The sequence below is a fragment of the Diadema antillarum genome, unplaced genomic scaffold (assembly GCF_040938485.1).
Source record: "Diadema antillarum isolate AM-2024a unplaced genomic scaffold, OU_Dant_1.0 seq00000217_RagTag, whole genome shotgun sequence".
Classification (NCBI taxonomy): Eukaryota; Metazoa; Echinodermata; class Echinoidea; order Diadematoida; family Diadematidae; genus Diadema; species Diadema antillarum.
The window spans coordinates 326,863-471,041 of NW_027271272.1; the positions used below are offsets into that span (position 1 = coordinate 326,863).

Below are 144,179 nucleotides of genomic sequence, written 5' to 3' on the forward strand. Positions count from 1 at the left end.
AAACTAAATCAGAACAAAGGTTAAAAAATTCTGTGATGTACGAATTCAACCATCAGTAAGAGAAAAAGTGCTGATAGAATAAACTCTAATCTTTTTATCAAACTCATTTTTTTTGGACTTAATAACACAAAGAAGCATGAATTTAGGCCACGAAAGCAGGCACTCTCATCTTCTTCTTGGTATACCAGGTACCCTTATATCAGTTGCTCCCACAGGAACCTGATATACCAGGTTCTCGTAAGGAATGGGTTAATTGCCAAACAAAGTGCTCCAGCTTGCATGCCAGTTTGCAAATGGAGCACAAAAGAGTTAAGAGCAATTATGGCATCACTTGCATCCAACTTTTGTTCAGGCAAACGAGAACTTGATTGTTCCTGTTTTGGATGGCGATGACGACTCCGACGCAGACGAGATGCTGGAGCTGGAGGGACTCGACACCAGGAACGACGACCACACTCCAGCCTCGCCGCTGAGTCTCGAGCAGCAGCTGGCAAACTTTCGGCAGCAGTGGCGGCAAGAGCTCAGTGGGGAGCAAGCCGCCACACCCTCCCCAATGTCGACTCTGACGACGACCGCCACCGGACTGAGCAAGGCGGCGGCGTCGAAGGGGAGAGACAGCGCTTCCTTGTCTCGCGGCCAGACTGCAACGAACAACAACAGTCCCTCGCCAGAGGTCGCGAATGAATTTGAGGTATCCTCTCTCCGCACAGAGTCTGTTGAAGAAAAGGTACAGTTCATTATCATGTATTCAAGATACAGTATTTTATTTATGGTAGCATTCAAAATATGAATTAAGCTAAAAAAAAAATCAATGCATAGATATCTGAGTAAGACCCATCAGTGTGAAAACTGGACAAAGATGCATGTCATCAGTATTTGTGCTTTGTTATCACCAAATTTCCGAGTCTCTGAGCTGCTTCATTCCAGTGATATACCTTATTTTAGTATCTCCCACTCAATTTCTCAATACTTCTCACAAAATTAGTAGGAAAACTCTCAACCTGAGCACCGTTTCATGCAAGTTGTCACCCCTGACAAGTTGTCAGTCTCTGACAATTTCAGTACAATGCTTAGCTTTGATTGGCTGAGAAGATCTGGTCACTGAATGTTACTGTGGTAATTGTCAGAGAATTACAACTTGTCAGGGCTGGTTGCTTTGATGAAACGGTGCCCAGGTAGACACTGCAAATTGCCATTATTATACTAGATGACTTGTGTGGGAGGAAACGTTCAGTATGATCCATCGGAAGGGTTTGAAATGTTATCGAGAGAGGTCACTAATCTTGAAACCAACCAGGTCAAGTTACTTACAGCCTCCCAGAGATAGCATTTTGAACTCTGGGGTTAGAACATGGACTATGACCTAGACAAGAAAAGGCATCATGCATTTGTATTCTGTAATGTTTTGCAGTATGATAGTCAACATACTCTCAATTTTCTGAGGTAGACGTTTGTTGCAGGATTCCCACCATTCTCACAGAATGTACAGGTGCGACAGTGCAGGTTTTATGCCTTGTTTGCATGAAGCACATACCCAATGTAGTCGGGCGCTCCTTCTCTAAATCACATAGAACTGTACACATCATAAGAATGATTGTTCGCTTGTCATTTAGCATGTTATTTTGTGGTTCTCTCAGCTGCAGTAAAAACTTTACTTTAGCATTCATTGGTACTATGTTATATTCATTTGCACATGAAGGGGGAAGGTTGCCCAGCATACTTATCAAGTTCCACATGAAACCTGGAATGAAAAAACTCACAATCTTGCATACAAAGTTTCTAACTTTGTAAGGTATCAGTGTATTTTGCTATGAGAATGCACACTGCTGAAAAAATTGCGAATCTACTTGTGTTACCTTTTTGGTCTTAGCTAACTGCACAAGTTTTTTATTAATGAGGTATGGATTGTAAAACTGTACTTTTGTGTACCTTTTAGGCATTTGAATGAAGAAAAAGATACTGGAGGAAACATCGCTATGTCCCTGTGTTTTTATCTCTATTTTGTTTACAGGCCAAATATCTGTTTCAGCAAGGTGTTAGGCTGGAGAGAATTGGCAAAGTCTATGAAGGTACAGTAAGAGCCTCCATGTTCACTGTTAAAAATGTAGCCAACACGGAATACATAAAACACCTTGTTATTGCATAGAATTAATTACTATTTTTCATTGAAGTGCGCCATTACACATATCTGACAATCAACTGTTTAAACAACATGAGGCATATTACTTAGGCATTTGTTGTATCAGCATTGGCATCCGAAAGACGAAATGTCAGGTATCTTCCTTCAGATTGTATTTGATTTGTTTTCCTGATGGTTTGTTTTTTATCTTCGTTTGTTTGTTTGTTTGTTTTTGTTTTGTGTGCCCTTTTCAGCATCCATTATTTGTAGTACATGTAATGTCATTGTTGTGTGATGGATATTTTTTATTCAATTGAATTAAATTCACTTCAATTTCTTATAATTCAAATCAAATCAATTCGATAAAACATTCAGTATAATGGCGGAAATAAGCGAGCATGGGCTCGAGGCACAGCATGCAATGAGCTGATGAGGTAGACCCTTGGACACAATATCAATGTGAAATTGGGCAATTTTCAGCATATGGGTGGAAATGAGCTGCTTTGAGGAGATCTGTGCTCTCAAAGTGCTTTTCTAGTTCAGGATATGTAGGCGCACATGTAGGCGTAAGCAAATTTCTTAATGATTATAATTATATAAAATGACTTGTGAACCACTGGAAGGGCATGGCCTTCTAATACCCTGTATGCATGTATTTTCTTAACGCAAAATGTTGTGATGTGATTGAGTGTGCCAAAGACTTCTGAAAGCTGATGTATGTTGTATGCAGCAAGTGAAAACTTCTCTCTTTAAACAAAAGAATTCAGCTGTTTTGCAGCTGCATGCATTTTCAATGAAAGTTCCATCAAGTGTGTTATGGGATGGAAACCAAACTTCTCTTTGGTACAATGTATTGTAAATCAAGCTAATGCCTCAAGGAATTTTTATAGTTCATTGGACACTGTATGCTCCAGCACTTTCAAAAGAGTTGGAGGCAATGAAAGTGGGTGAAAGTTGGTATTAAAGCAGTTTAGGTTTTACCACTTTTATAGATAAGAATCACTGGTTCAGTTCTCGTTGTTATTTGTTCATACTCTTGAAAAACAAACAAACAAAGACAAAAATGAAAAAGCTTGAGAAACAAAGTGGAACAAATGTGGGTGAAAGGCTTTAGAATGCATGGCATGCTTTGTTTGATGGGGTTAAATTGATTCCACCTATTCCTTCAGAAAAAAAAAAATTACTATTCTTCAATTTACTTGTTACGGGCAGAATTTCATTCTCGTCAACAGGTTCTAAAAATGAAGTGTGATTCACTGTTTTGGGTATGTAATCAGTGAAATATTATTTCCAATGGTACTTTGAGAAGATTGTTTAAGGAAGCTCAGCAAAATGAGAGTCGTTCTCCCTAGATGGAGGTTATTGCTACGGTACTTAGTAGCACTCCAGTTTCATCTACTTCAGTGATTTTCCTAGATAGGTCTTGTGTTTAGCAGTGATGCCCATCAGTGCAAAAGTTGGAATTGTTATGGTGCTCTGGTCCTTCCTCACAACAATGCCTAGAATTTTCTATTCCAGAGAGGAAATCTTGTCCATACATGTAGGGGCCTCGTCCCAACACTGTAGAATTCCACTGGGCTAGTACAATAATTTGGCCTATGCCCAGGTCTACCAAGGAGATACTAGTAAGACTAGGCTCGCCTAGTACCTCCTTGGTTCTGCTAACCCCAGACATTGAAGGAGAGGAGCAGCACTCAAGTTGTACAGGCCTACAGCGATTTCTCTACATGGGACCTGTCCAAAGAGAAGTGATTAGTTAGCCAAGAGGGAGGCGTGTATTGGAATTCTCATTACATGTATGTATTTTGTGTTATCTAAACACAATAAGCAGAAAAAAAGTCAGTCCGGGGGTTAAACTCTCCAGTATCATCCACCTTCTTGCTGAATACTGTAAAACCAGAAATTTTTGCATGCGTTTTAATTTCACAAATTTTGGGAGAGCCAAGATTTGCCAAATCTAAATGCATGTTAAAGTTCTTGTCTATACTACATTATGCATTGAATGCCAGTGGCATTTTGGAAAAATATGAAGTGTTTGTTCGCAAAAACCGATAAGTCCATTTTTGAAGATTTTGAAGTACAGTCTCTATCATAAAGTACAAAATAATCCCTTTTACATGATATATTGGTCACTACATATAAAGGTACATTTTTGAAGTTATGGTCAAAAGAAGCAACAATTTTCTTATTATTCTCTTTATTTTTCTTGACCTTTAATTGCAAATATCTCCATTTCGCAAATATGGACTTATCGGTTTTTGCAAAATATGCCGCGATAAAGTCTGCTGGCTCCAATTCGCGAAAATTTCATGCCTTGAAAATGTATTTCTTTATTGTACACAATCTCCATGTAATGAGGCAGAGGACCCTGTGGTACATGTAACTTTAGACACTCACTTTCGAGATGTGCACATTATTACTTTTACAGAAACTTAGGTTTTCTAACCACTGAATAATCATTCATTCCTTTATGTACTTGTTTTTCACCCTCCAGCTGTGATGTTCTACAGACAGGCACTGCAGTTAGTCCCAGACATTGAAAGTCGTGTGCAGGAGAGTGAGGTGAACAGTCGCTCTGGTAAGACATGGACACTATCTAAAGCAGAGTGAAGCTATCATACTGTAGACCCTATATGTAGGAATCACAAATCTGTCTACTGGTTTAATAGCATAGATCTGATTATCAAGTTTCGAAGCAGGTTTTATGGGGGGGGGGGGGGGGGGGGAGCTTCAAGCCTACCTATGATAAATATTGTGTACGTTAGCCACAGTTACACCGGCAAAACTTCTTGATATTGAAGTTTAATTTCTTTAAGTTTTGCTGATGTGCCTGCACACTTCCCAAAATCTTCTCGCAAAACTTCTTGCAAAACTTCCCAGTAAAACTAGGGAAATTTCCTAAATCCCAGCAAATCCTCTCAAAATATGTGCAGTCTGAACGCACTTCGCTAAAACTTCACGAAGTTTGTCACGTGTCCACTCCAGTTCATGTGTGTGGCACTGCCTTCTTCTTTGTTGTGCATGTGTAGCATGCGCATCAATGACCCAAACTTCAAGAACTACATTGAGGATTATAACTTTAAGAAGTTGGCTGCCAGTTTGAATGGACTGGCCAACTTCACAAAGAGTGCTCTGATTTAAACTTTTGACAAGTTTTGCTGATGTAGCTGCTGCTATTGACTGATGAGTTTGATTGGAAATTGAACTACAATTTGTAACTGTATGATTAAATGTGAGGTTTCTAGTATGAGGATTTGCAGACAGGATCCAAGTTGTAAGTTGTGAGGAATTTGTTGAAATGACGTACAAGTTACAATGTAGATACCATAAATTATGTTTCAATTATACAGTGTTAAAAAGACAGGAAACATTTCATAATCTCTGTGATGTTACTGTGATATTGCATTGCTACACATTCTGTGGACATGGTATATGACTATAGTGCATCACAGTGTTGCTCTTCTTTATGCTAGTTTATGTTTATGTTCTATTTTCTTCCGATTCTGCAGGCAGTAACCAAGTGTCTGATGATGAGGAGTAAGTAACGATATCCTTTGAAAAATAACTTCATTCTACTAAAGCCTGAAGACTATACAGTGTATACCTATTATGACACTGCATCAAAACATTGCCAGACACAGATTTTTTAACCTGTTGAGGACGGACTGATTTTGCTACAACACACATTTCCCATAGACCCCTGCCGAGTACTCGGGACTCGTCCTCAATGGGTTAATAGTAATGCACAGCTTCTGAAAGAGCAGACTCTGATCTTTATAATGATGTATAACTCTTAATAGCTCTCTTAGCCCATTCAAATAATGGCAAGAAAGTACTCTGAAAAGTGTTTACTGATGAGGAAGGGGGCTTTGAAGGTTAGGGTCTATCCATGTGTGTAATCTCATGCAGCAGTGCTCTGTGCCATGAATGGGACTGGGGAAGTTAAAAAAGAATAAACAAGCACCCAACTCACTGGATATAAAACTCCTTAGTGGGACTACAGTGTACTTTGTAGGGATTATCTAATTAGACCGAAACTTTGGTCAGTCTTTAAAGTACATTCTATTCATGACTACCGGTAATACCAATTTTCAGTGTAATGGCATCATCCTTTCAAAAGTTATTAAGAGTTGAAAGTGAATGGTGTCTGCAGGGTGCTTTAGAAATGAAAAGGGACCTCAAAGAGATCAGATCACACAGACTAAAAAACAAACAAACAAGTGTACAAAAAAAAAATAACACCCAGGCAGAAATAGAGGAGGAGGAAGGGGGGGGGGGGGGGGTGGGAGGACTTTTGAAGAAAAGATGGTACACTAAAAGTTAAAGGTAAAGAAGTATACTGGATACAATTCTTCTTTTCTTTTTTTTTTCTTTTTTTAATACAGTTCAAATTAAAGTTTAAGTACTTTAACAATATCACAACTGTTGACTACCAATATATATCTTACTGCATTTTCTTTTCAAAGGGATAAGAAAATGATACTTCTTTGTACTTATCATTCAAGTAGTTTCTATAGGATGAGAATGTCAAAAATCAGTACATCAATTGAAGTGCCTGGAAATGCTTGTGATGCCCTCATTTGTGACTTTCATTCCCTTGCCTCTTAGAAACAACAATGATGTCACTAACATGATGACGTAAGTCGGTGCATTTCCGCTTTGTGTGTGAGCCCAGAAACAAGTCATGCCACTTTCTCTCCCGCATGCACATCTTGTGCCACCTCGCTAGTCCCACACATGTGTTTCTTTGTGTTGGCATCAGAAGCATTCACTGCACCCTGAGAAATGAGCTTTATGATTATGTTCATGAACCATATATTGCAGAAAAGAAATAAAAGGCATCATCTTTCAGTACTTGTAATCATGCATGAATTATGAAATTGTGTGGCCTATATTATGATTCATCAGCATGCACATATTTGTTACTCAACATGTCACAAGAAAAATTCAAAAAGGTATAATGCATCAGGTAAAATACACAAAAGTGACTATAAACTCTGTGAAAATTATGTGACTTACACTAGTTCCTTCGCATGTAGATATCCTTCATCCGAACTTTGTCTTTCAAAAGTTTTGCCTATAATAGGAAACAGTGAGGTATATGTAGGATTGTATGTTGCTTCTTGTCTGTGCTCAAGCGGATGGTATAAATTTTACCTGTTTTGGTTTGTTTTGTTGTTGTGAGTGCAGTGTATGACTGTACCGTGTGCTGTCTGAAGCTGTAGATGTACAGTAGGACTAACCAGTCTGCTGTGGATGTTGAAGTCTTTAGACAGATTATTCATCATATATGTACGGGGATTGTATTGTAACTTATTGCTGTGTGGCATGGCTGTTTCATTCGTAGAAATTTTAACACATGAAAAATTCGATGTAAAGTCATACAAGACACATTTTTCAAGAGCACTGGAAAGTTCATTGCTGTGGCGACAGTGCATTATGGCCCCCAAATCAGAAAAAAAGCCATGTAGAATTAAATTCTTCTCAAGTTTTTGTTTGACTGCGAAGAAATTTGGCTCACATTGATTGTGATATAAAGTTGTGCAGGATTTTGAAGAGTTTCAAATATGTATTGCCATGGTAACAGTGCATTATGGACCCCCAAAATGGAAAAAAGCCCTGCAGAAGATAGCATATTTGTGAGTGCATTGTTTATGATTCTCAGCAGTTTACCTGTACAGAAGTGTAAGGTGGGGATATCAGTCAACTTCAGTCATATCATACTGGTTTGTTCAAGGTTAGCACCAGCTGCACAGTCAACCAGTACCTATTGACTCATGTCGAAGGGGGTTTCATAATCTTGTAGTAGGGATTGAGTTAACTTTGTGTGGTATCAACAGGGAATGATTTCCTTTTTGCCATCTGGACATTAACGTCTCAGAGATATTTTTTATGCTGTTGTTTCGTAGGGAATCGGTGGATGACAACGAAGTGGACCGACTGGCCGTAGAACTCCGCGCCATGACGACAAATGATCTAAAGAGCCACTGCCGAAACAACACTCCACAAACCGTATGTCCCCTCATCCAGTTCTGTCATATTCTACTAGTCTGCTATCTGTATTTATCTACAAATACTTGGTCGTTTCATCTAGAAATACCATGGTAGCCTTTTCAGGCCTACCAATATTCTGCTGCTGGCCTATTCTGACCTGACGTTGATGTAAATGTACCTGGCATAATTTCTGTTGCTGATTACAGGGTGGAATTTATTACAGTTGTGCCCTTTCACAAAATTTCTTAGCTTATGCCACAATCCTCTGCAAATGGCATTCAGCATGAAGGTAGAATGTATTGAATGTTTAAATCAAACCACATACAAAGTGTCACAAATTTGCTTTGTACCCCTTCATTTCCTTAAAAGTATCTTTCGAATAAGGCACCATCAATAAGTGCAATAGTTATGCGAGTGTATTCAGCGAGACTCGGCATAAATTTTTTTTTTTTCATCAGCATTGAGAAAGAGTGATTGAATAAACATGATAATGGGCTTGTCTAGTCCCACATCCATATTGCCACTGTTAGCGTTACATGTTCTGCATTGAGTGTGGTTAATCTCTGTAGTTTCTATTAAAGTGTCTTTGCTACATTCTCATCATCGTGATCATAGATCATATGATTCACCTGTATTACATCATTGAGTTGATCAAACAGTGAAGGGCAATGTTAGTAAGGTAGGTAGTCTTAGTACAGTGTCTGCTCAAATTGTGCTAGCCCTATTAAAATGAAACAATCAACTTGTCGAAAAACTTGTAGATGTAACCACAAGTTTTTGGTTTGTATTAACTGTTTGCAGGCCACCCACATCTCAGTATTGCCAGTGGAGGTGTTGCTCTACATATTTCGCTGGGTGGTGTCAGCAGACCTGGACCTGCGCTCCTTGGAGCAGTTATCCAGGGTGTGCCGAGGTTTCTACGTGTGCTCTAGAGACAGCACCATCTGGAGGAAGGCTTGCTGCCGGTAAGCTTGGTTGCCGTTAATCGTTAGCTTTAGCCTTGCTATTATCTTCTTCATTATCATCATCATCATCATCAGCAGCAGCAGCAGCAGCAGAATCATCATCAATGATAAGCATCTTCATTATCATCATCACCATCATCATCTTCATCCCCATTAACATATCATCACCACCACCGCCGCCACAAACGTCGTCGTCATCATCATCATCATCATCATCATCATTGTATCACTGTCTGCATCCTCATTACTGTCTTTATTATATCATCACTGTCCTGATCACATTTTGTCTTCTCAATTGAGTATTTCTAATCAATCATGATAATAATTGTAATTGTAAAATTACATTTTTGTGTATTTCAACCCTTCTTGTTCAGTTTTCTTCAAACAATCCCTGCACTGTAAGAAGCTGCTTTGGCATCAAAGTCTACTGTTGAATTCTTGTTGACTTTAGATATCATATCTACAGTACAGACAAAATGATGATATTGGGATTTTTTTCTCAATTCACAAATAAGATGCTCAAGTGTTGTTAAATCAGAGGAAATTTATACTTCAAGTTTGCACCCAAACTCTCAGGATCTGGGGGAAGATGGCATACCTCTCGAAGGAATATCTTTCTTGGCGGCACATGTTTGTAGAGCGCCCTCACCCGCGCTACGATGGCATCTACATCAGCCGCATCACCTACGTTCGGCAGGGCGAGCCGAGCATGGACAGCTTCTACCGACCGTGGCACATCGTGGAGTACCACCGTTTTCTGCGGCTCTTTCCAGATGGTGAGAATCTGACTTGAAGATGTATAAATTTACCTGTGGCAGGTGATGGTGACTTCACTGTAGTGTTATCATAGTCGTATTGATGCTCAGGGGGGTGACACTACATTTGCTCCTACGACAATTGCTCTGGTCTACTTTTCCCCAAGGATTTCGGGTTAGGGTTAGGGTTGTGATAGGGTTTTAGGTTTAGTTTGATGTGAGGATTAGGGTTAAGGTTCAATAGGGTTATGTTTGTGGGTACAATTTATGTTTGGCTTTAATAGCGTGCAGATAATTTCATGGGAGCAATTGTCGCAGGAGCAAATGTCATGGAACGATTCAGGGGAACCTCATAATGAGGTACTTGGGGCCACTGAAATCACCTCAAGTTATCAGGGATTAAATAAAAACGACAAAATAATGTGCTAGGAATGGGACCATCAGAATTACCTTTTTATACAGATTTATCAGATATCTTGCTATATCTGACCTCATTGTAATGGGTTTCCATTGTATATTGATGGAAGGTGCATGTAGCTGGCTTCAAAGTTCCTTCAAACTTTTTTCGCCCTGCTCAAGAGAGGTAACCCATTAAATTCCAGAAACTTAGTTTCTCTGATTTTGTGCTCTATCTTGTTATCAGAGTTTTTATTGTTCATTGATAGTGCTATGAAACCAGAAATGTTCATGTGCATTTAAATTTTGGGAAATTCATGAAAGCCAAGATTTGTGAAATTAAAATGCAAGTAAAGGTTCTTGTCTACATTATATGTGTTAAATGCCAGTGGCAATTCGCTAAGATTTTATTCCACAAAAAAGGCAGTCAGCTCCAATTTTTGAAAATTTCAGGCTGCGAAACTATCTTGCTTGACAGTATATCATTAGAATAGCATCTTTCTTTTTCATTGGAGACCTATCTTGGCCGTAAAACATTATCTATTTTGGTTGCAGAATTACCACATGCCTCTACATTACTACATTTATAGCAGATCCTTGAATTGGTAACACATTTTAAAAGACGAATGTTCTCAAAGACCCCGTTGCATGGGGAGAGGAGGCTAGCCTGATTGAATCTCTCTTCATTTGCTGCCCACCGGAGTTCATTAAAAAACTGTGACTGGTGCAGGACTGTTGCAATACAGTTGTCTGTGCATCGAAGTGTACTCTCATCCATAACATTAAACTCCATTATAAAATGGGTTCAAGAATGTAGCCAATAGGAAGCGCTGAAATGAGTGACGTGTGCCTTGGTTACTCAGTCCCATTGCACTGCGTGTTAAATCCTATTGCCGATCGTCTGTGCGCGCGGCGGCTCCTTTGAATTGCATGCATACGCGCTGTCAATCCTGTAAACAACTTCTAGTTCGGGCTGCCGGCCGGCCGGCCTTTCTTCCCTTGTGCATAACATGTGTGGCACAGGTTTGGCGTACGTATACTCTACTTACGTACACTTTGTACAGTACAGTAGACCAAGTGTTGTGGGACCGGACGCGTACATGGAGTCACTTTGAAGGCCAAATCCAACGATTTAGCAGGTTAATTCTCACGCCGTTTCCAGAGTATGTTGTCTAGTAGACCTATATGAGGAGTCTATATCAAGTCTTTAAAGGTAAAGGGTGCATATTCTATGTAAAATAAGGAAGTTTTCATGCGGGAACTTAAGTGTCCGGAAACCCAACCCCCCATCATACTGTATGTGCGGGATTTCCGAGTGCGACGTGCGTAAATGTTTGGGACGAACATCTTCGGACGTCTTGACCCACAAAGGTACGTGAAAAACGCTGAAAAATGCTGTTAGTTTCGAATTTTCGACCCATTTTATAAAACAAATGATGCACAGGATTATTTCGTATGTTTCACAATTGTAAATACCCTCGAGTGCACTATACGCCTACACTAACGCACTCTATCCTGTGCATCATTTGTATAGTTTAATTCTTTGACTGTGTTTGTGCTGCAAATTAAGCTGTACACAATTTGTTATGGGAATTTCAGAATTCATCCGAGTTTCTCCAGCCTTCCCATTACATGGTATCTCCAAGCTTCTGGTCTTCAATATTTTTGCCTCGTATTAGCAATTTTTTTAAATTTTTGATTTTGTGCAAATGTAAAGAATACATTTAGTTCCATATGACCTCCAATCTCCAATCTAGGCTATGCAATACAATAAGCCAGTTCGGGGTTCCACTTTGAGCATGAGCAGAAAAAGGTCATCTGTACCAGCAGACCATGTTGGTTTTTAAATTCACTGACATAAGCATCTATGATGTAATGATTATTCAAGTGATCCTTTTAAAGGCAGCCGATCGCCATCCCTAATGGTACGTAAACTCCGAACGACCGAAGTTTGTGTAATGCTACCACCGAGACAAGTTTTAGTGTATGTGTGTGCGTGTGTGTGTACGCATCATACACAAACATTGTCACCGCGAGCTGCGGTGATTGGAGGAGAGAGGCCAGAAGACGCTGCGGCGTGTGTGTGTGTGTGTGTGTGTGTGCGTGTGTGTGTACGCATCATACACAAATATTGTCACCGCGAGCTGCGGTGATTGGAGGAGAGAGGCCAGAAGATGTGTGGCTCTTTTGGCCTCTCTTCATGCGCATGCGCACTGAGAGTGTGCGTCCATTCGGAAGCTCTCGGGACAGCCATTTTGGGTTAGGAGATAAGCACAGGGAGCTCTCTTGTAGCCTACCGTATTTTCGCTGACCCATTGAGCCAGCGCTATTCTCATTCGGGGGTCACTACATTTGATACAGAATGGGGGAGGCAGCGTGTTGCGTTCGTCTCCGTGCCGCACAAACCACTCGCCACGACCGAGTGTCTTTAAGTGGTGCTTGCCAGCACATCCACCTGACAGCAAAATCAGTATCTGACGGTATGAATAGAAAGGGTTTGTTAATACATTCAATGAAATATAATGAAATGGATGCTTTCCAAAATGCCAATGGAAGGATCATTCTGGTCACCTGGTCTATGCAAGTTCATCCTTTGTGTGAACATGACTGGTGAATTCCATGAATTGTTACATTGGGTAAGCTTATGCCTTCTGTCGCTTGAAACTAGTGGAGTGCCTAATCAACTGAGAAAGAAGAAAGGTCATTTGTACCCATGTGCCCATGAGCTACGTTACCCCAAACTGGCTTATTGAGAGATGCCAAATACAGTGAGGACAGAATGATAATTTTGGTAGGAGAATAACCCCAGGCAGGAGCTGATACATGGTTGTAGCTTAAAGTGATCATACAAGTATAGGAGATTCAGGTTTCTTAAAATGATCATGTTCTTCCACAGTGCTGCTGTGAAGAAAATCCTGAAAATGTTGAGATATTGGGCAAAAAGAAAGTAATTTCAACTTGTTTCTCATCCTTATCTGGCCCACCCTTTCCCCGTGTCCATCCCTTCCTACCAGGCACACTGCTCTTGGTCAACTCTTCGGAAGACCCCCAGAGCGTGGTGAACAAGATGAATCGCTTCTCGGTCATCTCTGGCAAGATGACAGGCAGATACTGCCTGGTGGGCGAAATCGTAAGTGACCTGTTGCCATAACCTAGCTTTAACCTGCTTGGACTCATCATATAATAAACTGCCATTGACAGTGCATGTAAAGCAGGTTGCCTTTGACAATAAGGAGGTTAAATTTGTCTCACTATATTCCACCCTTTTTTGCTGTAATTGTGTCTCTTTGTTCTTTTATTATTTTCTCTGTCCATCTACCTATCTATCTATCTATCTATCTATCCATCTTTCTCTATTAATCTACCTGTATATTGCAATGTATATCACCTCTATCTGTCTGTCTACCTATCTATCTACAGTGTATCTATCTATCTGTCTGTCTACCTATCTATCTACAGTGTATCTATATATCTGTCTATCTATCTATCTATATATATGTCTATCTATCTATCTATCTATCTATCTGTCTATCTATCTATCTATCTATCTATCTGTCTATCTATCTATCTACAATGTATCTATCTATATATCTATCTATCTATCTACATTGTATCTATCTATCTATATAACTATCTACACGAGTGTATCTATCTTTACATACATTTTATCTGTTTTCTGTTTGTCTATCATTCTGTAACCATGGGATACCTGACAGGTGGAGGCAGTCCTTGAGAAGGAGAAAGTGAGGGACGTAGACCCTGGTAGGAGGTACATCAGGAGCCACGCCTCCCACACCTTGCCGGAGTCTGAGCAGACGTTTCACATGGTGAGGAAGATGTAGTACAAATGGGTGCAAGTGTACCAAGAGCCCCTTGTTCTTTATCATGGGTACCCCCTATTGTGTAATCTCCCGCCTCCCCAATTTCATCTTCCAATGATGCTCGGCGTAACTCAAGCAGGTGCCAGATTCTGTCTCATACACCTGCCCACATTTTACTGTTGCGTTTCTTTTTATAAGAATTGGACGAGATATTTCAGTAGCCATTGTAGTCAGAATTAAAACTAGGTTCAAGTTCTTGTCTCAGTACCAGATGCAAGCACCAGTCTCCAAACTTTGAATAGTCTTCTAGAAAGCTATGTGGTGTCCTCTAGAAAGTGACAGCTGTCATACTCATGCAAAAAGAGGGAAGTGCTCTATTGCTTGTTCCTCTTATATCAAGTTCTTGTGTTCCCTGCCATTCTCATTTCTGGCCTTGAATGAATAAAAGTCTGTTTTTCATGAAGTTGTTGTTTTTTATATATATATATATATATATATATATATTAACACTGGATGATATAATATCCTATGAATATCAAATCATATCCTGAAAGGGATGCCAGCTAAGTCACATGTTGTCCATCTCCCCCTCCTCGTACTCTGCAGGATCTGAGAATCTGTAACCATGGTCACAGGCCAGACACAAAACTGGAATGGCATCACTACGCCTGCCACACCCGTTACAGGTGAGTGGTGACAGGGGTGTGGTAGATGACCTTTTGCAACTTTAAGAACAGCTTTATGAAGGTAACCCCAAGGTGTGAATGAGGCAAAGCAAATTGAGGGTTTGTTATTTGTATTGCCCATTTGGTGTTTATTAAAGGACAAGTCCACCTTCATATGCATAAGGATTGAGAGAATGCAGCAATATAAGTAGAACACATCAGTGAAAGTTTGAGGAAAATTGGACAATACGTTCAAAAGTTACGAATATTTTAAGTATCTGCGCAGTCACTGCTGGAAGAGAAGACTACTACAGCGTATGATGTCACATGCGTACAACTATATAAGGAAAATAAAAAGAGAATTTCACAAGAGTTTACTTTTTTTAATAAAGTGCACATTTCTTCATTCTCCCTGCCTTCTGAAAGAGAGAAGTCGAGTGTTCTTTTGTTATGCGAGAAAAATGGAAATATGTTGAATTTTCTTTATTCTTTCTTTATATCGATGTACTCATGTGACATCACAAGCTATAGTAGTCTTTTCATCCAGCCGTGACTGAGCAGAAACTTCAAAAATTCATAACTTTTTAACGGATTGTCCGATTTTGCTCAAATTCTCACTGATGTGTTCTACTAATATTGCTGCATTCACTCAACCCACATGTCTATGAAGGTGAACTTGTCCTTTAAGAGCAATGGAATGTTGCGAATGTTGGGAACAGCTGCCATTTTCTAGTCTATATTTTTGGAATATTAAGTATGAATCCCAAGAGGGTTCTTTGCAGATGAGTGAATGTTTGTTTTTTTCTTCAGACTTGGAGTGCTTGTGTAAAAAAAAAAATGTATTTCTACACCTCGTTATTAAACCCTTTGAGTGCCGATTGGTACAGACGACCCCAGAGCACTGTCCGCACCGTCCAAAGTCCCTGACACAGAAAGGGTTAAAGATGATGATGATATGCAGAGTGGATTCACATGAACTAAATGGTAGAGGAGGTATGATCAAAATTGGAGGTAAAAAAGGAAGTTATGAAATTTAACCTGTTGAGGACGAGCTGATTCTGCTGTCACACATATTTCCCATAGACACCTGCTCGAGTACACTCTGGGGGGTGTTTCATCAACGTTTGTCAGCGCTGACAAGTTGTCGCTGACAATCACCATAGTAACAGTCAGTGACCAGCGCATCTCAGCCAATCAAAACCAAGGATTTTGCTGAAATTGTCAGCGCTGACTTGATGAAACAGTCATCTTCACTCCATTACTGTTGCTGAATTGTCCATCACAACATGATATCAATAATATTTTTGTGTGGCAAGTGATTTCAGAGAGTGGTGAGCTGTTGCCATCATCACATCAGCTCAATTGCAATATCTGATTGCATCCAATATCACTTTTCAGCAGAAAAACATGCGAAGCTTTATTTTTTTTTCTAACTTTCTCATTGTAAATTGTTGTTGTTGTTTGTTTGTTTTTTTTAACTTCTGCTGTTCTTATCATGTAAGCTTATTCTAGTAATGGAAAGCCACCTTGTACATGTTTGGGAATTGCACTGTTAATACAGAGATACCAATTGTTAATTTGAGCAGTACTTTTTGTCCCCGCCGAACGAGTTCGAGCAGGGGACTATGAAACGGGCTCCGTACGTGTGTGTGTCCGTGTGTGTGTCCGTCCGTGTGTCCGTCCGTGTGTCCGTGTGTGATCAAAATCTTCAATTTGCTACTTCTCTGTCATTTATGAGCCAATTTTGATTCTGTTTGCTTTATATGATAGCACTATGTGGGAGCTTTGAAACTTCTACACAGAATTTCAGTTGTGACCTTTGACCTTGACCTTTGACCTATATTGTACATTTTGCTACAAAATGCTACTCCTTCGCCATTTCTATCCCGATTTCGATTCCGTTTGCTTTATGTGATGGCACTAGTTGAGGGCTTCAAAACTTCTACACAGAATTTTGACCTTTGACTTCTTTGACCTTTGACCTTGATTTTTTGACCTGTATTGTACATTTTGCTACAAAATGCTACTCCTTCGCCATTTCTAACCCGATTTCGATTCCGCTTGCTTTATGTGATGGCACTAGGTGAGGGCTTCAAAACTTCTACACAGAATTTTGACCTTTGACTTCTTTGACCTTTGACCTTGATTTTTGACCTATATTGTACAATGGCTACAAAATGCTACTTCCGGCGGGGACATATATTACGCACCGCGTAAATTCTACTTTTCCTCGTTTTGTTTTGTTTTAATGAATATGCTGCAGGTAGAATGGATAATGCTGTTTTTCCACACAAAAAAAATGTTCATTTTCAGTCTTCAAAATGCTGCATAGCTGTGTACTAGGCTGGCATCTGTCTTAATATACGTAGAACATATAACAAATCTGGTTAAAGCCGAAATTCACCAAAGTAGACTGATTAGTGGAAAGTATGTAGTAACATTCTCAGTACAAGTGTTTACTTATGATGTATTATACTTGTAGTGTGGTTACTTGCTGGAGCAGATGTTATTGTGCCTTTTGCATTCTATGTTGAGGTTTGTCTTATTCTTCCCTCCATTACCAAGGTCAACTGGAAATGTGACGGTGACCGAATTCGACATGAACCACCAGTTCTCACCGTTCTACTTCTCCCGTGTCAAGAGCTATGCAAAGTTCTCGCAAGAACCCCTGTGAAGCCCGAGGCTCAGAGCTGCATTTGAGGTGTTCTGGGAAGGCAATGTTTATCTAGTTCGATAATGACTCCGTTAACACAAAGAGTATAGTTTATGCTGCCTAACATCAAGGGTTAGTAAGCAGATTTGTATGATAATCTAAATGTAATAAAGGTAAAGAAATCAATATTTTTATTAAAAATTAAAAAAAACACTTAATTTTTACGGAGTGATGTATTGCAAGGTAAAGCAAGGAGAGTATGATAAGATTGTTTGAGTGTCATTTCTTGACTTTGTTTGCCAAAAATTAGGCGATCCGATGTGCGGCTAGGGCATTTGTGCAAGTTGTTTTAATACCTTTCCACCCTTCAAAAATTTACTTGTGAGGAGTTATGTAAACTTTGCATTCAGCGTGCATTCATTATTGCAATATTTGTGATTTTTACTGACATGAAAAACCTCTCTTTGGTTAGTTTTCTCCGCTTTTTCTTTTTTCTATTTTATTGTGAATGCTTGGAATGTTTGGTAATTGATGAGAAGTCCTAACTAAAGCTGTTGTGTCCCACACATTTGTTTCAGGCTTCAGTTCAGTTAAGTGGAAGTAAATGCATGTGTACATGCTCACATGATACATGTAGTGACAAATGTATCATGGAGAAAGGGGGATATCACGTGGCGATAATAGCAGTTCATGCAACACGTTTCAGATGCAGGATATGCAGTGTTGTATGTAACAACGTTTAAACAGGGGCGGATCCAGGAATTCTGCAAAGGGGGGGGGGGTGTGACTAATATTTCTGGTGCCACTTCCAGGTTTCATTTCATTTTTTTTCTTTTTATTTCTTTTGTTTTTAATGAAAAATAAAGGGGGGGGGGGCGTGCGCCGGTTGCGCCCCCCTCTGGATCCACCACTGGTTTAAAGAACCATGACCTGTGAGAATACGGGAAGAATGCATGCTGACACAGCTGAGTACAATTTGCAGTGAATGATGTTGGCATCCTGTATGCACACCTTCAGCTGGATGTGCATACAGGACAGAATGTCTTATCCAATTTTACCCCTCTGAATTCGGAATGACTCGAGTTGGCGCGCTTCTGGTTCAAAGCAAAAGGAGGAGGGAACATGTAGTAGTGCACCTTTAATGTATTTTTGTGGGCACAACTTAAAGATCGTAGAGTGCAAACAACTCCTTGCCTCGCCTGTGGCAAGGAGTACAAACATATGCATGAAGGTGATTTCTATCATTTAGGAACCCTTCAAGGTTGAGGTGGTGGTGCCTTGTGAGTTCTCAAAGGATGACTTTCAGACTTTTACTTTTGAGCAACTATAAATTGGTCATTCTGGGTACAGAGTTTTTGAATTTGCAGTGATTGAGATGAGGATGAAGAATATTTTCAAAATTTATAAAAAAATTACAATGAACAAGGATGATGACATAGCAGCTTAACCATAAGAATGCCTGAGTGGGGGCTGAAGGAAGCAGAACAAAAGAAGAAAGCATGCATAAATTCTACAAAGGCGAAATTGTTAAGAAAGCAATATGCAATGGAATTACATCCCTGCAAGTCTGAAATATGTACAATATATGTGAGCCTCCCATATCATCATCCTTGTTCAGTGAAATTTGTTTTGGGTTTTTTCAGAGTATTGGTTTCTCCGATCTAGTACCACGATAAATTCCACAAATCTAAACGTGCATCTGTCAATTTATGTACTACATGATGTGAAAAAATGAAAATCGTCTGGACTTCCCCTTTAAAAAGTGACAAGATACATTGTAGTCGTTTACTGCTGCACAGTACTGTGTAAAGAAGCGAATATTTCAGTGTCCTTTTGCCAAATACGTTTGTGGTGTTTCCATGTACTATTGTCTCAGACTTCCGGAACAGCTGCAGAGGATGTTCGGAGTATAGCAAAATGAAAATGTCTGTCGGAACAGCACGTACAATGTACCTGTTTGTATATATGTTGATTGTTCATCGGTTAGGGATGACATTACTTCACGTTGATGAGGACATAACTTCATGTTCATGTTGTTTTTTAATCATACTTGTAATCAGGAATGATTTCTCTTCCATCTTCTTCCTTCAATATTCATCAAAAACTTTGTTGTAGCCGTGACTCACTCTTTCGCATCAAAATCTTGTTTGCCCCATTCAATTTTTCTCATCCAGGGGAATTTGCCGTGAATGATTGACATTTTTACCAGTTAACCCTAACTAGGCCGGGGGGGGGGAGGCCTCCAAGGCCCCCCCCCTCAACGTTCCGCGCGATGTATCGCTATCGCTAAAAGCTATCGCTGCGATATTTCATGGCTTTTTTTCTTTCAAGTCTCCCGCATCTTTTGACACCAAATTTGCGATGCCCGAGCGCGCGGTTCCAAAGTTCCGCATAAATATGTACGTGCATGTCATACCAAAAATTGCTCAAAAACGTGAATTCGTGTACAATTTCAATGTAAACTGTGCTTAACCCTAACTAGGCCGGGGGGGGGGGGGCCTCCGAGGCCCCCCCCTCGACGTTCCGCGCGATGTATCGCAATCGCGAAAAGCTATCGCCGCGACGTTTCATGAAATTTTTCTTTCGAGTCTCCCGCATCTTTTGACACCAAATTGGCGACGCCCGGGCGCGTGGTTCCGAAGTTACGCATAAGTATGTACATGCATGTCAGACCAAAAATTGCTCAAAAACGTGAATTCGTGTACAATTTCAATGCAAACTGTGCTTACTGGCAAATTTCATAAAAAGCATAATTATTTTGGTGTTTTATTGATTAAAATCAATGAATAACATATTTTCTTGTTCGGAGCGATGTCGCGGACAAATTTCATCGAAAAAACAAAGAAATACATAAGAAATTAAAAAAAACAATAAAATACTTAAGAATTTTTTCTGATATCACAATTTTTTTTATCACATTTGCTAAGGACACTAAAGAGAATATTTACACAAAAAATGTGCCTGTTTTGAGCTTTATTTTGTGATTTATACCAAATAGCCTGATTTTATGCATTATCATGCATAAATTAGCATAATTTAGCATAAATGATGATTTTTTGAAAAATTAACTTCATGGTATATTAGATTACATCATAGGCAATGTGTGTGCCAATTTTCGGCGCGATCGCGCGGTCAACAGCCGAGATCTGGAGGGGGGGCCTGGGAGCCCCCCCCCCCGCTCTATCAACTACCTAAATAGCCCGGCCTACATTTGTAGTTAGGGTTAAAGGCACATTTCATAAAAGCATGATTATTTTGGGGTTTTATCGATTGAAATCAATTAATAACATATTTTCTTGTTCAGAACAATGTCACGGACAAATTTCATTGAAAGAACAATGAAAAACATAAAGTCGAAAAAACAAAGAAATACATAAGAAATTCAAAAAATAATAAAATACTTAAGATTTTTTTTTCTGATGGCGCAATTTTTCCTCTTACTTTACTTACTTAAGGACACTAAAAAGAATATTTACACATAAAATGTGCCTGTTTTGAGCTTTATTTAGTGATTTATACCAAATTGTCTGATTTCATGCATCATTATGCATAAATTAGCATAATTTAGCATAAATGATAATTTAGAAAAAAAATTAACTTCACGGTACTTTAGATTACGTCATAGGCAATGTGTGTGCCAATTTTCGTCACGATCGCGCAGTCCTGGGAGGGCCCCCCGGCTCTGTCATCTACCTAAATAGCCCGGCCTAGTTAGGGTTAATGCCACATTCATGGCAGATGCTTTGTACCGCAGAAAGACAAGCTTTGCCAACTGCACTTCAGCCGCTCATATCCAGAATTTAGTATCCCAGACTGAAAAATTCTGCTGGTATTCAAGAGGACCCCGTGGTTGCTTCAAAAACATTGTTTCCATATGCCTGCAGAAACTGTCAATTTTTTGCAATAAAACGAAAGCACACACATGCCTAAGAAATATGTGAAGTAATGCTGTGATAACATGATTTGAATTGGGTAACGAAGAAAATGCAAAACATTAGCTAGACAGGTACACTGACAGTATTGCAGTCTCTGAGCACATCCAGTTGTAGTTGCTGGTTAATGGATTACAATTTGGGCCCTAGCAGTTTATTATCAGTATTCCATATATGAGAATGAATCACATGCAGCTTGTTGGGGAAAAAATGAAATGCTGCTGGTACTCCTAGGACATGATTGATTGTCATGTAATGTTGTAGCTACCCACTACTGGACAGCGAGGACGCTTCAGGAATAAAAGTTGGGTATTCTCATCTAAATTCTTTTACACTTTTGATCTCGTAATGCTCCAAAACAACTCATTATCCTGGCAAATTGTGTCAGTCAAGCAGGTTTCTTAGAGGACTCTTTACAGGGGCAGATCCAGGAATTCCGTAAAGGGGGTGGGGGGGGGGGGGAGTGGGGAGGGGGCGCAAACAATATTTCTGGTGCTACTTCCGGGTTTCATCCCTTTTTTTTTTCTTTTTACATTTGTATTCCTTTTGTTAACTAATAAAGAGGGGGCACGTCCGGTGCGCCCCCCTCTGGATCCGCCACTGCTTTCTAAGCAAATTCCAAATGGTGGAAGATAAATTTTGAGCCCTTCTGAGAACTCAATTTACCATTAACCCACAGCTGACAGGATCATGGTGGGGATGGGGTCCTGTGTGCTCTTAGTCTGTGAGGATTTCAGACCCTCGAAGGGAATGAGTTCATCTCTTCAAGGGGATAAGAATGGCTGTGTTAGTGATAACTTCTTACACATACTCTGATATATTTCAGGGGTGTATCCAGGAATTCCGTAAAGGGAGGGGGGCACCTTTACAAAACTAAAGGGGGCACACTTACACCCCATTTTTGTCTTTTTATTTCTTTTGTTTTAACAAAAAATAAAGGGGGGCGCGTGCCTTGTGCGCTCCCCCCTGGATCTGCCACTGTATTTGTCTATGTGTGTTTGTTTTCTTTTACAGCTATTTGTTTCGGAGAGGTTGGATGTTCCACTCGCTATAATTCTATATGATAGCTGTTGTATGTGAGACAAATATGATACAGTTTTTCATGTACAGGATATTTTGCTGTTGCTTTTTCTTTCTCTGCCCTGTGGCCTGCTTACATCATTCATGTTCACTTATTTTATTGCATAAACTCTGGGCGTGTATATGCTTCTTTCACTTATGGCTGGTTTGCAGTTCTATTACGTGAGTGTTCAGAAATTCATAAAGGCATGTTTTTTAATTGGTGACTGTATTGAAAACAAAAATATATATATATGCTGAACAGTGATCTTATGGTGAATGCTTTCTTATAAGCCTATGATGATAAATCCTACCATTCAGGTATATTTTATAGTATGAGGTAATATCTATTTTGCTACTAATGCCATCAATATGTTTTACGTGAGCGAACTTTATACTGACATGAGTTAATTAATATTTCTATGTTCCTCCTTAATTCCAGTTTTCCAGAAGCCTAGTACAGTAATATATTTGTGCAGGTTGGTGTACCCAGATTGTCAAACAGTTTTGTGTGTGCTCAAGTCTTGTTTGCCAATGCAAGAAGCAGCAACACTTATGCTAGTCATAATGTTTGTATGTTTGTTTGTTTGTTTGTTTTTCTTTCCTATCGGCTTAGTTAGAATTTCTGGAACCATATAAACTGACAACCAACCTGGTAATTATGCAATATGCTAATGCATTTCATAATCTGTACACATACTCTCTCCCTGTACAATACAGAGAGAGAGAGAGAGAGAGAGAGAGAGGAAAAATATAACAAACAAATGGGAACGTGTATGTAGGGCTTTTCCATGAACATAAAAAAAAAAACCAGCACCAACAACAAAATCAAGTCACATGTCTTTATCTGGGTCATAAAAGTGCTACCGGATTTGACCATGTCTTTGTACATAGGATGTTTACATTATCGGAAGTCGTGTTCAAACACCGGGTGAAAAATGAGAGTGAAAGAAAATAAAAAGTTCTGTTTGCTGCTGTTGCTGCTGTAGTTATTTCCCTTTTTCAGAGAAATCAGCAGAAATTCTGGCTTGTATTGTGATGTTTTTCTCCTCTATGAGGCCATCATATACAGTGTTCCCTCATACTAAACTTCACCAAATTCTGAAGAGCTGCCATTCTGTATTATAGCGTGTTTTCTCCCTACTTTCTGTCCGTTTTCTTTCGCCGCCCTCGCGCGAAGAAAACATTAATTATCTTTGGAAATTGTCATGTGAGGGCGCTGTCAGGTCAACAATGTATCGGAAAGAAGACGGATCCAGGTGACAAAGAGATTATTGAAACTGAAATGACCTTGTCTGTGGTGGTTGCTGCTATCGGCAGAAGGACATTATTAAAATGACCGTTCTTTGGCCCAAAAGTGACATCCGGCGTATCCTTCTGTTTCCTGTGGTGTTTAGTGGTGTAATTTGTGTTGCTAGAATATCCCTTGCGGCTTCAGAATCGTATGGATGTTTGACTGAGTTATGGTATGTTAGTTTGCGTGTGTGTGTGTGTGTGTGTGTGTGTGAGAGAGAGAGAGAGATGGTGTGTAAAATATTTGGATATGGTGTATAAAATGTATTTGGGTATGGTGCGTAAAATATTTGGATAGATTTAAATAGTAAAAGAAGTGTTTTAAAGTTAATGTATTTGATTGGTAGAGGGCAGTTGGGGTTTGGTTAGGAAATATAACATTATTAGTTTTATAATGGTTCAAATTTATGCATTTTTACTTCTCCGTGGTTTATCGTTGACGCCTGTTTCTTTTTCTCCGTTGCTTGTTGCCATATCGCCTATGATTTGTGATAATATTAATTAGTATAGACAAGGAGGTGAGGGTTATGTGCGATGAAATATCATTATGGAACTTTAAAGGCAATTTTATTGAAGTGTAAAGGGTTGTGATGTGAGCGGGTACCCTAGAACTACGGGAAGGGGGAAGAGTAGGTCAGGAGTTGCCTTTTTCCCCTTTCTTTCTTCTCTATGTACTTTTTCTTCTTTTTCTTTTGTGTGTGCGTACGAGTAAGTTACTATAGGTTTCCCATCCATTTTCGCACTTTTGTCATTCAATTTCAAAGATTTATTATTCAATTTCGTCCCAAGAAGCACGTGGAACGCAAATCCTAACTTCAATTTCGTCAATTGTCATTGTAATTCGTTTTTCGTCAAACATTTTCGAAGACATAGCATGCAAAATCGTCAATTGTCATTCAAATTCATTCCTCCCGCTGACGGATCGTGGAATGTGAAGATCAAATTCGTTTTTGTTCACCCAATTTCATTAATTTTTCATTCAAATTAGCCAGATGTTGTCGTATGCGAGACGGTACGTCTGTTTGTATCAGTGTGTACTCGGATTGCTTGAAATTGTGTGTGTGTCTATATCTGTGGTTCTGTGTGTGTGTGTGGGGGGGGGGGGAGGGGGGACACTTGTGTGTATGTTAACTTCTGAATGTAAAATGTGAACGGTTACAGAAGAAATATACATGAATGACTGGGAAATCACACCGCATAGAGATATGAGACGAATATGAATGAAAATTTAACGAAAACGATTGACATTTAAGACTAAATCGATCCTGCTGTTTTGAGTGCTGCGAGTGAGACTGACGAATTTGAACTGTAAATGACAAAAATGTATGCCAAATGACTAAATTGAATGGAGTTTATTTGAAAATGAACGACGAAAGACGAATTTGAAAGTAAGATTGTCCTATTCCCGACATCCTGCGACGAAATTGAAGTAAAAATTTGTGAAATTGAATGAAAAAAGTTTGAAAATGAATGGGAAAACCTATATACAGGTACATAGTATGAATTTAAGATAGGACCTATACAAGTATGTCATGATTATAGATTGTTTTTCGTTTTCTGAGTCATAGTTGATTGGATACTGTTGCATACATTCAAGCTGAATGTTCTGTTATGTTGTATTATTTATAAGGAATCAAATAAAGATTACCAAAAAAACAAAAACAAAATATGTTTGTTTGTGTGTGCGTGTATGTGTGTGGAGGAGGATTGGTGTAGTGAGAGTTCGCAGTGAAGACGGGCTTTCGTGGACGGTATGATTTGGTGTTAAAGGGACTGTACAGTACTGGTTGAGGTGAATATTCATGTTTTGAACATTCCTAAGTAAGATAATGAGAAAGCTCTTGTGAAATATGAAAGAGCATGTGATTTTAGGACGGATTCAACGTTTATTTGATGAAGATTGGTTTTCAAATGGCTGAGATATCCAAAAAAGTGATAATAATAAAAGGCGACAGGCCACGCCTTTTATTGGGATCTCTTTGTTTTACCCTGTTTTTGGATATCTCAGCTATTTCAAAACCGATTTTCATCAAATAAACTTTTTATGCCCCTTAGAATTGCATGCTCTTTGACATTTCATAGAGTGGTTTCTGAATATCTCACAAAACCTTAAATGCTAAATTCTCACCTCGACCAGAACTGTACACACCCTTTAACGACATTTCGATGTTGTTGATTTTTATCGAATTTGGCCTCTTATGCTTGCAATCGTATTGTGGGCACAAACAAAAACGTGACCTAGCAGAATATAGTGATGAAAGAAGCAAAAGGAGGGGGCAGTATAATATTACTATTAATTTGTCAACATTGTATATAAACTCACTAACTGAGGAGGTCTAAGATCTCGGGTCGAAAGTTGACAAGCCCATCTATGGAAGTTAAACATGAAGTTAATACAGTCCATTACTTTTGACCAAACGAACAGACCCTTGTTACTGTTTGACATCAATCTATATAATAAAGAATGCGTGTGTCAGCGTGTACGTGTCTATACCTTGTTATGTATAGACATGGCTCGAATTTCTGAAAAGGGTATATAGCTTAAACCAAATTAATCGTCCTCAATTTCTAACTCAATGGGGATAATACTAGTTTTATCAATTCGTTCTTTTTTCACTTTCAAAATCATTCACTCACACACTCAGTCAGGAAACTGTCATACACTTTACACGGTGCAGTCTTGTTTTTCTTTAGATTGCTTTATTAGGCTTTGCACATGATGCACAACAGGCAAGTTGAATTACATGAAAACATTAATTACACACCTTACAGTTCATTTCAGTCACATTTTGAGAATTCCAACACCACTTCCAGAAACAGTTCGGTCGAGTACGTATTACCTACATTATCCGGTTGTACCAATTAACATTATTGGAAGACGGAATTTCGAATTAACCATACAGATTGATTCATATTCCAGTCTTTCTATTTGTAAATTATATTCTCCACCAGTTTTAAATCAGTATCACACGTCTTTCCGTACTACACCCTCGATGTCTATATTTTGTCTAAAAACAATTATTCCCGTGATATTTTTTTTTCAGCGTAGCATAAATACAGACAGTACCATGATAAAGAAATACATACAGTATAAGAAAATATACAGTTTGGTCACAATTGTTATTGTTTGTTGTAGTTCTTACTTAAATCTGATCACAATGTACATATATAGGCTCTTACTCTGTTCGTATAAATATAACTTTCGGCAAGAATATGACATACTAACAAGCGTTTGCCACGTACTAAAAAAATGCTATCAAGTTTTAGTCTGAAATTCCAGCTTGATTGTAACACCTGACGGACACTGTAATTTTCTCATCAACCAAGAACCCAAAATAACATTTTAATGCTCAAATTATTGCAATCCTGTACATTTTACGAACAAACGCATATCCATTTTTAGTCGATATTGAATACATCGACACACTGCAGAAACTTAAAGCTGTATTCAGTCCTGCCGAGCTGAATGAGGCTACAATTACACCTGTTGATACAATTCGCACCGCACGTAGGGTGAAGACCATTATACGTAACACCTCTAAGTGAACGTGTTGTATAAGATATCACAATGTATTCCTGCAATTATTTACGAATCAAAATTGCCAAAGCTTTCTGAACACTAGATGTCCAGATCCTCCTTGCATTCGCCGCTGGTAGGTGGCATATAAAGAGATCTCAGCACTCCTCCACATTTACACTGGGGATAAAGCACCCTCTATCATTGCGTCATCTCCCCTTTGGTTTCGGGGAGGGGAAGGGAGTATAAGGAGGGGTACGTCTCCACTCTCAACGTGCGATCGTTGCTCATTAACGCTTTTCATCAATGGACAACCAATCCGTCAACAGCATCATTGACAACGTAGATAATTTTCAGATTTTACATTATCAAAATTATTAATCATTATACTTAGATGTAATTAATGTATTACAATAATGATAATACAATTCAATATTGTGCATGATCTTCCTTCATCAGTTCTGCGACTTTGCTGTATAACACTGCAGTAGTACTTGACGACAATCTTAAATAGAGCAAACACTACTATTCACACGAAAACTGGAAACATAATTATCATAGTAAATTTCAAGCGGAAGAGTCTACAGATTCAAATACACATTGAATGACACAAACACCCATACAGTTCATGTTACTATAAACTATCTTCCCACACTCACATCGACATTGCATATCAGTTTTTCTGCCTTTTTAATCCCGCGTTCTGCTTTTTCTAAACGGAGCAGCGTTTCAGCCTCATTATCTTAACAGCTTTCAATCTTTCATAAATCTCGTTTAGTCTTTGCTACGTAGCGTATATGTTTCCGATACCCCCTTTCCACCAACGAACCTAAAAACGAAGTACAAAAAATGGAACAGCTTTTACGCGAAATTTACATGCGTATTGTAACTACACCCGGCTCAATCGCAAACGTAAAACTTCGCTGGGCTTTGACGAAAACAAAATTTCAATAGCAATTATACATCTTTCGTAACGGGCAGTGGGTGCAGCCCTAAACCGCATTTGTTTGGTTGGTTGTTTTTAAGGAAACTAAAATACAAAAGTAAGGCAGTTCTGGACTGGTATATGAGCTCGACTCTACTCGTAAAACGAGACACAGTAACGAGACAAAGTGGAATAAATTTCAAGAAAGCGTGAAAAAAGAGATAATATCATACAAAAGGCAGTGAATGTGAAGGAAATAAATCGGCACCTGCAAAGGAACAACTGCGACAAAATCGAACGGACAGAGTTGTAAACTTGAGGAAAAGAAGAGTTGCACATTGAGATCATTGACAAAAAGAGAACCCTATATTTTATGTAAAAGTCGGTTATCTTTAAAAAAGGAAACAATACTTGTCTAATTTATAAGGTGCGTGTCTTATAGGTTTGCATGATGTTAAAAACTCCTTGGCTCATGTAGACAGGATATATAACTTTAGAGATGCTGACAATCAGCTGTCGGAATCACGAAGAGTCCAAAACGGAAGCAGGAAGATTTATTTCATGTTAGCATGGTTACGTACATGCATCTGAGCGGTCAAAAAAAAATGATGAAAAGGTGAGAAAGGCCCTGATAAATGCTCTTTTCCAGATATGAAGAAATATTGCCATTGTAAGGAAGCCCCCTGCAAAGAATCTGAGAGACTAAGCAGCTCTATAACTTGCTACAGATTGATTTACTGCGACATATATATAGCATGAATTAATTCGTAAACCTCAAGTCTGCAGTTGCTGATCTATCATGAATCTGTTCACAGTTGTATTTTTCCTGTTACGGTCGTGTGTTAAACATGCATTTTATTCATTTTCTATATTACTACACAGATAAATACAAAAATGCGCGGACCTTTGTATTTAGATCATTCTAGCTCAACTACATTGTAGGTTACATCTAGATATGAAAGAGGGAGACGGAGACCTTTGACAACTTATGTGTCCATTCCAACAATTTCAATCTTTTAAAATTTTTGACGACTGGACTCTTACGGTTTGGGAAAAACCGGGATCATTTCGTACCATGATTTCCAAAAAGTTGTTCATGATTTTTTCTAACAATAGAGCAAAGGGAAATGCATGAAAACTATTATTGCCCAAGAATGCGTATTCATGCGAATTTGCTTGACGATTAAGGAGAAAGTAATGACTTCTTTCAAACAACACAAGCAACGTGAAATGCATGAAAACTGTTATTGCCACAGAATGCGTATTCATGCGATCTGCTTGACAATTAAGGAGAAAGTATATGACAGATAATTTGCTACTGTAACAGTACGTTTCATTTCCATCAGTTTTTGTCCGTTCGTCTGTTTGCTTGCATGTTTTTATCGCTGGATATCATCAGTATTATGGAGGGGATGTGAGAATTGTGTTGCTGACTTACGACGTGTTACGGGTTTCATTCATATAGCCTACGTTGTGGTAATGACGGATATTAGGAATCGACAAAATGGTTATTTTCATTCTGGAATTCATACACAGAAGTTTCCCTCGTCAAAATAATGCTGAAGCACACTGAAAGGAAACATTGTATGGCAAAATTTATGCTGCAGGGAGTGCACTTTGTCAAAAAAAAAATAGTGAATAACATGAGAGAAAATTACTATCCACATGTGAAGCTCGTCAAAAACAGATCATAAATTTTATAAGGACTAAAATATAACATTTCTTTTCTTTTCTTCTATTGATCGTCTGTAGCAACCAGCCGCGCGGGCTTCTAGGGAGATTGTGATTGCGTGTCACTACATTGTCTTGCAGCCAGCTGTCGTGAAGGTGTGAGGGCGCTGTTCCATCCATGAGATGACGTCAGCCATTAATTTAAACGTTGTAGCACACCAGGTTTAACCCTTTTGCAATCTCGTCTCGACATTCCATTGATATTGCGGGTGGTAGTCTTGACCTAGTTCGTGTTTAGGGTTAGTAGGCATTCCTTACGTTCATTGCTTGCTCGCAAAACACACAACGACTAACTCCGCTGTTGTCACACTTTAAACACTTCATTCTGCATGCAAACTTGCATAGTTAGCTCACACATTTGCGATCACGTACACTCCGGTAGTATGTACATCGTTTGCTCCACTCGGAAGACGGAAGAAGTTGACGTTTCCATGACAACTCCACCGATTGGAAAAGGGTAATGTGATAGTTATAACGAGATTGGCACAATATGTCCTGCCGTGAAGTTCATCAATCTCAACTTCAACACAATGTACATGATGCGCAAGTGACATCTTCGTCCTGCTCAGCTGGTGTAGCCCCTCCCACCGTCAGGAAGTATAGCTCCAATGTCAGAATCATAAGGTCATAGGTCACAAAAAAAGTATGTTCACTTGCACTTTGATACACAGCACGCGCACCGCGGTATAATGTTTTAGTAACTGTTCCTGTTTCCGGTGTCCCGGGTACTACTTTCGGTTCGGTGCTGTGCGGTTTTTCCAGGAGTTGTTTGCGAACATCTCAGTTTATCGTCACAGTCGATTCTCCTGAGCCATATCCGATGCTATCCGTATCGTCCTGTGCCATGGAGTTGACCAGGATCTGAGTGAGATGAAATATCACACAGCAGAAATGAAAACACATAGAAAGGCTGTCATACAGACTAAAACTTAAATAATGTAATGCACTTACTATTAGGATGCAACCTAATGTACTTATTAGCTTGCACCAGGCAGTGATGCAACGGATAAAATACAGCATAAAAAGTATTGACGATGCATGCAGGCGGCTAATGGGATAAAGATACCCCCTTCACAATCAATAATCTTCTGGTGTCTTCTCGATAGAAAGAAAAAAAACAGTTTTATTGTTCATTACTTTTTCATTTCAAACGTACTACTATTAAGGAATTAATCTTTGAGATTTAGCAAGACCACAAGACTTCTGAATTTTACTGAGGCAAAGATGTGGGAACAAAACTTATTGTGTGACAACTTAGTGTCAAGTTCTCATGATGTTGCATTGGCTATCAACCCCCATCGACTTCTACCCCCCCCCCACACACACACACGCACACGATAGAAAAATCGTTCTTTACAAACAAATAAATCGATTGAAAAACAATACACACCTTCTTAATTTTGGAGCTACTGATGTCACCACGGAGCCTTAGAATAGCCTTCAACTGTTTCCTTGTTAATTCAGGGTGTTTCTGGATCAGGCTCTGAAAAAAAAAGGAAGCTTAGTAAGTGGGCATGACAAATAAGCATATCAAATAGATATATTCTTTTTGCATATTCTGCTAGTACTTTACTATTTCTCTTCTTCTGCCAACTTTGATTATAAACCATTTTGTGTTGTATATATTTTGTACCTGTAACTGGCGCTGAAACTTAAAAAATTAATTAATTTTGAACGGATTGTCCGATTTTTCTCAAACTTTCACTGAAGGGTTCTACTACAATATTGCAGCATTCACTCAATCCAAACACATTATTATATACACCTGTACATGAATGAACTTGTCCTTTAAGACTGTCAGTCAAAAAATTCCCAACAGCTGGAAAGGGCAAGCTATAGAAAAAGGCGAAACAATTTCATAAAACAGAACCAGTGGGTCCACGAGGAGTCATCGACGGGGGAGGAGGGGGAAGAAAAGGGAAAAAAAACAAACAATGTGGTTGATGCTCACCGTTACCACGAGATCGATCATGGACTTGTCAGCCAGTCTGACGACCTCGGCCATCCGGCAGAGGATGTTCAACCCGGACATGCGAGCCTAAAATGATACAATAAAGAATAACATAAGAAAGGATTATAAATGGAAATCCCAAAGAGTCACTGGGTACGTGAATTGATAGTTTAATAAACAAGTGAGATAGATACTCTCTTCCATCTCTCTATTATGTCTGCCTACGGGTACACATAAACTCACAAACACACACACACACACATACACACATATATATACAGATAGATAGATAGATAGATAGATAGATAGATAGATAGATAGAGATAGATAGATAAATAGATAGATAGATAGATAGATAGATATATAGATAGATAGATAGATAGAGAGATAGATAGAGAGATAGATAGAGTTAGATAGATAGATCGGTAGATAGATAGACAGATAGATAGGTAGATAGATAGATAGATAGATAGATAGACAGACAGATAGATAGAGTTAGATAGATATGGATAAATAGGTAGATAGGTAGATATGTATTATGGATGGACACATATCCTTGGCCCTGTTGCATAAGAAGATGTCATCAAAGGTAAATCAGTTATCAACCTGTCAGTATAGAGATATATGCAGAGATTCAAAATTGACTCTCATGTTTGATTTTAGCTTTTATGCACACAGGGCCGTGGTTTTCAAGCGGAGTGGGAAATCAGCGCAAGAACTTCCATCAGTACAAAAAAAAAACCACAATTAAGTATATCGTCCTACATATAATTATAGGTATACATCGAGAAATATATGGGACATCGCTGCCTATTTGTTCCTCGCTGGTTTTGGCTAACAAGGTAACCCTGGCGATGAGTGTTGATGGGGCTAGTATTTTACCACGGACATACAACCACCGATCTCTAGAGACCACTATTGGCCCATTCACGCTGTACAAAAAAGGGAAGCCACCGCGCCGCCATATTACCAGGCACACTCATTGAGGACTTCTACAGAGATTACAGAGTGATGTCGAGAGCTCCCTATACAAGTGCATGGGCGATGTGCGTGGTAAGATGGCGGCGCGGTGGCTTCAAAGCAATAGGCCGATGAGATATTCAGACACATCCTGTAAAGAGATCAGTGCACACAACACACCTGACCATCCCTAGTGACACGGGCTAGCGTGTTTTCCACCTGGTCCATCTCCAAGCAGATCTGGTCGGCGGCGTCCCGGCGGTCTTTGGCGTTCTTGCACGTAATACAGACTCCCCTGGACAATGATGAAGGCAAGGTCGAAATGCAATGAGTTGACTTATTAATGATATCTGAACTTTTCTCATTTCCCTATCTCACCATTATATTTTCATCTTCGAGTGCCCATTGAGCTCTTTATCTAATCGATTTCGCGCAATATAAATAGCAAGAGAAAGAGAATTTCTGTTTAGACATGGTCAACCAGTGCATTATGGGAGGAATTCAGATTATGACAGCCACGTGACCCGACAAGGCTTCGAGGAAACATAAAATAAAAACAAAGCAGCAGAACGAAACTGACAAACACTTACGAAACACAAACTTGTTCCGTGGGAGATGAAAACACACTCCGAAACAATTAAGAGTTTCAGCAAAATTGAACATTATACCTGCAATTCCACCTGGGGCTCGTTTTATCAAAAGATAAAATCGATTACAAATTCCCTCACCACACAGGCTGCCATAGACTTAGAGTTGAAATCAACTATATAATCAATTTTAACTCTTCATAAAACAGGGCCCTGAAGATGTTGTCGAAGCCACCACATAACAATGTAACCATCGATCATTTTACAGATAAAAAGTGGTATGATCCAACACTTTGCGGAAATGTTAACCCCATTTAATTCTTGACTATCATGTACTGTAATGTTTCATAAAATTACATGAAAATGCAAAAAAAGTACAATAACAGTGTAAACAATACTTCAGTGGATAGAAACAGATAGACAGACAGACAGACAGACAGACAGAAGACACAAGCAAACAATAATACGATTAGACAAAAACCGGAAGTATAATGGGTATGACCAGCTTACTTTCTGGAGAATCCCTTTGAGTACTCGACCCGCAGGTACTGTTCGAGTCGGTCTGGCCAATCACTGATGAGCACTCGTCTCACGTGACTCGTGTAGTCGATGATGAGGTCGCACACATCTCCAACGCACGACGTTTTGTTGATGCCGAACCTGAGGAAATATACACAGGAGTTAAGGAAGTTTGTCAAATATAAACATATATTCACGTAGATATCCACACATACACCAACAAGTACATACACAAACACCTTTTCGATTATCTTTTTTTATCTTTTTCGTAACAGATTGGGCCATTGATGGGGCATTGCTTCCGTGTTTGAAATTTTGTGTCCGGCCATTTGATTTCATCTATATCTGAATTGATATGGGAAAATGCATTACAAATGCAAATAAGCCATCATTGCAGACTATGTCAGATTTACATCGCTGTCTGAAATGAGGATAAATAAATTTTCTCTGTTTTTATGAGACGTTATTTGCACGAGCAAGAAGAAAATTCGCCGTTGAACTGATAACACTGGTATACTGCAATTCATCCTACACAGAAATGGCGTTACTGTATGTCTATGCAATACCTGCAAAAATACAATCATGTTTGGAAGTATGGGTCACGAAGATTTGTCTGTATTGACAAGACAGGGCACCAGGTAGAGAGAAATGTTTATTATCATTTTTAATAGTCCAGGTCAATCTGCAAGCGACGAAAAAGTACTAGTAAGCGCTGTCATAGACTATCGCATCAAAACACAATGTCATGCACTAGGTAATGAGTAAGGGGACTGGGGCGGGTGTGTGGAGTACCTACCACTGCTTGGTGCCGACTTGCTTGAGGAGTGGCTTCATTTCGGCGTAAAGGTCGTTGAGGAACTTCTCGACGCTGCAATAAAAAAAGAACGAGACACGATTAAAATCTATGTTCAGTTTCTCTGGGTAGGCCTAGCTGTGTATACAGACTTGAGTAAAGGCAAACAAAGCATATAATCAGAATAATTCAGTTGTTATCATTTTATTTGTACAGCACTCACGGAGGAGGAAAAGAAACGCCACGACTAAAAACTAGAGGTCCATCCATGGTGCAGGAGATGAAACTTTAAGGGTCAACACTTGCACCTCCCAAGAGCATAGCATAAGGAATGAATTCCTAAGGAGCATCATAATCATGTCATGATGCATTCAAATGACTTCAGATTTAAGCTCCAACCAATCATATTACACTTTATTCATGATTGCATATAACACATGTTTATTTTTCATCTCAATTTGGCAGTGTGGTGTTGTACTTCTCTCTCGGAATGGAGCTCTCTCGTATGGAAAGTGACATTCATATAAAATGTGGAATATGGAACAATGAATAAAGAATTGACTCGCAGCCATATGTCCTCGCTGTGTCACGCATCCCATTCTTCCTTGCTATTGATAGTCATCTCCATTGTTCATCAGAATCTTATCTTTCCCTTCCTCCTCCTTCTCCTCCTCCTCCTTCTTCTCTTTCAGTCTTTGGATATCCTTAACTCTTCCCTATCGACATATTCATTTTGAAATGTAATCCTTGAGTATGGCATCTCCATCAGCAACACCATCACAAACACGATTATCTCACCAACAACAATCATCACCATCATCATCGTCCTCACTGTCATCATCATCATCTTCATCATCCTCATAACCATAATCATCACCACCACCACCATCATTACCACCATCATCATCATCATCATCATCATCATTTCATTTTTCATTTCATTTCATTTATTTCCACAACTTGCACAACTGGTTAAAAAAAGAAAAGAAAAAGAGAATGAACAATACAGGACAACATGTCAATCATAATATGCAATACAGGGTGTGGAGGAAGAAGCAAAGGCCATTGACCTGTCAAGGCTTCTCCCTAGTAAACAGCAACAATTATGACACAATACCAAAAAAAGAATAACAAAACAAATCAAAACAAATCAAAACAAGACAAAACGAAAACTACTGATATGTACATATATTAGCATAAAGGAAATTATTACAGGAAGGCATTATTGCACGTATATGAATTTACGACATATTCTTTATATTTTCTCTTGAATGCAGATATAGAGACACACTGCTTAATATCATTTGGGAGACTGTTCCATTATCGTCGTCGTCATCATCATCATCATCATCATCGTCGTTATCATCATTTTCATCATCTTCCAAACCATCATTGCTTTATCGGAATTGTCATTATCATTATCACAAATCATATCATTCACCTTAATCACCATCATTATTGTTATCATCATCATTTCCATATTATGAGACAAGAAGACAAAACACCAGTCCCCGCGTATATCCTCACCACTCGTCGGCCAGCGTCCTCATCGTGTTGAGGGAGTAGGTAAAGTCGTCGACTTCCTCGTCGTCATCGTCCACGGCTTCCTTCTCGGGACTCTTCTTCGGCACCACCTTGTCCTCGACCGAAAAAGGTGCCTTCTTGGCCGTCGGCGTCAGTTGCTGCTTGAAGATGTGCGAGCAGTCAATGATGGTTAGGAAGTTATTCAGCGCCGCACCCTATGTTCACCGGAATCATAAAAAGAGAGAGAGAAAGCATGTGAGAGATACTGGTGCAAAAAAAAAGTTGACCATGTCAATCGTAATACCCAAGGACAAACCAAAGACTGAATCTTCTAGAAGGTTAATCTTAAAGAGACTGTACAGTTCTGGTTGAAGTGAGGATTTAGCTTTTAACGTTTTGCGAGATATTCAGAAACAACTCTATGAGATGTCCAAGAGCATGCAATTCTTTGGGGAATCAAAAGTTTATTTGACGAAAATCGGTTTTGAAATGGCTGAGATATCAAAAAACAAGGTGAAACAAAGAGATTCTAATAAAAGGCGTGGCCTGTCACCTTTTATCATTATCACTTTTTTTGATATCTCAGCCATTTGAAAACCAAGTTTCATCAAATAAACGTTGAATTCTTTTTAAAATTACATGCTCTTTCATATTTCGTAAGACGTTTCTCATTATCTCGTTTAGGAATGTTATAAACCTAAATCCTCACCTCAACCAGTACTGTACAGTCCCTTTAAGGAACATCAATAAAAAATCCTTGAATAAAAAAAAAGAAAAACCCCTCCTCAATCTTACTGTTATTACCAACAATAAACATTTTTATGCCTCCGCCAACGAAGTGGCCGGAGGCATTATGTTTTCGGGTCGTCCGTCCGTCCGTACGTACGTCCGTCCCGTTTTGTTTTTGTCGATATCTCAAGAACCGTGAGGTGGTTTTACATCAAACTTGGTATGAGGGTATATCCTGGGGGATAATACTTTGTTTGGATTTTAGGGTCACGGGGTCAAAGGTCAAAGGTCACAGGTTATTTAGTGAAAAAAAAGGTTGAAAATTCATGTTTTTCTCCATATCTCGCAAATGGTTCAAGGTATCTCCATGGAACTTAGTATATATGCTTGTTCCAATGGGCAGTGATTATCTAGGGAAGTTGGGGGTCATGGTTCAAAGGTCAGGGGGTCAAAAGTCAAGGTCAACTCCTCAAAATATCACTACTTTCCTTATATTTATGCAATGCCTGAAGGTTTTTTTTAACCTGATGTATATGTATTACCCAATATATATTCTGTGGGAAGTTTCTTGCCAAAAGGTCAAAGGTCAAGTGAAAGTGCTGAATTGCACTTTTTCCTCCATATCTCAAAAGTAACTCAAGGTATCATCATAAAACTTACATATTTATGCATGTTCAACCTAACAGTGATTCTCTTTGGAACTGTGAGGTCAAAGGTCAAAGGCCAGGTTTAGATAATGCTATTTTCCCATTTGATACTGAAATTATACTTTTTCTTAATACCTTGAAAATTACTTAATGCATAAACTTACAAAAGGGTCAAAAGGCAAGTAAAAATCATCAGTTCCCCAAATACCTGCACTCTGACATTTTAATCATTCATCCAATTGAACCTAGTTCTAGGAAAGTGAACATTCAGCACATTTGTGTCAAACCTGTCATTTTAATATTTTGCCAATTGTGTGAAACTGTCATCACACATTGTCAAGGCATTGTACTATAGACCTATGTATTAGGAGAACCATGCATTATGGCGGAGGCATATCAGTCGCCGTAGCGATATATCTAGTTCATTATCACGCTTCTTCTTATAACTATGTTTATCATCGTTATTATTTCCATGATCGGAGTAATCATTATCATCATAATTATTATTAGTAGTGGTATTATTATTATTATTATTATCATTATCATTATCATTATTATTATCATTATCATCATCAACATCATTATCATTACTATAGACAGTGTTGTTGTTGTTTTTGTGGTCGTCATCACCATCACTATTATCGTTATTATATAAATGTATAGGTAGCAGTACTGAGTATCAACAGTATTTTCGTCATAGTTTTCTCAGTATGCTGCGGAAACTCACTGCGTATTGCACGTAATGTTTGGGCTTGTTTGGCTGCCGCTTCTCGTCCGACGTGATCTGGGCGAGGTGCGGCTCCACTCTCTGCCTGATCTTCTTGACCAGGGCCGCGGACGATTTCGACTTCGGCGACGGTGTCGGCGAGGGCGGAGGCGTCGTCGCAACCGACCGCGTCGGGATGTAAGCCTTCACGGCGGCTGCATAAAACGAAAAGAGCAGAATAACAGATTTAGCGAACAGAGTTTACTTTTTTTATCAACAGGTTTCATGGTTCATACTTTGCAGTGAAACAGAAGTATTCACGCTTCAACTTATGATTTGCATAAATGAGTATATTGACATGTTGCACCTTTATTCCTGAATTTTTTGTTCAATGCCTGGTACTTCTATGAGTCTGTACACATATCGTCCTCTTCCCGTGTTTCGTTGGAAATATGAATCAAACATGAAAGGAATTTTGAATATTGATAATTTACTTAATTCCGTTACGCTTTCCAACTTAATTGTCAATAGTGAGTGTACTGTGTTAGGTATAACTGTTTCATAATGTTGTTATTCATTTGTGTTTGTGTGCGTGCGTGTGGGTGGGTGTGCGTGTGTGAATGTACGTGTGTGTGTACGTGTATGTGTGTGTGTGTGTGTGTGTGTGTGTGTGTGTGTGTGATTCCTGTGTTTCCTTCTCTTTTGGCAATCCTGACGTGCTACCTTAACACCATTATTGGCTACGAAGACAAAAATAGACGTAGGATCTACGACATTTGTTGGTGGTTTCTATCTTATTTTATTTTCTACACAAGCTGACGAGAAGTTCGAGGTGCCGCACTCGAAGGCCGGAGTGTCGTCCGTCAAGCAATGGGACGAAGCAGGCTCGGGTTAAATCAGGGAGGTGATCGGCTCATCGCCCTGGTTAAATATAGCTCGGCGGTGACACATCGAGGCGCTGCCCTTGAGTCGACCCTCATATCACATTCACGCAGGGACATCCAGACTTATATTAAAACTCACGAGACGAAGTTTTTTTTTTTTCTGAATGGTTGATCATACGCCTATCACACCCCCCCCCCAAAAAAAAAAAAAGCTTCTGCGGGTGAACTCGAGAGCAAGAATCAAATCTGATTTCCTTCGATAAACAATCCCGAAACGTGCTTTCGGCGCGATCACCCTTCTTTCGTGAATTGCATTTTGAGTCTATGCAGCTGGTTGACAGTCCTACTTAAGTCGCGTTCGACACAAATAGTTCTACGTCTTTTATATTTCTATCTTTTTTTTTGGGGGGGGGGTAGACTGTCGTTAATGTTACCATTATTTTGGGGGTTTTTTTGAGAGAGAGAAGAGTTAATGCTGATTTGTATAATTCACCACACATTAAAATGAAAGTGTTGCAGAGTTAAAATATGAATTAAGAGACAGGTATTACTGACAGAGACAGGTATTACTGAATATGAATTAAGAGACAGGTATTACTGACCGTTTTTTTTTTCACACAGTGCATATATTGACAACTATTTCACTATCGTTACCTGTTCGCTACTGTTTTTTTTTCTATTACTGTTGTTTTCTCTGTACATTTGTATGCATTGTTTCTGTCACTCAAGAAAGTGAGATTTATGCTTGTATATTGTGGAAAAAACGAATAAAATTGAACTTCAACTTGAAGACAAAAAGCAACTGCAAGGAGTTAAATCGCACACACATGGATAAAGATAATGTACCAGCATGGAGGGTATAGGAGATATAATTCTATTCAAGATTTCCAAGTATGCGGATATATCAAAGTGATTGGCTATCAACAAATTTTTGTTTGTGACAAATAAAACCTGCCTTTCTCACACATGATTGAGGATCCAACAATAGGAAGGTAAAATTTGTTACAAACAAGACTTTTTAAAACAGTCCCTTTGTTAAAAAATGACATCCTTAACTGGTTGCGCGTGTATTCCTGTTCAGAAGGGGAACAATGACGAACGCGTCTATCTGTAGTTGCTATATAATTGGAATCTCTTTGAAGGCAGACTGGGATCTGGTGCGCTTCTAGGCTAAAAGTTCAATCAAAACGGAACGATCGGATCAGCTGTACGCCCCCAATCAGGATTTTCACTTGAGCGCTCAAGGGTATATACCACGAAGAAGAGAAAAAGAGGGAAATGAGAGATACAGTAGGAGAGGGAGAGAGAGAACAACAACAATGACAAAGAATCAAAGAAGAACTATCTGCCAATAGGTAATCTCCGCGTGATAGATTAATAAGCATTTGACTGCCCATGACCGTACTGAATGCATATGCAGACAAAAGATACACACAGACACACTCAATAGAACCGACCTCGAGAAGTGTTACTGTGTAATTGTCTGTCTTTTGAAGTGGAGGCATAGTCAAGAGTATCTCATCAGAGTACATGCAGATTAATTCGCACTCATGAATCAAACTAATAATGCGTTAAAACTAAATCATCTCTGACGGGCGTTCTTACAAAAACAAAAAAACAAAAAACACCATCGAACACGTTTTCACAATCACCACTCAACTTCCCATCACTATATCAGTCCTACCAAGGAGCTCCTTGATCCTACCAATCACGAACCATGCCTCACCTGCGTACTGTTGTACAATGATCCGGACCTCATCCAGACAATATCCCAGGAATGCCTTGTACGTTCCGGCACTGATCACTCGAGATACTTCCAACTGATAGTAAAGATAAGCATACAGATATACTCATATGAATTTTACACTAATGATGGTTCGTTTAAACATGTACCCTCATCATACGGAGTAATCTCAATTTCGGGCAGCGTTCGGTTAGCTAGTGATTCCCGAACCAGAACACTATTTCGCTAGACAGTCCAAGTATTAAAAAGATGGAATCAAACACAATTATTTCGTCAGCTCTCGCGGTTCACACACTTGCTGAATATTAAAAAGTGTGTGTGTGTGTGTGTGCGTGTGTGCGTGTGTGTGTGTGTGTGCGTGTGTGCGTGTGTGTGTGTGTGTGTGTGTGTGTGTGTGTAAATAAAAGTTGACAAGTACCTATGATACAAAGGATTTACATGGACATGAATAAACCATTCTTGCGCGAAATGCTGTTTGAATGTGCCCCTTTCAAATGAAAATATGTTCGGTTTCAATCAAGCTTTCCAATTTTCTTAGCCACATATATGAGATGATTGAACGAAACATCTTCAGTGCACGATTAACTCACATTTTGCTGGAGAAGCTCGAAGAGATGGACGGGGAACTCTGTGTAAAGGAAACCGTCTTTGTCCTGTTTGGGAGGCTCGTCCTTAAACCAGTCCTGGAGAATAATAATGATAATGAAAATGATGATGATAATGATAATAATGATAATAACAATAATATTAATAATAATAATAATAATAATAATAATAATAATAATAATAATAATAACAACAATAATCATCATCATCATCATAATCATCATACTAATAATGATAATGATAATAAAAAAAACAATAACAATAAACTGGTAAGTAAAAATTAAAGAGAGTCCATTGATTTGTCTGAAGTGATATGTGGCAAGATGGAATGTGATGCCATGGAAAAAGAGACACTGCTAAAACAGCTCTATTATGGCTTTCCAGCTGTGTAGGACAATTGGAAATCACTACTGATGAGCCCCTTTAATGATAACAAACTTTATCCATTGATATTTCACCCCCTGCATTGCCACAATAGACATTTACTCCCTTGGGTCGAGAGAGACGTCAAGGCGGGTCAAGTTTGTTGTCCATGAATGTAGCGCTTAATTTCCATTTATGTTCATCTGTAAGAATAGAGCTGAAAGTTTGTTTCGTTGTTCTGTCTACAAGGATTAGGGCCCTATGACCACAGTTGCTTTGATTTAGACGCCTTGTCAAAAAAAAAAAAAAAATGATATGCACGGTGAGGTCGCGTGGGCTCGTCTGTATTTGCATTCCCTGATGACAGTCGTGCACGAATGACCACTCCATTGTGTGCCCAGCCTTGGGTATGGTGCATAATGAATTCTACCTGAAAAGTTCACTGACGGAGAATTCGCCGCGACTGCCGCGACTCGTGCGACTCTATGAAAGACGAAGAAGTTCACCAAAAACGGGAACTCCACGGCGACGTCCGAGACGTCTCCAAACAAGGTGACAACTTATTCACAGAATTCACAGAACTAGTCTCCGCTTCTAAGGCGACGTAGCGGAGACGTCATGGTATTACCTCCAAGACCATCTGGACCACAAAGTCTACGAAAAGATTTAACATGTTCCATTTTAGCTCTCGCGACTCTCCGGACAACCGACTAGTTTCCCGGAGACGTCCCGGAGTCGTCGCGGAGACCACTGCCCGACCACTCCGAGGTAACGAATAGTCTCCAAGTTAATGAAATTCCCACTTTAGGGCCAATGGGACAACGAATGGAATAAAGTTATATGCACTTAGCTTCGATGACAAAGTTAACACAGTGGCAATAAAATAGCTTACCTCACTCTCTTTCTTCAGGGCATCGTTTCCCCACTGTTTGATGTTTGCGTGCACCGTTTTCATGTAGCTGTACAAAAGTAGAAAAAAATGATCATACTGGCTCATTAGTGTGTGCAAAAGCACGAGCAGGTCTGGACGCTCGGAGCTTAGAATATAATTTGCATATCGTCTATAACAGTACATAAGATTATTGAATCAAATACAAGACACGCTTCTAGATCAGCATATACAAGAAGTTAAAAATAATTTCTGTAAAATGGTGCTCTTAATTTAATTCATTCTTAAACCTCTAAAGTACTTTAAGTCTATCATCTCACACGTTTGTTACAAACATTACGATGTCTGATTCTGGACTTAAAGGCGATTTTCTGGATCATTATCAACGATGACAAAATAAGTGCATTTTCTTCAAGTATGCTGATACTTATATGCAGTGCCAGGCTAGTAAATGCACGTAGATATTTGGCTTTTTTAGGCAGTTACATTTTTACTGCCTAAACGTTATACTCTTAGATACATAAACCATGCACCCATACACCCCCTCCCTCCCCCCCCCCCCCACACATATACATAAACATAAGAGTATGACAAAGGATCATCAATGTATACAACAAGAAGTCCTACAACCAGATACAGCACTGTGACAATGATCATGTGATGAGTGTGTAAACATGAGGCCATATTCATAATAATACATTATGTTTTAGTACCTGTGCTCGCATTCAATTCCTTCTGTAATGTTTACTAAAATCAATATCACAAGCAGACGAAGGCGCAACCGTCTTAAACAATACATGGCCCATATCCTTGCCACGTCAGTAAGATCATTATCTGCGTCAAAACTATGTGTCTCCATTCAACCCACACAACCACCGACATAGTTAAGTTAACCGCTTAACATCTCAAATCACAGAAACAAAGCAGCGAAATGCCTGATTAAACCTGCGCATAATAGGACGCCATACACGACAGCATAACAGTGACGCCGTTGGGCGTACATGTCATAAAGATGCTGAAAAACACACACAATACATAGAATATTGGTCGCGGAACAATGGGACGGAGTTGCGGCTATTGGAACACAGTTGTGCCTGTTGCAAAGAGAGAAGAAAAACTTACAAACCCTAACTCTAGATCAACAATCACAGGATTTTCCTAACATTCTTTTAAAATTCTCTGTGTGCCTCGTTAATTTCGTGTCCATAGGGCGTATGTGTGCAAAATATGTGCACATTTGACCCATTGGCACAGAAGGGGGGGGGGGGTTGGGGAGCGCTGGGTGCCCCCCCCCCCCCGATCTTACCAAGAGTAGCAAGAACGATCCCCACAAAATCGTTTCACGGCCCCTATACACCAGCACCCACAACACATAATTATTTGAATTCTACGATAGTAATATCATACAAATTACGTAATAAGTGTACCTCTGTTCCAGTTCCCTGGTGGTGTGTTCCGGAAGGAGGCTGTTTGCCGCTTTGACCAGACACACCCCGGTAACAAACGACTGGTTGAACTGTTCCATCTCAGCTCTATGTAAGAAGGAAGAATAACAATAGTGGGAACAATGTGACAAACAGCAAAGGAAACGGGTGAGCCACTTCGTTTAAAATTAAAAGGGGCCAACGATAGCATTTGAATTTCATTACACATATCGCTCAGCCTGTGGTTATCATTATCATAATTGTATACATGAATGAACAAATAAAATGAAAAAGAGAGAGAGAAAGCATTGAGTATAGGGTCATAAGTAGGCCTACCTACATACATGCATAAATTGCAAACGGCAAATAGAAGTGTAGGGTGTACGTATGCCACAAAGTATATTCAGAATCGCATATGGACCCTATCCCGACATCAATAGTATATTGAACCTTTGTGAAAATGCACAGATTCCCCCCCCCCCCCCCAATGCAATCGCAGTTTTAAAATGTTTGCATTACTGTTCCCACTGGGCCGTGACTGCCATATTATCGTGTCATCTTTCGAATGGAATACAATGCCATCCTACGCGTGAATATTGTTCCATGACCGCATTGACACTGAACATGATTCAGACTATAATTGTAGGTGTTTGTCCTGATACGCTCCTGTGATATATGTTGTTTTGGTTTGGAAGACAAGAGTGACAGACAGACAGACAGACAGACAACAGACAACACAAGGAAATGGGGTGAGGGAGAGGGAGAATGTTCTATTCTCCTATAATTGCTTTGTTTTCAGCCAGACTCGGAGTCGAGTTATACACAGTCATAAATAATTCTCTTTCTATTGTCAGTTTCAGTGCAAGAAAAGAACAAGGTTGGGTCACTGGTACGGGGTCAAAGATACATCCTTGTTCCTTGTATCGAACTCGAAAAGATAATCGTGCTTTTATGTTCCGGCTTGCAAAGGCCTATATCCTTGTGATTTCACCCGATATATAAAGTGCAGCACATCAAGCTGCTATACGCAACATGGCGTATCGGAGTATAAAGACATGCTATGACTCACAAGAGGATCAGTTCTGCTTTTAATACCTTTGCAGACGATACCCCATGATTCACGATTAACAACTTGGTCACGTGATCAGGTTAACCAATAGCCGACCCAAACGGGTAGGACATGCATGTCATGTCTCTATTCATTACGCCGCTTCTGGTAAAGACTACAGATGTTCCCCGAAAACATTCAAATACACCGTGCATTCTTACTATAGAGGCCACTTAAAGTGAGTCTTGATATAGGGTGCGTTGTCATTATCATGTGGCTAGTAAAACTCTCAGACCGTCGTGTATTTGATTCCTAGAAAAGAGCGGTTTCGTGAGCAATGTAGGCTACTAAATACATTGTTAGCAGGGTGAAGTAACGAGGCCTATGACGCCCGGTTCCGTAAGGTTATGGACCTGGCCCATTCTAATGTATAATGCATTTCACGGAGAGTTCAATAGTATAAAGGTGCATGATGTATAACACGATCTGCTGTTTTCGACTTATTGCTCCATGGGGTTCCAAATGGAAACGGTGCCGCTAGTAAACATTTCGGGTGCGCAGACTTGCGGGGGAAGTTTCCCAATACAAATACTAGAGTAATGTATCAAGTAAATGCAGCATATTGGAATACGTAGTGAAAGCTCGAAGGAAATCCAGACAAATCGTTCAAAAGTTGATGTTTGTTCAAATGTTTGTCAATGTCTCGTTAAGTTTCGGGGTTTTTTTTTCCGTTATGCCGCCTATGACTCTAGATGATACCCTGCCCTGTTCTTCAATGAAAAGTACACTTTCTGAGAACTTGTTACTGGGATACTTTCATTCAAGTTTGCGTGTGAGTGTGTTAGTGGAGGGGGTCGCTTCCGGAGAAGCGAGGCCAGGTGTTCGTTCATTGTCCCAGAAAACAGGTAATGTTGTCAAATTCTATTTATATTCCTCTAATGTCGCTGAACTATTGTGACATCACAAATAGATGCTAATTTCCCCTTGTAAATATGGCGGCACACAGAAATTACCTAAACTGTTGGGGTTTTTTTTAATCACAACTACATCATATTAAACAAGTTGTCCCACTTCACTAGGCGTTTGAGTATTATCCTTTGAGTAATCCTCTTGTACCTATTTGAGTATGGCCACGTACTCTTTGGGGAGATTTTGCCTTTCATAAGATTTTTTTTAAAAAAAGCTTACTTGTGTTCTGTTAGCCAACTAAGCAGCTGGATGATTTCATTATGACGTAATCCGGTCGAGATGATGTCCTGAATCTACGTTTGAAAAAAAAAAAATCGACACATAAAGGACAATAACAAATACAGTAAAACAAAAGAGAACTGGCATCACTGGATAGAAACTTTCTTAAACATATGAAAAGAGGATATAAGGATATTAAGCACAAAACTTGAATATATACAGACATATACTACACACACACACACGCATACACACACACACACACACACACACACACAAACAAACATATAGTATAATGTATGTGTATATAACAAAATAAGCCACAGAGAGATACAAACTAATAAATATAATACAAAATGCATAATACGAATATATACATGTTCATATATTATTGCAAACATAGACTTACATGCTGGGCTAGGTATTCGTAGTACGCATCGACAAAGAACTGTGCTACCTCCTTGTGAAGGTGGACTGTCTTTTCGAACAGTTTCTGTGTAAAAGAAATATGAAAGAGTTAAAATATATAGGAGGTTTCAGTTGAAGACGTTGAGATATTGAGGGAGGTTTGAGTTGAAGATGTTGGGATATTGAGGGAGGTTTGAGTTGAAGATGTTGGGATATTGAGGGAGATTTGAGTTGAAGATGTTGGGATATTGGGGGAGGTTTGAATTGAAGATGTTGGGATATTGAGTTGAAGATGTTGGGATTTTGAGGGAGGTTTGAGTTGAAGATGTTGGGATTTTGAGGGAGGTTTGAGTTGAAGGTATGTTGGGATAATGAGGGAGATTTGAGTTGAAGATGTTGGGATATTGAGGGAGATTTGAGTTGAAGATGTTGGGATATTGAGGGAAATTTGAGTTAAAGATGTTGGGATATTGAGGGAGATTTGAGTTGAAGATGTTGGGATATTGAGGGAGATTTGAGTTGAAGATGTTGGGATATTGAGGGAGGTTTGAGTTGAAGGTATGTTGGAATAATGAGGGAGATTTGAGTTAAAGATGTTGGGATATTGAGGGAGATTTGAGTTGAAGATGTTGGGATATTGAGGGAGATTTGAGTTGAAGATGTTGGGATATTGAGGGAGGTTTGAGTTGAAGATGTTGGGATATTGAGGGAGGTTTCAGTTGAAGACGTTGGGATATTGAGGGAGGTTTGAGTTGAAGATGTTGGGATATTGAGGGAGGTTTGAGTTTAACATGTTGGGATATTGAGAGAGGTTTGAGTTTAAGATGTTGAGATATTGAGGGAGGTTTGAGTTTAACATGTTGGGATATTGAGAGAGATTTGAGTTGAAGATGTTGGGATTTTGAGGGAGGTTTGAGTTGAAGATGTTGGGATTTTGAGGGAGGTTTGAGTTGAAGGTGTTGGGATAATGAGGGAGATTTGAGTTGAAGATGTTGGGATATTGAGGGAGATTTGAGTTGAAGATGTTGGGATATTGAGGGAAATTTGAGTTAAAGATGTTGGGATATTGAGGGAGATTTGAGTTGAAGATGTTGGGATATTGAGGGAGATTTGAGTTGAAGATGTTGGGATATTGAGGGAGATTTGAGTTGAAGATGTTAGGATATTGAGGGATGTTTGAGTTGAAGACGTTGGGATATTGAGAAAGGTTTGAGTTGAAGATGTTGGATTATTGACAGAGATTTGAGTTGAAGATGTTGGAATATGAGGGAGGTTTGAGTAGAAGATGTTGGGATATGAGAGGATTTGAGTTGAAGATGTTGGGATATTGGGGGAGGTTTGAATTGAAGATGATGGGATATTGAGGGAGGTTTGAGTTGAAGATGTTGGGATATTGAGGGAGGTTTGAGTTGAAGATGTTGGGATATTGAGGGAGGTTTGAGTTGAAGATGTTGGGATATTGAGGGAAGTTTGAGTTAAAGATGTTGGGATATTGAGGGAGATTTGAGTTGAAGATGTTGGGATATTGAGGGAGATTTGAGTTGATGATGTTGGGATATTGTTAGAGGTTTGAGTTGAAGATCTTGGAATATTGAGGGAGATTTGAGTTGAAGATGTTGGGATACTGAGGGAGGAAGGAGAGCAAGAGGGAGAGATTAACGGAGAGAGAAGGGGGAAGGGTGAGAAGAGACGAGATCCATGCATGGTTTTTCATATCTCTCTAGATAATAGAAGCAATTATGCGAAAAGAAAGGTGATGGCTGTCATTCCGAGGTTAGTCTCCCCGTATAGGGGCAAAGCCCGGAGGAACGACGCAAACGCACACAAGGCACGTGTATTACTTATGCGCCTCGCATGCGTTCGCGTCGCTCTCCCGGGCACACTAAATCATTTGCACTTATAAAACGGAACTTTTTTTTTCTAATGATGTCTTTGCATCAACGAGTGATTTCTTTACACAGACTAGATATTGACACAATTACAAAAAGTAACTTTTTTGACAATACTTTTTGCATCAACAGGTGAATTCTCTACGCATCACTTTGTCACACAATGTTAGCTTCTGTCGTATGTTCGGAACAAATTCATGCAACCTACGTAGGGAGCGCTTGCGTATTATAGTGGTGCACTTCGCGTGTGTCAATACCTCGCCCTCCTTTTATTATGTATCAAAGATACATTGTTAACGTTCTAGACTCGTTCTATTGTGTTTCGGGTGAAAATAATTTTCTGCAAGTCTGAACATGTTCCGTATATCTCTACATTTTTGTCTGTTTGCTCGTTGGTTGTATGTTTGTCACTCCCAATCTTGCTTTTGCTCTTTACACGTCGCGCAGGACTATTATCAAAGGGCTTACAAGTCTTTCCCAACAAATCTCTTTACAGCTCATTTCAACACAAGTTCAATACCAAGAACATGCCCGGGGGGTGCATGACACCGAAATGCATTCAAAGTGCTTGGGAAGACAAATTTAGATACCTGTTTAGAATTACGCTTACATTATGCCCTGCGGCATATCTTCAAATGTACCAATGAACTAATTCAAGACAGGATAATAATTCCTGTCACCGTCACTACGAGTGGGGAATTCCAGCTCAGTAAGCTAATCTCAACGAACCTAATCTCTGCACCCAGTCAGCCGACGAGTCTTTGGGTGAACTCTTCCTAAAAGACGCTCTCGTTTCTTTGCTCAGGCTTGAAAACTTTTGTATTTGCGCTCGTCTGCGCTCTTTATCTCTCTCTCTCTCTCAAAAAACCCCATGCTTTGATGTCTGCATCCGACTTTATACGATGACAACACAGGCCTATTAAAGCCCGTAACGCTTGATAGCTGGCTACAATGATGACCAAGGGTAATCAAAATTGGCGAAAGAAAGTGAAAGGTCCTACTGTTTAACGTGAGCAGGGCGTGAGTGCAGATTACAGCCGCATACAGTTAGTTTAATGGCGTGAACGAATGGTTATTATACAGGTCAGAGACAGTTCAGTCTAAAAGTCTTAGATATCGCGGTAGACCTCATACACAAGGAAGTGGCACTATTTACTGGTTTTCTTTAGCTGCAAGAACGACGGAGGACTATCCTAGCCAATCATTTCAAAGGCGTTGGATCAACGCCAGTATCCAGCGCCAGTGTTGTGAAATTTCTAGCAACAATGAATGCCGGTTTTCCTCCCAAAAACGAATGAAAAAGGCAGGAATGAGAAAGGCAGGAGACGGCTTGTCTTGGATAAAACAAACTCTGCTACAGGAAATCTCATTTTCGTTTGTATAGTTCAACAATCTTACGTCAGTGCTTGAGACCAATGAATAGAGAATGAATAGAGAAAGAGTGCAAAGTTTTGTGTGGGAAGTCCCTAATATCAAATATCACAAGGTTGATTGGTGATTTACTGTTCAGGAAATACACAGGACGGAACGGGTAATGTCTTTCGGTTTTATACCAATTCCATACAGAAACAGAATACTAAAGAGTTCTCGAACTTGAACAGAAACAAGACATCCACAGAAACGAATAAAGTTTCACATGTTTAAAAAGGAATGTTGATATACAGAAGCCAATGTCACAATCTCGCAAGTGCCTCACTAACTTTCGCATGAAGAATTATTTACTGAATTATTTAAAAAGAATTATTTAAAAAAAGAACATAAAACTGTTTATATAGTAGCAAACGTAACAGCAACGGCTGTTATCATATCTTTTAGACAGACCACCGAATGAGTTATGCAGCAACACGGATACTCTACTCTAATTTGCATGTTGTACATCTAAACATCTTAAACAATCTTATGATGGCGGATTTTGACAAATTTCGCTCAGTTCTTTTCGTTTGCATGAACTTCTGTGATTCATTAAGAAAATACAAAAAAAAAATACGACGATATGCACGATCAAAAACAAACAAAGGCGTAAGCAAGAATGAAAAAAAAATCCATTATTACAAGACAAGGAAAATAAAAACAAACACAAAACAAATCGGAATTGGACACAATGGCATCCAATCAGGTGGTGTGATAGGGGGAGGTATATTTCTTTGTCATGCATACCTTGACAACGTGCAGGTCCTCTCTCAGCTTTTGACTCATGAGCTCCATGTGTTTGGCCAGCCAAGAACGGTCTTCGGAGCGGTCTAGCTGCGGTGTGTTCTCAACTCTAGTGGGGGGAGGGGGGGGGGGCAAGAATGACTCTATTTTATGAGTCACCTGACAGGTGCTTCGAGGTAACATATCATCCACCATACAAGACAAAGCACTAAAAAGCGACGACACTATCTTCACTTGTTATACACATTCAGCACACAAAACATGCGGGGCGTTGGCACAGTTGTTGAACTTATCTATAGGCCGTCGGTCTTTTGCTTCAACTTATTTCATTTCATTTCATTTCATCATTTATTTTCCATATCGAAACAACAAAATTATTGCGAAGTAACATTGACGATTTGCACAAGAAGGTGGAATGTCACAAAGCAAATACAAAATCAATACAAACAGTAGTATAGCAAAAGAATAATACATCGATTCCCAGAAATATATTTATTTGATTTGATGCTGTATCTTTGAGTTTCATCATTTCTACTATAATCACGGCTAATATTCCACCAGATAGATCGAATTTCGTCTCTTTTGTTCGTGTCATACTTTGGTTATAAACAATGTTGTCAATTTTTGTTGCAGAATTATCAAAAGCGTCTCCATCGCTGTGCTGCTATATTTAGAACCAATTCTTAAAATTGGTAATACAGTTCTGAAGATGCAATCTACCTACCTTTCTATCTATCTGTCTATCTACCTATCTATCTATCTGTCTATCTATCTATCTATCAATCTATCTATCTGTCTATCTATCTATCTATCTGTCTATCTATCTATCTGTCTATCTATCTATCTATCTATCTATCTATCTATCTGTCTATGCATTTATTTATCTACATGATTATATTTATGCATATACATACAGAAATGTATACGACATACACAAACATCGATATGATATATTATTATGAATATGCAACTCTGTTGGTACATGTGACAGACAGGAGTTAGGGGACGTTACGTAACAGCGTTACCTCAGGAGGGGAACCTTTCGGAGCTCTTTGAGACACTTCTCCTTCCACGCCTTGGGTCTATCGGGGCTCTCGAAGCCGTTCTCCCGGTAGCACGTAGCCGCCTCCTCATCCCTCCTGGAAATTATCCAAAAACGAAATAATAATAATGATAATAATAATAACAATGATAGTAATAAAAAATAATGATAATAACAATAATAATATTAATGATAATGATAAGGATAATTATAATGATAATAATAATAATAATGATAATAATAATAATAATAATAATAATAATAATAATAATAATAATAATAATAATAATAAATAAATAAATAAAGCGATCCAGGGATAAAATGTTAATATATATGCTCGGGACGACGAAAGATGACCCCTTCATCAAAATTAGACCTAAAAAGGAGAAATCTTTATAATTCGACAGTTTCACACGAGTTGTGAAGCAGTGATGCCTTTCCAAAAGGCATGAAAGAAAAAAAAACCACTTCCTTCGCATGAAAAATAAAATTTAGCGATCCTTATTTTCTTCAGAGGGAATCAAATTTACATAAAAAGTTATCGATATAAATAATATTGTTTTCATAATTATGTTCTTATACAAACCGAGGATACCAGAGTTGTGAAGCGATTACATCATTAATTATGCTAACTTGCATATATCAACCCATTATGTGATGGAGATCGATCTCACTGCTTCGCGAAATGTCATAATTTATAAACTTTATAAGACTTTATAAATCTTTGTTTGCTTGACCGTGTGTGTGTGTGTGTTAATTGCGTGTTTTTTCAGCGTGCTACGATTACTCAGTATCATATTATTTCATTTGACGTTAATCGAGTCGCCTAGGTCACTGCATGCTTGTCTTTATACGTGTGCCTCTCATTTCTGATAACACAACATAATGGATTAATACAGGTAATGCACTTGTTATCCTCATTTTGTTTTCTGCTTTCAAATGTATACTCTTATACTTTTTTTCACATCTCATTGATCTTTTGTAATTGTATCTAAAAGAGTTTGAAACATTGGAAATAAGATTTGAAATGAACTGACTAGAAGTTCATTATCTTCGTCCGTTTTTTTTTTCATTATGTTTGTTCAGCACGACGATTCGATTGGTTGTTTTTTTTTAACACAGTCAAACAGAACTCGGTGATGAGTTTTTTTTTTTTTTTTTACTGAGGAACAAAAAAAAATCTTTCTTGCGATCAAAGAATGATTAAAGCAGGAATCCTATATTTGACCTGTTTGAACGATCTAACCGAATGCATTGTTACGGAACAAGCAGTGATTGCTTTAATAGTTGAACAATTACACTTTCACACCAAGTTGATGACTATACGATTGGTGATCATGTCTGCCCCCCCCCTCTCTCTCTCTCTCTTGTGATTACATTCAAAACACTTGTTTTTGCTTTGTCTCTCTAATTGTAAAAAGTTCGTTTACACTATGAACTTTCCAAAAAGGAAACGTGTTGGATATGGTTTTTAGACGGTACACTGAACAGTCAAGAACATGGACAGTGCCCACGCGTTAAGCACACATGGATGGTTGACTACCGTGCACACTATAATCCTATTATCGTAAAAATAATACATAGGCCTACATTCCTGCTGTTATATATATTCCTCAATTCCAAACAATCGAACTACACAATCATTCCCCAAGTTCATGTTTATGTCCGGGTGTAATATTCTGTATAATGGGCATGTGAGTGCTTGATACTCAGTATTCAGATGAGCTGCAGTATATATAAATGTGAGAAAGGTTATGTGACCGTGTAACAACATGACTGCCAGCAAGGTTTATGTGATGTCGTTTCTGTTTTTTATTCCATCTAGCTTTATATATCTAGTTTCCTGTCAGCACCACGTGACATCGCACCCTGTTATTGCTTGGAGCGTATCTTCAAATGAAAAATAACAATGGGGAAAAAATCGCAATATAATGCGGAAGGGCGGCCTTTGATTATCTGAACAATGGTTGACAGTACATGCATGAATGTACAGTATACGAAATTCCCCGGGATTCAAAAAATTGCTTCATTTTTTGGCTTCCTCCAGAGGATGACAAAGCGTGCAAGTTTATGGAATTTCCCCTCGACGTTGAAGGTAGAATGTAATTACAATATACAAGTATCAATATCACCGCTTTTTGTTAGACACACCTATATTCATACGTAAGAGTTTGGCAAGCGTAAAACAACAGGTGTTTAGTTTCAAACTAAGGCAAGGGCGCAGCCTCGGTATATAGAAATGTGGGTTACGACCTGTAAAAACCTTCGCTCAAGCTTTACACGTGTGCTGTCATACAGGGCTTTATGAATAGGAATGATATCGTAAATTACACACAACTTTGTAACACCCATCACTTGGGAATAAGACAGATTTCTGTATAGGCCTATGTGTCGCAGACAATGTTCCACTGTGTACAGGACAATTGCTGATAAATCATAGTTTTCGCAACTTTTCTATTATTGAGCGTTAAATGTTAACGTTTTTGTTGTTTGTTTTTGTATCACTGTATCAGTCAGTCCATGCTACATAAATTGTCCTAGAAGTATGAGCTGTTCAGAACTTTACCAACAAATTCCCCATGATCAACATCGATATTCAAAGGTGTCTTTTTGTGGCACGAGGACGGACAAGTATCAAGCAAAATCTTCATCCCAAAACTATTCACGTGCGACATGCACATATACACACACAAGTATACAGGCCCTACACAGATGCACGCAATAACAACCAACACATCCATATAGGCCTACATCTAACCACTAACTATCATGATGCCTATAAAGGCCCTGCACATAATACTCAGTACATAAATCGCGGTAAACGACGGAAAAACTGCTCTAGTCCTTGCCCATTTTTAATCTCAAGCCTATTTCCGCAGGGAACACAATGTCATTTTGAGGGCAAGGACGAGTTAGAAGGGCAAGCTACTAAAGTGTTATATGACCATTGTCACATTACCTTGTAATAGATATGGAAAAATACCCTACATGCCCTATGAACAAGCTAAAAGATTTTATTGCCACAACAGTGACTTCACTTTGTTCCTCTTATCATTTTTTTTTCCCATTTCTAATTCTCCATTTACTAGATACAAAAGACGGGCGTATTATAGGTTGGCGTATGAAAGCTTGAGCCGTAACTACTAGTATATTTTCAATAGTTTTTATTACATGTCAACATAATAACCAACAAGCACACCATAGACACACAAAACTATCCATACGCAGACACACAGTTGGTCACATACTATTGTACATGCGTTATACACATAAACATTGCAGAATCTGGATAAGAGACGTTCGATGTTTAAAAGAATCCCCCTCTTCACATCAGAGGGCACGTGGGGGGGGGGGGGGGGCTCCCGCTTTTAACTCATTCGGCCAAATGTGCACAAGTTGTACACACACATTTATGGACAGGTACTGTGGCGTGCAAAGGGTTAATATGCATGATAGGGCACGACACTGAAATCTGTCATGTGGCTATGTTGACTATAATCTCGAAATCTCTAGGCCTATTACCCATGACATATTCCGCGTATACTAGTAGTCCGCGTCAATGCAGCGCTCCAAATGTACACTAAGTTTGTGCGTCGGTTGCATGAGTTGTCCACAGTATACACGCACTATACTTTTCAGTGGACCCCTTATTTCATTTTTTCCACAGTGCCTGGATAATGTAATAACTTTGGTTTGAAACTTCATTACTTCTTATTCTTATACGGTCAGTTATTGTGTAATCCAAGATCAACCGCAATTTTCTTATAATCATGCCATGTTCTGTGGAAAAAGAAAAACATAATTACGAAATACATTGAACTGCACTGAATTAAATCAATCAAATCAAATCATATCAAACTGAATTAAATCAAATTAGCGAATTGAATTGAATTGAACTGAAATGAAATGAAATGAAATGAAGTGAAGTAATTATCAATCTCCCACTGAGATAATTTTAAAGGGACTGTACAGTAGGCCTACTGGTTGCGGTGAGGATTCATGTTTTGAACATTCCTAAGTGAGATAATGAAAAGCTTCTTATGAAATATGAAAGAGCATGTAATTTTAAGAAGGATTCAACCTTTATTTGATGAAAATTGGTTTTCAAATGGCTGAGATATCCAAAAAAAAAGTGATAATAATAAAAGGCGACATGCCACAACTTTATTAGGATGTCTTTGTTTCACCTTGTTTTTGGATATCTTAGCCATTTCAAAACCAATTTTCATCGAATAAACTTTTGATACCCCTTAAAATTGCATTCTCTTTGACATCTCATAGAGTGGTTTCTGAATATCTCGCAAAACGTTAAAAGCTAAATCCTCACCTCGACCAGAACTTTACACACCCTTTAATCCAAAACTGCCTGTGTCCGTCAATGCGCATTATACGCAACCATGGTACCGTAATTGGAAAACGAAAATATTTTTGAATTATTGACAATTATATAGAGACTTGATCTATCCTTATGCGACTCTAGGCAATAGTCGAAAGCAATATCAAATAGATTCAGGACCCTTGAAAACTGATCTTGACATTTAAAAAAAAAATGATTAACCAACTAAACTGAAAATAGTTGACATGGTTATAGGACCAAGGAGAGATTGAACTTCACCGCTTGCTCTTCGATTAAGCACCCCCATGGGGGAAGCAGCGAAAATGACCCTCGGTTTCGCACCGGAATCAGCGAAACAAAGGAAAAGGGCAGTGCCCCATATTATATTGAATCTAACAACCTGATCAATTAATAGTTTCCTTTAACTGGGTTGTCGGCTGACGTATATTCTCTGGAAGAATCACCGCAACGCGGCCGAATAAAACGACACTGCATATTGCACGATGCGCTCCTCAATTTCAATTGAAATCATCTCTGAATGTCACAAAACTGGATGCTCTTACAAGTCCTTATTCATATCTTTACTTCTTTCTGCGAAAGTCGACGAGACTATATAGGCCTACCAATAAAAGTTGGTTCCTCTGTGGTTCAAAATAATAGTATTCATGATTGTGTGTTAGGCGTCATATTCCCATGTGTAGCCGGAAGTGGTTTTTAATTTGGAGCGTGTTTTTTTTTTTTGAAGTCAATGTTTCATTTTGCCATCACCCCAACGTGTGGAAAAAGTCGATGACAATTTATCTGATGTCCTTTTAGTTTCCCGCGAAAGGTAGAAGGAATGTTGCTTCGATTCCCTTGACCAAGAACAATTAAGGGGTTATCATTTTCCTGAATGAAAACGGTCATATTACGCAAACTAGAATAGAGCAGATATATGATGCACATATAGGAGAGAGAGAGAGAGAGAGAGAGAGAGACACACACACACACACACACACACACACACACACACACGCAGATATATAGAATTCTGATAGACACACGTTGAGAGAGAGTGTGTGTGTGTATGTGTGTGTGCGCGCGCGCGAGTTCATGTGCGAGATTTTCGCAGACGACCTATCGAATGATTAGACGTAAATGCATGTGACGTCATAACAACTTCATCCACCCCATGTTGACTCTGCGAAAAGATCAGGATTCAGCAAAGCAGGGTCGCGTATTCCGAGAAAGAGACGTGTCTACATCGTTAAACACACACACACACACACAAACACACACACACACACACACACACACACACACACACACACACACACACACACATCGGAAATAGAAGTTCCAACAATGCCCCTCCCCCGCCCCATCTCTCTTTCTCTCTAGCTCCCTCTCTTACCTTATATGCGATTCTCTTTCTTTCTGTATGCAAGATTTTTCTCTCTCTTTACTCTTTTTTTCTCTCTCTGCGTGCGAAGAATAAAGAGGGCCCAGATAGGAATACCATCTTTGCTCCATAACGCAGCTGTCACTGCCATTAACTTCACACTTGTCTACACCACTGCGCTTTCTTACTATCTACGTGGCGTGACATCATGTCAAAGTAAACAGAAAAGAAGAAGTAGGACTTATATCCGTTTTAGGGAGAAAATCTTCAATAAAGGCTTATGGTGGATGTCAGTAGCAGACTGCCTTGTAACAGGCTCAGTCATGATAGATCAATCGTAATCAATGTATGGATGACCGCATCGTTTCCACGTAGGCGCCTATACTCGGTAATCACTCTTTGTCCTTCCATATTCCTAGCGAAGATACTAAAGATTCATCTACATTTTACATCTTCAGTAAATATTAGTAAATGAGCTAAGAAGATCTTTAATGCTTTATTTTGTTCTGCTTTTTGGATTTTTTTAATATTTTAGTTACGATGTTAACGTTGAGTCCGCTAGTAATGCACTTGCGGTCTCATTCTGGACGGACGGATGTACGTGAGGGCCAAATTTTCGCGCCACTGGTCTAGATTTCAAGACATCAGCGGGCAGACCGTCGTTACTATAGTAACATGTTGCTATCGTGACTGATCGATTTTGCACACGGAGCTTGTCTAACACATTCTGTTCACTCTTCTCGACGTTCACAGTGCGGCTAAGGGTGGGATTTCACGGAGCACGCGAACGATTTGCGAAGGACGCGAATGGCAAAATCCAGCATTCGTATTTTAGTCTGCAAAAGATCGTCAAACGAACGTGAGGGTTCGGAAGCGTCGTCAATTGTTCGCGAATGTCGTTTTTACTTCGGCGATGATTTCAAAAAAGTTTGAAATTTTTTGCGAACCTTTTCCGCACACTTGGTCGTGATTTGCTCGTGAATTGTTCTCGAAAGTGTCTTTAAAGCCTCGTCATATGCGCAAGACCTTCGCAAGACACGCGCGATGTTCGCAAAATGTTCGTGAAACCCCAAACAGACTCCGAAACTTTGGAGAATGTCTCGCGTATGTTACGCGAAATCTGCGATGTTTTTCCGATCATTTTACGACGTAATCGCAGACTGTTCGCGTACCTTTTGAGACATTCTCGCGAACGTTTGGCGCACGTTTGGGGATGTATGACCTATACATTTTCTACAAATAAAAATCGTACCATACATCTAAACATCAAACAATCATTAACAACTACAGTAACAAAAGAAATTAAAGACTACCAAAGAAAAAGACATGTTTGATATACACAAAAAAAAAAATCGCAGAATACACTTGATATTAATCTAAAGTATGCAAAATTTCATTTGAACTGTATAGAGATTATGTGTTGGAGGAACTGCCAAAAAAAAATATGAAATGCTTTACTAGTGGAGATAGGTCCTAGGGAAAAAAATGTAGGCAAGCACACGATAGAGAAATGAGAGAAAAACAAAGGAGAATAGAGGAACGAAAAAAAAATCAACTTAAGACAGCTTCCACCTCTCCTTGGGTACATTTTCTCCCATGATTATGGAACATTTTTCGTTGTTCGCATTTCCGTCGCGTGTTCTTCGTGTACGTAACATGCTGTACTTTAGCAATGATACACACGACATTCGCACATACGTCGTGGAAACTTCGCGCAAATTGCGCAAGAATAGTTTTCGGCTTCATTGTCGGAACACATTCGAAGAAAAACTTTTCCGAACGTTGGATTTTGTCATTCGCGTCCTTCGCAAATCGTTCGCGTGCTCCGTGAAATCCCACCCTAAGCGACAAATTCACGCGATTGCTTGCATGTGCGTATAGGATTATGCGTGCGAGTGCATGTGAATAGATGCGTGTAATCAAGAGAACAAGCACACTAAACAGCTGAAAATGCATCTTCATGAATAAATTTTCAACCTTCACGTGGATTTTGATGACGCTCAAACTTTGATTAACCCTTTGCGGGCTTTTAGTGCCAATTTGGCCAAAAAAAAAAAGAAACCAACAACAAGCAAACCCAAAACAACAACAACAACAAAGCAAACAAGCAAACCTATACATGGTTTAATGTCCCTGGTACGGAAAGGGTTAACACATACCTCTCCTCTTCCTCTATTATTTGGAAGCAGGCCTCGACCAGAGCTGGGTCACCTGAAGACAGGACTAGGAACTTCCGGATGAGGACCCGGATCTGGTCCAGAAGTGAGTCCTAGTTCGAAACAGAGAATTATGAAAGAAGGGGGGGGGGGGAGAAGTTAAATTCTCTACTCTCTGTGAAATCTCTTTGTTTTTAAAATTTGGTGGCACTCGCAATAATAAATAAACACATAAATAAATAAATGAATAAATACAATAAATAAATCAATCAATTAACTAATTATACTAATAAATAAAATGGAATGAAATTGACCTTCACGAGAGAATCAATATGTGTTGTTATTTCTTTCTTGTGTTAAAATCCTCAGTTTGAACATTGTCTGATGTGATGTGAAGTATGTCACACAGTTAAAGGTGCACTTAAATGGCTCTTCGATTGTAAGATCTCTATCAGCACTTATGTGACGTCCATGATGACTGACGTGGGAGGGATTATACATAATTATTTTCATCTGAAGGGTTTAAGATGATAACATTGTTGAAGGAGAATAAAAATATCCTGAACGGGACTTCAAAATTCCCCGAAACATTTTCAAACCCTGCGTGCGTTTAGAACGTTCTGTAAAAAGTAACAAAATTCATCTGCTTACACTGAATCTAATAATCCCCCATCTTAGAGAACATCTCCGAGAATGTAATGTCCATGGGGGAACATTACAAGCGGGGGGAGGGGGGGGGGGGACAATCACGTGACAATTCACGTTGATGGAATTGCTGACTGGAATTTATTTGAACAACCCTTAAATAAGTAACACCAAAATGATGCTGATGATGTACGTTGTCATAGAGCATCTACGTGCGAAGTCAGCATGGCCATTAAAAATCATGACTGACTCATGCAGTCTTGTACTAAAGAAATAAGAAAAAACATCAACTACTGAGTACTACTTTATACGAAAAAGGTCGAAAAGCGTGCCGAGTGGTGCATGAAGGCATTTAGGCAATCCCTGCAGACACGACCCTTTTCAAGGAAGCGGGTGACAACCATCGACAATGCAGACGTTTGTATTCTTGCAGTCAGTGTGACAGGAAACTAGTGACATATAAATCATATCTTTATAATGTATTATGCAGAGTAGAGGTATGCGGAGCGGAAGATGATCCTTTACAATCACTTTTTGCCCTGCACAGTAGTGTTTCACAGTGTGTTCCACAGTGTGAACACATTGTGACCACAGTGTGAAACAGTGTGAACACATTGTGAACAGTGTGGAAACACAGTGTGAACACATTGTGAACACAGTGTGAAATCTCTTCACATTGTTAAATTTGAGCGTTTTAACATGATGCACACACTGTGAATCATCAATTCACAGTGTGAAACAGAATATCAATATGTAAACATCCTGTGAAAAACCACATCACAGTATGAAAACCATCTTCACACTGTTACATTCTGGCGTTTTCACATATCCGACTATACTCGGTATGTGAACACACTGTGAGACACTGTGTTCTTTCTATCAGGGCAAACTCGTCATGAATCATATCATTTTTCTTATAATAATATTTGTGTTTCCATAAGAGTCCCACTTATCTATGACTGTAAGCGATCGGACATGATTGATAATAATCTATGAGGCCTATGTATACTCCGCTCACGATGGGCAAGGAAAACTTTATAAAAATGACTTACTGCCCGGCTCTTGACGCCGCAGAATGATTTGCAGTTGCCAGTCAGCTGTAAAGAGAAATAAGACAGAAATGACGTCACGGATATAACAAGAAACCAAAAGTACAGTAATGAGTCGAATCCACATGGACTCGGAAAAATCATTCGATTTAGCTGAATTTCGACAAAATAAAATGACTGCCGCGTGTTTGATTTCCATCTCTTTGATTCATTCTTCCACTTATCAAATTTTTCGACTTGTGCGTGGTCGACCTGGGAGAGGTTGACTTTGACTGTACCTATGATTACATACGAAAGAAAAGCAGTTATGAGAATAGCAAAAAATAAAAGATTAATATATATATATATATATATATATATATATATATATATATAAGTGTATAAGCCCTATATACATCATGGTTGTCACTCTTGATATTACCATTATCGAAATCAATTTCATCACCATTATGACCACAGAACACTAACAAAAACAGCCATAACGGTGATAACAATAATCATAGACATCACTATCATTTTTTATGTTAATATCAATATTGTTGCATTCCCATCATCATCTTGACACAACCTCTATTTATGATTAAACTTTCCAATAACAAGCGACTAACATGTACTTGTTAATACCTCATACTAACAGCTACACCAATTGCCATGACCAACAGTTTCTTATCAAGACAAATGTCAAAACCTGAGAAACATTAACATTTCCATAGTTCATTGTTCTTATCATTTTGGATCAACTCCTGTTTATCAAAATCCACTTTGACAAATACAAAGGGTATCTATTATATGAAGAGGGAGAGAGAAAGAAAATCTTGAAAGGTTATTCTCACCGCTTCCTCTTCCGGGTTAAGCTTGAGATTTTCGGAATGCAGCTTACTGAGCATGTCATCCCGCCATTTCTCCTGAAATTTCATCCTGGAACAAAAAGAAGAGGAGAACACGGGAGAAAAAGAAAAGGGAATATCAAGTTCAAGTTCAAGTTTGTATAACATTTATTTTCCATCTTTTTTTCATGTAGGAAATCACATGCATGAAATTATTGTACAGGAAGGCAGAACCTCAAAAAAGCAAAGCTTGTGGTGAGCTGCCTTACAAAATACATTACATCACAAACACAAACACAAAAAAACCCCAACGAAAACATGATAATAGTTCCCATGACAACATTGAAATGAAATATTCCTCAAAGGAAGTTGTACAGAGAGGCAACAATGAGTATGAAAATATGTGACAAGCTACAGGCTGAGGCAAATGTTGCATATCAACATCATTATAATCCAAACACCATCCATCGCATGCACCATGTGACTGATAATGAACTCATTGCATTCGACGTGTGGAAGGTCTACCGCAGACGTTTTGCACGGTATCCTCGGGTCCGGTAAGCAGTAAGCAGCGGGTTAACTAACAAAACAAAACAAAATAAAACTAAACTAAAACAAAAACGACGAGAAAGATTTTACCTTGCACATTCTCCTCTAAAACCTAACTCTGATATATCCCATCCAGGTTCACGGAAGATGAAAAGTTTGTATGTATCACATTAAGCAAAGCCCTCTATAACACATCAGTCTGAGTGACTGCTATTTGTTTCGGTTTTTGTGTTTGCTTGTTTGTTTGTTTGTTTTTTTTTTTTTTGGGGGGGGGGGGGGTTTGTGCCTACACTCTAAACGACCAAGAGAGCATTATCTCCAATTGAACAAATATTCATCTCCCGTTTTCTGCTACTACAGCTTTGATTACCGAAACATCATGAAATATAAAAGAATGGGAAATTACATGTTCTATTTTCAGTTCAAAAAAAGAAGTTTTCAATCCCTATGGATGTGAATGTATACAGTGGATTTTTAAAAATATTTTTACTCAATGAAATTTAAAGTATACTTTAGCCAGGCAGTTCCCACTCCTGACACTCTAAATTGTTCTGCTACGCACTTCAATCCTGTAGATCTCAGTGATTTTATTTTTAGACACTTTTCGACTTCTCAGGAAAAGAGAGCCCCGTGGGAGCAGTCTCGATCCTCGACTTCTTAATTCCATTCAGAAGAAAGAGCAAGGATTCTACGATCTGGAGAGGGGATGTTCGTCCCAGTTGTAAGGCGAGACTGTGTGGAAAGGGTGATTTCCGTTTCTCTATCTCGAACTGCTAATTTTCAGATGTTTTATCGGCTCATTTCGCGCAGAGCAAAGGGCAAGAGACCTCTCCCCGTGGTGTGAATGTAGAAATGGGTGTCATATTAACCCACCTCAGATTTGCCTCTAAACGAGTGCAACATTGAAGTTTTTTTAAGATCTGAAAAGGGGGAGCACTTTGGTGTAGTGGTTTAAAATATGGGAACCTAACCTGGAGGTTCTGCATGGCCAGTCCGAATACTGATCAGTGTTCATCCTGGACAAAATCCCCCTGTTTAAACTCATAATGCCCTCTACCGTTGCCTAATTAGACTTTATTATGATAAACACATCATCATTATAGTAATTACTGATATGATCGATAGTATCATTCATATGAACATTATTACCATTATCATAATTGAACATCGTTATTGTTATCATCAATATTGATATCGTTTGTTTATCTTTATACCGTTTATTTCTGTTTCATATCTTTTGGCTCAAGTTGCCACAATTCAACCAGTATAATCATTGCCTTTTAGACCCTTATGATGATTGCTCTATTTTTTTACTTCTGCCTCGCAAAGCGGACATACCTGTGCGTCATTTGTATACAACATTGACTTTTGGTAAACATGTTACGGTGATGATTGACGGTTTCGATGCAAACAGGATATGCTCACATTGTGACCTCATTGCAGATCACATGACAAGTCCAAAATGCCCGATGACAATGTGTACGGAAACGTTTTCCTATTCACATAAATCAGATTAGTATAGGCTACTTAAACTTATAGCTAGGATAAAGGGATGGTACCGTGATTCGAGAACGAGCATGTTACATAGACAAAAAAAAAATAAATAGATAAAAAATAAGTACACTGTAATATGATAATAATGATCATAAAGATAATAATAATACGATGTGTGTGTGTGTGTGTGTGTGTGTGTGTGTGTGTGTGCGTGCGTGTGTGTGCATGTGTGTCTCTGTGTGTGCAATATAAGTTATATGAAAGAAGCCCATACTGGTGTGCTTCTAATGCAATAACGCCACACAATTTAAGGTCACAGTGTCGCGGTTATGTGGGTAACGGAAATGGGGTTCGAATTCAATATAATCTGCCCACCTGATGTGACGATTACATCCACGTGATAAAAAGTCAGTAATCAACAAGTAGTCAGATCTGAGGACGAGTCGTGTGGATGCGCGTCAAAAAAGGAAAATGTGGACAAGCAACCACAACAAAAATAGACAAAAACACCTGTAAGCACTTATAAAGCGACACCTGCGGTGAGAGTGTTTCTTGGTGAAAAAAATAATGGAGGAAGGGATAAATGAATGAATGAATAAATAAATAAATAAATAAATAAATAAATAAATAAATAAATAAATAAATAAATAAATAAATAAATAAATAAATAAATAAATAAATGAATAAATAAATGAATAAATAAATAAATAAATAAATAAATACATGAATGAATGAATGAATTAATTAATGAATGAAAGACAGAAAGATGGGCAGAAAAACAGACAGAAAGAAAGAAAGGAAAAAAAGAATGAAGGAAACAAACAAACAAACAGATACGCCAAAAAAGGGTAGACAGATATAGATTACATAGGCCCAGATAGATAAGATAGATAGATAGATAGATAGATAGATAGATAGATAGATAGACAGATAGATAGATAGATAGATAGATAGATGGATAGATAGAGAGGCATAGCTAGATGGATAGATAGATAAATAGATAGATAGATAGATAGATAGATTGATAGATAGATAAATAGATAGATAGATAGATAGATAGATAGATAGATAGATACATACATAGATAGATAGATAAACAGATAGACATATACTACAGAAGAGAGAAAAGGGGAGATGGAGGAAACGAGGAATATGTTTCTCGGCAGACTACCAAGGAACTGAGTTTTTATTGAGTCTTCAAGAATTTCTTCACCCTGCTTGACCCCGCTTAAACTGTTCCATGCTGTTCTGAAATCCCCATTGACTTAATACAAAGGCCACCATGTTCCTGTACGCAACGGGTTAACTGGGCCTGCACGGTGAAACTCCGCTCCATATAACTCGACTTGAATTAACCCAACAGAATACAAAAAAAAAATCGAAATATTGATAACTTAAGCTCTTTTCTACGAGCAATGCAGAAAGTAAATGTCCAGATATTATATTAATTTTTTCTTGCCACTCATTTGTAACAAATCCTTGTGTTATCTTTGTTTGTTTTAATTACGCATATCATTTTTGTCACAGTTTGATTTTGTTGTTATCGAAATGACATGTACTCTATATAAGTAATTTTATACTTGTATTCATATTTGTTCACTGTATGCTGTTTATGTTGTGTTTCGTCAGGTTTTTTTTTTATTATTATTCTTGTACCTGTTCCTCTGTTTTTGATTCAGTTTTGTAAATTCTCATGCACGACCTTGCTGAAAAGCAGCTTCAAAGCTGATAGCATGCTTTTTACCGCGTTGAAATGATTAAATCAAATCAAAATCAAATCAATAGTGTCTATTTTTATGATAATCGGACTTGTGTTGGGGGATTTTCTAAGTTCAACGCGTGCTTTCCCGAGGGAGTTATACTGGTTACAGTCGCACATATGACTTCGTTGCCTTACAACTCCCTCTCAGATTCAATAATCTTTCTGGTCTTGAAGGCTAAAAGAGTAAAATATAATCATGCTCTGCATCAAATCTTAAAATATCAGTCTTTATATAAGTAAAACACAGTGAAGGTTTAGTTGCTGGGTATATAGTCGCTCAAAACATATTTTACGATATTTTTATGATGAAACAGTTTTATGGAGAGTTGCTAGGCAACGGTATTACCATCACCTGATCTAGTCTGCATATGTGGTTGCGACCAGTTACCCTGCCTCGTGACGGTATGTGGGCTTTTAAAGTTCCCAAACGTACTTTCTAATTCTGCGTCCAATTTCAGTGTAACATTTCATCTGTTTGTTCGTTTGTTTGTTTGTTATTTTACTGTTTTATACTGTTCGATACAGTTGACTCCGAACATAGAGCGTGAAATGGTTTTGCACTTAACATCGAAAAGGGAATGTAGAATAGGGTCAGAGGTTGTAAGGTCATTTTTTCTCCCGCAAAGCAACATCTATCAAGTAACCTAGAAGTCTACGTCACTAATGACGTATAAAAGAGCGTATTATGACGGTTGGCTGAATATACTGTTCAAAAAAAGAATAGAAAGTCTTCAATTAATCCCCTATTTTAAATGACTAATTTCACGAGGAAGAACTCATTATCTACGTGTAAGTCATCTTTGAGTGGAATCAGCTTATTCATGATGAATTTCTTTCATTAAAGACGGCATTGTTGATATGCTGTGACAGGGTAAGTTCTGAAAATTAAGTACAAAGAACCTTAAAAAAAACCTAACAAATTTATATGACGGTAATAGTGCTTACTAGCAGAGAATAATCATCACGCGAAATATACAAAAAGAAAATGGAATAACAACTCTTTAATGAAACAATGACGTATGTAAAAGAGTAATTATAATCATAACTGCATATATATTGCTTTAAAAAAAGGCATGAACTGGCACAGATAAAAGGCAGTATTTGAGAACTACTTTTATGAATAATATTAACGTGATCAATCATTTGGTGTACAGCGTGACTATTTATATGTAACTTTATAGCAAAGTCATTCGAGTTGGCGTTCATGGGAACATGGCTTGTTGACGTCACATGCTCCGACAGGACAATTTTGACTGTTGCCAGGGTGCTTGGCGGAGGTGGAGATTCACCACCGGACAGGGGGGGGGGGGGGGGAAGCGTTTTGAGGTTATTGCGATTTCGACTTGACCAAAAACCCTCGGCTATCCGTTTTAACAGACAAAGGCTTATTAAAATCGCTATCCTGCGCCATCGTTTCTCATAATGTTTGAGAGATACTTATAGTTTAGACAAAGAAAGTATACTTCCTCAGCCCTACATATTATTTTGTGTAAGCGTAAATTCTCTTTAAACAAAACTGTACGAGTATTGTTAGCATCAAGTCTCCTAAATAGTTCGCAGACGATAATACCCGCATGTATACGATTAACCCTAGCTACATTCAGCAGGTACTCGTACATTCAGCAGTAAAACCAACCAAACAAATCGGTTTAAGTTTCATCGAAATCAGGCAGAGAGTATCATAAAGAAACGTTTGGGACTTTTCGGGCGTCACACATGCACTTTCTCGAAGTAGTCGCAGCACTTATGCAGATTAGTAGGAGTGACAGCGTAATCGCCTCACGCGTCTCCCAAACAGACATGCAACTGAATTTGGAAATAGATTTACTTTCTTGCCATAACAAAAAAAAAAAGCAACTCGTAACCTTCGCAATCAAGAGTTCTGTTGCAATAACTCAACACTTTTACGTTGAAGAGGTTACTATTTGTTACTAAATTATTAACCAAACTTAGTATCAGCACCTCACCTACTTTGCTTACAATATTATGATCGTTGTTGCGCCCAAATTATCACTGTGCTGTGAAGACAACTTTGAAGTTTAAATGTTTGTCATTTTGTGTGATTTTGTGTCATCTTTGTCATTTAATGCTCTGTCAGTTACTTTCATAGATATTCCTGCGTTATCACATCTTATCAAAGTTTGAACATGGAGCGGCGTTGTAATTTGAGACCAACCCGTTCTACTTTTACTTAATTAATCATTGTCTACGTGACATCAAAGGGGAAAAAAAGTCCTTTATTCGCCCGGACATGCCCCCATGGTCACATAAATGATTTCGCATATCTCTGATAAATATAAGTTTGCCGTTTTTGTTTTGTTTTTCTATTGCTTCTTTTTGAAGAGCAGTGTCAAATGGTGTTTTTAGACGCGACCCCATAAGGTTGTCAATATTTCCAGCACTGTTAGTAGGCAATATACTTTTACAGATAGGACCTGTTCTAGCCGGATCAAAATTAACGCGTTATCGTATTCAAACAGGTGTAACAATTATAGGCTAAAGCAGATGAGCGCGTGTCTGTCTGTGCGGTTTCAGCCGCTAATGTGGTACATAAAACGAGATTCTGTGCACTTTGTATGGAGATGATCCCGCCTCACGAGTAGCTGGTCATATGCGTCATATATTATATGTTAACATCGTTATAATTGACACACAAATACAAACATATATAAAGATATATAGCTAAATAAAGCGAAAGATTTACAGATATTTAGATAGACAAACACTTAAAGGACAAGTTCACCTTCATAAACATAAGGATTGAGAGAATGCAACAATATTAGTAGAACACATCAGTGAAAGTTTGAGGAAAATTGGACAATCGATGCAAAAGTTATGAATTTTTAAAATTTTTGTGTTGGAACCGCTGGATGAGGAGACTACTACAGCTTGAGAGTCATATGCGTACAACAGTATAAAGAAAATGTAAAGAAAATTCAACATATTTTCACTTTTTTCGCATAATAAAAGAGCACTTGACTTGCCACTTTCTTAAGGCAGGGGGAATAATATTACCCATAACATTTGTCGGTAACGAGTCTGGGGAATGTGTACTTTTTTCAAAAGATGAAATTTTGTGAAATTCTCTTTATATTTTCCTTATATTGTTGTACGCATGTGACATCTAAGTTATTCACATACTGCAATGGTCTTCTCATCCAGTGGTTACTGCACAAAAACTTCAAAAATTCATAACTTTTGAACGGATTGTCCGATTTTCCTCAAACATTCAATGATGTGTTCTACTAATATTGCTACATTCTCTCAATCCTTATGTTTATGAAGGTGAACTTGTCCTTTAAACAATATTCTATTTCACTTGTTTGTAGTCATTCACTTACTCAATTACCCGTTTATTAACTTATTCAAGTGTGGTTTCCATGCAAGTGACCACCTTTCAGGATTTCACATGATATTGCTATTACAAGGAAAGCGCGTGACAGCATATATATGCATAAGAACGATAATGTTTTTATTGATAAGAATGGTTATCAAATACAGATAGACTCAAACGAGCTAGCGCGAAAGATGCCCTTTAAATGTGTTATGCTTACACGCGCTTACAAGTGCAGTCGCTCTTGACTTGTATAATCCCCGCATAAAATTATTATAATACCATGTTCTCTGGAGGAAATGCTATACAAAATAGTCTATTATACGTTTTCGTATAAACTTTCATGACTCGAATAAACTTTCATTCCTTCATAACATGGTATGCAGTTTAAACAGACAGATGTCTTGGCAAAAACAAAATATCTTAGCCCCAATATTATTATACTACATTCCTTGGGGGAATAACATTGCCATATTCGGCTGAGAAATCAGCCGCCGCCCCCCCCCCCCCCCCGCAATAAAAACGACATTTTCCTTGCGGCGCTGCAAAATATAGTTCAAAGTACATCAAGGTGTGTTCAGAATGAACTCAATCATGTGAAATCAGTCTGGAAAAAGCTAAAATAAACAGGTGACTCATTTTGTGGGGAATGGACCGCTCTAGACGAAGATAGTGCATGTCTTATTGAAAAAGGATTCAGAGAATGTTTCAGCATGGAATACGAAAGTACGAGTGCTAAGCGAGAAATATAACAACTTTTCCTCTACATGGAGATACGATATCATGTTTCCCTTTACTTAATGTTGGTTCATGTAAATGAAAAATTCCCAGTGCCATCAACACCGTGCAATATTCGGTTCCTAGAAACGCACAACACCATGTGACAAGATGTATAATATACACAAACAAAATTATAAAATTTCAGCAATCATGTAACAATACATTATCATAATCAATAATTATGAAAAAAGATGAGCTTTTAGCATAGATTTACATTTATATCAAAATGTATAACGTGCGTAACGTTTTCTGGGCATTATTGCTTAAAGGGATAGTGCAGTATTGGCAGAGATGAGAATTGGGGTTTTACCTTTTTGCGAGATACCAAGAAAACATTGATAATATAGTACAGAGGATACCATTTTAAGAGGAATTCAAAATTCATTTGACAAAAATCGGGTTTGGAATGACTGAAACATCCCAAAAGTGATCATAATAAAGTGTGGGTCCCACACTTATTAGAATCGCTCTTTTTTGGATATCTCAGCCATTTCAAAACCACTCTTCATCAAATAAACATTGAATTCCTCATAGAATTACATGCTCTTTCATATTTTCATAAGAGGATTCTCATTATCTCATCCAAAAATGTTAGAAACGTGAAATTACGTCTCAAACAAAACTGTACGATCCCTTTAATGCTGGCCATACTGGTGTCAGTTTTGCAAAAGCCGTGTCATCAAATATCTTTAGATTTCAGATATATTGCGCAAAACACGCAATTCCCTTTAAATACAGTGTACATCGTCTTCACATCGGTAATGCACACGGGCTGGTATAAGTGTCACTGTAATCATGTTGCCACACATAAGGTGACATAAGTGAGGTATCAGTATCATTGAGGGTATTTTTCCCTTTTTCGCCATCAACTGTTAGGTATACAGCCAGCCTGGACTGACACCAATTATTTTGACTATTTGGGCATACATATGGTGTAAAATTTCAAGGGGCCTCGGGTGTCAAACAGGCACTGAAGTTGGTTTAAACATGAAACATCGTAACATCTGCACGAAGTTAAAAGAGAAAAGAATTACCCACTACAATACACCTGCCTAAAATTCATCAAGAGCACTGTTTACAAACACAATTTCATGATTATATTCATGAAATGAACGACACCATGCGTAGGCCTTAAAATTATCACATATTCCCTCCTCAATAATTCCATTTAGATTGTTTAACTCTTTGCCTCCGAAAAGGCAGTTGGCATCCAATTATACATGGTGCGCCCCATTCCAGCAAGTAGAGGGTTTAACAACGAAGGTCTGCCGTCAGTCGTATAAGGATTATACCCTCTGCGCATGAAATGCCATTATTTTTAGGAGTTTGGCCAAGTTTTGGAACTTCCTCATTCTTTGGCTATTCTTTATGTTCTTACCCAGTCTTTTTTCTCGACTTTTTTTCCAATCTCAACTGCGATAGTCCCCTTGAAGGCAGGTGACTTGTTTCGTGTCTTTGGCCAAGTAACTGACCCTTTGTTGGAGGAAGTGGAGAAAGAAAAGCAGCCTCACGTGGGCATAGACTTCGATTAACACCATGCAGTTTCCAAACTTATAACAAACAAAAACGATTGCATCGAAGATGTGCAGAGCATAAATATCCGTAACAGATACCCCGCAGCTCGTGCGGACAGAAATAGGAAGGACACTGCTTTTAGGTTTGAACTTCCGTAGTAATAATAGACCTTCGAATATCTCAAGACTCTAGTTCCTTCAAACTTAGTTCGTTTACTTTTAATTTACTCCTTTTGACATTACTATCTTGATATTTCGCTGTCGACCGTGTGGAAATTCCCCCAAAATTGCAACACTCAAGATACACAGTAAGCCAAGCAAAACAAACAAAACTAGAAATGTCGCTATGGCGACTGGTATGCCTCCGCCATAATGCACGATTCTCCTAATAGGTCTATAGTACATGTGGACAATGTGTGATTACATTTTCACAAAACTGGCAAAATATCAAAATGACATGTTTGTCACAAATGCATCAAATGTTTACCTTCCTTGACCTATGTTTAATTGGATGAATAGGAGAGCATGTACTTTAACTTCGACTTTGACCCTTTCATAAGTTTACGCACTTGAGTAATTTTCAAGGTATGGAGAAAAAGTGCAATTTCTGTATTGAACAGTAAATTGTTATCATTTTCATCTGGCCTTTGATTCATAAGAGAATCACTGTCAGGCAGAACATACATAAATATGTACTAAGTTTAAAGATTACTTGAGCCGCTTCCGAGATATGGAAAACGTAGTAAGTTCAGCACTTTCACTTGATCTTTGACCTTTTGACCTTTGACCTTCTTGGCAAAAAAAAAGAAAAATCCCAGAGAATCTCTAGTGGGCAATATACATGCATACATTAAGTTTAAAAAAAATAATCCTGCTGGCATTGCATAAATATAAGGAAAATAGTAAAATTTCAAAATATTGCCCTTGACCTTTGACCCCTGACCTTTGACCCCATAAACCCCAAATTCCCTAGCTAACTACTGACAGTCAGTACATGCATGTATACTTTGTTCCATAAAGATACTTTGAACGATTTCCAAGATACAGAGAAAAAAGTGACATTTTAACATTTTACTTGACCTTTTGACCTCATGACCCCAAACTTTCTGCAAAGAATCTTAATTGGGTAATACATGTATACACTAAGTTTCAAGAAAATATCTTCAGGCATTGCATAGATATGGGGGAAATAGTGCAATTTTAAGCATTTGACCTTGACCTTTTGACCTTTGACCTTGAGCATGTGCACCCAAAAGTTGATAGGCACAACTTCACCCCCTAATACACATACATGCCAAGTTTCATTAGTCTACCTCAAAAGGTTTTGATAGTTACCCTGTCCACAAAATTCATTACGGACGGACGGAAGGACGGACGGACGGAAGGACGGACGGACGGACGGACGGACGGACGGACGGAAGGACGGACGGACGGACGGACAACCCGAAAACATAATGCCTCCGGCACCACTTCGTGGCGGAGGCATAACAAAACAAAACAATTTGTTGATTACCGACTAATGACCCTATACTGGAAAGAACACTGTGTTCACAGTATGTTCACAGTTTGTTCATAGTCGACTACGTGAAAACGCTCGAATTTAACAGTGTGAAGATGATTTCACACTGTGGGTGTGGTTTTCACAGAGTGTTCACATAGTAATGCTTTGTTTCACGTTGTGAATTGACGACTCATATTGTGTTCACACTGTTAAAACACTCGAATTTAACAGTGTGAAGAGATTTCACACTGTGCTTACACTGTGGTTCTCACACTGTGGGATACTGTGGTTCTCACACTGTGGGATACTGTGGTTCTCACACTGTGGGACACTGTGGTTCTCACACTGTGGGACACTGTGGTTCTCACACTGTGGGATACTGTGGTTCTCACACTGTGTTCACACTGTGGTTCTCACACTGTGCTCACACTGTGTTCTTTCCAGCAGGGGAGGTATCTGTGTAGTCCTACACTGCCTAGATTTATACGGTGGTGATTCATTAAACACAGATACGAGTGTTACACATGAAGAGACTTCTTTCGTAATTACACCATTAAAGGAAAAAAAAAGAAACAGTAGGAAAAAATGCTTTTAAAGGGCTCGTATAGTTTTGGTTGAGATCTAACTTCAGGTTTTCAACATTTTGGGGTGAGATAATGAGAAACCTCTCGTGAAATATGAAAGATCATTTAATTCCAAGAGGAATTCAACGTTAATTTGATGAAAATTGGTTATGAAATGGCTGAGATACCCTAAACAGAGCAGTACTTGTAAAATGTGTGACCCACATTTTATTACGACCGCTTTGTTTTACTTTGTTTTTGGATGTCTCAGCCATTCCAAAACCGATTTTCATAAAATAAACTTTGAATTCCTGTTAGAATGTCGTGCTCTGTACCATTTTATAAGTGATTTCTTGGTATCTCGCAAAAATTTAAAGCCATCTCCTCAGCTCCACCAATACTGTAACATCCCTTTAAGTGCTAAACTCGGCCGATAATATTCTGGGCTGCACATTATTTCCATAAGAAAACAATGTGACTGCTGCCTGTATAAAAAATGTCATCTTCCGACAAAAATTAGTGCAAGTCTCCAAATTAGGGCAACCTGAACAAATTAATCTCATCTTCTCTTTGTCTGACATGAACAACAACAACAACAACAACAGATCCGTTACTCATTATGTGGGCAACATGACAATGAATCAAAGCTATAATTAGTCTTCCTTACCAGTCGTTCCTATTCGAAACAAAAGTAATTAAGGAGGAGCGAACATGATTGTGGGGCACACTAATGTAACTTGATCAGAGAAAATACCTTTAAGAGGTTGTCGGGGGTCGACGATTTGGGGGCTTAGATTGATCAGCTTTTTGACTGACAAATCTATCATCATAGTTCCTTATTCTTTGTCTTCCGCCTAAGCGTGATGTAAATATAACAAATCGGGTGTGCAAAATTACGACGAATGCTTCCCGTTTTCGTCCCATCAACTGTCAATCAAACAGTAATATCCAGCGAAAGAAGATTTGCTAGGCGTTGTGCGCAGTCTTACTGTTTAACAAGGCAGTCACGTAAACGACTAATAATCACGAAACGTTCTTTTTAACACAGCGCGACAAGTTTAGAACATGACTAACGCTGTACAGCAACAGACACCCAAAAGGTGAATGTGAGTGTAACGTCTTTGATTATGGCAAGTCAGACTAGTGAGCGAGGTTACTTATCTACAGGAACGAATGGCAACATGTTGAATACTTTGTGGAAAAGCAGATTCATATATACATATAGAACTATTATGACCAAATAGTTTAAAAGTTTAAACAAAAGCCTGATTTTTACAAAGCAGGTTGAATTGTTACTTCTCATTATGGACTTATTTTCGATTGACCATTGTTTCACCCTACAATACTAAATTCTTATATACTTTTTCAAAGCTTCGGGGTTTTTTTTTTCCACAACATATTTCTACTCATTTCCATTTTTTGCTCTTGGATTTGCGTTCTTTTTCTCTTTGTTTTATAATAACCTCGTTTGGATATCAAACACTTGGCAATAGCTTTATCTCCATTATAATCTTGAATCTCACTCTTCCCCCCCCCCCTCTCTCTCTCTCTCTCTCTTTCACTCTATCACGCTTGAATAACTTTATGATTATTATCACTACCACTATAGTAATAGCAGTAGTAGTAATAGTATAGTCAGTAATAGTAATAGTAGAAGTAGTAGTAGTAGTAGTAGTAGTAATGGTAGTAGTAGTAGTAGTAGTAGTAGTAATAGTAGGAGGAGGAGTATAGGAGTAGTAGTAGTAGTATATAGTAGTAGTATATAGCAGTAGTAGTAGTAGGGGTAAAAGTAATAATATTTTCATCAGCATCACCATCATTATTAATTTCGTAATATTATCTATGTCACCATTATCACAACCAAAGCTATTATCATTCAGCACTATATATTGATAACGCGGTATCACTGTTTTTGGTTAAGACAGTGTATCCCAGACTGCACTTTGTATAGTTTTTCGATCTTATCCTGCACAAAACAAAAACTGGATAATCGTGGGGAAAACATAAAGCTGGAAAGTTTATCCAACAATGCTTTAAGAATAAGAACGATATCATTTTGGCGTTTTCCCTTCCTATCTGCATGCGCCACGTGAGGAAACGCACTGGATACCGGATGGTAACTTAGTAAATGGAAAATAATGGGCTTGGCGAATGGTCATTGTAACATCACACCCTCTGGACAACATGGGATACTTTTGTTTTCTTTCGGAATCAGACATTGAAACTCCAGATTCACAATACTATGAGATGCTGTATGAAAGGTCATCGACAATGTACTTTCTTCGTCTCAGAACAGAAAAACAAAAGATATAAAAGCTAAGATACTGATGTGATGATAAGTCCAAAAGTGTATTTTAGTGCATGCCTGCAATAAGCATAAAGTGAATGAAAGCAAGAGATTTGCTATAAGCAGACTGGCGAAGAAATAAGGTATAAGTGTTCTTCAATTTGTCTGCTATCGCCTCTGTACAAATTAAATTTGTGAGATCGCAAGTGCTGATCTCCGTTCAGCAAACGTGTTGGAAAAGGAACAGCGCGAATCGAGCCTGTCATCTACTGCTTTCCAGACAGCGACGCTATACATTTCCTGTCCATTAGGATAAAGTGCCTTTCTCATGGGGGCATAGTTGACCACTGCAGCTAGAGGACTTGAAGCAGGGACATCGAGTTTGATAATCCATTATCTTACCCACTAAGCCACAAAAGTTCCCTGACAACTCCCGAACATGAATGCCAAATGTTCAGACAAGGAAGTATATGTTTGGCAATAATAATGTTCGTCAAGGTACGTCGTTCGGGGCGATACATAATGAACATGTGTTTTGAAAAACACGCTACTGGAGAAAGACAGACACAAGAGGGAGAGAGAGAGAGATACAAAGAATTAGACTATTGTGATATTATACCAATACCAGAGGTATTGTGGGAACGTTATTCATTTCAGGAGTAGGTGGCATGACAGCAATGCTTGTCAAACAATGTCGACGTTCGATCGTCTGATCCGAAAACATCCATTGTTTGTGGCTGTGTATACTATTTTGGCTGTGACAGTAATGTTGTATAATATCGGGTGCGCAGCAAGTCGCTGCAACGTCGTCATGAAAAATCCCCTATAGGAAAAAAGTGTGAGGAAGCTGTGTAAACTTGACTTCATTAAAAGGATAATATTCATCAACAGTTAAAGTTATTTGACTGCAAGTAGAGATGCAAGAAATTCTTATCAACGTAAAACTGACAGAATTTAGACAAATAACACAGATCAAGATTCGCTTCGATGACAGTCTACTGGGATGGAGGGGCAAAAAATGGCGCCTGATAGCTACAGCTACTCAAGATAGCCATGGTACATTGGAATCCTAACGCCATTGTGACGTATTAAGCGGAATTGTATTGTTTCGTTGGCAAGTTATTTATATACTTATTTCTCTTCACAGTAATGGATGTTAAGCAGCGCGCGAGGTCTGTATTTTAAATTGTCAGCAAAAGCAAAAATGCAATACCGAAAACGAAACAACACAACACAAAAACATGGCGATGCACTACATAATCATTCAAGTTCGTAGTGTAGCTGAAGTTATAAAGAATAGATAAAGCATTATGTTCCCAGACCCTCAATACAGTGCCATTTCCCACCCCTCCCACCCCCACCAGGCAACAAAATCATCCCGGAACTTCAGAACGGTTACTAGAGTGAGTATACTGCTGATAGACAAGGGAGTGAATCATAATAGCCCAGAACATGTTAATCCGCATTGTATAGATTACACTCATTCATTCCTTCAACTCTGGAAACAAAACAACCAGATATAGAAGACGGACTCAACTGATGGCAATGTCCGGCATCTTATCTTTAATGCACTTTTGGTATTGTTCAGTACGACTGTATGAGTAATCATTGAACAAATGTATTGCATCAAGACATACTCTGAAACTCAATAAACAGAATCAGAAAAGGGAGGTGTAACAATCGTAAAAGCGATGATTATTTAATGAATATCATATTTTTCCACGGTGCACAAAAAAGTACCCTGAAATTAATTCAAAAGAAATTTTCCGATCAAATAGCAACAGGTTGCTGGTAGGCCGACATAGAATATGCACTTTAACAAAGCAGATAATCTCTCGTGGCCTGAATCCAAAGACGTGAATCGAACCCCACTGGCTATAAAAGCGCAAAATATGATTAAGCGTATATACCCTACCTACCCTAGCAAGTATTGGACTTCTGCTGCTGCATACGACAAATCAGACGTATATAAATATACGCGTATATAAATATGCGCATATGGAAGATGAAGCAATGGACAAGATCAATCCTAAGGTCCCTGGTTCAAATCCCCTGGCAGCAGCGATTGCACCCTACGGCAATGCACCTTACACTCATTGCTTTTGGTCATGCAAAGGGGACTTTGATAATCAACAGCCGTCGGAGGTCCCGTGGTGGCTCGCTTACAAGCATTCGTTGCCACGTCAAACAAATCATACGTTAATCTGTTAATCATGACAGCAACCCACTGTGGGTTCCGGCATAAGAGAGAATGATCATGATGAATACGATTCCGAGTGATATTCGTTATCCAAAGGTTCATTAAATCCGAATATGAAATATTTAAGGTTCACTATAATTCCGAAGGTTTGCTAACCCGGATATGAATTTAGGTTCGTAACTCCGATAATGTATAAGGCCGTGCGTATAATTATACTAATGAACCTTCGGAATTAAGAAACTATTTATTTGTTCATTTTCGGATGAACGAAACCTTCAGAGTGACAAACCTTCGGCATGACGAACATTATTTCATTTTCAGTTCAATGAACCTTCGGAATAACAAACCTTCGGAATAGCAAACCTTCGACATGACGAATATTATTTCATTTTCGGTTCAACGAACCTTCGGAATAGCAAACCTTCGGAATAACGAACCTTACTTTATTTTCGGTTCAACGAAGCTTCGGCATAACGAACTGTAACCATTATTTCAAGGTGAGTAATCAAGGAGATGGACTTACTGTTCGTACTCCCGCCACAGGTTATCCGCCTGCCTCGTCATGTCGTTGAGTTCGATGCTCTCTTGTCCGTCGCTAGATATCGTATTGGATGGCTCTTGACCTCTTGGTCCGCTGAAAGAACAGAAGACAGAAAGAGAAAATAAAAACAGAATTAGCTACATCCACCAAAATATTCATGCTACGTCGCTGGTACTGTATTTTACCCACAAAGCATATAAAATAACTCTGGCAATCGATGATAATATTATCAGCTACCGGAGTTATTAATATTTCATCATTGCAATACTATAATGCACTTTGACAACTTTATTCGCCCCGTTGAAATTCAAAAGGGATTTTGTTATAACATTCTGTTTCCTTTCAAGGCAAGCTGTTTGAGGTGTTGAGGTTCAGCAAACTAAGTGAGTTCGTCGGGTTGCCACGGAGTATTGATATTCTGGAGGTACGTTAAAAACATAACAAATTGGACAAAAAATGTGATACAATAATGTGGTGTGCAGATAACATACGTACCAGGACGACAATCACCAAAGAAAACTCAGAATCATTGAACGCAGAATGGAGGTGCAAATCAGATTTGCAGGATTAAGAATATTGCGACCGGATTGTCAAACCAACTGTACACCGAATTCACGAATAAAATAAATGTGCTTAGCAGAAAGAGGGAGGAAAAAATAAGAGGAAGTAAGTGGACCAAACTGACAGAGAAACAGGTGGAAAGTTATATCGAAACTTTCGACTTACAAAACCGGCGATCAAGAAAGGGAAATTTCCACTACTTCGGGTCAACCAATTGGTCGGGGAAGAAGAAGCGGTCCACCCAACTCGCTGCTTTCACCTATCTGCTCGTCTAATGAGCTTTTAACTGGCCTTGTTATCACGGACCTGTTACCAACTGATGTGCCATGAGGTTCTATCGTAATACTATATACCCCAGCCAAGAATGATTATTTATCACGACAATGATACAACCGACTAGTACTTCCTATGACATGATGACCCCAAAACGATGAGTATGTGAAAAGTTGTCTACACTGAAGGCCGATAAGGACTTCCTTGCGTGGTAGCATCCCTTGACAATGAATTATACGAAAAAGAGAAAACAATAGCTATCAACGCTATATTATTAGGCCTACTACACCTAAATCGAGTCGATGTCTTGAGATGAACTCAGTCAAAACTACATTAAAACTTTTGATCTTTATAGTATAATGTAGTAAGGCCGGAAACTTGACCAAGTCGAATGAAAAATATTGTAGACTTGAGAGGAAAACACTGGTAAGCATAGTCACACGTAACAGACAGACACACGGACAGACAGACAGACACACATACATGTATCTTAATGATTATTTCAGTCCTACAAACCCTGCTGAGAAAACGTAGGACGCTTTAAAAGTTTGGTGCAACCATCAAAAGTTGCTAGACGCCATTAATGCGTTACAACAACTAGTGTTATCATCTCTTATGTGTATCATAGATATACATATAGAACATACATACATACATACATACATACATACATACATACATACATACATATATACATACATACATATATACATACATACATGCCTACATACATACATACACACATACGTACATACATACATACATACATACATACATACATACATACATATCATGTTGTGGTTACCACTATTGACATCATGACGTTGTAATCATAAGGAGAAAACAAACGATAATCTTGTATCATTATTGTGAGACGTTTTAAAAGCATTGTCTTTGCATTTTGCCCTATAACCGTCCAACCAGATATATCCCTTCCCACTGTAGTTGTATGAACTTAGGGTGCGTATCTGTATAGATGATGTACGTCACTCTAATTGCAATTTACGGTACCTCTGCACATTGGGAACGGACGCAAAAACCAGGGTAGCGAATCGTTGATTTGGCCTAAAACTTTCGAACTGACTCACTGGCCTTTATTACCTCGCGTTAGAAAAAAAAAGGCAATCAAGGCAATCAGTCTATAAAGGCAAGGTCATTGGTGGTTAGAGATACCATAACCTTTGCAATAATTACTTTACACGCGTTCAAATCATGTGACGATTGTCCTTTGCGAGCAATTGTTTCTTTTGGTGTGTGACAAAAATCTTTACATGGAGGGGGGGGGGGGGGACAACAGCCAGACTTGTCACACATGGACGTATCTTTCCTGAAATGCGACCACTGTCCCTCAATCCGTTTTCCGTTTGTGTTACACAAGGAAAGAAAATAAGACACATCCAGTACTGGTCACCTAAAATGTATACCGATTTCTCAAAAATGATGTTCGCTTCACGCGCTGATCTCGTACACGTCATAGTGAAGGTATTAAAGTGTACCCCCTAACCCCCTCCCCCTTTCTTATCATTCGCCAGAAACCTGTATTAATTAATATGGCTCGTTGAACCAAACTGAGTTCGTGTAAGCTTTATATAAATTATATACATGTAATATATGACGATGCATTTTTATGCTAAAATTAATCCGTTTCATATCAACAAGGAAGGAAGATCAAAGATCGATTTTGTCAATGTGAAAACACACAAAAAAGACCTCCCTATGAAGAGCGACAAAGTTGACTGTAAACATTTCCTTTCAAACACACACTCACACATGCGTACAGACACACATACTACTGGTAAGACAGTGGAACCACAAAAGTTAGACAGTGAATCGTGCTTTTCTTCCAAACCCACTTCCTTCTCAATTCATCCTACGCTGAAAAGTTCATGCCATGACAAACACAAAGCTCAAATCCAGGCGCTTTCTCATTGAAAAACGTATATTATATGAGAGGGTAAACGCAATGCGCAATATCAGTCCTATAGCCTACTCAATGCTTCTCAAAGAAGTTGTCCCCCCCCCCACACCCCACCCCCTCCGCTTGCCCAAACCTCTACAAGGGTTTTTCCAAGATGGCACGACGGTATGATCATATAAACAACGGCTTGCATCTGGCTGAAATGCCCCGCGAGTCTATCAATATTTCATGTCGACGTTATGTTTTTAATGTTCCTCGAATGTCACGCGAACGATTGACGAAGATGAGGTCATATAAACAAATGTGAATATAAACATCGGTTTCTTACTACCCAAGATCATCAGCACTGATCTGTGTACTGGAAATAAAAAAAAAAAACGAGGGAAAGTATGGAGAGCTTAAAGTCAAACATATGGGCTAACAGTACGGTTGGTTTATAATTTGACACTGGCCTTTCCCTTATATCATCCCAACTCTATTAACAGACATGTAAGTCTTGTGGAAATAAATCTTCCTTTATTTGCATTCGAGTGTCACACCACAAGCAAGGAGACAGATCCTTCTTGAAGGACCTTCATTTTGTGATAAGACGGAGATGCATTTAACTTTTTTATACTGATGATCCAAAGCAACGGTGTCCGAAGTGCTAGGTTGCTTTTACTTGCATTACAGCATCATTTTTGTCGATAGTGCTGTTCCTTCTGTTTGTGCCGACATCATGCTCATAATTATCTCGCACGAGTCATCTGTGCGAGGTGCTAACGAGGACCCAGACAGCGTCATCAGATATAGACCAAACGTGACTGTGAGAATAACGCCGTGTTTTCCTGATCTCACACGGACACAAATTCCCGTCACGTGCGGAAAGACGAGAACGACGCGAAAAGTCGAAAAAAAAAAACATCCCTTGCGTGATGTTGATACTAAAAGAATACACTTGTCGTGTGAACATGGCATCCATGAGAGCGCGTATAAAACCTCAACATTCAAGCAGTCTATCAATTCAAACCACAAAACAATAAGCCCACATTGTGTTTGAACAGACATACAGAATATTAATTTGCATCAGTGACCACAAGCACCACCTTGAAACTATCTGCATTCGGCAGTTCCTCCAATAAGCGAATATTTAGACTGGACTTCCGATGACCGTGGGAGCGGTTAATGAAAAAGTGTATCCATTTTTACAATGCGTCTCTCGTGATTTTTGCCGACAACAAACACAAAAATCATCTCCTGGAGACAAATTTCTCTTCAGGCCACGTGTGGTTCATGGTGGCAAAATACAGACGATACATTGAATTTCATGCTAGCAACTACAAGTCTTCAAACCATTGTAGCCCCTATAACCTACACCACTTGCAAAATCATTACGAGATACCCACTGTGCATTATAGGATCATATGCGTTGAACAGGAAACAACTTCCAAGATCATTAACACTTCTTTTTTTTTATATACCAACAGTAAGGGACACTTAATTAATGCTATAAATTAATTAGTGGTTCTAAGAGGATTGAAAGAGCTTTGCAAATTGGATAAGGAGAAAGGGGGTGAGGGAACACGCACACATAGACACAAGTAAAAACACGCACAAGTGGTATAAAAGGTACGGTATATACGTACTCCAGTGCGGTAGGGCCGCCTTGGTTCCACTTCCTTTTGGTGAAAATATTCCATTTTTTAGAACTACCCATTGTGTCCGCACGCTCGCTACCACTATCCGCATCAACGCAAAGTGTTCAGTACTCTAGTGTCAGACGTAGGCATCCTCAAACGTTTTATACCAACTCCAGTAGTCCTCCGATCTCCAGACTTCTCTTCTTCGTTCATGCCCCTCTCATTCCTCTCTGCATCCCCAATCTCCCCACCCCCTCCCCCCCCCCCCCCCCCCCCCCCCCCCTTTCAGCTAAACTCCTTAAACATGTCTTGGTGTCACGCAGCATCACGTAGTAGACTTTAGACTCTCTGGAATTTTGGCAGACACTACCTCCTCTTTTCCCCATCCATCCCAAGGAGAGTTTCCGAGAAGGAGGAACTTTCCCTATTTTTTTTTTTTCGTCCAAACCCCCATCCATGTCGTCACGTGACCTTTGACGCCATCGGATGGTTATTCCATCCTTGGCTACCTTCTGGAATAAAAGGGAGGATTGGGATGGAGAGGAAGGGCGATGAGCATGGGGGAAATAGGGGCGAGAGTTGGTGCTAATTTTGCGCATTTCTGTTTTATCTATAATATATACCCTTTTGACACTGCCCCTTATATTCCCCTTCACACCGCGTGACGAACTTCTTCTAGACTTTGTAGTTGTATGTGTGTCACGGGGCAGACCAGACAGTCAAAGGTGTCAACGTGAGCGAATGGCGAACTATAGTTTCATTATAAGCAAACCTCTTTTGCCGAGCACTTCGTCTCGTTTAAGTCCCGAAGTGCAGCTATAACTACTTTTAATACTACAATTATCATTATCACTGTTTGTTGTTGTTACTATTATTACTATTATTGCAGTATTTATGTAAGAGTAGTAGTACAAGTAGTAGTAGTAGTAGTAGTAGTAGTAGTAGTAGTAGTAGTAGTAGTAGTAGTAGTAATAGTACTTCTACTACTACTAGTAGTAGTAGTAGAAGTATCAGTGGATAGCAGTAGTCATAGTGGTGGTAGTAGTAGTAGTAGTAGTAGTAGTTGTTGTTGTTGTTGTAGTTATTGTTGTTGTTGTTGTTGTTGTTGTTGTTGTTGTTGTTGTTGTTGTTGTTGTTGTTGTTGTTGTTGCACCTGTAGTATTACTTGTAGTGGTACAGGAGTAGGCTAGTTGTAACAGAAGCAGTAATATTATAACATTATTACAATGACTCAAAACAACGTTTCTAAACACAACAATTGTTTTACCAGTGGGCGATGGGGCAGATTTTGAAAGATATAGGCCTAGAGTATACACGCACAATGCAGTGGAATATTCAGGAAAGGCGTTGATTGTATTAAAAACTCGGTGAGTGAAACTATGAAACGTCCCGGCTGTGGGGACGATTATACTATGTCTAACCAAAGATTCAAGAAAATCCAATAAAACAAAACCAAAAAAGTGAAGTGCTTTCATGTAGGCTTCCCATATAGGATATGTGAACTGGAAATTTCGGCTTTTCAGTGGATTCAGCCTGACCCATGTAGCAACCAAGGACAGATAACGGAATATGTTCATCCGGTTGTGAGAAATTCCGCTTATGGTCGTCCAAGCTTGGATGGCAAACATATACGTAGGTCCTATAAAGTTAGAAGGCAAAATTATAGCTAACTCCATTCTTGTTAGATTGAGATATTGGCAATTAAAGCTCCTCAAAAAAAAAAAACACGAAGAAAATGATAAGAGAATAATTGATATGGGGTATTCCTAACTCCAAGAATTCTTTTTTTCTTTTTGGTGATGTTACTAGTAGGCCTACTATTTGCTTATCTGGTGATGGATTTTTTTTAACTTGGCGCTGGGTGCCATGCGATCAAACTCTTTACACATAATTCCCATTAACTTCTGCAATGTCTCCCTCCAGCTTTTCATTCATACTTATAGTTTCTACAAAATTGCTCTAATCCTCACTCGATATTCTGTTGCACTGAATTCCACACATACAGACGCTGATACAAACTCGCTATACAAAGCATAGGACGATATCGTTGTTCGGGACATAGGCCTACAAGCTGAAGTCGAATAGGTCCTACTGCAGTGGAATATTGTGTCGTAATCTTTACAGCAGCTCATTCACACTGAGTACCCGCATGATTGTGATTTTATATCTATTCGATTGAAAATTAGTAGTTACACTGACGTATTTATGAAAAAGGTGGTGATTTTAGTGTGTATAAATCTATGAATAAAATTATATCTTTGACAGAACCATTACAAAAACTTTGAAAGGACAATAAAAATTATCTCAAGGGCCAAGTTAAAAGAAACCAAAACCCACAGAGAAATGTGCACTGAGTGAAAGCAGTAACATTAGTAGAACACATCAGTGAAAGTTTGAAGAAATTCGGACAATCGATGTAAAAACATCGATGACATCATGACATCATAACCTCTAGTAGTCTCCTCATCCAGCGGTTCCAACACCAAAACTTTAAAAATTCTCAACTTTTGCATCGATAGTCTGATTTTCCTCAAAGTTTTACTGATGTGTTCTACTAATGTTGCTGCTTTCACTCAATCCACATTTCTCTTTGCGATTTGGCTTCCTTTAATCAATCAAGGGAAGAAATAAAGAAGTACTAGTAGGTCCTAGATTTGAATTTATCGTTTTGATTTTCTGTCTGATCTTTCTGCCACAAATCTTTTCTCTCAACGGTGATAAAGTGTTTAGGACTAGACCGTTGTCAACGTCCGCATCACGTTGTCCAGGGTCTCGTTTCATAAAACTTGTTATCAGTGACAACTGCCACTTTTCTGCGACAGATTTGCTTTTAGCCAATCAGATGCATGGATTTCAGTAGCTTATAACAACTATGACATTTTGTCACTGATAAACAAGTTTTATGAAACGGAGCCCTGGGGGCATTTCATGAAGCATTTTGGTCAGATATTTTTTCTGACCAACTGTTACAAGCTACGAAATGCTTGCATCTGATTGGCTGAGAGCAAACTTGTCCGACAACTTTGACGTACAAAATGCTTCATGAAATGGCACCCTGATCTCTTGCAGACAATCATGATAAAGTATATATGGCCTACCTCGCCAGGCGCTGGGTATTATGTGGATGACTAAAGCTCAGCCGAGCCGCTCTCTTGCGACTCGTTAGTAAGATAATTAGCCTCTCGAAGCGCCTCGGGATTTCCAAAGCCCTTTAATCCTTGCATTGGTTGGGCCATGGAGCTACTCCATGGTTGGGCCAATGGTTTAAGAACTACATGTATACACACATGGTACATACACATGCATACATACTTATACATACATGTAATTCAACATTCATTCATTCATTCATTCATTCATTCATTCATTCATTCATTCATGCATGCATACACCGTACCTACCATACAAAAAAAAAAAAAAAAACCAAACATACATACATACTTACATACATACATATACATACACATATTTGCAAAATTCAGTTAGAATCAACACAGATAGAGTGGAAAGGAAGAGATTAAATAGATATAGGGGCCTATACTAATGGGTATAAATGGGCTATATCACATTCCACTTCAAGGCTTACAATGTAAAGAGATAGATAAAATGATATAGATTCATTCGCTGGCATATCAACATTTATTTAAGTTCCCCTATGATTCCAAGTGAGAGAAGGTGAAATACAATGCATGCTTTCATTATGAAGGTACCGTTATGCCACATAGATCGCTCTAGCTCCTTGACGTTCGCGTGATATCCTACGTGGGTGATTGCGAGAGGAACGTTTGATCGATTCATATTGCATGGTGCCAGCCTCGTAATTATCGCGATAAACCACTAAACGATCACTTCCTTTCTAAGTCGTGAAAATCCGTTTGTTTCATTGCTACCATCCCTCTCCCCCCCCCCCCCCCCGTCAAGTTTTACACAGTCCCACTCGTAGACATTGGGGTGATTCACTAATGGGACAGCTGCCAATAGCCATCCATTGTTGGATACCTTTTACTGTGCGTGGAAATCCCCCTCTGGAGTGGGAGTGGGATTTTACTGTGACGTCACACAGACAGAATGGAAGAGGTTTCCTAAACAAGAGACCCGCGGGTCTAGCGCTCACCTGAGTATCGCAAGTTCACCTTTCACGCAGTCAATAATCTAAATTATTCACAGCTCTACCAAAATTTGACCAGGCATTCTCAAGTAGAAGATGAAAATGTACAATAAGGGCCCAAATTTTTAAAGATTCCTTAATTTGGGGGGATTGGGGCCCGGGGGCCCTCTGGGTGGGGCATAGTGCCCATTTTTATAAATTGAGATCCTGACCCCCTAGGGATGCTACCTGCCAAGTTTGACGAAAATACATCATGAGGTTTTCAGGAAGAAGATGAAAATGTACAATTCAGGCCCCCATTTGGACCTTCCCAACCACCCCCCCCCCCCCCCTGCCCCCAAGAGGGGCACCCCTGGATCTCCTATGAACAAACTTGAAACTACAGTCATTGTACTCACTCATAGTATTATCTTAGCTCTATAACTTCTGATTCTAGAGAAGATTTTTAAAGATTCCTTCATTTGGGGGGTTTGGGCCCCCCTGGGGGCCACCTGGGTGGGGCATGGTGCCCATTTTAACAAATTGAGATCCTAACCCCCTAGGGATGCTACCTGCCAAGTTTGGTGAAAATGGGTTGTGGGGTTCTCAAGAAGAAGATAAAAATGTACAATTTAGGCCCTATTAGGACCCAACCTCACCCCCCTCCCCTGGGTCCCAAGGGGGGCACCCCTGATTCTGCCATGAACAAACTTGAAACTACAGTCATCAATGTACAAACTCATAGTATTAACTTAGCTCTATCACTTCTGGTTCTAGAGAAGAAGATTTTTACATATTCCTTAATTTTGTGGCGTTTGGGCCCCCTGGGGGCCCCCTGGGTGGGGCATGGTGCCCATTTTAATAAATTGAGTTCCTAACCCTCTAGGGATGCTACCTGCCAAGTTTGGTGAAAATGGGTCATGGGGTTCTCAAGAAGAAGATGAAAATGTACAATTTAGGCCCCATTAGAACCCCTCCCCACCCCACTCCCCTGGGTCCCAAGGGGGGCACCCCTGATTCTGCCATGAACAAACTTGAAACTATAGTCATCAATGTACTAACTCATAGTATTAACTTAGCTCTATCACTTCTGGTTCTAGAGAAGAAGATTTTTACAGATTCCTTAATTTGGGGGGGGGGGTTGGGCCCCCTGGGGGCCCCCTGGGTAGGGCATGGTGCCCATTTTAACAAATTAAGTTCCTAACCCCCTAGGGATGCTACCTGCCAAGTTTGATGAAAATCGGTCTTGGGGTTTTCAAGAAGAAGATGAAAATGTAAAAAGTTTACGTACGACGCACGACGCACGACGCACGACGGACGACGGACGACGCACGACGGACGCCAGACGAAGGGCGATCGCAATAGCTCACTTGAGCCTTTGGCTCAGGTGAGCTAAAAAGGACCTATAAGTCAAGAAATATGGGAAATTTTGCTGTTTCCAATGTTTCACAAAATTTTTCACAGAATTTTTCACAGACGAAACCTGACGTATGGACATATTAACGTTATTAACAATAAAAAGATTAAAATTGTTAACAGATATAGATATTTGAAAGGGGTATTGACGTCATAATGTCACACCTGTCATATGGCTCTGTACGTGAGAGATAGAAATCACGTTTAAATCGTAATACAAATGACTTTTTTTCCTTTAAGATTCTAAGACAGAAGAAACTTATCTAAGTTCGACTTGCAGGTCGAGGAACATTTGTGAGGTCATCACCTCCATTAATTTGCATGACGTCATTGTGACTTTACTTAATATTTCCTGAAATCAGGTCAAATAATATCGCCCCGCATAACTTTCTCGTGTACGTATAAACGCTCATTCTCCCATTCACGTCTGTTTCTGTTTCTCCATTGTTTGTTTGTTTGTTTGTTTGTTTGTTTGTTTGTTTAGCTGACATGAACATGGAGTAGAAATACCCTTTCACTTCGTCTAGCCTATCTATTTGTTTGTTTGTCTTTAAACCAGCCACCATAATGTTGGATGGTCATTCCGAGTTGTACACGAATGTTTACAATTATGTTCACCACAACATACAAATTTGTCAATCAACTTTAAAAAAAAAAAGAATCCCGAACCGATTCCAAGTAGCCAAGGAGCAAAGTACATTACCCAGCAAGACCCGTGACCCGAGATGGTATCTGTTGTACACATCATGCTCCGCCCCCAAACAACCAGGCCCACCCCCTCACACCCCACCCCCCAGGTTTCACGAGCGATAACATGAACAGGGCCTTAGTTATAATTATTATGTTTGTAACATGGGAAATGAGGCCCGGTGTTGTGACAGACTGTCTCTCACAACCATGGTATTGGTATAATCCCCGGGGCTCCATAGTGATATCGTGGTCTGACTGTGATAAACGGCTACTTGTCGCAAACTTCCTTCCAATAATTCACGAGAGATAATTCTCGTCACGTAATACAGGACGACGTAACGGCGCAATACATGGAATGATCCAGTAATTCGTTTTTACGAAGGGGTAAATGCTGTATAAGAGGCATTTTAAGTCAGATATTTGTAATGCAATGATAAAGAGGCATGATTACCATGACTGTCGGGACATTATTCTATATGTTCCTTTCTTGCTTTGATAGTTTGAAACAGAGCGTGCTTTAAAGACCGTGTTTACTTTTAGGAGCAGTGATTTAATAACTGTTCAAGATATCACTTTTTTGTATCACAAAAATCCTACCATTTAAAATGTTTGCAATTAAGCCTAAAATATAAGGAAATATCACTATTTTTCTCATTAAACCATAACTGTGGACGGAATCTGGAAACATCTTTATTGTAACATTTGTTTATATTTTGCATATTTAACAATACCTAACATCGATTATACTGGTTCCAATTTTCACATCGGTTGTTTCTATTTCTAACTCACATTTTAGAATTAATTTGAAGAACTAATGCTGTGTTTTTATTTCATCTGCAAATGGTAAATTATGCCTTTAATACTCCTATACCTCCCTGCTTCTATTTTGCCGAAACAAAATCAACAGATCTCATTCTTTCCCACACGTTTTGGACCCGTTTCATATATATTTCTCTCTCATTCTCTCACTCTCTTTCTCTTTCTCCTATATTTCTGTATATCATCATATAGATTCATTTAGATATTCCAAATCAAAAGTAATCTACAAATATGTATAGGCCTGCATAATGTTTAAGGGAAGTTCATCACTAATCTCTTGATAACATTTTCAGTCACAACTCAATTCAGTAAACAAGGATGACTTAAAATGAAACTAAACAAAGGCAAATCACGCGCATATGACATTACTTTTACGGTCCATGCAGAAAAATAAAGCAAAAACGAGCAAAACACCTGAATCACGAGATGCCTTGATATTCACCATATCATTGGACTTTTATTTCAGAGTTATAACCATGAAAAAGAGATTTATTAAATCAACGTGTCACATTAACGCGACAATCCAGTTTTGGATTGAAAATAACCGACAACAAAACAGTTTTCCGTGTTTCTTTTTTATTCTTTAATCTAATCAGGAAGGAGAATAAATCAAAGAAATGCGTCGTTAAAGGCTCATAACGTATGTCTTTTTGTTTTGGGTGTGATAATTCATCTTAGAAGATGTGGAAAAATTTGAAGACCAACTTCACAATGTTTCCTTGTTCCTGGATTATCTTTGATTTATGTTGAATCTACTGAAGGAGACACGCGACATGTCAAAGACCACGATATCAATTGTCATCAGAACTTCGCACGGTTTTCGTCGCTGTCTTACAAAAACTCCGATCACTTTTCCAATTTGTCCCTCCCCCATCAAGAAAGTAGGAAAAAACCCTCACATTCGATAATGATTTCAATAAAACCTAATGCCTCATTCGCCCTGTCTAAAATGGTGTGTCAAATGTAAATACAGTGGCCATTGATACGCGATCATTATTGAAATGCATTTGTTTGCGTAACCTCCATAATGACGCTTATTCTAATGGGAAAAACGACAGTTTATTATAATATGTTCCCTCATCTTTCACATTTCATCGTGCATATATTCACAATGCCACTACTCTTCAGCAACAACGTAATTCATGTTGAGCGATAACGACAAAAAAGACGACACTGGTGTTTGTGATATTGCTGCATCAATACATGTAAAAGCCAAAGGTAATAAGAATTATGGTATTATCTAATATCACTATAAATACATAAGGTTTTTATCTAGAGAGGTTATATATCATATTGTTATTAAACTATGTTATGTTATATTATGTTATATTATGTCATGTCATGTCATGTCATGTCATGTCATGTCATGTCATGTCATATCATGTCATATCATATCATGTCATGTCATGTCATGTCATGTCATGTAGTGTCATGTCATGTCATGTCGTGTCATGTCATGTCATGTGTCATGTCATGTCATGTCATGTCGTGTCATGTCATGTCATGTCATGTCGTGTCATGTCATGTCGTGTCATGTCATGACATGTCATGTCGTGTCATGTCATGTCATGTCATGTCGTGTCATGTCATGTCATGTCATGTCGTGTCATGTCATGTCATGTTATGTTACGAGGTTATACGTTATGTTAAGCAACAAAAAGACCAATACACTGGTACAGGTAATGGTCCTAAACCAATAATATACTAACCAATAGCAATAATTTAATTTAATAATTTATGACATCATATTACCCAGCATGATAACATTATTATGCCACTGGGAAATCCCATAGTTTCATATTGCCAAACAAACAGGGTTCTTCACCTATTTCATGGTTATTTTCCATTCTCCTCTTATTGTTGTTTGCCTTTTGTTAAATCATTCATTTAATATTTAACTATAATCCGGATCTAACGTCCAATATCATATACATATTCCTTCAAATACAATAATTAGTTGATGAAAACACAAAATATATGAACATAGACATTAGAAAGCGCAAAAAAAAAAATAAGCAAAGGTGCATTATCTACAGTAACGTGTTTGAACAAAATCATTGTTACTGAAAAACAGAGGCCCCGATTAAAAACATAAGCTTGCATTATGAAGATGTCGGCCACTCATTTAATTGGAAGTTGAACAAAAACTTCGGGGGGGGGGGGGGGGGGGAGGAGGGGGAGAAAAGATCTCTCGTCCGCTGTCCGTGACCCCGACTCTAATTGTGCAGATCATAGTTTGTGGTTGGAGTACTTCATACAGTCATTTGTGTATTTAGATATCGTTCAGTGCAATTCAAAACAGTACGGTCATATCGCATATCTAGTGCGGGATTACGACGAAAATTTGATAGTTCGCAACAGGCCCTACACTGTGTGGAGTGGCCGATATCGGTGTCAATGTTACCACTGCAGGAGAGGCAAATAACAACAAGTTGTTACGTCAAGTGAAAATGATTTAGCTATCACATCGGAGCTTTGGCACATTCATTCAAAGTCCCTAATTTAGTGCACATGAACATGATGAATACAGATAAATGTAATCTTTGGGCTCTGTCACTGCAGGACAATTATCTCAATTGGAATTATGTCAATGAAAACAGGGGAAAGGGGTGGCTTCTGTGCGTTCGCAGATTACGGTACATTGTCATATGCATTGGTCTCCACAATAGTTTGTGGAGGCGGTGGAGAACTTGTTGTTTGTTTGTTCATTCTTTACACCTGACTCTCTTCTTGGGAGCGTTTCATACCCAAGTCAAGAGATAGCTTGGTTGTAAACAAGCCCACCATAATTATCAGATACACTTTTTGTTTGTTTTTTGTTTTCAGGGTGTACTTCCCTTTCAAACACGCCCCAACTCTCCATAAAACCGTGACTTTCAAGGCTCATGAAAAGAAAAGGAAAATAGATAAACGTGCCGAAAACTTTTCACATCGAACAAAATCAGACACAGATTAATTAGGGATGTGCTTGACGAACGATGGCAAGGGTTATTTGTCGAGAGCAGCGTAGGAGGTGACAAGACCCGCTCCAATAGGCCTCAACAATAAGCCCCTCCTCCCCACGCGGAGGCAATTGGAGTCCTTTGTTACCTTTAAAGTTTAAAGCCCAGTGTTAAAAGGAACCCTTTAAAAACGTAAACAAACTCGAAACTCGCTGTGAAACCAAATGAACGTTTTCGCTGCCCCACCCTCTTGTCGGTCTTACCCTCTCCTCACTCTCTCTCTCTCTCTCTCTCTCTCTCTCTTATTTTTTTAAACTGAACATACTAACACACGCACACACACACGGACACACACAAAGACACTCAAACACATCAGTATGGAGGTACGAGTTCATACATAATCGGTGAAATAAATTGCTCTTGGGGCTGGCTTATCCCTGAGAGCTCCATTCATGTAATTTATTACATACTCGAGCAGAGTGCATCATCGATGATCATGCTCTTTTTACATAATTTCTATGTATCAATATTAGATATCTACCAATATGACCGACGGATGATCTTTATTTCCGACATCTGTTTCCTCCTTCGAACCGAGTTCTCCCTGCGCATCGATCCCGGGTAATTCCTCCTAAATCGCATCGAATCCCTGAACGACGCGCCCCGCCTAAACGTCATGCTACGGCCGCGTCGCAGCGAGTTGCGGAGTCGAGCGCCATAGCCACTGAAACTCTGCGACCGACTCGGCGTCTTCTTCGCTCGACCATCGTCGTCAACCTTGCTGTCGCGGCCGCGGTTCGTCCCTAGGCGACGTCGAAACGACATTCGCGCCTCGGCCAGTCTCGGTGCTGCCCACTTCGGCAGCCGAAGCTTCGGCCCACACCACCAACTCGGCATGGTCAGCGGCAGATGTAGGCTAGCGCAGCGAAGTCAGCCGGACAGTGACCGGTTCAACAAAGTACTGTGGTTCAGTTAAAGCGCAACAGTAATCCTTTGCTTACGAAACAAAGTAAGCGTACAATGCGATAGAATATCACGTTCTTGGTGAGGACTGCAGCGACATAATGTTTGCAACAATGAACATGACTGTCATGCAATCAATCAATATCCCATAGGGAACTCTGATCGCTGGAACTTGTTCGATAGTTCAGTTGTCATTTCCGTGTTTTCTCCCACTGGGTCACAGTGCTGTATAAAATTTTCACTCGTATTAATGATAATCCATTTGTGTATAATCCCTCGTGAAGCAGAGTAGCGATGTACCATCTAAGCGACCTGTGAATCGCGATTTAAAAACTTTTCCTTTGCTATTAATGTAAAACATTAAGAAAGAGGAAAAAACTTGTGAGACGTCAGCTGCGGCACCGAGGGTGCGCCTGTGTGCGATCGAGAGAAGACTGAAAACCACTCTACACTTAACTTGGCTTGCTCTCCCAAAGTTTAGCCTTGCGCCATATCAATAGGAAGTGCTGCTTAGCAAAGGAGAAGAGGCGTATCTCTGATACACACCACCATACACAAAAGTTTTGCGTGTGTATGTGGGGGGGGGGGGGGTCCTTTCTTTTTCTTTTTCTTGTTCTTTTTTTACTCGTGCATGATAACACGCGCGCAACAGACCGTGTATTTCTGTAAGCCCTTCCTGCTAGTAATCGGGCGCTAGACGCACTGAAAGGCACACGTATATGAAGGTGACATTTTGGCTGCAACAGCAAAACAGGCATTAAAAAAAATGAGTCATTTACCAACCAGCAAAATTACCTATGTCACAGCGGTAAAATACCCCATTTGGCAAGAGTCACATAAAACATTCGACGCCCTCCCCCACCCCCACTTCTTTTACACCGATCTTATTCGGCAAGAGTCACACAAGACATTCGACGTTCGTCCCCCCGTCTTTATTTACATCGATTCTATTCGGAGTCAGATCGCCTCTGTTTCGTTGCCACTCCGATGTTACTGCACCGTCCACTTCGTAAAACGATAAGCTACTGTAACTCTTTGGTTACGAGAGCAAGGTGAAACGCGCATTTAATTCCATTTAAAAGTGAAGTATCTCGGGGACAGCAGCTTCCTTGAAGGACGTCAAATGTATCATCAACCAATCGATTATCATTGCATTCTGTTGAGCAACAACACAGCGGTAGGCGGTATGTTCCAGAAAAAAAAGGACAGGAAGGCAGAGAGCGACTGGTAAAAAGGCTAAGATACGCCTTGCCATTAAGCTAGACGACCCCGTAAACTGAACTTTGATAGAATATACCGTGCATGTAGAGGATGATTATACTAATCGCACTTCTCTCTCTCTCCCTTTCTCTCTCCACTTCTAGACAGGGAAGGTTGTGGCTTTCCTGCAATCTCCGCTTTACTAAAGAGCAAAACACATTGAATACACAGAAATCAGAGTCGAGTTGAGTTTGTTTCCTTTTCGCTATCCTTCTGAAATACATGATAAGCGTGCCGTCTAGGCCTACGCTATCAGAACGTCACATAGCCATCTCATTTCCCTATAACATAATCCATCAAATTGTAGATGTATTTTTCACAACTTGGTCGATAATCAGTTCTAATAGCACACGAGGGGGACTACAACGTGTACGTGAAATTGCAGAAAGGACTCGACAAACTCAAGCGAGAATATCTTGTAATCATGTGTAATACGTATGATATGAAATCGTGATATGGATCCTGATCAAATGATTGGCTGAGAGCTATCACGTGACCAGTACTTTGTTTTGCCTGAATGCTAAAATTTACTTTTAGCTGATGTCCGGTAATCGAGATCGCTTGTCTTTGCTCAGGTTCCAGGTGTAGGACAGCTGGTTTGCAATTGTTGTTTGGGAGTGCGATTCAGAGAGCTTACAGCGGGTGCTGGCCTCGGGATGTTTCCACAATAATGATATATCATGTCACTATTTGATAAAACAAATAATACACATTACTTGGTCGGACGCTAAATAACGTCATCCACACTCTGTAACTTTGTAACAGTTCAAAATACATGCATCGTGTGTTTGCAACTGTTCATTAAAAATTACTGTCGGTTGAATAACTTTAAACTTAAAATTTAATGACCCGAGTGTGTCATGTATTCCATTACTTGCATATAGATGTTCCTTGCATGCACGTTACTATAAGGAATAAGTACATCGGTATTCAGGGTAACTGTTAGTAATTATTTGACAGACTATTTGAACGCATTGTGTACGGCGCCTATTTGAAGAGTCAGACAAGATTTTCCCGATGTAGGGGATAGACGAGAACAATAGTGCATAATTGTAACTTTAGTATCTCCCAGGGTCTAATATTAGCCATGATACTTCGATATCAGATATTTTCCTTGCTTTTAGCATGGATTAAGAACATTCTTCAATCACTACCCATGACAGAGAGACAAAGAGAGGGGGGTGGGTCATTAGCTGACAATAAGATGCCAACTAGCCACAATACAGTAAACAGGATAGGAAGCTAAAGAGAATAATGAGCACTTTGGACTGAAGGGGGCGCTCTTCATCTTACCTCGAGTTAGTACAGACAGGGAGAAAGTTTTCTTTCGAAATCCTACATTTTACCGTCATCCCCTCTCTCCCTCACTCCCTCTTTCTGTTCCATCAGATGCCATGTCCTTATAATTATTTTCATGTGGTACATTATTTTCATGTGGTACACAGTACCTTTAAAATCTGGGGAATTCATAAACACCCACTACTTTGCGGAGCCACGTGCTCGATTGCAAAAAGTAGGGCACACCTGCGGCCACTCCTGCACATACTCATGTAAAAACGACATCATTTTGATCACAGACGTGCGTACGTTTAGCCAGGGAGGTCACCTCCCTGGTTTAACAGGGCAATTAATTATGGCGGTATCAAAGGGAGAAAACTAACAATGCAAGAAGAAATAATACTGTCTGTTATGCATGACCTGGTTCAATCTCTCGAAAGTATTTTTTCATTTTGATTGTTGTGGTTTTGTTGGGGTTTTTTTTTCAATTTATTGTCATCTGGGACTCTTTGAAATTCCGAGATGTCAAAAACGATCGCATCGGCGCCCTTGATACTATCCTGGGACGTATTCCTTTCCTTTTCTTTGTTTTATTTCAACAGCACCCAAACAACCCTTGAAACAAACCCAAATGCAGAGCAAGTATTGGGGTTTTCCCCTCTCTACCGGCGCAAGTAAGAAGCAACAATAACAACAAGTGTAGCAAAGTGTTGCTTTTTTGTTTTGCGGTTCACATGATCGTGTTGCATGCCCCGGGGTGCGAAGTGCGACGACAAGTCCACACGACCACCCGGCCACGAGGGTTGCCTGAGCTGTCGTGCTACTTCAAGCCTAACACTCCATCCCCGTGATTACTGAGGATGTTGAAACAAAAACTTGGGAGTTATTTTTCATGACAGGAATACGGACTGGACAAAAACAAGACACGTGAAAGGAGACACGAAAAAAAAAAAAAACACCTGTGAATTTTACTTAAAAATCCGGCATCTTAAAAAAAGATATGTTTATGCGGCTAAGTGTTTTTTTTTTCTTTTCTTTTTTTAGAACGGCTTCAAAAATCATAAACAAGTAAGAAATTCCGAAAGGAGATTCAAAATAATAATACCCTTCTCAATATTATGGAGTAAAAGGTGCCAAAGTAATAAAATTATGCATATTTCGAGACGCATGTATAAATAAGTATAATATAGATTGGCGAATTAACAATAAATTAGGGGGAAGTGTGAAAAAATAATAATGGAGGTAATGATAATAATCGTAATAACTCATATCATAATATACAGATATGACCATTAGGCCTATATGCTCCTATCCCGCCCTTTCCAAGAAATGAGATATATGTATGCATAAAATTACTTTGAAGAAAATTACAATAACAATGATACAAACCATTGTACACGACTGAATAAATTAATATTCATAATTACTCATACTATGATCACATCGATTATCATTATTGTATAATAGTCATAACACAACTACATCAATTATTATATTCCTTTTCTAGAAGTCAACATAAAATCTGCATTTAACTCTAATGATAATCGACAAATTCTGTCGCATAACCATTATCCGATTTTATACCACCTAAAAAACCGTGTACCGAGTAATATCAAATGGCTGTGCGACATTTCAGCAATCTCGCCCAAATTTTGCCTCTTAATAGATCGTCCTTATTGCTGCATATGAGTCGTAATTACCCCCTCACACACAAACACACACTCACACACACACACACACACACACACACACACAATGTCATAAACACACATGACATTTTTTTTTACGAATTATCTTTTCGATACAGACAAACTGAATCATTACCATATTACAGTGCAATCAATAAAAGAGAAAATTTCCAAACTTCTACCCTCAAAAAAGGCGAAAAAAGTACTAGTGTGCAGGGAGGTTAGGGAGAAAGCAAAATTGGGTAAAAACTGGAGTATTATTATGGTTGAAGGAGAAAGAGAGGCTACGCCACATTGGAGACATGAATAGAACACCGTCTCTGGAGGTCGATCTGACTGGAGTGTTTTCCTTCGAGTAAAATCCCCACGAAATTCGTGGAAAATTATAATAGATATTGACGTCTTTATAGGGAGATACTCAACATCTTCGGGGAGGGGGGGTGGAGGCAAGCAAGGCAGAAAGACAAAAAAATGATACATGTTTATCCTCTGGTCACGTTTTTAAGCAGAATGTTATCTTGAACCACAGATATGATGTCGACTCTGGGAAAGGTCTTCTCTTCATGGAAAGCCTCGAAATTGAGATGGAAATCACCCGAAGCAATTTGTCAATCGAGGGACGATTATTTACATTATTATCTATCTATTTTCGTGGTTTTTTTTTTTGAGGTGGATAACAACGCACAACTTTGAACAGAATACAAAAACAAAACCCCAAATCTATCGATGTTCCGAAATCATATTTTATTAGCACACGTTTAAATGAAAATAATTTATTGTTTGATCTGTTTATGATATCGTTTGATTCGATATCAGTCTTGTGCGGGGCAAATTATTTTCAATATAGGGTCCATCTTTTTCACTCTTTTCCATGAACATGAACAACAACATTAACAACAACAACAACAACAGAACGTTCTCTTGAGCATTCCTTTTTCTTTAGATCATGCTTTCGCTACATGTCGACGAAAACCATTGTCTCCCGTCTCAAACGAAATGCATAGATGTATGGATTTCCAAAACAAATGGGGTGGTAGGGGAACAACTTTACGTATAAGAAGTGAAACAGAAAAATACAATTATGAGATGCTTTTGTGTGTAAATATCTATACCTTGTGACTCTATGTGAGTTTTGTTTCTGTTTTCACTAACGGCATCAATAATCTCTTGCCCATTCACAGAGGATGACCCACTCAACAATCGCGATGACCAATAAGAACAGATGCCCCAATCAGAATGTCCAATCATCCGATCTTTTACATTACTGACGAGAAAAGCAAGACGTTCCATCAATCATGATATTCGGGATGGATGGCGGCGGGGGGAAGGGGGGAGGGTTTGATGACTTCTTAATACAAAGACGTTAATTGATCGCCTGATTTATTATTCCATAGAGAAAATAAAATAAATTGTTGATGGTGTTTTTTCTGCCATGTGATATGGGCGTATCGAAGCGACTGTGTACCACACTCTCTATAATCATGAAGCTTTGTAAGACATACGATACATTTGTAATCCTTCAACATTTTCTTTACAAAAATATACAAACACGACATTGAAACACATGCACACATTACGGGCACGCACGCACACGTTTCCCCTGCATTGTCTTCCACAAAACATGCAAGTTATGCCCAGTAAGAGAAAGGCGCATTCCGATGTCTTTTGCTAGGCATGTCTTAGTACTTTAGCAATGGTTAACAGATAATGTCCGTGGCAGAACGTTGGTTTGGAAGCTCTGTTCGTTTGTTTGTTTGTTTGTTTTGTTGTCGTTGTTGTTTGTTTTAGTGGGATGGGTATATCCAAGAAGGCCCACTCAGAAGAATAGAAAAATATTTCATTAGAATCTACTACACTATATAAATCATAATAGTACATATTATTAAGAATGATACACTATGCAAAAATGATGATATTATCATCATTTTTGCATTGGTGACAAGACATCTGCTCCTACGACAGCTGATCCGGTCTTATTTTGTCAGAGGACTTACAGGGTTATAGGGTTGTGATCAGTGGCGTATCTAGGGAAAACGGCGCCCGGGGCAAGCGCGAAAATTGCGCCCCTAATTTCTGAAAAAGTGTTCCACCCCAACCCCATCCCAGTAGGGACTTTAAACACAGTCCACATGATGTACTTTTTCAAGCACTTAAAAGGGGTCTTTTTGAAGGTGATTTAAATGTAATGAATTTTGATAAATTTTGGCGAGCGAGCGCAGCGAGCGAGCCGAAAATTGTTGTATTTCAGCTAACAAAACATGGAATTCTTGTCATTTTTTGCTTATTAAATCTTACAATTCTAATCAAGATATAGTGACGACGATAATGATTTATACCAACAAACTGAGGACTTTAAAAAATACTCTAAATTAGTAAACGCGAGTGAGCCGAAATTTGTATATTTCCGCGGCATCATCACGATTTGTTCTTAGCTCTTTTTTTACAAATTTTGGCGAGCGAGCGCAGCGAGCGAGCCGAAAAATGTGTATTTCAGCTAACAAAACATGGAATTCTTGTCATTTTTTGCTTATCAAATTTTACAATTCTAATAAAGATATAGTGACGGCCTTATAGATAACGATTAATACCAACAAACTGAGGACTTAGAAAAACTACTCTAAATTAGTACGCGCGAGTGAGCCGAAATGTGTATATTTCCGCGGCATCATCACGATTTGTTCTTATCTCTTTTTTAAATAAATTTTGGCGAGCGAGCGCAGCGAGCGAGCAGAAAATTTTTGTATTTCAGCTAACAAAACATGGAATTCTTGTCATTTTTTGCTTATTAAATCTTACAATTCTAATCAAGATATAGTGACGACGATAACGATTTATACCAGCAAACTGAGGACTTTAAAAAATACTCTAAATTAGTAAGCGCGAGTGAGTCGAAATTTGTATGTTTCTGCGTCATCATGACGTTTTGTTCTTATTTCTTTTTTGGGGGTAAATTTTGGCAAGCGAGCGCAGCGAGCGAGCCGAAAAAATTTGTATTTCAGCTTACAAAACATGAAATTCTTGTCATTTTTTGCTTATTAAATCTTGCAATTCTTACAAGATATAGTGACGACCTTATAGATAACTATTTATACCAACAAACTGAGGACTTTAAAAAATACTCTAAATTAGTACGAGCGAGTGAGCCGAAATTTGTATATATCCGCGTCATCATTACGTTTTGTTCTTATCTTGTTTGATTTGGGTTGGGTTTTTTTGCACCCCCACCCCCCCCCCCCCTCGTATGTTCGAAACCGTTGGCGCCTTCTTTTGATCCAATTGGCGATTGCTTCAGAACGAAAGAAATGGCAGCCGCTGCTCCGTGAAACATTTTGCCTGCTAAATATAAAGTGACATGTGTGAACACAATAGACACGTTTTGTTCTTACCTTCTTTTTTATATAAATTTTGGCGAGCGAGCGCATCGAGCGAGCCGAAAATTTTTGTACTCCAGCTTACTTACAGAACATGGAATTCTTGTGTGAACACAATAAACATTGTCATTTTGTCGGCGGCATCATGTTTTTATTTTTGTCTTGTTTGATTTGGTTTTCTGCCCCCCCCCCCCTTTTCCGGGCGAGTTTTTTTTTTCTTCTTCTTCTTCTTCTCTTTTTTTCTTTTTTTTTTTCTTCTTCTTCGTTTTTTTTCCCTTTTTTTTCTTCTTCTTCGTTTTTTTTCGTTTTTTTGCGCCCCCGGGGAGTGGCGCCCGGGGCACGTGCACCCCTTGCCCCCCCCCCCCCCCTAGATACGCCACTGGTTGTGATAGGGTTTTAGGTTTAGTTTGGTGTGAGGATTAGGACTAGGGTTTAGGGTTATGTGAGTGGATAAAACTCATGTTCGGCTCAGCATGTAGACATTTCATGGGAGCAATATTGTCGCAGGAGCAAATGTCATGGAACAGCGACACATAGTTCTTTAAATAGTTTCAGACATGACTGTGTCAATCAACTCCCCGGAGGGGAGATAATCCACTGAATTGGCTCTCCCCTCGGGTCAACAGCAAGTACGCCATTCATCCCAAATCAGCATTGGAAAAACCCTAAAACAAAGGAATCATATAATGTATTCATTATCTGTTTTCCAAAAGAGGGGGAAACCGGCTGGAATTTATCCGAAATTTCCCCTGCAGATGATATGATTGTGCAAGCGTCTGCGAGGGACGCTCTTCCGCGGACGGCTGTATCAAATGCCGGAATCATAACAGCGTCCGCATTTTTGATAAACGTTATCAGAGTCCATGACCTGTCGTGGCCCTCACTATATTCAAAGCAATGCATGAAGGTGTATACTGTAACGTCACAGAGAAAACTGGTATCTCGATTTGTCTATCATATGCTTCTTTTATTTCCCCGATCCCCACCCTCCACAACCCCGCTCCCGCTCTCCCTCTCTCTCTCTCTCTCTCTCTCTCTCTCTCTCTCTTTCTATATTTCAATTGATTGACAGAAAGTGAAAGTATAATGAATTGAAACCTAACGTCAAAAGGTCAAGTACATAACATCTCAATTTTCAATTCCGGCAGAGCAAGAAATACATACATGACCCAATACCGTTTTAACTTAAAGGGCTTCTAAAGTGGGGCCAGGTCCTACCTAAAGATTATCCATCGCAAATAATAATAATAGTAACAATAATAATAATAATGATAATAACATATACAATATATATATATATATATATATATATATATATATATATATATATATTTACTTGTTGATTCATTCATTAATAGGCCTATATATAAACTTTCGTTTCATTTCAACTTTAATATTTTCATATTTCCCAATGAAAATACATCAGATGAGACAAAATCAAATGATAAATAAAGATATGGTAAGCATCATTGAAATAGCAGATACAGTTAATATGTCTTTATTCTTGTAACAAAGATACAATAATATATATATATATATATATATATATATATATATATATATATATATAATATATATATATATATATTGCATTTTACATAATTGTATTGGGAATGAATTCGATCATGGTGTTAATCATCATTATTACAGTCTGGTTTCCAGACCGGTGTCTTATTCGTCAGAACGATTCGAGAATTCTCACTTGACCAGGAAAATCTACGTAATTCTGAAAGAATTAGCACTTGCATGTAAGAAAAAAATGCAGAAAAAAATAATGAACATAGAAAACAAAGGATAGTGTTTATTCTACAAGCAACACCAGTATTTTCGACTTTGTCAGTCCAAAAAAAAATACTATCATACCATGTTTGCGATAACAATCTAAACAGCATTGCCATATTGGCTACTGTGTCGTTTAGCCTCTTTCATTCTCGATTTGATTCATTAAACTGTCCAATTTCATGTCAGAAGTTGCACGATCAAACAATACTAGCACATTTGCTGAATGAAAAGTAAACAAACTAGAATATACAGTAACAGTACCCCCCCCCCACACACACACACACCGTTCACTTTCTCTTAATAAGTCTCTTTGACTTAAGTTGAAAATACAGATAAAAGTTCATGGTCGTGGCATATTTTAGCGTCATGCAGCGATATACCACCTGAGTAAGACAGGTGTTAGGTTAAAGGTCATTACTTGCTTCCGGCTTTGCGCAAATGAACATTTCAGGGGAATCATAATCATTGTTTTATCGTTCAACCACAATCCGTTTGAGGGGTAGAAGTTCTGGACAAGCTAGATTCACTGACTTATTTTGTTGTTTTGTTTTGTTTTGTTTTGCTTTGCTTTATTTTGTTTTCTTCTCCGATTCGTTTCCGGTTTTTCCATCGCACGACGGAAATCATTATCGCTAAGACGACAAGCTTGGGGACAACAGGCCTAACTAATCTTTCGATTCCTTCCAGAATGTTTCGTTTGATTGAACCATGGACCATGATTGACCGTATCCAGTATTATCTATTATATGTCAATCTTGTTGATTACTTGACAGACTTCACTACAAGTGGCCACAGATGGCGCCCTAACTCCCCGTCTCGCCAGCGTTTTTTTTTTTTTTAAAGACGGCACAGATTGGGGCATGGCGCGTGTTAAACCTATGGGAAAAACGTTGGGTTAGGGTTTTTGGTTATGGTTATGGTTATGGTTAGGGTTAGGGTTAGGGTTGGGGTTAGGGTTAGGGTTAGGGTTAGGGTTAGGGTTTGATGGTTAGGGTTAGGATTAGGATTAGGGTTAGGTTTAGGGATAGGGTCCCCGATAGATTTTTAGTTTCCCCAATCTGTGCCGTCTAAAAAAAACACGCGTCCCGCCATGTTCTGTGAAAAATAATTTTGTTTCGGAAAAGATCATTTTGTTATCATTTTTAAAAGTGCGAAACCAGAGACCGAAGGACCAAACGAACGAACAAACGAAAATAATAATATTATGTATTTTTACCGTTTCCTTGCAAGTTGTCGAAAGTTGGCAAGGGTGCAGCAGCAGCTGGTCAAAAAGTTAGTTATCATAAGTTGTAATAAACACCATACCAACAACACTTGCAAATGAGTAGAGGTAACATAAATTATGTGAAGCCACTTATCCGTAAATTGGCAACACAAACCACGTGACACGGGCTCATCAGCAAGTAAAGTTGCCCAACCCTGGGCCTTTACAGCAAAGAGGGATTCAGATATGAAACGTAAAGAGGAAAGAAATCGAAATTTCGAAATTTGGAAAATATTTCGGGACGGACAAGGCTCGCCGCACCAGTATTGTAACACACACTAATGCATATTTCACATGAGGATGACAGCTACCCCCAAGACAAAATTTGACAGTGACTTTATACTAAGTTCTTAAAAGTGAAATAAAAATAACAAGGAAAGTGCATAACCCTTCTGAACTTGTCGCATGTAAGGCCCTCGCCATAAATTCCAGACCCGCGTGCAGCTGCTCGCAATCGTATCGTAACTGCGTCTGAAATGCACAGGGCTTACCATGTACATAACTATGGTATCAGGAGAAATATGTAGTTATTTAGTTGATTGAGGTAATACACCGATTTAAAATCCACTTACGCCCCCCCCCCCCACACACACACACATGCACACACCTCCTTTCAAATACGCAAAGATCAGCTTTACGTTCGACGGCACGACATGAATATTTTCGATTTGAATCATTACACGGAGAAGAGTGATGGTGGTTCGTCAGTGATGAAAGTACCCCCTCTGTTGTTGAATTCAGGATACGTTCTTTCTGATCTTGGTTACCTTTGGGATCCAGAGCTACCAAGTCTCACGCATTCTACGCATTCTGCGTGAGACTCAAGCATTTAGGGGTCATCTCACGATCTCACGCATGGCACCCATTTTTCTCACGCATCGGGCGAAGTCTACAACTTGGGCTTACAATAATGAGCATAGCTCAAAGGATTATTAAAGTGATAGTTGCAATTGAAGGTATATTTCCCTTTTGTCTGTCAAAATAAGTACAAAATAGTCACTTATGCACCTGATCGCACTATTAAGAGCTAGAAATTGAAAAAGTTCCCTACTGTGCGAGGAGGAAAAAAACCCCTCCCACACCCTCCCTCGCGCACACATTCGCGCGCCGAGATGCCGAGTCATGAAAATCTCACTCATAAAAATTTATTGAACTTGGCATCCCTGGGGATCAGTGATTTACAATTTTTCAAGATATGACATTTAATGCATATGTTTAGGTCTGTTGTACCACAAAACATATCGTATAAAAAATTTTGCGGTATAACCTAAAATATGAGGAGATATCTGTATTTTTCTCAGTAAACCATAACTGTAGACGGTTTAGTCTGGAAACATTTCTAATATAACTATTGTTCGCATTTTGTATATTTAACAATACTTAGCATCGATTTTACCTATTCAAAATTTTACAATGGTTGTTTCTATCCCTACTTCTCATGTTAGAACTATTTTACCGCACTAATGCTGGGTTTTTGTTTCATCTGCAAATGGCAGATTATGCCTTTAAAAGGTACAGTTTTGGTGAGATGGCGCTTCGCGTTTCCAACCTGTGTGTGGGATAATGAGAAACCTTTTATGAAATACGAAAGAGCAAACAATTCTAAGAGAAATTCAAAGTTCCATTTGAAGAAAATTGGTTTTGAAATGGTTGAGACAGCCGAACACAGAGAGGTCTTCAATGAAAGGTGGGACCCATCTTTTTATCAGGACCACTTTGTTTTACAATTTGTTTCAATGCCGATTTCATCAAATAAACTTTGAACTCTTCCTAGAATAATGCATTTCTTTACTATTTCATAAAAATAAGTGGTTCTTATTATCTCTCAAAAGGTTGAAATCAGAATCTCCGTGTCAAATGAAAAACCATACCGTCTTTGTTTGTTTGTTTTTACATAATCCTATCTCACAGACACCATTCTGCCCTACTTTGGCAAAAGGAAGCAAGTGACATCGAGTACAAATGCTACAAATGAAGAAAGTATGTTTTGGGGTAGGCCCTTCAACATGAAAATTTGTGATGAGGAATAATGTCGGTATTCAAGCAAGTCATATAGTGATGCATTTATGACAATTCGAAGAATTTTGATATTCCCCTAGAAACTCATTATTATGTAACTTACTTCCTTTTGCCAAAGTATTACAGATTTGTAGCAAACATAAAAAAAAATTGGCAAAAGGAAGCAAGTGACAATCATATCATAAGGATGTCATTTGCTTCCTTTCGCCGAAGTATTTTAGATAGTGTGCAAATATAAATAATTTGGCAAAAGGAAGCAAGTGACAATCATATCATAAGGATGTTACTTGCTCCCTTTTGCCAAAGTATTGTAGATTGTGTGTAAATATAAATGATTTGGCAAAGGGCAGCAGGTGACAATCATATCATGAGGTTGTTACTTGCTTCCTTTTGCCAATTTTTCCATGCAATTTTGTTTACTTGCTTCCTTTTGCCACCCAAATATCTCAGAAATGGGCCAAAATTGTAACTTTTGGATTTTTCAGTTAAACAGAGCATGCCTCAAATATGCCAAATCAATAAAAATGTCAATATTCATAAAACTGTCACTTGCTTCCTTTTGCCAAAGTAGGACAGCATTCGTGTTAGGTCATTATTAGGTACTGCACTGCAGTATGGCAAGTAAGAAGGGCTCTGACAAGAACGGTTCAATGACATTTGCTCCTGCGACAATTGCTCCCCTGAAATATCTGCACGCTATCATAGCTAAACACAAATTCTATCTACAAGCATAGCCCTAATCCTAATCCTCGCATCAAACTAAAACCTAAACCCCCATTACAGCCCTAACCTTAATCCTAAGTCAGTGGAGAACAATCAAGACTGGCCGGAGCAATGATATCGCAGGAGCTCAAAGAGATTTTCAGGAGCTGCACCAACAGAAAACAAGAACGAGCGCCCTCTTCCGTTGAAGCATTACATTATGCGCGATATTGGCACCATTGTCGGATTTTTTTTTTCTCCAGTTTGTCTCAAACTTCAGCCGAGCTGCGGATTCACTTTCGCTAGCCTGTGTTGTTTATGACATCGACCACTCGGCAGCAGAATTCAGTTTCGATTATTACTGAAATTTCCGTGAAGGAAGCTGTTACCTTCTAGCACACTGCGTTAAAAACATATCAACTGGTTAATCATTTCCTGGTTTCCTACCGCATGTATACATAAATTATATTATGTCATTTTCATTCTATTTCTTCAGTCACCGCGTTTGCTCATGGCGAACGTTAATGATACGTTATAAGACATAAAATTCTCCACCTCTTTTTCTTTCGGAATGTAACTGTGTAATATCATCATTACGCAAATTATATTATTTTGCGTCGTTATAATATACAGTGATACCTTCTTCGATTTTTTTCTTCTTTTAATCTCTAACTGATTTCTCTTCTTTCTTTCTTTTCAAATTGAATGTCTGCCAGGTTGCTCTTTTACAACGTGGAGTTGTTTGTGCCAATAAATCATGCCTGGGATACCGCATCCGCATTTCTTGGTACTGGAGCAAAGGTGTATCCTCCTCCTTGACATGAGCGGAGCTGCAGGGATTTTTATTGCTCCATGGGAGTAGGCACCTACAAGCTCGTCATTCCGAAGGTTCGTTATTTCGACACTTCGTCTATCCGAAGTAAGGTTCGTTGAATATTCCGAAGGTCTGTTGATCCGGGAAGCGTGTTTTTTTTAGACGGCACAGATTGGGGAAACTAAAAATTTATCGGGGACCCTATCCCTAAACCTAACCCTAATCCTAATCCTAACCCTAACCATCAAACCCTAACCCTAACCCTAACCCTAACCCTAACCCCAACCCTAACCCTAACCCTAACCATAACCATAACCAAAAACCCTAACCCAACGTTTTTTCCCATAGGTTTAACACGCGCCATGCCCCAATCTGTGCCGTCTTTAAAAAAAACGCATCCGGGAACGAAATGAGGTTCGCAATTCTGTAGGTGCATTAGTGCGTACCTTCTTTTTTATTTTCAGAATAATGGACATCTTTAATCATTACTGAAATTTACGTTAAGGAAGCTGTAGCTGCTAAGCACACTGCGTTAAAGACATCATTACTTGTAATTGGCTTATATTTCCTGGTTTGCTACCGAATATGTACATGGATATATATATATATATATATATATATATATATATATATATATATATATATATATATATATTTATATATATATATATATATATATATATATATATATATATATATATATATATATATATATGTCATTTCTCAAGTTTAAAATGACACAACTTCTCCACCTCTTTTCCTTTCGGGGTGTAACTGTGTAATATTAAGCAAACTATAATACTATTTGCTACGTCATTGCATATAGTGACACCTTCCTCGATTTTGTTTTCTTTTAATCTCTAATTGATTGATTATTCTCTTTTCCAAAATTGAATGTCTGCGAGGTTTCTCTTTCGCAACGTAGAGTTGTCTGTTTGTGCCAATAAATCATGCCTGTGACACCGCATCCGCATTTCTTGGTAGGTAATGTATCCTCCTTGGCATGAGCCGAGCATTGAATGGCTCCATGGGGGTACAGTTCGTCATTCCGAAGGTTCCTTATTCCGACAGTTCGTCCATCCGAAGTCAGGTTCGTTATTCCGAAGGGTATATTGATCCGGGAACGAAATAAGGTTCGCAATTCCGTACGCTCATTTTAGTATTTTAGTGCGTACCCTCTTTTTCACTTTCGTATTTATGAACATCTTTAATTGGTAGTTGCTTTCACATTAAGCGTTTCGAAATTATATTCGGATATACGAACATCACCCTCTCCGTATAGATGGGTGAAAATGCCACTACACAGCAAGCAGAAAGAGTACACATTATAGGGCCTATTTCATGGGAGAAAAAGAGATATTCTCAGGGGTGTAAAGAAGGGGAAAGTTCATTTCTTGTCTAGTTCCAAAATCGGTATGGCTCCATCACTCGGCACCGCGAGGTCAGGTCTTACAGTCACAAAGGTTACGGCGTGAGTTCAAACGAGTCAATAAATCACCACGAATACCAGTCAATAAAAAGTCATGCCCTTCGCGAAATTTAGGCCTGGACTACTGTAAACTCCATGTCAGGACTCCAGTTCAGTTTTTATATACTGTAATAATACCCAAAGAGCTATAGCCCTTTGATATATCAATACGTGTGTGTACACGTGTCGTCGTAATTCCCCCTTTACACCGGAGGAAGGTTCCGCTACGTCCTTGGAAATTAGGAAAATTGCCAAGGTGGTCGCGCAAACTTCGTCGTTTTTGAACAAATTCCCCTACATGCTACATCCGCGCCACGTCCTTGCTTTAGAAGTTATAAGTTGCGCTGACGGTGATCCAAAAGCGTTTATTGGGCGCGCAGACGCGATCGGTGTGGCGTTGAAACGGTTCCCGGCGCGTCCTTTATTGCTACGTCCGAGCAGATTGCGACTCGTCGTACCTACGTCTCCATCACATTTATCTACGTTTTCTTGAAAATACATGCAAACGAGAGTGAAGCGACGCATTTCTTATCGCCAAATGAGAGAAATCTGTCTATCCGAGAAGTCAGGCAGATACGATTTATTTCTTTTTTTAATATTATTATTTGAATTTTTATTATTTGAATTTATTTGGCGCTTATCAGATACGAGGCATCGCGCTCCCTAGCCTTTTGCCAAGGCTCTCTCGCTGTGTGGTGGTGAGGAACGAAGCAAGCTCGCTTCGCCCGCCCGTTTAGCCATCATAGAGCGAGAGGGCCTTGTCAAAAGGCTACCACACTACTTGTCATCATCATGCACCGAGACTTATCTGCCCTGACTGTATGACAGCAGACTGCTCCCCGCGCATAAATATAATTGTAAAGTATTTTATTCATTCATTTTTTGAGCAATTGTTCTTAAGTGAAGTATCAATTTTTATGCTGATAAAGGCGCAAATATCTAAATGTGAATGACGCGCTTCTTGATAAAGACGACGAGAGCATCATCATCAACAAAAACAACAACAACAACAACAACAACAGCTTGACGTATGTAGTGAGAGCAGCGATGCGACTACGGAACGCAAAATCTATCCAAAAAAAAGATGAAGTTCTGAACCTTTCTAGTCTGCATCTCCTTGTCTATATAGGCATACAAACCCGTCGTAAATCGCCGTGACATGGTCATGTTGATCTTTGCCAACTGCGCACCATTAAAAAAGTAATAAACAGCACTTATGGAGCAGTCACATACAGTACTATCGGAGAGGGGATGGTTGATGCACAATGATCAGCGGTTCAAATAGTGATTGATGCCTTACCTCTGGCTATGTTGGTGAGCTCATGGGAACAGTTATAACCCTTTTTTTCCCAAAAACTTTGTCATATAAATTTCGCTAAAACAGCCAGTCACTGAGGTCACAGTCATGCACGAACCAAGTGCTCTCAAATAACGTCTCGTTCCAGTCATGGAGCGATAAAGCTCCCATAAAGCTAGGGTGACGAGATATGTCATACACTTTACCCTTGATTTTTTTTTTAGAGTCCTGGCATACTTCGTGAGAAGATTGAGGTACGGAAATGCATGGAAGAAGAGGACCTCACCGGTATAATACTCTTATCTTATTGTCCCGAGCTTTTCCACATTTCACAAAGGTAATAGCTATGTTTCAACTCCGTCCTTTTTACTTGAGTTGTAAGTTCAGCCTTATACTGCGCTTGATTAAAGTATGTTGCCTTGCCTCATTATATCTTCTTCAATTTTGTTTCCACCTTTGTCTCGTCACAATGCCTTTTCTAGTCGTATTAAGTGGAGCTGCATGTACATTAATTGTACAAATTAACATGGAGTTGCTGAAAATCAGCAAGAGGCTGGTTGCGAAAAATTCCTGACCGCGCTGAATTCAAACAAACAGGGTCTAAAACATGCAAGTTTTCTTCCCTTCGTGTATACTCACACAACTAATAGCAAAAATACACCCCGCAACTAAAACTCACATCATCGTTACGCCCCCATGGGTCAAAAAAAAATCATTGTGGAGCCTGCTCACAGAATTAGAACAACCTTGGATTTCATTCTTGATTTTCGTCATCTGACCCGGGGGCAACATGACCGAAAATTTTGATGTCGGTGACATCTGATCGTAATTGTCATGAGACAATTAACAAAATAAAAAGTTGAGAAGGTATGAGCAAATATGATTTGGATATTTTCCTATCTTCTTTCTGCCAGTTAATCCCCCGAGACAGAGAGCTAACAGAAGGCAGCTGGTGGATGCTTTGTAAAAAGGGGACAAGAACCCTCTCTTAAGGGGGGTAAATATTACCCCCTACAGCACCCCCGCTTGAGCCAAGGGAAGGCAGAACCGCTTTCCCCAGCCCGCTCTCCAACAGGCCATAAAACTGACCTTGGTGTCGTTGGTTGGCCTAATTCCAAAACTGTGTTCACCTGTGTTTCAACTAACGGTGCAATGTCAGTGGTATACGTGAACGCCGTTTTAAGCCAAAATTGCGGCTTGCCGCATGAAAACATAACGTGGAACACATTATTTGGCATGCATCAAGAGAAAAACACTACGTAGAATTTCATTCCTAAGCTTTCACAAAATAATGGTACCAAGTTTTTCCGTCACGTCAATTTGTATTCGTTTGATGCCTGCCATCTTCCAATCGAGATAACAAGTATTTAATAGCCATGAGTATAATATAGGCCTATGCCGCAACCATCCACACTCATGACCCTGAAACCATGATAACCACATATCCTGTGTAACCCTGGATATACCTACTTAGAGTACTCTAAATCTTTCATTTTCGCCCGTGTATAGAATAAAACAAAAGCATAATTTCATAGAATGAACCACTTCCTTGATTTATATAGAGTGGGGAAGACAACTGCACACTATACAATTTCAATGGAAAGCAAAGACATGAATGTATGTGGGTGTATGTGTGTGTGAGTGTGTGTGTGTGTGTGTGTGTGTGTGTGTGTGTAGGCCTCTAACTATCGATAGACATATATATATATATATATATATATATATATATGTATATATGTGTGTGTGTGTGTGTGTGTGTGTGTGTGCTTGTGTTTCAAGAGTCTAAACATCATACTCAAGGCACTTTCCTATGAGTTTCGATACGCAGGGCTTGAGGACATATAGCCAACCATAGCACTTCCAAACCTGCATGAGGTTAGGACAGTCGGTATACATGTAGATCTATAATTCTTCCAGTTTACATGCGTGAGTTCGAAACTTAGCCACCTGCATGGTCGCACACACCCACGCGTACCCAAATACATAACACACATTATTTTGAACACTCGCATAATGAATTGATCGCTCACATGAGGGTGATCTCACACACATACGCACACACACACACACACACACACACACCTTACAAAGCACTGACAAGCGAATGGCATGCAAGGTAATGACAACTGGGATGTTATAATAAGGGGGCGGGGAGATTCCCGTCTACCACTATTCCAGGAAATCCTTCGTTCCTGTTTACGACTGATCGGACGTTCGGTCTCGGGTGAAAGGGATTATAAAGTATAGCCGCGTGCTAAACAATTCAGGGAACAGGTAGGTCGACCCAGCAGGTCAGAAAGTGCCCCTCAATTTTTTATTTACTTTTTTTTTTGGGGGGGGGGGGGGGGTGAGGGAAGATTTTATCCACTGGTGGGGAAAGAATCCGACAAAATACTGTTTACATCTCTTCAAAACAAAGTATGTTTCTTCTTTACCTGCTCGATATTATCCCATCCGTGCCGTCATCGATTGTGGTAAATCCGGCTTCTTTTTAAAGATTTGACATGGGCAGTCTGCACGCGAAGCTACTCGAAAGAAGAACTGAAGATCATGCTCAAAGCATGTAATGGCAGAATATTGCCGTCCCAGGGTTTTTTACCAAAAATGTGGGCTGCATTCCAAGAAAGGAGGTTAACGATGGGGGCATGCTGCTATCAACTTTGGATCCTTGTGTCAATAAATACGAATGCCTGTAGTGAAAGCTCTTAGGATGTCGGCACCAAGACCAACGTCAGCGAATCCTCACAGTGGACAGGAAACTACACTGTATAACAGATGATAACCTGAGGAGTATTGTTTGCACGCGATGGACGTTATACGCTCTTTTTTGGCTAGAAATGAGAAAGATACAATTGTATTGTATTGTATTGTATTATATTGTATTGTAATGGAGATTTGTATTGTATTGTATTGTATTGTATTGTAATGTATTGTATTGTATTGTATTGTATTGTATTGTATTGTAATGTATTGTATTGTATTGTATTGTATTGTATTGTATTGTATTTATTTTCCGCAATTTTCATTTCCATTTTGACATCCGAGCTCCTCGACAGGAAGTGGTGTGTCTGTGGAGAGACAGTCCTCCTGGAAAGAGCACAGTGCCCCACAGTGTGAAACACAGAGTGAACACATTGTGAACACAGTGTGAAACCTCTTCACACTGTTAGATTCGAAAGTTTTAACGGTGTGAAAACATTGTGTGAATCATCAATCACAATGTGAAACACACCACAGTATGCAATCATCTTCACACTGTTAATTCGAGCTTTTTTCACACTGTCGATGTGAACACAGTGTCAACACATTGTGTTCATTTCCGTAAATGGAGATTTGACATATGATGTAAAGGTATGTTATTGCGGTGAGCACTCTGAATTTAGCATATTGAAGCGATATTATTGTTTATGACTCTGTCATATGCGCCAATCTGCGGTGCCAGTGGCAGTGGGTGTGGACCCCTTTGAGCTTTTGGGGGCATCTACTTGGTTCCACGTATAAAATGGTTTAGCCATTTGTCATGTATACATGTTTCTATATGCTGTTAAAATATCTCATGTGGAATCTGGTGGGTTCTCCTGAGGGCGTCCTAAGGGCGACTTGATGCTCTCTTTTATCTCTTGAAGCTGTTTTTCAAATAATGTACCCTTGCATATGTACAACACTCTTATTGACTTTATTCTATGCTGCTTTGCTTTGATTTTCTACAATTTTTTGACTTATTTTTTTATTATTATTTATTATTAGTAGTATTTTTATTATCTTGAATTTTGTTGTGATGTTTTTGTAATCCTGTTAATTTGATCAATAAAAACTCAATGAAAAAAAAACCAAACAAACATTGTGTTCACCCTGTGTTCTTTCCAGCAGGGAGACTTCTCTCCAGTATCATTCGGCTCTGACCAGGGAAGTTCCCTCTCCCATTACCCTAAAAAGTACGAAAAGAATGGAATTTAAAGTGAAACATGGGCCACAATTCCATAAAGTACGTATGACGAAAAGAAGATGTCACTGCAAGCCCACTCTCTCATTGGCTCGTTCCTCAATACGTCATATCACTAATCTTTCATCGTGTCACTCATTCAGCCAAAGTAATAATCTTCTATTCTTTTACAAAGTCATCATTAACAAAGTCTTCATGACTCGGGTTTCCACATTGACATTTCAAGACTGGGAATTCAGTTTTCCCACGCCATTAGTTAGTTGCTTTAGTCGGACAAGGCTCCTAAAAAGTGTTCTGACTTTTAGAAACAGCCTCTGTCATCCTTGGTTACAGAAATAACGACAAACTCTCAGTGTATTGCGAACCTACAGATTGTATGTGATAGCATCCAAATCGCGTGCCTGACTGTACACTTTCAGTGTCGTTTTGTGAGGAAATCCTCCACATTTGATCACTTTGTCAAGCTGCTGTTGGGTGATATGACTTTTGTTACGAGCACTTGATACTGAGACAACAGTGACGACGGCAATGATATGCAAAATATGTGTGTTTTCATTATTACTACTACTAATATTAATACCGGAAAAGGTGTTCGTTACGAGGATGTGGATACTTCACCTAATGACGATCTAAATTTTGATCTTCAAGGCTGCACAACAAGAGACTATATTCTTCCACATAGCAACATTCGTCAGAGAGTTTAGGCCATGTACTCCGTATTGATCTGCTTTTTGTTGTCGAACTTTTTTTTTCTCTCTCTCTCATCTATCTATATTTGGGTAATGATTACTTCAACGTCCGAGCACGTTATCATCATTAGGTTAGTGACACCCTGTTACCGTGAAGAGAGGAAAAAGCATACAAATAGGTGAGTCATTGTTTCAAGCTAAACAAAATGATGTTCCCGTTTCGCCGAGATGTTGTTCAAATCCGTGATTAATAATTATCACAGCCAAAACTTCGTTAGCGAGACTGAGGGCATTCACCCCCGGCGGATCTTGTCCCAAGCATGGAGCTAGCTCCATACTCCAAGCAAGAATCGTGATAATGATGATGATGATGACACCCGTTACTAATACCAGGGACGGATCCAGGAATTCCGTAAAGGGGAGGCGCCTATATACAAAATTAAAGGGAGCGCACGTGCCCCCCCCCCGTTTTTTCCTTTTTATTTCTTTTGTTTTGAAAAAAATCAAGGAGGGGACGCGCGTTCGGTGCGCCCCCTCTGGATCCGCTAGTGGTTATATTGTGTAAGTGTTTCTGCGTAATGTGTTTAAATCTCCTTGGTTCGCACGTATAAGTTGCAACATATCCGATAACATATCTTTGTAGTTTCTCCCCTTTTTCGCATGAATCCATTTTGTCTCAGAAAAATAGGGAGTTTATGATCTCATCGCTTCATTAACTTGCCATAGTTTTTCACAAAAACCTTGAAATTTCTAGTTTTGTTGTTGCTGAACCGCAATTTAATGATGCAATCTCAAATCCTACTATATCTGACTGATCATTATTTTGCCCAGCGATGAAAACTGATCAAAATCGGATATAAATGAGTTAACGTTAAGAAATATGGAAGTTTCGCTCAAAATTCACTCCGATTTCACTCTAAATTCACTCTTTTTTTTGTATTCACTCCTTCAATAGTGAATATTCTTACTCGATCCTTTTTAGAGAGTAACACAACATTTTACCCCCCCCCCCCAAAAAAAAAAAACACTTTGGTACCGGTTTTTGATTTATAAGTGTAAAATATTATGTTATCTCTGGTCAAATAACTTCCGAAAAGGGAGGTGTGACTCCTTGGTTGTGCTTGCAAAATGTCTCTTCAGATTAACATTAAAGGGGTGGACAGTTTCGGGTGAGATGGGGCTTCAGGTTTTCAACCTTTTTTTCAATGATTTTTTTTTTTTTTTTGTTGAGATAATGAGAAACCTTGATAAAACACGAAAGAGCATAATATTCTCAAGAAGAATTCAAAGTTTAAAAGATGAAAATCGGGTTTGAAATGACCACGATATCCAAAACGAGGCAATGCTAATTAAAAGGTGGGACCCACTTTTTATTAGGATCGTTTTGTTTTACGCTGTTTCTGGATGTCTCAGCCATTTTAAAACCGATTTTCATCACATAAACTTTGAATTCCTGTTAGAATTCTATGCTCAAAAAAAAAAATCATGAAATTGTTTCTAAGTATCTTGCACAAAGTTTAAAGCTGAATCCTCACTTCAACCAATACTAATACCATCCCTTTAACTCGTTCGGAACTCCACTTTAATGATGCGCGCGTGTCTGGCTGAGATCACGTGTGTCACACAAAATCATCACAATCAAACTAAAAAGTACGAGGATTCCCCCATGACTTATTGTTAGGCCTATATCTGCCAGATCTAATAAGGACATCATTATTAAATTTGAATCCAGTTTTCGTGGAATGGCTTGCACGAACATCACGAATGTAAATTCCATCGCGTATATCAATACCTAGCAATAGTTTTAAGAACAAAAGTTCGAAGTTATCTACGCAAAAGTGCGTTCCACCCGTTAGAGGTCATTGTCGTCCCGAATAATATACAAGTTCTACGTTTAGACACGACAGCTCAGTCATATTCGTGATCCGTGGAACAACGTAAGCCTTGAAACTTTAAAGGGGTGATATAGTATTGGACATGGTTGAGGTGAGGATTCAGCTTTATACTTTTTGGGAGATACTTCGAACCACTTTATGAAATGGTCCAGAGCAAACATTATTCTAAGATATATGCAAAATTTTGTTGATAAAAATCGGTTTTGAAATGGCTCAGATATTCAAAAACAAAGCGAAACAAAGCAAAAGGTGGGTCCCAACTTTTGTTAGGATTGCTTTGTTTTGGATATCTCAGAAATTTCAAAACCAATTTTCATCAAATAAGCTCGGAATTCGTTTCAAAATTATATATTCTACCATATTTCATAAGAGGTTTCTCACTATCTCTATAAGTCACCATCAAAAAATGTTAGAAACCTGAAGCCCCATCTGAACCGAAGCTGTACCATCCTTTTAAGGGAAAATCCCGCTATGTCTGCCAAATTTCACTTTCATAAGAAGAGGAAAGTCAAAGCCACGAATAGGAAATAAAAAAAAAAACAGTTTCACTTAACCATGAGGTTAAATTGTTATGAAAGCTATAGAAAGTATTCCCTTTCCAAATCTGTTAGTTATTCGGGAAAGAGTGAGAGTGAACTTGGTCACAGAAACAAATTATTATGCAAATAAGATGATGTAATAAGTCCTCACCTAACAAACCTACCAATCCTGCACACAAAACTTTATACAGTTTAGTAAACAATTTCTTTAGCGAGGAGCAATCTGCTCATAGATATCTTGAAAGTAATCGTACAATCCTCAAAACGTTTAACCTCTCGACAATGCCAATGCAAGCCAATGGAATTTTATCATAAATTTAGCTCAGTTTGAAAAGTTCCACGTTTCTAATTAAGGAGCCAGGGACATGTTAAGAAGTGACTTTAATTCCATTTGAGCTGATGCTATCATACTCGCACGACTCGCGGTTTTTCATTCTTTTTTTATATACATCAGTTGGTGGTCCAGTGAGCATGGAAGGAATTTTGTAGGTCAGAGGACATTAAAAGTGCGATTTAATGAAAAACATGTTCAAGTTGACCCTGGTGAAAAAAAAAGCAAACTTGCAGACGAGGAGATTTATGGAAGTCGCATCAAAATGGGACGCAGAATGAGACATTCGCGGAATTCCAAGGTTTGACATCATCTCATCGAAAACACGCAAGTTGGAAGATACAATGATTTCAATTCAATTCAATTCAATTCAATTCAATCATAGTTTATTTCCAATCAACGAAAATCAAAAACATAGTACAATGTATACATGTCATTAAATGATATTGTTCAAACGCTTGCAAAAGATTCATGTAATATACGAGACAAATTATAGAACAACATATATGTACAATAATAAAGAGGAAAACTGTACAAATACTACGTGGGCGAGCGGAAAATAAATTCGATCATGGAAAATAGTGATCCACTAAAAAGCAAAGCTTGTCGGACGTGGATCGCTAGATAAATAATGAGTGAATGATATACTATTCTATAACAATATACATGTAGTTATTTTGAGATACACAGGTCGGGAAAAAAATATAGAATACCAATGCTATAGTGCCCGGACACTGTTCATTGAACCACGTGTACCGGGAAAATATGACAAGGACAATACATTCGTACACACATTCAATTACCCACACGCATATACACTGTTGGACGCGAGACAGTACCGAGAGGAGAGAAGACGGTAACAATACAAGTCTACGAAGAACAATAGACAGGAAAGGAAAAGGAGAGAAGAAAGAAGAGAGGTCTGCACACAGAACACGCCAAGTGCTACGATATCAGGACAGGTGAAAGCTCAAACATAAATTATAACAATTTAAATTATCTAAGATTATAAATAGAAAGTAAATGTTTTCTGAGTTTATATTTAAATGTGACAAATTTGGGGGAATCTTTTAAACTATTATCTAATTTATTCCAAAGTCTGGGTCCGGTATAAAGAAATGTATTTTGGGCATGTGCGGTTCTCATTAACGGAAGATGGAATTCGTCGGATCGTCGCGTGGGATAGTTATGAACATGACTATTTCGATGAAATAAATCGTGGAATATTTTAGGTAAAAAGGTACTGTTGTAATTAAACATAAACTGACCAAGTTGAAACACATACAAATCATTTACTTTTAATATTTTATGGTCAGAAAACAAAGCATCTGTATGTTCTCGGGTATGTAAATTAAAAACAATTCTAAGCGCTTTCTTTTGCAATAAAAGAAGTCTATCAAGTAGCATCTGATATGTATTACCCCAAGCAAGAATCCCGTAGTTTAAATAAGGGAGTATCAAACTAGAATAAAGAGTTAATAATGCAGATGAAGGAAGATAATATTTTAATCTATTCATTACGCCAATGTTACGTGAAATAATTTTACATATGTTATCAATATGATTCCTCCATGAAAGCTTGTTATCAACGCAAACACCAAGAAATTTAAAAGAAGAAACTTCTTCTAAGGGAGTAGTATCAAATGTTATATTGCCTGGGAGGCTATCTAAAGAATTACTAAAGAGCATAACTTTTGTTTTTTGAATATTTAATGACAATTTGTTTGCGTATATCCATTGTATGACCTTTATCAATTCTTCATTGACTGTTCTTATTAAGATATTTGGGTCAGGGTGGGAAAAAAAAAAGATTAGAGTCATCCGCGAATAATATGAATGATAGTTTCTCCGACGATCTATGAAAATCATTAATATAAATAATGAATAACAATGGGCCTAATAAACTCCCTTGTGGAACACCACATGCAATTGTTTTACTTTGAGAGTCAAAGCCGTTGACATGTACAAATTGGGATCTTTCTGATAGGTAACTCGTGAACCACTCCAAGGCCTTTCCACGTATTCCATAATGAGACAGTTTGGCGAGAAGTATTCCGTGGTTAATCGTGTCAAAGGCCTTGGAGAAGTCCAAGAAGATACTTATTGTGTGTGAAAGTGTGTCGAGTGCGTGTGTGACTTTGTCGATGTTATCGACAATGTTATCGATGTTATCGATGATGTTATCAACACTGACGCCTTCCCCGTTGGTTTCGTGCACAAACTTCCATTAGTGTTCTTTTGGTTGATGATTTAGGCAGATGCACCTGATATCCTACAAACTAATATGGGAAACTAATAGGATTCCATAACTTTCTTCCCTCACGTCCAATTGAAAAAAAAAAACCAATTCCATTCTGTCTGATTTTTTACTCTAATGATTAGACTCAAACATGGTGCGTGACATTCCCCTTTAATGTTGGTTTTAGCATGGAGCTCCATAATTCTATAGCAGCAATCTTCGCACTACTGTATCCACACAAGAATCTAGGACAATTACCCCTTGGACAATAACCCCAAACCATATCCCTGATCCTAATCCTCAACCTAATCCCGACCCTAATCACCTTTAAACTAAAGTCTAACCCTAAACATAACCCTAATCTTTACTCTGACCCTATCACTAACTGGTATTTTGCCGGGGGTAATTGCCCTGATACGTCACACAAGCCTCAATATTCACACCAACTCCTCGTGGACAATAATTATCTATTGAACTGAACTAATAAAGATAAGGTAAATTGCCAAAGAAAAAAAAAGGAAGAGAAACCAGAAACAAATACAAACAAACAAATAAACAAACAAACAAGGGAACAGAACCTGCCTTTTGTCAGGAATCCACACAGCGGGACTAATACTGGAGACAGTTTTTTTTTTTCTAATAGTATAGTCTGGTTACTAGACCCTTTGATAACTTCATCTCCTTCCATTTCTCTCGTCGTTAGAGGGCGTTAATATTCTTGGAAACAAAACACTCTACAGACAGATGGTCTTGAAGCTAGACGAACTTTGCTCCTGTTGCGAACTACGAGGTAAGGGGTGGAGGCGCCACCAATTGGGGTCAGGCACCCCCGGGAGCCACCCCATAGTAGGCGCAAGCACTAGTGGGCGCGAAGTAATTTTTCATGCTCATAGATCTCACACCTGTTCAATAATTCTCCATAGGCACACATGTGAAAAAAAAAAGATATTTCAGAATATACACAAAAGATGTTACGTCTTATCTTGTCCTAGCTAGCTGCTAGTCTCGAATTAAGACGCGCGATGTGAAATATAAACCTATCAGCTACAGATCCCTGGCTGAAAACGACAACGAAAACGTTGACATTTTTCCTCGAGGAATTCTTATGGGACTTGTTGATAGGTGTACGATCACAAAGTGATGATGATTATGTAATATTTCCACTCGGAAGTTTGATCAACAGACTGTGTGCTGACCAGGTCCTTCGAAAGTTTAATACACCATGCAGCTATAATACAATACACGGGTACACCAGTGAGAAGAGTCTCACCTCCCTGGTAACACACAACGTCCTGGACAGTATCACAGATTGTGTGTTACTTTTGAGTCTGATGACATGAACCGATTTCTGGTTAATCTCACACAGATTTGAACATTCGAACGGGACTGACCTTCCGCTTTATTGGGCAATCTCATTCGTACAGGTCAAGAGCATATCTATCATATACGGCAACTATATTGATGATTCAGTAATGTGACGCTAAATGCAAGTATTTGGAATCGATAAGATGTTTAATGATTTAGTCATCAGTTACACTTTGGATAGACGAGAGAGCGAGAGGGAGAGAGAGAGGGAGAGATAAAACAGTATAGGCCTATATAGGACTGATAAAAACATGACCACAATAAGAAGGTCTGAGGGAAACTGTGATCGCGGTATATACCTATACGTATGGTTTATTTAAGGAGGTACCAGGCCTAATATAAATTGTACCTCCTCAGTTTAGTAGGGGCCTTGAATTAGTCTTTTGCCAAGGCCCTTTCTCTCTCTGTATGGCGAAGAGAGCCCAGCCGCTGCGTGGGGTTGCGCCTCGCGCTGTCGCGCTCGGCTGGGCTCGCTTCACTCGTCCGTTACAGCGAGAGGCCTTGACACAAGGCTAACCTTGAATATGTCTGCCTGTCTTTTGCAAATTAATGCTTCGAGCGTATACCGGCCCTTTGGAGGATATTCTCTCATACGACCAACTCTATTTCTGCCTAAAAGGATAAGGACATTTTTTAGCATCATCACTGTGCACGTTGACAGTAACACTAGCAATTAGGGTATGATACCATGGTTAAAACCCGACTACTGATTACCGAAAATACAGACGAATAGATAGATAAAACAAAACGTAATCAGCCGTCACATGCACATAGAACCAAAAATCGATGTTGCTTCATCACCCTTGTTGATAGATTTTACTAAATGCCCATGTATGAACTACACACTAGCTTCCTTTTCATGTCTGAGTGCTAAAACTATCTACGCTTGAATCAAATTTTCATGACACCGCTCCAGTTCTGTTTGTTTATAAGTTATTCCTGGACCTACACAGTTGTAGGTCCGTGCTATATCTATCCAAATTATATCGTGATGTGACTGACATTTTACTATTCAAATTATCTTGAAGTGACAGATATTTTACTATATCCAAATGATCCCATGAAGTAACAGACATTTTACTATCCAAATGATAGTGAGGTGACAGATGTATTCTGCTATATCCAAATGATCCTATGACGTAACATACATTTTACCATTTAAATTTTCGTGAAGTGGCAGACATTTTACTATCCAGATGATCGTGAAGTGACACACATTTTACTAACCAAATGATCGTAAGGTGACAGACATTTTACGATCCAAATGATCGTGAAGTGACAGACATTTTACGATCCAAATTATCGTGAAGTGACAGATGCTCAACTATCAAATTGATCGAGAAGTGATAGACATTTTACTACCCAAATGTTCTTGAAGTAACATAAATTTTACGATCCAAATGATCGTGAAGTGACAGACATTTTACTATCCAAATCATCGTGAAGTGACAGATATTTTACTATATCCAAATGATCCCATGAAGTGACAGAAATTTTACTATCCAAATGATAGTGAAGTAACAGACATCTTACCATCCAAATTATCGTGAGGTGGTAGACATTTTACTATCCAAATGATCGTAAAGTGACAGACTTTTGATCGTAAAGTGACAGACATTTGATCGTAAAGTGACAGACATATTACCATCCAAATTATCGTGAAGAGACAGGTATTTTACTTTAATCTGCAGAACAATGAACTCGGAACAGCAGCTGAATCATCATGGCGCGCCGTATGGCCATGACAAAGCAGGTATTTCATGCCAGTGTATCTCGACTTGTATACTCACATCCTTCTCGTCCGGAAACTGTCAATTATACGAACATCGATCTAACGATATTGGCGGGCAATGATAATGATAACAACAACATTAAGAGGCGTCGCCCACTGCTGAAGATGATATTATCGCCGGGAACTAAAAACAGACATGAAAATGACGAGCAGTTTATGTGCGACGGCTAGCTCTATAAATTCACATCTCCACGCTCTTACACAGCAATGCCTTGCGATTAGCAGGGAGCTAGGTGACCTTCTAGCGCTACTCTGGCAGTGTTGCGCATTTGCAAGAGATGCTGGAAATGATGAAAATAATACATGAGCAGGGAGGTGAATCTCACCTCCGTGATATGAGTGGCCACGGCTATAGGCAAATACTCGGTACTGTATACGCCGAATATTTCGCGAGAGTTTTATTTTCGCGAATTTCGCGTCGAGTCAGGTGCTATTAGCAAGTTTAAAGACACGCGAAAATACTGACTCTGATCACAACGTGAATGTACGTGCACGTATACATTACCTCCGTTCAGTGCTTTACTCTACCTTCGCGAATTTAAACACTCGCGAAATCGTCACGAAGTCCCGATTCGCGAAAATTCAGCCTCGCTAAAATATGGCGTAGTGAACTCACGAGGCCTACTGCTTGTAGCTTAGTCTGGTTTCCAGACCCTTTGCCAACTGTACTCCATTTTTACAAAATGAGCTCTCGGCGGCGACGAAGTCGCTGCTTTCCCAAAGGCAAAAGACCATCCAGCTAAACTTGCTACAATGTACTTCTTTTGTTGTTAGATGGCGTTGATATTCTGGAAAGGAAATTAATACGAGCAGACGGTCTGGAAGCCAGACTATTCGAAGCTCGGCTTTACGAAAGTAAAGAATATAGCAAACTTTCGATTCTATTACTTCTCTATAGTATACATTCCAATTCTGTATGCTTCATTTTCATGAATCTGCAACCATCATTTTGTTTGTCAGATTTTTCCCCGTTAATCAAAAACAATTTAATTATGATGATTGAATTGCGCTTAGAAGTTCCGTCAATTTAATGTGATTTCCGTTGGTTTTGTTTTATTTTTTCTTTCTCAAACTAGTGTTTGACGCAGATTTTCTATAGGCACGAAAATGAAAAAGACAGCCTCGGAACAATGTGGCAAGGGATGCATATAGACCCTAAACAATTTAATTCATGTAAGCGATTTTCACTTTGAGAGCACGGAGAGAGAGAGAGAGACGCATGGGGAGGAGGGGGGATTCTCGAACAAAATACCATGCATCACAAAACCAATACAACGGCGCATGCACTGATTTTGTGTGAGGACTCTAACAAGGTGAAATGGGTCAGCCCAGCCAATCTAGATTTTTCTATATTTTGTGAAACAACAAGTCTTCTTCTCTATTATACTAAAGTTTGGGATCATAAACGAACAGGAAGTTGTATTTCAGCAATTTTTCTCGAACATTTTTTAGTCATGTAGGCCTATAACGTCCTGTTTTCCATTCATGATACGGCTAGCACGGCTTGGTAAAGATTAAACGCTGGAATAGATCCTGTACTTCAGAGCCCCTTCACATTTTCCAGAGTGTGTGCTTTCTTTCCTGTTAGGATAGGATAGGAGAGTCCACTTGAATTGAGTTATACCAGTACATCATTTTAAAGCTTGAAGTCTGCTCTGTCAGAATCTGCTCGTAACTAAAAATCCATGTCTGGCGACTTTTTGTTGGTATTGTGATGCAGGGTCACATATCATCTTGATTTTTTTTTTTTATGTCATCATTGTTTCTGTGATCGTAACTCTCATTCCTTTGGATCAGTCTTTCTTTACTCTTCCTTGTCTTCCTTCTTCCTCCTCTTCCTCCTTTCTCTTAGTCTTACTATTTTTGTCTCTTAAGCCCTTTTTACACTTGTGTTTCTTAACCCCGTACTTTCTCTGACCCAGGACTATCGTTAGTCCCGTACCAATTTTTTCACCTTTTTACACTCGCCAATTAGTCCCGTACTGAGATCTTGTCCGGGGCTAAGGAGAAAATTGACCTTTTTACACTCGTATTTCTTAGTCCCGTACTTTCCAAACCACATGAATATTCATTATGACGCTGTGCACTGTACACTTACACGCACGCACCGGCAGCACTTGATTACCTCGTTTCTGACTGGTCAGTGGGGGGTCGGACTTCGTCTCCGTCGCTTAGCCCCGGATTATTTTTTCGTTCAGTTTACACTCGCTTGCTTGGTACCGCAATTGCGGTGCTAACCATGCTATTTTGCAGGGCCAGATAGTACGGGACTGTCGGTGGGGCTAGCCCACTTTCGCAAAAACAAGTGTACACAGAAAGTGGGCTAAGGAAAGTTCGGTACCAACGGTGGGGCTAAGGCCCCCCTTAATAGCCCCACCGTTGGTACGGGACTAAGCGAAAATTTGCAAGTGTAAAAAGCCCTTTACTTTAAATCATTTTCCTACATTTTGCTTATCACCTTTTTGTTCCTGTCTTTATGGCAGCTCGTCACGACATGTAGCCATGAGACTATGGCTCAAGGGAACGCTCCGTGAAAGTGGAGTTTATTTCATACAAAATCCTCGTGTTTGACATGATAAAAAACAAGGTTATAAGCATAGTTTTCCGTGACCTGCTGTCACTTTTGCCATATAGGTGTGCATTTTAAAGGGGTGGTATGGTATTGGTTGAGGTGAGAATTTGGCCTTTAAGTTTAACTTTTTGCGAGATATTTAGAAACCACTTTCCGAAATGTTAAGAAGCCTACAATTCTAACAGAAATTCGAAGCTTATTTTGAAATTTTGAAGTGGCTAAGATATCTAAAGCAATGTTAAACAAGGCGATCCTTATAAAAGGTGGGTCCCACATTTTATGAGGATTAGACCTACGTTGTTTTGGATATCTCGGTCACTTTCAAAAACCAATTTTCATTAAATAAACTTTGAATTCCTCTTAGAACTGTTATGCTCTTTCATATTTCATAAAAAAATGTTTCTCATTATCTAAATAAAAAAAGAATCACCACCAAAAAAGTTGGAAACCTCAAACCCCATTTTAACCGAGACTGTATACCATCCCTTTAAAACTAGTCAGGGGCTCCTGAGACTCCTCAAAGCAATTCCAAGTCAAATGTTGTCCATAACTGTCCCTGGTCGTTAAAGCCGCTGTTTCTCTCATGTTCTTTTTTGTTTGTGTTCGTGCGTCTTGTGTTAGCCTTCAACGATTACATGAGGGATTTACAATTTATATGGCATTTAGTCGCATGAGGAGGGACAGAGCCAACACTTCATCGTTTGTAGAGAGTAGCCGAAGTAAGAAATACATTCAAAGGGAGGTCCTATCCCTATAGCGGGGGTCCTATAATTCCTATAGGACCGTCCACAAAATCTTCCTCCTCCAGAAGTCAGAATACCACTATTCCAATATTATCCTGCTGTAACATAATAGGTGGATCTCGGATGGCACAGACACGCAATGATTGGCAGATAACATAATAGATTTTGGCGAGCCTCAGTATAATTACCCACAATATTTTATCCTTGCCAATGTAATGCCTGTCCTGCGATATAGTCGTTCATGGGCTGGATGGGTACGTTTTACCTGGGCCTTGCCCGATATGACATCAACTATATGCATGCTGAATTCCGTCTCTCAATCTGAATAATAATCTGTGTCAAATGCGTCTATAAAAGATTTTGAGGGGTGACTGGCCACAGGTTTGGCATGTTGTTTACGAGCAGCATGCCCTCTCATTTGCACCTGCACTGATATGAAAAGTTGTCTCAATTTTTTAGTATCTAAGAATCTGAATCCGCAAGTTAAATTGCTGTTTTGTTTTGTGTGTGTGTGTGTGTTTTTTTTTTTTTTTACTTTGAAAGTCTCTGTATCCCCTCACGCTTATACTTTGAAATACTTTACTTAGCAGGTGTGATATACTGCATGGTTCCCGGCAGTCTGATAACGCTGGTTGCTGTAACATTCTTTTCATGTACAATTCAATTCAAGAAAAGAGTTGACACCTCAAGGCCTCATTTCCATGCGTAGCTTGTATGGTTCATCCAGGTCACGACTAACGTTATACCCATTCCTTCTCAAGCCACAGCTGCCTTGTTTTCATCTTCACTTTCATTTTTCAATTTATTTAACAAACAAAAAATATCCCTTTTCAGCTCCCCCCCCCCCCCCCCCTTACGTGGTTTTCTGTGATGGTGTGATCGCCTCGTGCTGGGGGTTGCTGATGGGTATAAGAGGAGTAGTGGCAATGCCACTGTGGCGGCTGTGCTCCTATACTGTATGGAGTCCATGGGGCATACAATGATCTTTGTATTTCAACTGAATTTTAGCAAAAACATAGCACAATGTACTAGTATTCTGTGCACTCGACCCGTTGTGCGCTCTGTACGATAGGTGCACCTCCCTGGTGGGTGCGCTTCCCGCTATGGTGTCGTTTTTGTTTTTGTTGCGTGTTTCCCCCCCTTCGCGACTTTGGCGAGTGGGACGTCCCAATCCTGCGGACGCTGCTTATGATGATCAATGATTGAGCAAAAAAGTCAATACCATTTTTTGTTTCACTGATCTCATCTCGCTCTCATTCTCTCTGCAAACTTGAAATGAATATAAAAAAAATAAACACTTATGTATATATGGAATAATCTTCTATTACGTTAAGCAGATAATTTGTTTCATTCTCTTCAATTTAACTTCAATTGATGTGTTGCAATGGTAGGGATGGGGTTGAAGAAAGCTTACGATGAGGTGATATCCGGGAAAGTTGATAGTATCAATCAGTTATACGCTTATTGTCTAACTCTCTTATGAGATGTTCTGTATTTGTTTTTTGTTTTTCTTTGTTCTTCTCTGATTTCTTTTCCATTTTTCTCCTTCATGACATTCCCAGCGAACAAATATTCAGAATTGATTTCTACATCGTAGTTTGTCTATCATGACTTGTGAAGATATGACACTTATTGTTTTATTATGGCCAATAGGCACTTACTGTTAATATCAGAAACTACAGTGTAGGTGCATACAGTAAACATCAAAGTTCTATTCGTGTCTCCCTTCGTCTCTCTCCTTCTCTCCTGATCCCCAAATAACCTATAAAAATTCATATTGATAGTTTGAATTATGCACGTGAATATATCTCGTATGAAAATGATATTTTTTGAATATCAAGGGAGCCCCCTCACTCAAATGCAGTCTGTTGTTAAATCCATGATGATATTATTGCTTATGCCTCGTTTTGTATTGGCAGAACAGACACAGGCCACGGACGTGTGTGCCCAATTTGATATCATCGGCTATGTCTTGTCTGCGTCCTTGTTGTTTCTCGTGTCTTGTCTGTGTCTCATGTCTATGCTTCATGTGTGTGTTTCTTGTATGTGTTTCATGTTTGTGTATATGCGTTTCTCTTTCCCTTCTTCCAGGCCTGTACATTGCTACATAACTACAATCTCCAGGTCTAGGTCTAAGTGGAACTTTTGTCGATTCCGGTGTGATTTTCTTTATACTTATGGCTAATCCAACATTTGTTTTCAACTCTGTGAACGATGATGAATTTTATGATACAGTTGGGCGCTCTTTTACGTCCGCGCAGGAAAACAAAACTTCCACCTTATATGAAGCATACATATCGAACAAACTTAATGCTTCAGCACAAGAATTTGAATATAATTTTGATCCTGAAGATCCTGTGCAAAGTTCATCATGTGTTTATCTGACTGTAAATCAGTATGAACAATATGTTATGAATAGTGATGATGACAATCTTTTGTTAGCTCATTTGAATATACGAAGCATAAGTAGAAATTTTGATAAGTTGCGATTATTTTTAGAAAACTCTGGTAATAACTGTTCTGTTATAGGTCTGACCGAAACATGGTTGACTCCCAATATAAGTCATTTATTTTCTATATCCGGCTTTGATTTCGTGTACAGAAATAGAAAAGAAAGAATGGGTGGTGGCGTGGGTTTATACATCCCCAACAAATTTGAATATTCTATCCACGAAGAATTGAATGTCATGACTGATGTAGTTGAATCTCTTTTTGTTGAAATGGTAAACCCGAATGGGAAAAACATATTGATTGGAGTTGTTTACAGACCCCCTGGATCGAATCCGAATGATTTTTTGTTGTATGTACAAAATTTAATGCAGAACTCTATCTTTACAAATAAACATGTATATTTAATGGGTGATTTCAATATTGATCTTATGAAATGTAACTCCCAACATATTTCGCAAGAATTTGTAGAAACCTTAATGTCTGTTTCTTTATTACCGTTAATTTCTAAGCCAACCCGTGTTACTGACCGATCTGCCACTTTGATTGATAATATTTTTTGTAATATTCTCCCAATTCCCGAGTCTGGTATTGTTTTATCTGACATCTCTGATCATTATCCAATCTTTACACAAGTGCCAATTAAGTTATCTCCTAGGCAAAATAATTATCAGAGACGTCGTAAGATTACGGCCAATAATCTTATTAATTTGCAAAATAGTTTAAAAGATATTGATTGGTTTTTTGTATACAACAATACCGATCTTGATTTGTGTTATGATTATTTTATGAAAACTATCACTTCTAAAATTGATGAACATATTCCGTTTTGCACAAGGAAAAGTTCTTATAAAAGATCTCCAAGACTCCCGTGGATAACCCAATCACTTTTAAGATCGATTAATAGAAAAAATAATTTGTTTTATAAATACAGGAGTAACCCTACGGATAAAAACAGACAAAAATATGTGACTTACAAAAACACGCTTACTAATTTATTGCGTTTACAAAAGAGAAAATTTTATGTCAACCAGATAATGAAATATAAAAATGATATTAAGAATACTTGGAAAACAATAAAAGATGTTATGAATACATCTAATGATGCATCTAGTATTTCAGAAGTACGATGGGGTAATACCTCAAGCAATGTACCTGCTGGTATGGCCGAAATTTTTAATGATTTTTTTGCATCGATTGGGAAAAATTTATCACAAAGTATCCCTTCATCTAATAAAGTGTTTTCTGATTTTTTAGATATACCTAATCCTAAAACTATATTTTTGGACCCTACGTATAATGAAGAAGTTATTGATATTATTAATAATTTGAAAGAAGGGAAAAGCCCAGGTTGTGATGGAATCGATAATTATTTGTTGAAAAATATAATTCTTCAAATAATAGATCCTTTAGTATATATTATTAATCTATCACTTAGTACTGGGCTTGTACCAAGTCAAATGAAGACTGCCAAAGTTATACCTATATATAAGAAAGGGGAGAAAAATGATGTCAATAATTACAGACCAATATCGTTATTAACTTCAATTTCTAAAATTTTGGAAAGAATAGAATATATCCGAACTGTAAAATTTTTCAATATGAGTAATATATTTACGAATTTTCAATTTGGATTCAGAGAAAATCACAACACCACCCACGCTTTACTTACCTTTGTGGAAAAGATTACACATGCACTTGATACATTTTCGCATACAATAGGCATCTTCCTGGACTTCTCAAAGGCTTTTGATACGATTAATCACGGTATACTTCTTTCTAAGTTATCCCATTATGGTATTCGCGGAAAAGCCTTGCAATGGTTTACGAGTTATTTATCTGACAGATTTCAATATGTACATGTGAACAGTTTTGATTCTTCTATGAAGAAAATAGAATGTGGTGTTCCGCAAGGAAGTTTGTTAGGCCCACTGTTATTTATAGTTTACATTAATGATTTTTATAGATCCTCAGATAAACTCTCTTTCATATTATTCGCGGATGATTCCAATCTTTTTTATTCCCACCCTGACCCTAATACTTTGATTAGTACAGTGAATGATGAATTGAAGAATGTCTCACAATGGATATATGCAAATAAATTGTCACTGAATATTGAGAAGACAAAGTATATGTTTTTTAGTAATTCTTTAGATAGATTACCAGGTAATGTTATATTTGACACTACTCCCCTAGAAGAGGTTTCGTCTATTAAATTCTTAGGTGTTTGTGTTGATAATAAGTTATCATGGAAGTGTCACATAAACAATATTTGTAAAGTAATTGCACGTAACATAGGCATAATGAATAGATTGAAATATTATCTTCCTTCTTCGGCTTTGATTACGCTTTATTCAAGTTTGGTATTGCCGTACTTGAATTACGGAATTCTTGCTTGGGGGAATACATATTCGACATTGTTAGATAAACTTTTTCTTCTGCAAAAGATGGCGCTCAGAATCGTTTTTAACCTTCATATCCGAGCACATACTGACAAGTTTTTCCTTGAGCACAAAATTCTGAAAATAAAAGAGTTGTATTTGTTTCAACTTGGTCAATTTATGTTTAATTACAACTGCAATCATCTACCCAAAATATTTTCTTTATTTCACCGTAACAGCCACGTACATAACTATCCCACTAGACAATCTAAAGAATTTCATCTTCCCTTAGTTAGAACTGTACACACTCAAAATACATTTGTTTATACCGGACCCAGATTTTGGAATAGCTTAGATAATGATCTAAAAGAATCTGTGAAGTTAATTACATTTAAGTATAAACTCAAAAAGTATTTGTTTTCTAAATATACCAGTTAATTCTGTTCAATGAAAAAACCCGTCATGTTTCACTTTTCCTTGAGATTTTGTAGTGTGTCCACAGACCTTTTCCATCCCTCTCCTTTTCCTTCTCTATTCTTCCCTGCTCCTTTTTCCTCGTTCTTCGTTGTCCAGTATCTGTCTGAGTGCATTTCCTCAAATTCTGTTGTTTCTGTGTATTGTGTTATTGTTGTTGTTGTTGTCGTCGTTATGTTTTTTTGTGGCCGATTGCATATCTTCCTTTCCGTTCAATTTTCCTGGCACACCTGGCCCCATAGTGTCTGTGCCACAAATGTGATATGTTATATAGTTTATACGTTTGCATCCTAAAATCCTAGTAAGTATTGTTCATACGAATCATAGTATCAACATCATTATATCAATGAGTAAAATGTACAATAGTATATAGAAGAATTTAAAATGAATATGTCTTATTGGTATAACAAATTGGTGCTGTTGTTGTTTTGTTCCAGTGTTCCACGTTTTACAAGCGTGGCTTTTTTAGTGGAACACTGTTTTCCATCATTGTGATTATTTACTATTTTTGTTGCCATGACAAAGTGCATTGTTTCTTTTTTACGACATCATTCGTGTATAATTTATATTGTATTGAAAAAAAAAATCCTTTATCGGACGAGTGTAAGAGAAATGAAAAAAAAATTGTATCACTTTGGATTATGTCAACTTTTTCTTTTCTTTTCTTTGTGATGATGGAAATAAATAAACTATTGAATTGAATTATAGATAACAAAGAACTGGATTCATTCATGGCCACATGACGAAGCCGGTATTCAAATGGTACAGATATCATACTACAAAACATTTCCATTCATAAAACCAAGGAGCTTCTGAAGCTCATTGATAAAACTTAAATGACTCTTAGAAGACAAGGAACCTTCTTCCGTCAAGTCGTTGACTTCAAAAGGCTTCACATTCGCTGAATCGCGGGGTGCAATCCTCACAATAACACCCCACCCCCGACAGAAATAGTAACAAAAACAATAACGACTTGAGAAAAAGATCACAGACAAGTAAAGCAAGGAAGAAAGCCTAAACAATACCAGAGATGCAATTTGGTTTCTACGTAAAATACATGTACCTATATAGGCCCTATCAAATCCAGTAGAGATGTTTTAACGATTCTTTTTTTTTTGGGGGGGGGGGGGGCGCCATTTTTACCCTCAGTTTACGTTTCCGAGAAGGGACAGCCGATAGCACAGGATAACAGATTTGTTTTTCATTCCGCTGATGTGATGTACGTGTTTTGGCATAGCAACCTTGAAACTAATAATAATTCAGGAATCATCACAAAAGAAAAAAAAAGCTTGAACCTGCTGCTCTGTGGCGATTATGCGAAGACGTATTGACGCAATTCAGGTGGCATGCAAGCTATATTCAGACCAGGGCCCGATTGCATAAAAGATGTTAGGATAGCAACTGTTGCTGGAATGGCAACTTCCAATAGCAACTGCCAATCAGGAAGCTGGATTCTTTTCGTTACCATAACAATTGCCATTTATACAGCAAGATTTGCTATCATATCAACTTTTTATGAAATGTGGCCCAGTACGAACATTACAACACACGAATGTCCACAGCTTGTCAGTCCTGCCTGCATAGTTACGAGATAGATGTGACGCATGCGCCCTGCTCTTTGCAATGACGTCACAAATTCTTACACGCGAAGATGCAATGGTCAGTCTAAAATTCTGTATTCATGATTCCGCATTGATCCAACACTATCCAATGTCTTTCGTGTTTACGTCCCAATAACCAATTTTCGGGTTTTGTTTTGTATTGTATTGTTTTGTTTTGTTTTGTTTTGTTTTGTTTTGTTTTGTATTGTATTTGCGAGAGAGTTAGGGTTCTCTTGCTTAAGCCCTGCTATAGGTTCTCAAAGAAGGGTTTTTATGGTTTCATCACTCAAACTTAGAAATGCCTTGTGCATCTACGTCTTAAACTGTACCCTATACAGTCCCAACACGAGGAGCATTTTTGTAGCAGAATTCTCCTTCATCAACAACGACTAATTCATTATTATACACGTGATGGCTGATGATTTATGATTTTTTTCCCCCTCGAATTCGGTCGATGCTGTTGGTGCGACACAGTAGTGGGGGGGGGGGGGTGCTGAAATGGTCATTTACAGGTGTGGGCATCTTGAAAGATCATGCCTTTTCTGATCATCTTGCGCGCGATTTCACTCGAAAACTCTCAGCGTATACGGGAGGGGGGGGGGGGGGGGGGGTGAGAGACGTCCCGGGAAAAATAATCTTGGTGTCAAGTTCGGCGAATATTTTCTGGTCAAACGACTGAGCGTGCCTGGCAATTCCCCTATACTTCTTTAAATAGAGCGCCCCGTGACACTGCATGACGTGACCACGAAGAAATCCAAAACAGTTGGTTCAATCAAGCTATTACCTGGTAACTCCTTGGTTCAATCAAGGTATAAGATCACGACAATAACTAATCAGATAACGAGCGCGTAGTGGTACACGACACCAATGATAACCCTCTATAGGAACATGAAATGATTGGAAAAATGTGTGGGGCGAAGTGTACCAAACAACATGAATGAGAGAAACTCGATGTGACTTCACACTCCGGGAACTTTCAATGTTCCGATACACCATGGAGGTGGACTTCCACCTCCCTGGATACACAGTCATGGACTCTCCGGGATGTCTATACCTGGCTGAACCTTTGGAAGAAATCCGATACTCATTTCACAGTTGTTTTTTAAAGAAATCCGATACCCATGTCACTGTTGTTTGTAACAAACTTTAACGCAAGTTGTGCTTAAATAGTACTCGTCGGAAGACGTGCACGGTATACTCGGAAGCAGATCATCAGCCGTCAGTTTCAGTTTTCCTCGAAAAGGACTATAGGCCCCACATACAACCTTATCGAAATCCCCAGGCCTTACCACAGTTGGAATCGGGTTGGAATGTGGTCTATAGAAATGTCATTTCGTCAGTACAGATGTGGTTCAGAATGGGTGATTACGGTCTACTTTGTTTGATTTCTCTTTCACTGTCCAGATATCAATTTCTTTCTAGTTTTAGAGGGTTTTTTTATTCACAAGTACTTGTTGATCCATTACACAAAGATTTCTGATACTGTTATAGTTCGATAACATTATACTTTCATAATAGTTTCTGTCTATTTCTCTACCAACATGACCAATTATCATCAGTTTTCCACATAAGTATTAGTAGACAGATATTCTTCTAGGTTGAAATTTCACAGGAAAATCACACGTGCTTCATTCCTGGTATGGGAGATGACGATAACAAAATAAAGCGAGTAAACACAAACAAAATCTAGTTCGCTTTTTCAAAGCATCTGGAACACTGACCCGGAAATAGATGTCTCCGTTGTTCGACCCAAAAGCCACAGGTCACTGTCGTGACACTTCGCGGAGGTTGTGCAGACAAACAACAGTATTCCCGTGTGTGTGTGTGTGTGTGTGTGTGTGTGTGTGTGTGTGTTACCTCCTTATGTTGACGTAAAACTGGGTGGCGGAAGTGGGAAGAGGGGGCAAAGTGTCAAATGGAAACAACAAAAAAAGAAACAACGTGAAGTCCGTCCGGGTCAACGCTTGTTGAGGGAAATTCCCGTTTCAAATCACCTGCGCTATCATAGCCCGGATGTATTTTGACAATGCCTGAAAGAATAATATTATTGCTACTAAGTACTTTCCCTTTTGCTATGTTGACTTTTATAGTCTCTGAGGCCCCACACGAGGGAAAATTGAGGGGAAGAAAATATAAGCCCAAAACCTGTAACTGCAATCATGAATCTTTCCTGGCCTGCCTGGTCCTTGATAATTCTACCGTTCCATTCGTGGTCAAATCATTACGTTGACAAAAAGTATAGGAAGAAGTTGTGAATGCACGTTTTAATAACAACTATAGACAATACCGACAGCTGTTGATGACTGCGTAGTGGGTGAATCCCTTTACAAAATCCGCCCGATGTTTAGGCTGCACATTATACTTTTTTTTAATTTTGGAAGAGCTGCAAAACTGGCAGCGGAATATTACTAAAACACACGCAGTGTCTTATTAGAGGATAATGTTTAGTGTCGTCTGCTTTGAAGATTGCGTCTTGGAGCTTTCATGACGTCATCAGATAATCATCAAGTTTCTTTAAAATATTATGAAATGCCCTGAAACACCTTGAGTGATTCTGTATTGGGCATTTTGATTTCACATTTCTGTCTTGCTGAAAAGACCAAAGCATCGAGGAAGCCGGATTAGCTCACAGTCGATTTGTTTTTCCTTGCGTGACTCTATTAGACATCCTTCGTCTTCCATCTTTCAACGTTGCCATTTTCTTTTTAGTACCATCGAGAAATCCCTGAGCACAAGTTCATATTTTCGGGGTATGATTTGTTACGACCCCCCTTATATAGTAAGGCACTTTGACCTTCTTTTTTTTTTCTTCTTCTTTCCTTTTTCTTTTTTTTTTTTTTTTTTTTTGAGAGAGAGAGAGAGAAGTAAGGCCACGAACAAGAGGCTTCGGGCTCGCTTTACTTCCAAGAACAGCATGATCGTGAGGGTCTCCTAGAAGCGCTACCCCGGGGCACTACCCCAAGGGATTGGTGTAGGAATTAGGTCCAGCTCTTGTAAAGTTGTACTAAACCTCTACTAACCCGTAGGTTCGTCTGGTTCTATTCTGTTCATCATAGAGAAATGGAGCGGATTGGCACTTATGTAGCTTCAACACCCCGACAAACTCTACATTAATAACATCTCACAAATAATAACACAACTACAAGCGCAGCATAGGCTTATACGCCTGCCTGAACTATATTTAGGGTGAAAACTCATTGACATTTTATGAGACGTATTTGCATGACTCCAAGACTGCTACCGTACACGTTGGCAGTTCTCCCACGTATTACAGCAAGTCGCTCCTAAAGGGAAATGTTACCCATGTATTATCATATTATATCAATTCAATACGCGCAGGAAAATTCGCAGAACACAGCCTGGACTAGTCGTTCAAAAGTTATGAATGTCTAAAGTTTTGGTTAAAATCGAAGTGCCGCTATCAGTGGACATGATAGCTAGTACAATGCGTGACGTCACAATGGTACAATGGTGAATTAAAGAACTGTTTTACGAACAGAAGGAATTCCACAAATTATAGGTTAATAATTTCTTTCTGCATTCTTAAAGTATTTGTTCACGAACTCTTATACATGATGTTACAAAACTAAAAACATTGAAATTCTCTTCATTAATTGATATCAACGTATAATACTATCGTGACATCATGATATTTCGTAATCTTCTGATCTAGTTATGACATTCACACAAAGTTGGGGAAAAGTATTTTTGGACGGACCGTCCAATTTTTTCCCCAATATTCACATATAAATGCCACCAAAAATAACACACCTATACATTCATTGAATCCACACGATATGTGAGGAATGAATTTCCCTTCAAGTCCGTTCTGACCTCAAATCAACTTCAACATTTTGTTACCTACATGGCAATTGGATTAGTAATTATGTAATGTGATAGCGTTGTTTTCATGATTGCAATCCTGGAAAGTGAACTCGTGATAGGAAGTCTTCTTATCTTCACTTTACACCTCATGCATTCCCCCCCCCCCCTTTGTTGATATCATACGCAAGTCAAGGTTCCCCCCCCCCCGAAAAAAAAAGAAGAAGTGACGCTACCGATCTGACGTGAGGATACGTGAGGATTATTGGCATGTCGTTGTTGTTTCTTATATCGATAAGAGTATACATTTCCTGTCGTCACAATTTTGATAGATTCGTAACGTGCAAACACAACATTGCAGCAAGGACCAAGTGAGGTGAATAAACAAACAGGTGTATTTAGATAACCTACAACCTCAAACCTTGAACCACAGTACGTGTATATGCCGTTTGATATACAGAGCAGAGGTTTCCAGGGAAATAGCAGCTAATAACAGTACGCTCCTATCACATCATTAGTACACGTACCATGAACAACAACAACAAAAACTAACACTAGCTAACTAGCTAACAAACAAATGGAAACAAACGAAACACACCGAGAAACAAAGAGCACGGACCCGTACAAATACATGTAAATATACTCATACTCATACGCTTATTATAATATCATAGTTTCGTAAATAAAGGAAAGCAGACCCATTTAAGCTCTGTTGCTTTGTTTCATATTATACTCTTATTAATTGTTGTTAATCTACACCCTTTTTTCGATCTTTTTTTTTTTCGTACGGCAAATGCCTTTCTTCCAATGCGCCTATATTTCGTCTAATAATAGTAATATACAAATTAAGCCGTTCATGCACTCACACTCACGTTTAAGGTTCCAAAGTCTATTTGAGCCAAAAAAGTGAATAGTTGACAGATCGCCAAAACACAGCTTACAATAATAAGAGTTTTATTCCACTCCAGTTGGCTTTCAAAGGTGGGATACCAGGTAAAAACCTCATAAAACGCTAGAGGTTTCGTCAAAATCGTCTTTACACCTTGTAAGAGAGTGCTGCAGTTTCAAAGGTTGAAAATATCTTCAAATACAAATGATTTTTGGATGTGATCACAAAATCATTCACTAAAGAATGTGCGGTTTCTGACATGAAATCAAAGACAGCTAAAATCATACCTTCGCATCAAAATTTTGTTGAGCTGCCCTGATAGCCTCGCTCATAAACAGGATTTTGGGGGTTGTTATAGTCTTCTAAATACTCTAATCACATGCACAAATATTAAAAGCACAGAAGGGTTATGAATTGATGATTGTCATAACCTTCGCTAAAGTGATGTGTGCCGTAAATGGATAAACACTAATCTTGTCTTCTTGTTTGCCCAATTCTGTTGATATTTCTACCACCACTGTCTGCATGTGGACCTGATTTCACTTCATTTGTTGCCTTCAGCTTGGAACAGGGTGCGGAATTACATACTTTACGTGGAACTTCCCCGTCAAACCAGCCGCCAGAAATATAAACCAGGAAAGCAGGTTGGGTTCAAAAAAAAAAAAAACAGTGTAATTTTAATCTAGAGATGTTAATCAGCGGAATGACGGTAAAGCGGGTTACCATGGAACTGCTGCCAATATTCGCCTCCGCAATAACGAGCCTAACTAGCCTCTGATTAAGGCTGAGAATGCAGCTATGGTCTTTTCTATACTGTCACACTAAACGTCTGATGCGGCAAAACTACAAACAGTGGAAGCATCTACCACCTATATCCACTCGTCCTGTTTTAGTCGTATTATAGGTTTTCCCGGTCAATGTCATACTTTTGTCATTCAAGTTCCTATTCCGAGCGTTCGATTTCACGCATTCCACGCTCGCAGCACTGAATCAGCAATCAAATTCAAAATGCGGCCATTCGAATTCACAATCCGAGCATTCAAATTCACTGTCGGAGCATTCAAATTCACTATCAGAACATTCAAATTCACTATCGGAACATTCAAATTCACTATCGGAGCATTCAAATTTAAGAGAGGAGCACGCATTTCATCAATGAGCATTCTAATTCATGTTAAGCTGGCGACGGAATCTCGTCGGTCATTCAAATTCGTGAATAGGCACCCATGTTCCAAATAACTGCATTCAATTTAAAAGAAGTCCTGAATTTAGTTAGTTTGGGGCCGTGTATGCATGTGTTTCTCATTTGGCTGTATAGGCCTACAGACGGGCATATTAAACACGGAGGGTTTGTTGACACCTTCGAGGAAAAAAACACAATTTCGACTATAAATTGAAACTGATACATAAACATTGTATATGTCTTGTTTGTTGTGTATTGCTGTCTAATTGGTTTACTTTTGCGGGACTATGTGAGATCATTGTGAGTCAGTTTGTCTTTAAATTGATGAATATTGTCATTATGTTGTTGGTGTTGGGGCGTTGTCAGAATGCAGTATCATCAAGAAATATGATTAAATTGTCGTTGTGTTGTTTGGATGCACTGTTGATTGGACATTACTATTTGAAATTTATTGAGATGAAAAACAAAGAATACATGAACAGAGAACAATGTAGAACCTGTAAACAATCATAATTACACTATATGCAAGCCTTCATTGGTTGTTTTTACCCTTTTTCCTTTTTTAAAAGTCTACTCAATTTTCCTCGTTAAATTGATTGCACGAAGTAGGAACTTGATCGCCTAAAAATGAATTTGAACTCTCCAAACAAGCTCATTTGGACTACCACATAACTATCGCATGAATTTCAATGCACGAGTAGGAAAGTCGGTGCTCGCATTTTGAAATTGAATGCCCAATCGTGAATTTGATTTCATGAAAACGAAATTGAACGCCCATAAATGAAATTGATCGCTCGGATTCTGAATTTGAATGCCCGAATATTTTCGCGTGCGTGCGCTGTATGAATTTGAATGCACAGCGACAAAAGTATGAAATTGACCGCGAAAACCTGTATTATTATTATCATTATTATTATTATTATTATTATCATCAATCATCATCATCATTATCATTATACTTATTATCATTATTATCATTATTATTATTATTATAATCGACTATGAATTGGTGGTAGGTATATCAGTTTAGTGCAGGAGCATGTCCAGTCAAGTAATTTTCATTTTCATTTCATCGTTTTTTGAGCAATTTCTGTTCGCTCATTCCCGTGTCTTTACTATTGTCACTTATCTTTTATAAGTAGGGATGGCGAAAAGTAATTACAATCACAAGTAAGGCACATCTTCCTTAGAAAGTGGGGGCATTATGCAATGAGACAAGAGTCAATTGTCTTCCTATCTGTGGGGCAGATTCAGTTTGGCACATGCTTCAAATATTCTTAAGTGGCAACATCGAACATGGGTTCAAAGGAAATAAGACCGTTATCACTCCAATCTCTTGAAGCTTCTTGGTCTGACTCCGTGGCATCTCACTCAGCACAAAAGAATAATAATAATAATAATGATAATGATAAAAATGCAAGGAAAGTCATGAAGTGTAAAATCTTATGCAAACACGCACTAGCACCAATCAATGTCAATCAATGCACATATAATTAGGTATTTAGTTTTTACACAATAACTACACAATGCGAATTGAAGATAATTTTATCACACAACACCACATGAGTGCATATAACCGCTCACACCAGGGAGGTGAGACCAAGGAGGTACGAAAGACCTCCTTTGTGAGACCAGGGAGGAGGAAGATTCCATCAGGGAGGTGGAAGATTCCACCACCCTGGTGAGACGAATCCACCTCCCTGCTCACACCACCGCACCGCACGCTGCACCGCCCCAACCAACCCCACGAAGGTTTAGCAGCTTCTTGTCTTTAGGAACACAGTGCACTACTATTGGGCGAATTGCACCACTCACCTCTAAATGCACACAGGTCTCCGGCGGCGTCCAGTCAGCCTTTTGAAAAACGATTATAAATCGTAGTTATAGTCTTCTCTAGAAAATTACATCAACAAACGAAGACAGACCTTTCTACTTGCTTCTACACACAGAGAGTCCTCGGCCCTCCACTCTGCAACTCCTAGCTCCACCAGTTAATAATTCGACGTAAACACTGCTGGTCAAATTGTACGTACCGCTGCATCCTTTTTCTCCACCGACAGCGAAAGTAGTCCGCACGGGATCCGTCGATACGCGCGCACAGTTGGGTGAAAGTTCAAACTTAAAGGGATCGTACAGTTTTGGTTGAGACCTAATTTCAGGTTTCTAACATTTTTTTGTGAGATAATGAGAAACCTCTTATGAAATATGAAAGAGTATGTAATTCTATGAGGAATTCAACGTTTATTTGATGAAAATTGGTTTTGAAATGGCTGAGATATTCAAAAAAGAGGGATTCTCATAAAGTGTGGGACCCACACTTTATTACGATCGCTTTGTTTTACTTTGTTTTCAGATGTTTCAGTAATTCCAAACCCGATTTTTATCAAATAAACTTTGACTTCCTCTTAAAATGGTATGCTCTGTACTATATCATAAGTGTTTTCCTGGTATCTCGCAAAAAGTTAAAAGCCCAATTCTCATCTCCACCAAAACTGTGCTATCCCTTTAATGTTTATTGTCCTTGTTTTATCTAAATTCGTATATGTACGCATGTATGTACGCATGTATGTACGCATGTATGTACGCATGTATGTACGCATGTATGTATGTATGTATTTATGTATTTCCTATATGAATATATGTATGTATGTAAGTATGTATGTATGTATGTATGATATGTATGCTTGCTCTTAACCTTTTTTTCTTTCTTTTTCAAAGTGGCCAGCCCGGCCATGATTTTAGCAGAAGTTTCAAGTGGCCAAATGGATCTTTAGGTGGCCCGGAATGAGACTGAAGATAATAATCATTATATTCAATCGTAGCGAAATATAGATTATCATGTGCATAGACTTACTACTCAGAGTATGATAATAATAATGTCAGTACTGACGACTGCTAGATTCATGACGTAATGAACATAATATGATAGTAATATCATTTACTACATTTGTATGTACACTCATCCCTCTGATTCTGACCAAGGAGAGATTGCCTAGTACCTCCTTGCTCTGACACCACACCACACACAGCAAGCATATCCCAACGCCTTAAAAGCCCTTGAAAAAGACTGGTTACACAGTCGAAAGCTTGGGAGAATAAAAGGAACATAACTTTAAAGTGAACATTACTGCAATGTCTGCTTGTCATTCCTCCGTCACACACACACACACATACACACACACACACACACACACACACACACACACACACACATACAATTATATATATATATATATATATATATATATATATATATATATATATATATCGATATACGTATTACACATATGAATATAATATATATGTATATAATTATAATATAACCATAGAGTGAGAGAGAGGGAGAGAGTGAAAGAGACAGACAGACAGACCAACGGAGATAGGGAGATCACTAAAACCAACCCTCGGGCGAAGTATAAACACAGCTGACTCTAACAGCGCACCACTCATACTACAGCAAGGGACCAATGTGAACAGGGAAGTTTCATCTCATCTCTCTGGCAATGTCTGGTGTAAAAGACATCAATGTGCTTCTGATTTAAAAATAGACATCAGGTCTTGGCCGATGTTTACAACTAACTTCAGACATCCCGATGCGTACATAAATCATAGTAAAGTAAGATATGAAATGCATGTCATCAACATCATCACTCATAGGAAACTTGTTCTTCTTTGCAGACAAGGCTTGGACCAATTCGAATAGTCTTCTTTATAGGGAAGGAACGTGGCCTGATAGAGGAAATTTCAGTTCCTGTGTGGTCTCAGAAGCTTGTTGCTGTTATTGCTGTTCCAGTTTAATGAATTTTTGTTTCTCCCACGGCTCAATGCATATAGGATTCCGAGAAATGACTTATCTCCACTATCCTCGAAAAAATGAACGAATCTTGTTCAAGTTTTTCATGTGAATGAGTTCCATTTTGTTGCCCAGACGATCTTTTTTTAAATATTTCTCACGAGGTAATGATTTTTGAAAGATTTGTGGAAACTTTCGATACAGACAGTTTCCATGACAACTCAAAAGCTTACCTTGGCGTTGCCTGACGCTTGCGCAGACGGTAAAAGGGTGTAATCATCTACCTCTACACTTGTACCTATTTTCCATTAGGCTTACATCTATCTATACCTATCCATATATAACATTTATCTACCTATATCCATCCATATCCATCATATATCTACATGTTGATCATATCTATCTATCTATTGATCTACGATCTATGTATTTATCTAGATATATACATGT

The 144,179-nt window shown here is 38.8% G+C and overlaps 2 protein-coding genes across 3 annotated transcripts; one reads left to right on the top strand and one right to left on the bottom strand.

The window, feature by feature from the left end:
• Positions 1–526: 526 nt before the first annotated feature.
• On the top strand, positions 527–18,022 carry LOC139729033 (F-box only protein 9-like). Of its 2 annotated transcripts, XM_071639956.1 has the most exons (12): positions 527–727; positions 2,012–2,069; positions 4,614–4,697; positions 5,629–5,656; positions 6,728–6,757; positions 8,029–8,131; positions 8,915–9,078; positions 9,655–9,854; positions 13,244–13,359; positions 13,946–14,056; positions 14,657–14,736; positions 17,281–18,022. In XM_071639956.1, exons 1-12 carry the CDS (start codon positions 554–556, stop codon positions 17,387–17,389), a joined length of 1,257 nt encoding a protein of 418 aa, XP_071496057.1. In that variant the 5' UTR covers positions 527–553; the 3' UTR covers positions 17,390–18,022. The 2 variants fall into 2 exon arrangements, with proteins under 2 accessions (XP_071496057.1, XP_071496058.1); XM_071639957.1 differs by lacking the exon at positions 6,728–6,757.
• Positions 18,023–29,879: 11,857 nt separating this feature from the next.
• On the bottom strand, positions 29,880–94,510 carry LOC139729104 (exocyst complex component 3-like). The gene is made up of 21 exons (XM_071640031.1): positions 93,666–94,510; positions 78,782–78,892; positions 62,281–62,365; positions 61,451–61,495; positions 59,757–59,866; positions 51,864–51,977; positions 50,842–50,947; positions 46,797–46,880; positions 46,388–46,461; positions 44,155–44,259; positions 42,731–42,797; positions 41,460–41,552; positions 40,852–40,945; positions 38,263–38,456; positions 36,163–36,374; positions 34,639–34,710; positions 33,834–33,983; positions 32,917–33,031; positions 31,777–31,863; positions 31,216–31,308; positions 29,880–30,686 (listed from the first exon to the last, which is right to left on the bottom strand). The coding sequence occupies exons 1-21, from the start codon at positions 94,019–94,021 to the stop codon at positions 30,606–30,608; spliced, it is 2,448 nt and encodes an 815-aa protein (XP_071496132.1). The 5' UTR covers positions 94,022–94,510; the 3' UTR covers positions 29,880–30,605.
• Positions 94,511–144,179: the final 49,669 nt, after the last annotated feature.

Excerpts from the sequence above, each read along its gene's own strand:
- LOC139729033 (XM_071639956.1), top strand. The coding sequence starts at position 554 with ATGTCGACTCTGACGACGACCGCCACCGGACTGAGCAAGGCGGCGGCG. Across the intron at positions 13,360-13,945 it reads ACTGCCTGGTGGGCGAAATC|GTGGAGGCAGTCCTTGAGAA; the intron begins GTAAGTGACCTG and ends GATACCTGACAG. Across the intron at positions 14,737-17,280 it reads GCCTGCCACACCCGTTACAG|GTCAACTGGAAATGTGACGG; the intron begins GTGAGTGGTGAC and ends TCCATTACCAAG.
- LOC139729104 (XM_071640031.1), bottom strand. The coding sequence starts at position 94,021 with ATGCCGAGTTGGTGGTGTGGGCCGAAGCTTCGGCTGCCGAAGTGGGCA. Across the intron at positions 40,946-41,459 it reads TCGAGCTTCTCCAGCAAAAT|TTGGAAGTATCTCGAGTGAT; the intron begins GTGAGTTAATCG and ends CTTTACTATCAG. Across the intron at positions 34,711-36,162 it reads AGGACGCTGGCCGACGAGTG|CGTCGAGAAGTTCCTCAACG; the intron begins GTGAGGATATAC and ends TTTTTATTGCAG.